Here is a 132,821-nt window from a genome sequence, read left to right on the forward strand (position 1 = left end):
TTCTTTTTCTTTTTTACTCTTGGATCTCTCTGACAATCCTTTTTTAGATGTATGCATTCAGTTGTGAATACCCTCTGAAATAAATCTATCAGGTAATAATTATCCCCTTTGATTCCAGCTAAAAGAAAAACATTCACCTCTATATTATCCTGACATGTTCTTTCATTTTATGATATCCTCAAGGGAAAGCATGACAAAGCTGAGGTGAGAGCTGCCAAATAGAAAAAAGCTGCATATCTGAAGGAAGATCTCAGAACCACATTAAATGGTAAATTACCACCTTTTGTTTGTGTGTGTGTGTGTGTGTGTGTGTGTGTGTGTGTGTGTGTGTGTGTGTGTGTGTGTGTGTGTGTGTGTGTGTGTGTGTGTGTGTGTGTTGCAAAAACGGTAGGGTGACATCCCTGCACTAACTGAACAGTTGTGTTATCTCTGATGCACTGCATTCTGGGTGGGCTGAGCCCCAGGCCGGTGACCCCAAATGTGGTAGGACTTGAGTGCTGCTCGGACCAAGAGGTGCTCGCTCCAGTGAAGGGGAAAGCAAACAGAGAGGCTGTAAAGCAGAGCAAACATTGTTAGCCGGGCCTGGCAAACCAAACGGGGCCCTGGACCCTGATAGACTGGAGGAGTGGAGGTCAGGCAAACACACCCCATTGTGACGTAGTTTACTCTCAGTCTACATCTTGGTTAAAGCATTTCTAATAGCTGCAGACTGAAGTTGTAGGTGACGGGGTGCACGTCATCATCAATCACTGTCGGCCGGCATGGAAACGCAAGTTCACCCTTCTTTCTTATGATCAGAAGCGGCAATCATTTTGAAGCTTAATTCAAAATGATGTATCATGTGTGCATGTTTGCTGCAATTGCTTCATCCTGGATTTTTTGGGATGTGTCCTCCTCACACACAGGAGTCCAAAGTGCAGTAGCTCTGCGAGGCTGCACGCAGTGACACACATAGATATCAAAGACAGACACAAGTTACAGTGTACAGAGGGTGTTTATGATTAACTAGCAATTGCGCTGTTCCAGAGTAATTACAAACACAAAGAGCAGTGTATGGTTAACCACGTCAGTGCCTTACCTCACTGCACTTTTATAAAACAGAGATGTGAAAAAATCTGTTCAGTCGTGTTTAGAAGAAGCGAAAATGAAAATGATACAAACACCCTGAGGATTTTTATTTGTGTCACATCTATCGTACTGTCTTTATCTACATTTTTTTGCAATGCACTGGAATATTGTCTTGAATGTTCCAGGTGAAATGCAGAGGAGCTGTTTGCATTCCTGAAGGCAAAACCTGTGAAATAGAAACCGCAGCCTTGTCTGGTCAGTCTCCTGTAGACTCTCTTGTGTGTTTGCTTTGTCATTCTAACAACACAGCTGCAGAAGCATCCTTATGTGAACACATCCTCCTGAAGTTGTGAAATAACGAAACTAATTTATGGCATTGATTTAACAAAAGATTGTAGATAACGAGTTAGTTGACTTTTTTCTGTCTGTTTGAAAGTTGAGTACCCATTTAGGATTCTTTTTAAAGAGCTGGAGATTGTGGCTCCATTATTGTACAACATTAGACTACAAAGCAAAAATAAATACAGTAAAGAATATCATCATATTATGTAATATTCAAGAAATAGACCATGCAGAATTAGAAAGCAGCATCAAATTAGAATATTCATTAAAAAAACAATATTGTATCTAATTTTTAGTTCATACCACCGGGGGACATGGTTGTAAAATAATCCTCAACTTCTGCGAACACACACACACACACACACACACACACACACACACACACACACACACACACACACACACACACACACACGCACTTCCCCATTTGCTGTTAGAAATGTGAAGTATTTCTACCTTTGATGAGGGACAATTGTACCTATTTGTGAGGTACTCGACTCTGAGTACAGCCAGGGTGCTAATACTGCATTCCAGTCGTGTGTGTGTGTGTGTTTATGTGTGTGCATGTGCGTGGACTTGCACAAAGTTAGCTTAAAATGGTTGCGTTTGACAGGAGATTTGTGCCACCCAGACAGAGCGTTTCACCAAAAACAACAATTTTTTTTGCCCGTGAACTAAACAATCAGGTGGGTCCAATCAGGTTTGTCATATTTGAAAGAAATTCAGTAGCAGAGATCAACAGCATATTCCCAAACTGTAACTCTTTGCTTTCACAGTGGGGATTGAAAACTCAAGATAGAGAAAGACAATATTTGCTTTGTGGGTTGATCGCAATCACATGCAGTGAGGAAGTAATACCCCTAATGCTCCCTGAAAAGGCGTAATATTTTTCTCCATAATGGTTTGCTTGAAGAAAGTATTCAGAGGTAATCAGAAAGCCTCCAAAGCCAACAAGCTGTTGATGTTTCACCTCTGCAGAGCTGCAGTGAGGAGAGTCAGTGGGGGCGAGCCAAGATCTGTGGTTGATGTAGTTGATCTCACCTCCAGAAGTGTTTGTGTATATCTGTGTGTGTGTGTGTGTGTGTGTGTGTGTGTGTGTGTGTGTGTGTGTGTGTGTGTGTGTGTGTGTGTGTGTGTGTGTACACGAATGTGCACAGTATTTACATAAGGATTGCAGCAGCTGAAATCAAGCTGCTTTCCAGCCCTCTGATGATATTTTCATATCTTTGCTCCCCTTCCTTCCCCTTTCCTTCCCTCTAACTACTTTGCCTTGCAGCGTGCTGGGGCTGCAGCCAGTTGCTCGGTGAGCTCCCTGCTGTAGGGTGACTGTGGAGATATCCCCTTACACATCAGGGGCTCTGGGGTCACAGTAACCCTTTTTGGAGCACAGGCTTGCATGGAGGAAACGAGGGAAGGGGAGAGAAAAGTTTGATGATGGTTGGGAGACAACGAACTAGATGCAAGACGAGGCACATTTTATATACAGTATGTAACAACACCACATGTACTCCTCCATATTTATAGTTGCTTTACATATTAAGATTTTACATATAACTTGTGATCAGTTTATAAAATACGATACACTGTTATAGATTAAACTCACCAATAGCATTTATAATTGTTAGAGTGAGATCCACCGTGGATCAACTAAATGCTACATACACATTAATGCATCAGAATAAATAATCCAATAATAGCATTATGAGTACTTTTATTTTGATACTTTAAGTAGAATTTGCTGATGTTACCAACAGACTCAGTAAGGGACTTTTTCAATGCTGGACTTTAACTTGTAGTAAAGGATCCGAATACATCCTCCACCAGAGAAGAGAGATTTACAGAAAATTCATTAGTTTTTTTCTTTGATGTTACATAATCTCAAATAAACCAATAATTGGATGCTGCTTATTGATTCTACTTCATTAAGAATTACTCACTGCCAGAGTGGCATCCAGTTGTTCCTGTGCCATCACTAGGAGGGGCACAGTTTAAAGGAAAAACACACAGTGGAATAACAAAGGAGGGTTTAACCCCTACCTCTCCAAGAAAAGCATCACATCACACACAATCACTTATACTATGGAATCATTCCATGGGAATTCCCATTAAGGTAATGACAGAGAGAGCGAGAGGGGGAAAGAAAGATTGGGAGATACAGAAGGGGAAAAAAAGGGTCCTTTTGAATTGTAAAAATAAATAAACATGTTTGGGCTTATAGCTCGGAGCATTAAACGCCACAGTGAGAATCTTTTCTGGCAGAGTCCCAGCACGAGATGAAAGACAATCCCACTTTAAACACAGGCAAAGGAACGTATCATTTATCTTTCCCCATTATGGGAGGTCAAAGCTGTTATGATCTGATAGCTGCTACCTCAGAGGCTACCTCACTCTTTCTTTCTTGAAAATTCATATTACAATACATTGAGCATGTTTGCATTTGTGGTAATTATAGAACACAATAAGCCTGTGTCATGCTGCCTGTGTGTTCACATCTGGCATATCTTAATGTTCCTTTTACAAACACGAATAAACCCATTTTAAGAGCCCTTAATGGAAATTAAAGCTATAACCTGAATATATTATTGGTGGGAAAATGTGGAATTTCAAGGAGTTACTCGGCCAAGAATCTCCAGCAAGTCACCTTTCATCAGATGGCATTGATTAAGGTCTTGGTTGTGAGGAAGCACATGACTCAGAAAACATCTGTTCAGGATACAGGGAAGATTTCCTTGGTATTTAATTAATCAAACTCTTGGCCTGCTGCGGTTAAAGTTCTCGGTGGGAGGCATTTAATAAGGTTGCTAGGAGTCATTTAGAGGGTGAATCATTAAAAGAAGTTTAGTTAGCATTTAAACCTCCTTTTATGTGTGTACATAATGTACTCAAACACCGTTGGTACGAAAAACAACACTGTAAATTGTGGAAAAGCTATGCTGTGCGTTGCAGGCAGTAATCTAAAACGTCACCGCTGGTCTTCAGTCTTGAGTTATCCCAGTATTGTCGAGAAGTAAAAGGTTACATCCAACACAATTATAATGGAAGGAAAAATTCATCATATGATGTTCTGCTTACTACGACCTCCCGGATAAGGGTTTAAGGCGGAAAGGCAAAAAAAATGGCAGATTTACGGAGTTAGCAACTAGCTGGTGAACATAGTGAAGCATTTATCAGTTCAAGAGCTAGATAAAAGACAAAACCGATCTTCGTAAAGTGGCCATTGTTGCACCATATCTGCTCGATGTATACACACATATACATACAACAAGTTTGACCTCAGCGTAAAAAGTGATATGTCAGTGTTGTGTTTACAGCTTGTTTCTGCTGCCCCCAAGTGGACAAAAAGTGTTACTGTAGATTTAAGTGAAGTTCATCTTCCCGTTTTTTGTTGTATACAGTTTTATCTGAAGTAAATTAGTATATTCGGGGACAATATCAAAGAGCAGCTTTCACTGCCATTATAAAAAAGTATTAGCATCACTTAAAACAAACTTTAACCCAGTTCCACTTCAGCCCCATGCTATTACCCAGACTAAGATAATTGAGGGAAGTCTTTAAGGTACTTTCTGCTTTTCTCCTTTTTTTTTGTTATCATACTCCATATATCCATCTGTCATTAGGCCTGCTTTCATACAGATAAGAGGCCAGTGTAATTGCCGTGCAGCCCGGCAGTCACGGCACGGCTGCTGATGCCCTGCCAGCACACAATCAAGATGCCTGCTCCAGATTATCACGCTGTAAACAAACTGGTGCGGGTCTCTCCCTCAGCGAACTTTCATGTGTTGGGATTAGCATTTCCAACTGTCAGCTGCCAGACTGGGATCACTGCTTCTTGCTTGACATACTGTGTAAATGTGTCTGGAACAAATATACAAATCCTCGCCAATCAGTGCTTTTTTGTAATTATTTATTATATGATTACCTTCTTGATCTGATTGTGTTGTTGAATCCTCATCATTCATTTCTGGTTCTCTGGTGCCTCATTTGACGTGGGGAAATGTTAATTTAACTGCTTCTCGGGAGAAAAACAGCAAACCAATATAATGTCTGTTTTTGGAAAGCTGTAAGTTTTAAATGAGGGAAAACATGAAGGCATGGCTCATTTTTATGTGTGTAGAGTTTAAAGTAATTAAAAGATAATTGCTCCTGTTTCAACACATACAACATGTTAAAGTATTAAGAACTAAGCAGACTACAACAATATTTTGTTGTATAAAGTTAAAGTGGATGAAAATAAAAAAGTTTCCCAACAGCCATGGCAGCTTGTGAAAACTTTCCATTTCTCAATGCCTGTCGTTTGCATGCTTTCAAAATCTGCCTTAAACCTGTGAGATCCACTCTCGGAAATATGTATAAATAATCATACATATATAAAATAATTCATAGCAACACTGACTGAGAATTATAAAACGTTGTAGTCTGGTTAAAGGAAATGAAATTAGGTGAATAAATGATGTCTGTTTTGTTGACAGAGCATGAATGACCTTTGCAACCATAGTCCAGACATATGTATAAGGTTCAGCTTATTGCATAATGCTGACCAAAAGAAAACAAGAAAACACATTTTAAGAAAAATGCAGACAAGTCAAACATGCAGGCTTCAGTAAAACTATTCGTATCACTCGAGCAAAAGTAACTAACGTCGGGGTCAAGCAATGGAGGATACTAACTAAACTGACGCTGGTATGCAGGAAATGAATACTTGAGTTGAGATAGCCTCTATGTGCACAGCTCTTTGGAAATCAGATCTTTCAATATTTACCTAAGCCTTTGATAGTAAAACCCTGCAGTAACCTAAAGGAAAACCAAACTTTATGAAGTGGTGTTGATATGTGAGCAGTGTGTTGATGTCCTCATATTGTTTGTAACTTGAAGGAGGTGTCAGGTGTCAGGTGATGTGATGCACTTTCTGACGAATGAAGAGGACGGCATTGCACCTGTTGACGGTTGCGATTACGTGTCGTAATAAAAAGCAATGTGCCAATGAAAGAGTAGTAGAAGAAGAAGAAGTCTGAAACCCATTGTAAAAAATGCATGTTTCGGTTTGCAGGGGAGAAAATGCTGATTGTAAACAAAAACCAAATTTATTTTTGAAATATTATAGCATTGCAATGAATTTGAAGCGTACCAAGTCTTCATTTTCTCATGTAAATGAGTTATCTGCTTATAGCACTTCATGGAAACATTATGTTTAAGACCTGTTTTATCAGGATGTAGTACAGATGTCTCAGTGCCCTGTGGCTCAGCGTGTGAGGTCTTCCTACCTTGTAAAAAAAAGAAAAGGTTGTTAAACTTGTGAGTTTTTAGATTGAGTTATTCTTATAACTACACAAATTACATTTTAAGGAAGCAGAAAGGGTTTCTTGATAGCTTTTTGCAGAGTTACAGTGGATGTGTTTTCTAAGAGAGAAAGAAGAGAAAAACTATTTTCAGATTTACACCTTGTGACACCGCTCGTTGTTTCCTCTGCCACTAAGCAGTCGCTGAAACAAAAATGCAGCACCAGAATTTAGGGTTAACTCTCACTTCTGACCTTTGACTTCTTGCCATTCTTGTTAGGGATGTAACTGTCTTCAGTAAATCTATCTTGTGTCCTCACAGTCCAAACAAGGAGCTGTGCATTCTTGTGACTGTGGGAGTCAGGGGAATGGGACATCCATGATGATTTAACTGCCTCTCTCCCACAAGCATGGCATTGTCTGCATACGTGTTGGCTCACATGAAACAGGCCAGGGCTTCGCTGTTGTCTGGTCAGCTGAGAAATGTTCTGTGTGGCTGACTTATTCCCCTGACCAACGCCACAGTGTAATCTGCGGTCCGACAAAAGATAAATGGAGAGTCGCATGTGTTTACATAGACTTAGGGGAGAATCCTACAGCTTACGTATTCAGTTCATTCAGATTCCTGTTAAAAAGCTGGAAGTATATAAAAAAAGCACAGATTAATGGACAGTGAGGTAGTAAAACAGCCAGGTAGTGGCACTGTCAGAATCTATTCCACGCCATGTGTTTTGCATTTTACTCAGGCTCACATGAAACTAGGCCATGGATCATCCACGGCTTCCTGCTGCAATACTTCAATTTTGAAAAGCCACACGCACACACAGCCATGCACGCTCGCACGCACCCGTGTCCTTTTATCTTAACCCCTGGAAGACCACATGCTGGGAGGAATTCACGGTGCGTTATGACCTGGGAAAGTTTTGAGTTAGAAGAGAAGAAACAATGAGAGGAAAGAAAGGAAATAGAGAATGACATTGTTGCTACTTTTGGCCGATAGTCTTAACTGCTTCTTTAAATCTTTCTCTTTAGATGACACATTTGCTGAACACACATGAATGTAAAAAAGCTTTTCAGAAATGGTTCCAAGAGGCCTTTTGAATGATGGAACAAATGAGAGAAAAGGGGTTTGCATTGCTGTAAGCATTACCCACTTCTATTCCCATTACTGTAACATATGACTCTGTATACTGCGGCCAAGTCAAAACAGGCTCTTTGTTCAGAACAAACATTTATAGGGATCCTGCAGACACAACAGACAGTGGATGGATTCTCTGTGCTGCTTTGCAAACTGAATATTTTATCAATTTTGATCAACATTCCTGTACACCTCTTTCTCACCTGCCTTTCATCTGATAAGCTGCGATGAAACAAGATAGAAAGACTTAAGTTGGATCAAATTACCTCACAGTACTTCAAACGTTCTTCTGCCTCAGAATGAGGATTTGTTAGACCACCAGTGCAGATGTGTGATCCATGAGTTAAAGCTGTGGTTGGTACCAACACAATTTATATGTGCATCTGTGCAAATGACAATACTCGTGCCTTTTGACAGACTGTAATATGAGGATTTACAAAGGATTATCATTTAGTGTGAGTAATTCATTAAATCAAACATTCATAATGACATTTTGAATTCAATATGTGGCAAATTGTAGAAAATAATGAATTGAATAACTACATTTATAAATTAACTGAGCTGTCGGGGATACAAGAAACTAAAGAACATTTACCCAGTAATGACAATTAAAGCCACCATGTGTAGAATTTGAGCATTTCTAGCTTTGTCGCCCTCAAGTGGAAGGGTCAAAGACGCAACAAAATGTGAGAATGATGACATATCATCAGAATACATGACTACGGTTTTGTGCATTAAAAATACTAACTATTTTTAGATGCCCATAGTTCCATAAAATTCCTGATTAAAAGACTACAATAGTGACTAGTAATGATATATATATATATATATATATATATATATATATATATATATATATATATATATATATATATAAAAAAGTATTATACACTTTGTTTGATATCCTCAAAGTCAAACATTTTGTTTTCAGGGTGTAATAATTCACTTCTCTACATGTTTTTCAAGTCATGTTATTGTAATAAATAAGTAAAACTGCGGATATCTTGACTCTTCATTTGCATGGAACATGATCAAATGTCTGTGCACACCGTCCTAAGGTCAAAATATCGTGCAAGCCCAGAGAAAGAAGAATTAAACACTTGCTCATTAAACCGCCATCAAGGGACTTTTGTAATAGATACAATATTTACTTTCATGTCAAGAAACAGGCTCATTGAAGTATTGTGGCAGTTAAACATGATGTGACACCCAGCCGCAAGGCAAAAAGTATGACAAAAGAGTTTTAGATATCAGTTGCTTTAATGAGTGCCTTGCAAAAAACATCTAACAGTCCACTGAATGACAAGTCTGCAGGCTGTGTGGATGCTAATACTGAGCGATTCATCTTTTGATCAACTGAAATGTAAAGAGATTATGAGCGTTGGGGGCACTCTGCATGACGTGAACCATGTTGTCACTCATTTACAGAGAAGATCAAACCAAGCATTAAAATAAAAAACTTGCGAAGAGACGCTAAAATACAATAAATGGTGCACATTATCTTAACTTGTCACTAAGAAACTCCTTCATTTATGAGTATTTATTACTTTAATTATAAGCCGTGCATGGCCATGTGAGTGCTGTGCAGTATAATTGTATGATAAGACAGCATGTTGTTCTAAATCAGAGCATTCCTGCAGGTGAATGTCAATACACGCTGTCACGCTATGTGGAGAGAAGGTGTTGTGTAATTATTACACTCATTCAACACACTCGCACTCAAATATTGTTTACTCATTCTCTCGACTCGACTGCAACACAAACACGGTGTCCACTGTTTTCTTTTTTATTGCTTTGAGATCATCAACTTACAAGTAGGATTGCAGCAGTGAGCACACAAACGACAAACGATCAAGGTAATTCAAAAGAACTCACCAACATGTGAATAAATAGTTCGATTCATCAAGTTAACATAAAAACTTTACTAATTCTCCTACTTCATTTTGGAATGCACAAACAAAGCTACAGTATATAAAAGGATGCGACACAAATAAAGTATTTGGTGATTCATACTGTGCATTACTCTGTGTTAATATTAGGATTTTATCAGAGCTCTATGGGTGGTATTCAGTGTGTGTGTGTTTGAAGGGAGGCCAACAGGTGAGGCAATAATCGCTCTGCAGTTATTGGTAACATATTGCCAAAAGAAACAGTAATAAAAACACTGTGGAGTAGCTGGAGGAAAACCACCCATGTCTGATATGGCTCCAAGGGAAGCTGCTGAGGGAGAGAGGGGACGTGCTGCTGAGATAAGTGGCACCTTCGGGTGTTACAGAACTGGATAACTGGTCATATTTCAACACGTTTCTAGCCCTCAAGTCTTAAATGTGGCAATAAAAAGATTTATTTAAATCAGGAGGATGGGGCAGAGAAGCATAACTGGAATGTCTGCACAACAATTAGTCTGTGTTGTAATGTGAAACAACAATAAGTAGTTTTTTTTCAAGTGAGAATGTTAATAATGAGCTGAATTCAATAATCAAAAACTTTTGAAAAATCCACAGTGATCTAAATAGGCACTGGCTGTGGTGTGTTGTGGCCTCTGCGCACTCACAGCGCATGTCAGTAATCAAAAGTGATACAACAAAAACCAGCATTTCCCGGATCTTTGTATCACACGGTCTTCATCGGCGACAAGAGTACACTCAGTGGTAATGGTGATGGATCGGTTGACAAGCAATCATTGAGCATTTCAAAACGGATGGAAACTGCAATGGATGAAATCCTAACAGTTACTGAGCTTGCATGGCAACAGTTACATGCCCTTGACAGCCGTGCAAACTCCATCTGCTAATTAAGATTGTGTTATACGGCTGAAAGCTCCAGAGATAGTTGAGATGATTTATTTTTTGTCAAACTACTATTTCCAAGGTCACTCATGTCTTTCATGTTTAATAAGGTATCCAGTCAGGTGGAGGTCTACAAAGCACACATGAGGGATTCATTTGTGTCCGTTAGTTGTATTATAATTAATGTATTTTAACAAATGTTTTCACTCGTTGGTTATTGAAGTACACAGTCAGCAGGTCTGTTTTCACTTCAATGCTCCAACTCAATGCTTCACTCTGTGTGATCATTGTAAGATTCTTATTAGGTTTTAAATTCAATTATTAAGTGTATTTTTAGCTTTTCTCTAGCAAACCTTGGTCAACTTTTGCTGTTTTCAAATGTTTTCTATTACATGAAGTGACGGACTTACTACGGAATCACACTGAAGACACTGAAATATGTTACATATAAAGACTCACAGTGTGTGACAGATGAACAGACATACAAAGCACAGTTTCACATTTATTGTGAGATATTAAAAGTTTGCACTTTGGACAACATATACCCCTATGTGGCTTTATTTTACTGAAAAGTATTGAAGGTAAGAGACAACCCATAGACATGTGACGGTTTAATTAACTGCTTGTTGTGTGTGAACAAAAAAGTTAAGGTGTAAAGCTGATGTATTCTTTGGAAAACACCCAGTGAACCAGACAAATCAAACATGTATTGCTACAGTGAGCCAAAAACATCCCACTTTGGTGCATTTTATTCTTCTACTAGAAAAAAAAGAATAAGAAATGATACAATTACTGTTTTAGTTTAGAACTCTTGAGACACTATGAAACAAAAGAGTTGAGAGAATAACATAAACACCATACACATACAGAGGTCTGTTACATCCAGTGCAAAAGTCTAAGTCAAAGTTCAAAACATGCCACCTCGACATCTACGTTTAGTTCAGTATGTAGCCAAGCAGTCTCGTTTCTCCTCCTTCTGCTCCTGACCCATCGGCCGTGTCCTCACAACGCAGCACGGACGGTCTTTACCGAGGCCTCCCTCACAAGTCTTTCCTGAGTTTGATCACAAAAGAAGACCCCTGCGATAAAGTAAGAGCTTGAATTAGAGAAAAACAGCAGGATGCTAAGGAGAACATTTAAATTAGGTTTAGAGAGAGCTGTGCCTAGATCAGCACAAACCATGCCTGGCCACCAAAAGTCAGTGTGGTTATCGTCCACCACAGATAAAGGCTATTGGACTGAACTAGCCTCAGAGCTGTGAATGAGAATTGACCTCTTTATGTGGAAAGTCAAAACTTACTTAGAGTCTAGTGGCAACTTCATCCTATTTATGTAGAAGTTTAATGTAAAATGACGGAAAAGAGGTTTGTAGTTTCAGTTCATGAGTTCATCAAGGTAACATGGTGTTTAAGGGGAAAACAAACGTGCGACAATTTCACCACTTTGTTTTCAGCCGTGACTACAGCAAAATGAATGAAGTCGTATTCTGGCATGATATTACAGAAATGAAAAAAAAGATTCTTTCTTCTAAGCTATTTTCTTTGCAGGCTCTTTAATTTCTACACAGCCGAGACCCTTGCCAAGAATTTCTCACGTTGAACCAATTTAGCTGGAGCCGACTAATCAGGATTACCCCCTTGGTTTTCCTTTTTGTAAGTAAATTGATATGAGCTCCTTGTTGCTAACTTAAAAGGCAAATCCAAAGTGATGAAAGTGCTGCACATTCCTAAAGGTGTGGCTTTTGTAGAAAGAGTTCAGAACGGAAGGAGAGGTTGCTGTGCAGAGAAGCCGGAGAGAGCCAGAGCGCACTCATGACAATAACACTAAAGACTAAAGCACAACCAAGGAGTCAGTTGCTTTTACTTACACAGAAACCACTGCACTCACTCACTGCAGAGTTTACTTCTTCTTCCCGCCTAATGACATATTTTCAGTTTTTTTCTAATGTGCCTCATTGAACAAAAGACACACCTTTATGTTAGCAAGCGGTTTGATGGGTGTGTGTGTATGTATGTGTGACCCCGCCCATGTGACACACATTGCATAATTGTAGTGTTTGGTAGCTCCAGGTGAAAAGCTTAATTGACATTGTGTGGATTGACTTGGATTTTATTTTCTCTACATGCCTCTTTCTCACAACAGGAAAGCTGTATTAATGTCGTTGTTCTAACTATTTGCACTCTGACTTTCAAGGATAGACTGGCAGTGTAATCCAAACTATTTAATTTGGTATACCCCACAAGCACAGCAACATGTTTGAGACCATTGCAGATATTTTACTTTTGCCTGTGACCACTGCATGTGTATGCAGTCTCAAATCAGTCCTATTCCCAGCCTTGTTTACTGTATCTCCATGTGATGAAATGTTCACTGTATGATGGCTGCCTGAAAAGTTAGTGTTGTTCATAGAAACAATAATATTCTTATGTTAACATTTTGCTAGGATCAAAGAGTAAGAATTTAATTCAAAGAATAATTCCTTATGGATCAAACATATGTCATTTTGGGAAATATGGTTATTTGCTTTCTAGTGGAGATTTAATAAAAATTAAAATAGAAATAAGTCAATTCACAGTTTTACGGGGGTTATTTCTGGGCTGGGAACAGTAACGTCCTTGAGTATCTGCTGGTTGCTTCAAGGGTCTAAGGCAGGGGTCGGGAACCTTTTTGGCTGGGTGAGCCATAAAAGCCAAATATTTTTAAATGTATTTCCTTGAGAGCCATATATTTAATAAAATTGAGTTTTAAGTATATCACGTCTCCGAGTACTAAAAGCGGTATCAGTGTTTCCCCTACCATTGTCTGTGCCCCCCCCCCCCCCCAACGGAACCCCGCGCCCCCCTCTGATATTTATTTATTTAATATTCACAACTCACTTTTCGCATTGAACAGGTGCTCTTTTATTAAATAAACTAAACGCTTATGTTATTTATCTAATTTATGTGCACATTTCTGTGTCTACTGCACTGGTGTCAAACTCAAGGCCACAATTATATCCAGCCCGCAAGAAAATATAATTTTTCTATCATAAGTGGCCCCCTGGTTTTGGTAATTAAATCAATGCATGGCATAACCATATTTGAGGAAGTATCTAAATGTGTGAATGAAATGAAACTGCCCCGGGACAAACTGACGAGACTGACGACAGACGGAGCCTGCGATGTGATGAAAAGAGCGGATTAGTGCAGGATGCGGGAGAAGATGCAGGTGGAGAACTGTGCAGGTGAGCTGACGGTGTATCACTGCATCATACACCAGGAAGTGCTGTGTTGTAAAGCTCTGGAGATGGAACATGTAATAAGCACCGTAACACAGACAGGAAACTTTATAAGAGTCAATGTAAGTCTTTTCCTGAGGAGATACATTCTGAACATGGCGGTGCGATGGCTGAGTCGAGGGAAAGTGCTGAATAGATTTTTCGAGTTGCGTGAGGAAATCTGGCCGTTTTTGGAAGCAAAGGGAAACACACCACATATCTCTGGGACGAAAAGTGCCGATGTGAGCTGTTTGTGCGACATAACGAAGCATCTCGCTGTTAAACCTCCAGCTTCAGGGCCGTGTGAACACGGACATGTATGATGCAGTGAGAGCGTTCCAAGCCGAGTGGCCTGTGGGAGACTCGGATGCATTAAGGAAACTTTGGTCACTACGTGTTTACAAACACTGACAAACCATCCCCACCGTTGTGTTCCCAACTGCGCATGAACTGCTCAGCAATCCGTTTGCAGCTGACGTGTAAACAGCACATGTGAACATCCAAATGGAGCTGATTGACCTCCAGTGTGACGCCACACTCAAGGCAAAGTATGACTCTGTGGGCGCTGCACAGTTTCCAAGCTTCACCCCCGAAACGATGCCTTAATTTTGGCCCTCTCTGTGATTGAGTTTGACACCCCTGGTTTACTGCTTGCTTTGCCAAGTTTCTCCTCAGCCTGTTTTGTGAAGGGCAGGGCTCTATTATCTGATTATATTGAGGATTTAGATTCATTACCACTGATTGAATATCCTGATATTGTGAACTATCTTGTGCTACAAACGTCGTGGGCAACCAACACACAAATGAAGGCAAGCAAGAGCTTAAATGCTTATAATTTCTTTGTTTCTGGTTGGGTTGGTAGTCTTCTTACCAAACCAGTGAAAGATAACAGGGTGCTCGTTCATGCCCGTGTAAATCACTCTCAAAGATCTCAAGATACACCGCTCAAGCCGTGGTATGTGAGTGAGAAGAGCGACGATGTTATCCTCGCTAACGTAAACGTAAACATAGCTTTAGCATGAACTCTTACTAGATATAAAGTGGTCGCCACACACACTGGTGAATTGTGCTTTTTCTTCTGTTAAATCCTTACTATTTAGGTTGCTAAACCACAGCTTACGGCGTTCGGTAGACAGTAATTTATCCCTCTTTTGTGGATCGTTGTTTTTGATGATTGTAGGACATCTAAAGAATCGTTTCTCTGGGTCACGAGTAGCGTTATTACCACAATTATACACTGCGCACAAGGTTGGCATTTTCTTTCAATCTTAGTCTTTAACACGTGAACCGTCTTGGTTGTATATATCAGATCAGAGAGAGAGAGGACGCTGGCACTGCTTGTTCACTGCTTCTCCTCCTGCTAGTTCTAGTTTAAGTCTGTTGTTGTTGTTGTTGTTAGATGTTACCTTTAAACATCTAACTTATATCTTCTGCTGACGGCATTTCTACTGGGATTCTACTGAATTACAAACCGTGTTTGGATAACCGCTGCTACCTGTTGCTGGCACTTTCCACTGCTATCGACATCTCCCGGACAACTAACGCTAGCTGGCTAGCTAGCAGTCTGTCGGTTTCCAACGAGCCAGTCAGCTCCTACGGTCAGCTTCCTGTCCTCCAGTGCGCCACGATGCGTCCACCACTGCTTCACCATCGCTACTGTGAGGTATCCCCTGGACAGCCCTTCAACTGTCCCGGTGCGATTAGCCCTTGTTGGCTAGGACCGCTGCCTCCACACCTAGCCGTCAACTAGCTTGTCGGCTAAACTGCTGCTTGGACATGCTTCATATCCTCCTGCCATGCTATGGATAACCATCTTGCCTTGCCCAAAAGTTCTCCATCTCTGTCCATGGCTAACGGCTAGCCCCAGACTAAAACCTGTGGCTACTGGCATGATGCCCAAGTAATCCATCCCGCAACTGCTGAGTCTCAACAACTACACAACTCCAACGTGCATCTCAGCCATCAAACAACTTGGACTCCTACGCAGACCTCGTTACACTCACAGAGGCTCCCGTAGAAAGTTTTTTTACCACCACCCTGGCCTGCCTGTGTCGACCATTCCTTCCATCTGGACCACTGTTGCACGTCTGCCGCGTCATCAGAGGACTGACGCTCTCGGTGTTAATAGCATGGGAAACACCGCGAGATCGCTACATATTGAGCAGAGCGGAAAACGTAGAGTGGATTTCAGTCCCCCTACAGATATCCACCATTTCATCCGGACCGTGGCGATGGCATCATCCGTGGATCTGTTAGCTCTGTAAGCAAACTGATGAGGGTCGAGGGAGGGTGGGAGGCTGGCTTTGATGTAGTCGGCTATCAGTCTTTTGAAACATTTCATCACCGCCGATGTTAGGGCTATGGGCCTGTAGTCGTTGAGCTCTCTGACTGGTGTCTTTTTGGGGACAGGAATGATGGTAGCCGTCTTCAGACAGGATGGAATGCTAGCTTGTGACAGGGACAGGTTGAATATCCTGGTCAGGGCCCCTGAAAGCTGGTCAGCACAAGCTTTGAGTACTTTGCCGAGTACTCCATTGGGTCCTGCGGCTTTACCAGGATTCACAGACCTCAGCGTCTGCTTCACCTGATGTTCTTTAAAGGTGGGAGGTGGTATGGAGCTGGTGATATGCAGGGACAGGGGCATAGTAGAAAAGTGGGGGGGTCTGCTAGCCTCAAAGCGGGCAAAGAAGTGGTTTAGTTTCTCTGCAAGGTGGGCGTCAGCTCTAGTAGTGACAGATGTTTTGCACTTATAGTTGGTTAGCTGGTGAAGGCCCTTCCAAATGTACTGTATGTTGTTATGAGCGAGATTCTCCTCCACTTTCCCCTTGTAGTCCTCCTTTGCAGCCTTGATGCCTCTCCTCAGGGTCGCCCTTGCCATGCTGTACTGGGCTGCATCCCCCGACTTGAAGGCTGTGTCACGGGAACTCAGGAGAGACCGCACCGCTCTTATCATCCATGGTTTTTGGTTTGGGTAGACCCGAATGCATTTTTCCACAGTTACTGTGTCTGTGCAGAACTTGATCTACGATAAGACAGCCTCTGTGTGTTCCTCCAAGTCTGTCTGTTCAAATATGTCCCACGCTGTGTGTTCGAAGCAGTCTTGCAGTTGTGAGAGAGCCCCCTTGGGCCAGGTTCTGATATATTTAACCACCGGCTTGGTGTTACTTCTTAGGGGGGTGTAAGCTGGGATGAGAAGCAGTGAGAGGTGGTCAGATAGTCCTAAATGGGGGAGTTGTACCGCTCTGTAAGCATGCTTCAGGTTAGAATACACCCAGTCCAGTGTGTTCTTTCCTCTGGTGGTACATTGTACATATTGTACTAATTTAGGAAGCACATTTTTGAGACATACATGGTTGAAGTCTCCAGCTACAATATGAACTCCGTCGGGATGGGACCTCTGTTGTTTATTTATTAAGCTCTGGAGGTGGTCAAGTGCAATGCTAGATTAGCATCAGGTGGGGTATACACAGTGTTGATTATCACCCCTGTCAGCTCTCTAGGCAGGTAAAAGGGTTTGCACATAATAGACATTACTTCCAGGTCGGGAGAGCAATGTGTATGTGTGACCCTGCTGTCCATGCACCAGTCGTTGTGGATGTAAACACACAGACCACCCCCTCGGCTCTTACAGGAAGCGCTGTTCCTGCCGTAGCGGTGGGTAGAGCGGCCTGGGAGCTGCACTGCTGCATCCGGAATCTGCGAGTGTAGCCAGGATTCTGTAATGATCATCACACAGCAGTCGCAGACATTCGTGTTAGCAGCTAATAGTACCTCCAGTTCGTCGATTTTGTGGACCTGGCATTTGCGAGGAAGAGGCTTGGTCGTCGGTGCGGCCGCTTCCTTAGCCTAGCAAGCAGGCCTGCACGGCATCCTCGCTTCTGCTTCATCTCACTCCGGCGCCTGCGGTGCTTCACAGGCCCGAAAACAATCCAGGGAGACCTGAGAGGTCTCGCTATGTCCTCCGGTATGTTGTTATTCCGGTGGAAATCGGCTGTGATGTCAAAGCGACAACTCATCCCGATTTAAAATAAGTCCAAACCACTGTATATGTATTTTGCCTGTACTTGGGCGTTCACGCACACAAACAAGAAACAAACAGTGCACAACCAAAACAGAGAGCCGTGAGCTGCTGTGTCTGAGCGCGCCACCATCTTGCAACTTTACATCTATAATCTGTAATCTATCTGTTTACGATCTGGGTGTGTCACAAGGCCATCACAATGGATCTGCCAGTCCTGCTTCCCTACACCAAACCAAAACGTCAAATCCATTTCAGAAATCTGAAAGACATCAACCCGGACACCATGACCTCGGATCTCCAGCATCTCTCCGCTATAAATCTCACATCAGTCAATGAATCTGTGGACTTTTACAACAAATCTCTGAGCAGTCTCCTGGATCTCCACGCCCCTGTCAAAACCAGAACAGTCATGTTTTCACGCTCAGCCCCCTGGTACACCTGCGAGCTGCGGAAGATGAAGACAGCTGGGCGTGTCCTCGAGCGGCGCCTCAAGGCTTCAGGACTCGCTGTTCACAGACCACCAAAAGGCCTACGCAAAGTCCCTCAGAGACACACGGTCACTTTTCTACTCCAACATCATCAACAATAGCCCTGGCAACTCCAAGCAACTTTTTTCCACAGTAAATCATCTCCTCAAACCTCAAACTCCCTTACACCAAGACACCACAGAGGATCAGTGTGACAACTCCATCGCATTTTTCAGAAAAAAAGTAGACCATCCGCTCTCTCCTCTCCAACTCAGTCCCGACTGTCAACCCCCAGCCCGGACCTACCCAGCCTCTTTGCCGCTTCACTGACATCTCACAGCAAGAGGTTGAGGCCATCATCAAAAAGATGAAACCCTCCACCTGTGCCCTGGACCCCTTTCCCACAGCCCTGGTCAAATCTAACATTTGTGCCATAAGTCCCCTCATCACTACAGTGATAAACCACTCCCTCCAGTCTGATCATGTTCCATCCCCTTTAAAAACTGCTGTCATCAAACCACTCCTCAAAAAACCCACCTTAGACCCAGATGTCCTTGCCAACTACAGACCCATCTCCAACCTGCCATTTCTATCCAAGGTGCTAGAAAAAGTAGTTGCCACTCAGGTTCAGCACCATCTCAACTTCAATAACCTCTTTGAAAAATTCCAGTCTGTTTTTTCCCCTGGCCACAGTACAGAAACTGCCCTGGTTAGGGTCACCAACGATCTGCTGATGACAGCTTACGCCGGATCTCCATCTCTCCTCATCCTCCTTGTTCTAACTGCAGCATTTGATACCGTTGATCATGACATCCTCCTCAACCGTCTTCACTCCACAATCGGACTCTCTCACTTGGCCCTAAACTGGTTCACCTCATATCTCAATGGGAGGACTGAGCATGTCACCTTGGGAGTGTCAAAATCACAAACACACTCTGTCACCTGTCTGTCTATCAAATGTTTTTATTTTATTTTTTTAAATGTATATTTTGCTCATCGTTTTTACTCTGTAGCACTTATTACATTACTATTATTATTATTATTATTATTATTATTATTATTATTATTATTATTATTATTATTATTATTATTATTATACAACCAAGATGGCTGAATTCCGGGTTGGGAAATAAGCGTGACGTCACATGCACACGATCTATAGCCTTATATCTAAGATGATCTAAGATGAGACAGATGAGTGAGTGGATTGATCTTCTCATCTAACGCTCAACAAGAAAGTGAATGATCGCATTTCCCAAAATACATAATTATTCCTTTATATTATATATTTTTTCTTTCAACGTTTTCACATCTCTTACTAACAGAACCTCTGATGTGTCAACTCCCCTCACAACTCACTCTGATCACTATGATACAGACTGTCAGGTGACTGGCAACAGGTGATGCAGTTTGACATGTTTGTGATCTTTTGAAAATAGCTGAACAGAGTATAACATAAAGATGTGTGGATTTGAACAAAGCTTGACTGTGCTGATAGATAGATATAATATAATATAACATAATAGAAGTCCTACCTCTGTCATGGCATCATCAATCTGTTTGAGCTCCTCATAATGGTCACGAGAGTCTCTCAGAGGTTGAACCATGATTTCCTCAATCTGAGGGAAAAGCTGTTGGACACCACAGTAAGATCAGTAATTGTTAATCCGTGTGTGTTTGTAAAGGAACATATCTGTACACACAGTTTTTTGTTTGTCCTACCTTCATGACAGTCTCAAACATTGGGATGAGGACAAACTTGATGAATCCGATCTGAGCAGTGGGTTTGGTGACTTTGTCTCTGTCCATGAAGGGAGCCACAGGGAGACCCTCAGACTTCTCCCTGTCACTCTGGGAAGCACATTGTCCTTTAGCTATTGCTCATGATGTAAAAATGTGGTAACACATAACCATAACTACTTGCTTATTGGAATGCATGTTAGTAGTGTATTGGCTCTTTATCATTATAAAACACTTTATAATGCTTTATTCTGCATGACCACATTCTACAACTACTAGGACATCAACTAAGAGTTTCCCCTCAATAACCTCCTTATTACTGCTTATTGATAGTAAGGACATTGTTGTACATGCATATATATGCTTTGCCTTATAAAATGGTTGTACAACAAGAATAGTCATTGTCCTTTAACAACACTCAACAAATATGGTCTATTCTTACGTAATAAAACGCAAAAGGACAGGTGTTAATAGTGTGCAAAGAGCTTTAAATTAAGTCTTTCTAAAGAATATGTTCCCCATTTCAAAGTGAGATCTATGATGGACAAGATTCCACCCTCAAGTAATTAAACGGAGTCCTTACTGTAGCTGCCTGGGTTTGAATCCGACCTGCAGCCCTTTGCTGCATGTTGTCCCCCCTTTTCTCCCCCTTTCCTGTCCTTTATCTGCTATTCTTATAAAGGCAGAAAAAGCCTTCCAAAAATAAAACTAAATATACATGCTAAAAAGCAACTAGTTAATGGTTAATATGTGCACCTTTATGCAAAGTGTTACCACACATCCCCCTTCATCTTGAGTTGACATGATGGATGTTTGACAGAGTGGATTAATAATGGATTTCCAAGAATTTGGTCACCTGCATGAAGTACTCCTCCAATAAGCAGTCCACCCATGGCTCAGCTACCTCAGTTGGCCTCACTTCGTTGGAAATGTCACAACACTTGATCAAAACCATCTTCAGCTGAAAACACACGCACGCGCACAGACATACATGCAACACAAAACCCTGGATAAAGGAGTCTATTCATCGTCAACAACAACACACATAAAAGATCTTACTACTTTCCCAATTACACTAATACAATCCATTTGGCCAACGCTGATCACAGTACTCTCAACAGATAAAGCCCTGCTTGTGTTGAGGTCACGTCTTGCATGCGCATGAACAGCTGATGTCAGGTGGAGATGCAACGTGATTGAATACATACACATGTCACATGCTCCTCGTTGGTGAAGTCAAAGCTGTCCACTTTCTGCTTAAAGGATTCTAGTATCTCTCCATGTCTGGCCATGTCGGTAGCCAGAATGAGGGTGATAATTGCCTGGAAATATAAAACCGAAAGTCTGTTTGCATGACATTTGGTCACATTTAAAGTCTGAATAGGGTACAGAGTAATATGTTTATATGTGACAAGACTGTGTAGTGTTAAGATAAAACTCAGCATGCTTGTCTTAAATAGACTAGAGAGAAATGTCTATGTGCCTCTCACTTGTCGGAACTGTTTGAAGGCCTCAGAATCCACGTTTGCAAAAATATTGCACTCGGGAAGAGAAAGGATCTGGAAGGCCACAGCACAGTGGTGGTTCTCCAGCGGAGATATGTCATTGTAGCGCACCGCCAGCTCTGTGCGGGCGTTGATTTGGTACCTGGTAGACGGATGACACGGGTGAAAGGAGGGATTGATAGTATGTTCCCATGAAGCTTCCCTGATAAGAGAGGTCTCGCCTGCCCGAACCTCCGACCCAAAAAAAACAGGATAATCTGAATCAGCGTGTTTTCATACCTTAACTCTCTCCATGCTGAACTAGTTTCACAGTTCATTGACAACAGTGTTGTGCAGAGGATGTCAAAACATACTGGGGTCAATAGGCAGACAGAATAGGGAGTCTTACGTGTTGTTGTAGCCAGGGTGGTCCAGGTCATGACAAACTGCAGCTGTCATTAGAATGCCCATATCTGTGAGAGTCATCTTCTCCTGGACAACAGTGTAAAAAAAAAAGGTGTTATTACATATTGTCCAAAAAAAAGGCAAAATGTTCAATCATTGGTTGGTAAAATACGACTTGTAAGAAATTGCGTTTGATAGTTCAGAACCTAATCATGAACACACACACACATGCACCATACCTGGAGGTTGCAGAGGTTAATCATGCCATACATCATCTGACTAACGCAGAAGCAATGTCGAAAGTTGTGGAAAGGGTTGTTACGGTAGTTCTCCTGAATCGCCAACTAGAGGACAAGAGAATTATTCATTCAGTGTGTGACTGCAGACTCTTAAATCAGAAGCATTTTCATCCTGTTTTGTAATCTGTGTCAGAGCACTGAGGCTACACTTAGCAACACCTCTGCATTCTAAGTAAAGCCTGTTTGGAATCTGCACAATGCGCATCGCAGTGTACAGTATATCCAAACTGTGCTTAGTTGTCCTTTACAGTTCAAACGTTTACCAGCCAGCGTTTGAGTGTGATGGGGTTCATGTTGAATTCCTTCACCAGTCCCAAGTCATGGTACATATACTCCAAGCAACTTAACATCTACAGCCACAAAGGAAGAGAAAAGAAATGCACACATCAGTCACTTGGATAACATGGAATGGAAATGGCTGATTGAGTAACGGAGCGACTATTTCAACAAACCTCGTTATGTTCCCAGTGCCAGACATCGAACGTTGGCTTCTTGAGCGCTTCAATAGTCTCCTGAGACAGTGTGTACTGTATATGCCAAATAAACAAGGCCATCAGATTCATGTAGTTAGCTTTGTCCGATAGTAATAACATAATAGACGGACATACCTTTGGGTAATTGGAGACATCTCGTCTAGGAGTGACCTTTTTCCCATCATCGAAGTTGTATTTGCATGTACAGTTTACTCTGAATTTAAAAGGAAAGAAATGGAAAAATGTTAGTTTGACATAATTTGGTTTCGGTTGATATCTAGTAGGATGTATATAATGTCTAACTTCTTATTCATTTCACCTGCAACCTCTTGAAGCCATCTCATCTCGTAGCTTTTTCAGATCATTTTTACACTTCTCAATCTCCACCACCTTCAGGCCCTCCACTGAAACGAGATGACAAGAAGAAATATCACAGTTTGGCTTCATCACAGTTTATGTATTTCATGTTTTATTATACATCTCAGGTTGTATTGCATTAGAAAGGGATTTTCCTGAGTAAACTATCTATAAAAGGTACAACTTACATTCCACTCTCTTCTCCAGCATTGCTAGCCTGTTGGTGACCTCAGTCTTCAACTCGTTGATGCGAAAGGCTCTGAGACAGGAAAGAATAGACAATGATAACTCCCTCATATTTCACATGGTTCATTGGTCATAATGGCAAAAATAAAACTGGAATTGGGCCTAAAGAATTAACAACAAAGGCAACAAAAACTTGTGTGATTTAACTTGACTCTATGGGTTGAAGCTTGTAAAAATAATTGTAAGTCCCTGGTGTCAGGTATGTGTGTGTAGTATGTGTGAGGGTGGGGAAGGGTAGCCACAACATAACATCAACAACTGAGGCGTTACCTGCTGAACTGATCAGCCACCTGGGTCAACACGTTCTGAAACATGTCTTCCTTTTCTGCAGACACAAATGCACCCCTGATAAATCATTGTGAACAGCAATCACATTGTCAAGTTTTGTATTTTCAGGCTCATTATTACTTTTACAGTAGATGTGTTGATGACGCATGACTCTATGTGTTTGTGAGCTTGTTAGAGTGAAAATAAAATAAAGCTGTTGATGACAGTTTACCTCCAACTTGACCAGTAGACAGAGGGACAACTTTGTACAGAGAGCTGTGAGGAGATCAGAGGAGCAGTTATTATTCTTCTATTATACTTCTCAACATGAGTTTAACAATTTCTTTACATTGCTTTCTTAATGTAATTAGTTAGCTGTTATTTATGTGTGAGCAAAAGCTCCGTACCAGCTATTCAATTAATCTTGTGGTCAGATTATTCTGTTGATTACTGTTTCCAAGGTAAAAATATATATATACATCTCAATCTCAATTTATAAAGAGTCTATGAAAAAAAACTAGTGAAATGGGATGGAGATTTAGAAAGAAGTTTACACAAGTTAAATGTAAATATGGGATTTCTATAGAACTACAATGTGTTAATGTTGGTATGTTACTTAGGAGAGTTGGGGGGCATGGTGGGATCCATGGAGACCAAGGCTCCTTCTGGGTCCACCATCATGATGGCAGTGTGCCTGCGACGAGAGGATTTAGCGGAAAAGGGAGAAAAGTAGAAATATACTGAGTTTGATTCACTCCCTTTAATATCTTGCACTATTTCTCAAGCTATAAAGTATTTTGAAAATGACTTTTTCCCCCAGTGGTGAGACATAATACAAACAGAAAATGTTATTTTTATGCACAAAGCTGCATATGTACTTTGTGCCTAGAATATATTATCTCTTTTATATTACAAAAGGGAGTCAGTAAAGACTTTGGCTTGCTGAATTGAGTTTATTCTCCTCAATAAAACAAGACAGAACTAAACGCAGATGATGACTCCATCTTGCTTTTATCATGTATCAGTGTCTGCTTTGATATGCTTGGGTAATACAGTGTGTATGTCTGAATATTACATGCAAGTGCTCGTTGTTTGTGCGTGGCTGCTTGCATGATAATGTTACTGTATTGTATGGAATTTTTGTGCAGCTTCATGTAATAGTTCTAAAGCCATTTTCAAGTATGCACAGGGACACAGATAAGGAGTACGAATAATAATAATGTGAATAAATAAATGTACGCTTAAAAAGTACCCAAGCGTATGTGCGGTTAAAGAGAACAACAACACAACAAACCTGGGAATGTTAGACGAGGTACACAGAAGCTCCTTGATGTCACATGGGCTGCAATGCCGACTGAACACCACCTGTGAGGTAAACGCATTCTTTAATAATTCATACACATATAATGGGAATGATAGAATAGAGTGCCTTTATTGTCATTGCACACAATTGTACGACACATTTTACATTTACACATTAACATTCCACACATGCACGCAAGCTCACATACCATACACACCTGCCATAGCAATAAAAAAAAGAAATATTTAAAAGTAGTAGAAAATGTGCATATCCATAGATAGAAGGTATTATTTATTATCATGTCACACGTTCATGAGAAATCCTCTTCTGTGACCCATAAATCCAACAAAGTGCAATCTGTTTCTGTGTGGATTCAAAAGGCACACCTGCACAAAAACAGCTGCTGTGGTTTTGATATAAGACCTCAGTGTTCTGACAGGGTGGAAAGGTTATCAAATTTCATGTGTTTTTTAGACAACCGAGTCACATGGGAACGTAAAGTAAGGGTCGGCTCGTTTTATGGTTGAATAAGATCCAGTCCAATGAGAGAGACCAATGAGAGAAAGAAAAGGACAGCTGGAGTGTGAGTGTTCACGGAGCTCTTAGCAACATTATCCACGCCTGTCATGCAACCAGACCAGTTTACAAGATTTACTATGGTACATGTAGAGATTACAAAGTGTGTCTATGCTAACAGCAAAGAGTGGGCATGTAGTCCATGTGCGAAGCATGTAATCTTACATCTTGAAGGGGAGCAGGTGTAGCAGACAAACATTCAAACTCAGGCTGTGGGCTCGGGGCTCGGGGCTGTTGAACAGACATGTGTCACCGCCAGCTCTCTACTTGAAGCACTCTACGTCACTAAATGTGGTTGTTGTAAGCTGCTAACAACAGGTGTCTGCTTCTGACAGTAACACCTGTAAGGATAGCTGCTCTGCATCATGTTTAATCTCCTCAGGTGAGGTTAGCCCACTGGGAATACCTGCTATGTGGCTCGAGAAGGGGAATAATAATTAATTACCATAACTAAAGTTGTTTACGGTTGTTTTTTATAATTAAGTCTACTTTTAAATGTGTAATTCTTGAAAAAATAAATAAATAATAATGTTAAATTAGTGGATGAATTTAAAGATATTTGGATTGGATTTCCAATATTCCATACAACAGTAATTCCAGTAGATTTAATCAATATATTTAATTGACTACAATTAGATAACAAATTTACAATTGTCTTTATGTTTATACTGTAGATATACTTTTGCAACAACCTTTATGGTTGACAGTTTTCAGTGCTTGTGCACATGCATCCGGGTATCTGGAGTCCCTACCAACCCTAAAACTGTGAACAAAGACAACCCAGTCATTTTTATGTGGACTGCTAGAAGACACATGATTCAACAAGCCATTTAGATTTGGGCCCGTTTCCTATGTCACATGCTGGCTCATTAAAATATAGCCATGTGAGTATCCCCACCCACGGCTTGAGAACTACCTTTACAAAGGTCAGAGCAGACTGGGCTTTTTTGAGGAAGGCGACTTAAAGAGACAGGCGCTAAAACGGAGCGTTTCAGACAGAGTGTAAAAACAGGTATATTCAGACAGACAGTATGAGAAAGATAATGTGTTCTTTTTAACGTTAAAGCATGTCAACATGTTCTAGTAGAAGTCCAAAATACAAATGAGCAATACAAAAATGAGCACATGTGCCTTTTAACATTTATTCTATGTTTCCATGTATTTCTTATCCTATTTAAAGTATATGACACTATTTGTGAGTTAAAAAAAAGAGCATAACTTTGTAGACAAAAGAGCCCATTACACACAGCAGAAACACATTTGAAAATGTGTTTAAACTGAACAATGTAACAATGTAAACTACAAAAAAAGATCCCAGAAATACTGTATTCCCACTGGCATTAGACCCACCTTTTGCACTTTCCCATCCACATCCAGGTAAACGGTTTTAGGGGCATAGGAGGAGGAGCTGGAGCCCATGTTGACCTCCCTCTCCTCTCTTACACACCCGCAAAGATTGTGGCTCGAAGCCTTGATCGGCAAACCTGATGAGCAAGAGAAACAAATAATTGGAGAACACACGCTTCTTTCTGGTGCGTTTATGCAGATACAGCTGACTGTGCATTAACGCCTGATAAAAACAACAAAACATGGAATAAAGAAGATAAGAAAAGCAACAGCTGAGCATCATGCTCAGTTTTCTGTCGGCAGATTTGAAATGACATAATTCTTAAGATCTTGCTGTTGCCAATCTCCAACTTTGAGACGTAAAAAACATAAAAACAGGAATACAAATACAAAACATGAAAAATATACAAAAAAATAACGTTTACGTGTATTATTTCCCCATAATACACAGCCAGTTTTCAAGATTTAATCAAAAATTACAACTTTTTCTTTCAATTAAACAAAAAACATGATTATACAAATTTAATTAATTTTAAAAAATCACTGTCAAACTAATTGACGAAACGCAACAGCACTCACAGTGTCGGCGAAGCAGCTTCCCCTGTGGAGAGCGGAGGTAATGTCCCAGGTGCTGAGGATGCTGACTCACATGCAGACACACAAACGCACATATGCAAAGGGAGCGCTACAGAGGAGAGGAGAGAGAGGATGTGAGTGATGGAGAAGGTGGGTATGTGTGAGGGAGTACTATGAATATAACCAGCACTCTGAATGGTTGCCAGGGGACAGTTACTATGGAGAAAAAAGAGACAACCCTAATGTCTTGAGTGGTGTAATGATTGTACCTGCGCTGGCCACACACTTCTTATCTACATAGTCTGAATCGCTGTATTTCAAAGGGGGGAAAAACATAAAAGCATTATGCCTTTATCAAATACTGAACATAAATTGTTTACTACGCAGCTATCTGATAGAGATACGGCTAGAAAATTATATTATCCCAGTGTTCTGTTGAAAACAACAATTTTACTGGCCTAAAAGGCACAAACAAAACACTGATTACAGCGCTCAACGACACATGGAAGATTGTATCTTATCAGTGGGACAAGAGAGGCTTGTTTTCTTTGTGTCAGCCACTGAGTTACATAAGTAATGAATTATATGTACATATGTATGAATGTGTTTTATATTCACTTGATATGTATTTGGGTTTGTTTTTTCTATGTACGTGTGTGTGTGAGTGTGTGTGTGTGTGTGTGTGTGTGTGTGTGTGTGTGTGTGTGTGTGTGTGTGTGTTTCCCTCCCCAGACCACTTATTCACTTCATTGTTGAGGACAGGTCTAGCAGATGGTTTTGTCAGACAAGTTCAACAGAACACTTGAGAAGGTTTTGTAACGCATTTTATTTTTAGCAACAATTTAGAATTCTTGGAAGTGGAGGAGACAATGACCTTGTCCTGATGCATTTCATTTCAATTCATAGCAATTTTATTTGTGTAAACCCAAACCTCACAACACTATCTATCTTTAGACCCTACATTTAGAAAAGGAACAATTCTTTGAGAAAAAAAAAAAGGAAGACATCTTACTGAGGGCAACAGAGCAGGATCCTTCAACAGAAGTTAAAAGATTAATACATTCATTTAAAAAGTCCTCTATTCAAAATACTTAACAGAAGCATTATCAGCTAAATGTGCTGAAAGTATGAACAATAAAATGACCCATATAAGTGATATATTATTATATTTAATACTGATAACACTGATGCATCAATGTGTCAGAGGCATTTCTCCTGTTGCAGCTGGTCGAGGTGGAGCTAGTTTCAAACATGTTGTATACAGTTAGAGAGGTATTTTTATCCAGTGGTAGGCTCGGTTCCCCTCCAAAGAGTCACAAGATAAATCTAAGGGTTAGATTAATGGGGTAGAAAAGAAGAATAAACAAAATCCGGCTACACAAATCTTCATTAATTCTTTGGATGATTCTCTGATCTTTGCTTTTTTTTATTGTGAAAGATTGGACAATTTGACCTCTTTGGGCCCAAAACAGTTATTTTTTTTATATGAAACTATCAACAATGTTTAAAGAGGAAATGTCTCTTTGGTGGAACTGAAAACAAGTCAAAGACATCTGAAACATGATAAAGAGGATCCAATTCTGCTTTTTGTAGGGTGCTACAAGTCAAAAAGGATTAGGAACCACTGGTTTCATATTTAGCAATGCATTGCATTTTATATCCTTATGTTTTAAATGTTTTAAAGTATAATCTGAAAAGTAACAAGTAACTATAGCAATAAATGCAGTGGAGTAAAAAGTGCCTCTGTGGAAATACTCAAGTAAAGTACAAGTAACTAAAGCTTGTACTTAAGTACAGTACTTGGTTTTCACCACTGCATGACAAACAGACAGTATGTGTGACAGAAGTAGACAGAAGTAGCAATTGTACAATTGTAATATAGAAAAACAGAATGACAAAATTAAATAGATTGAGTAAAAGTAAATGATATGGTATATTAAGTAAATATGAAGTGTTACAAGTTGTGAGAATGTCAGGCAAAATGTGACAGTGAGGAAAGACTGTGGATCAGAGGAGACACTGGGAGGACTCTCTTTACTTCTCTTTATAACATTACAGGTCATTTAGCAGACACTCTTATCCAGAGCGACTTACAGTGAACTAACTACAGGGACAGTCCTCCTGGAGCCACTCAGGGTTAAGTACCTTGCTAATATTGAACTCTCGGCCTTCTGGTGTTCTGTTTCAAAGGCGTACAATCAGCCCATTACATCATCGCCACCCTCTTTTGTCCATTAACCTTAAAAAAGATAAGTAACTCTCCTGTACTGTGAATTTCACATCAACAGGCTGGTGTGAACAAGGACATTAGTGACAAGACTCGACCAGGCAGTAGGAAGAGGTTATTAATTAGAGATGGAGAGCATCATACATCATCTGTATTCAACTCAAAGGCCATCTACTCCCCACGGTTTACAGCTACATAAGCCACATACACACATGGTCTACGCACACGGATGTGACCCTGCTCTCCAGAGTCTAATTACTGCCTGGAAGCTTCCAGGCTCCTCAGTCCACGCTGCAGGTGAAGCATAAGGGGATATGTAGACTGTGTGATATGTAAAAATGTACCATTAAAAGAAATTTCCAAGCTCAATAAAAATGCATCACCTTCATTGTTTTAGAAGATTTATCTTTCCACTTACTGTAAGCCGAGAATGATTATGCACATGTTTGTGTGCTGACTCATCTGTGCTTGTGTGTGCCCGTGATGCAGTATGTGTATTCATGAATCAGTGTGCCAAGGAATAAATTGTGTTTCAAATAGAACAAAGGCGGCAAAGCACAGATCCAAACAGGCGGATCTGATTTGCTTATTTAGTCACAAGACTCATCGCACCTTCAGTAACGGAAGATACATTTCAGGATAAAAGCGCTAAATAAAATCATGCAGATCTTCAGGACAAAAGACGTCCAGCTGGACCTCTGAAAGGAACACATTATCCTGATAATAGTGGCGGACCAGGCCACTTTGTGTGCGTGTGTTTGTGTGCATTAGTACACTCTTTCACAAGCTACTACCTCACAACACTGTTAGACATTTTATTGTCTGCCTTGCGGCCCGCGCGCAGGGAGCAATCTGTTTTTGTCACAGCTCGGCTCAAATGCTGAGACAAAGTCGGGAAACCAGACACGTTTAAAAGTAATAAATAGGCAGTTTATTTACAAAGCAAGAATAAGCGCTAACCCAAAGTAGCCTTTCGGGGAGAAAGCATGCCTTGCAGATATAGGTCTCAAGTTTTTGGGAATTCAGTTCCAAATGAATACATCCTATTTGAAATGAAGCTATTCTGGTTCAGTTGTTCAATGCAAGTATTACATTGAGCAATTCAAATACTTCAAATTCGGTTTTTAGCCCATACTTAGGAAGTGGAGGAGACAATGACCTGTCTTGATGCATTTAATTTAATTTAATTTATTTTCATGGTCATTTTATTTTTGTAAACCCAAACATCACAGCACTGTCAAACTTTAGACCTTACATTTGGAAAAGGAAAAATTCACGTTACTGAGAGCAACAGAGCAGGATCCTTCAACAGAAGTTGTGTAAGAAGTGTTTTGATCTTAAATTAAAAGATTAATACGTTCATTTAAAAAGTTCTGCATTCAAAATACTTAACAGAAGCATTATCAGCTAAATGTACTTAAAGTATGAAATCAATAATACATTAATACTGATAACACTGATGCATCAATATGTGAGAGGTCTTTTTCCTGTTGCAGTTTATGACTTTGAGAGAGCTATGGGTTCAAGCTCTGCTTAATCCTGATTTTCAAGTAATATCAAGAAATGTAAGAGGAAGAGGCACTTTGCCATAAATCAAGCAGTTCAGGAATGACGTCTTTAGGTAAAGCAAAAGGGCAAAACAGTAGTAAGCCATGCAAAGCATAAATCATAACTGTGCACAATATACTCCAAAATGTTATACGTCAACCGCTACATTTTATGGATTAAAATAGTTAAATTACGAGTAAATCTTTTCCTGACAAGTGCACCTTGAAAAGCAGTATTTAAAGAAATGTGTGGGCGACATCTAATGGACTAGAAAGGAATTACGCTCGTACTCAAGCATGGCAGATCACATTGAGCTCCCTCACAAAGACAAGAGAAGGTATTTTACTCAGTATTCTACTTTGTGGAAACACTGATACAAATATAATACAAATTATACTGTAAATTAATGTTTCTTTTAGCTGACTTGTGGTGGGGAATGTTACAAAATTGATGACAAACTACAAACTATTTAAACATTTTTTATTACCTTAAGTTATACAGTGACCTAATGTTGAATAAGAATACACTTTGTGGTTTAATTGTTAAAAAACAAAAAAACAAAACGTCCAAACCCAAAACTATTAACTTACTTACATACAGGTTCTTATCAAAAGTTCCAAGGAAAATGTATAATTCATCAAGAAGCAAAATATATACCAGAGTTGGAAAATCTTTACTGTCTCAGCATCATACACACTGCTGGTGGACAGAATATCATTTTTCATATGACAGGATATCATCAAAAGACTACAGAAACATTGTGCATAGCCATAGAGAAATACATGATAAATAATGGCATATGAAGACAAAGAGTTAGCTGAAAGTGAACTCATTTCTTATCCTAGTGCATCGAATCCATTACCCTCGTAGCAGGGTGCAACAGGAGACCAACTAACTACACATGTACTTTACATATCACAGAATGAAAACATACATCCAAGCAGTTGTCAATGCGGTGATGGACATTGAGTCATGTGTGTGACACAAGGGTCTTGACACTCTGCCTCTACAGGGAGGTGGCTGGTTGGGATGCCTACTGGTGCACGGACTTTTCTTATCGGGCTGAAACTGCGTGGAGATGAAGATGGGGAGTGAGCAGGGGAGCGGATAGGGCGTAGGGGAGGACCTGGAAGGGGTTGTGGGAGAGGCTGTGCCAGTGGAGAGGGGCTGCGTGGGTATCTGCGTGGAGCAGACCAGACGGGCCGCTCAGATCTATTGGAGGAGGTGGGAAGGACTGGAGCATAGGCAGTAGGGATGATTATTTCTGATTGGGCGACAACATTGCCAGAACATTCTTCCAAACGCTCCAGAGTCTCCTGAAACAAGATGAAGACACACATCAGAATCAGAATTCGGTTTACACACACAAGGAATTTGCTTTGGTGTATAATGGTGCATACATAAACATAGTAAGAGATACAAATTTAATAAGGTGAATATTTTATAATAAACTATTGTAAGAACTATTATAAAGTAAAATAAAAATATATTTACAAGAAGTATGAAAATACAAAAATTGCTGTGAGTGCTGTGAGTGACTTACATCTTCATTGAGGACATAAAGAGGCATTGGACTCCTTCGACCAAGTGTAGTTGGTTTTGGAACAACATCAACTGCAAAACATACGTATAAAACTTTAGTATTGAATGACATAGGGGATTGGTGTTGTACATTTACAAGAATACAGCAATGAACTGCACACTTATTTCTAGTAATACACTGTGATTCTATAATACAGTCAGAAAAATACAGTGCTTTGCATATGAAGCTGCTGCAAGTTAATTAATGCAACTGGAACTTGGCTACCATGCTGCAATAAAAACATTACCACCAACACTGTTGGCAATAATAAAGTATCTAATGTAATTCGGCTGACTAAATAACTTTCCACTGTGCAAATCAAATCATTATTAAGTGTCATTTTAAAGGTTAATTACAATATAAAAACAAATATAAAAGTGTTGCTCACCATCATGGCCATTTTCACTCTGCTCCAAATAGATGGGCGCTCTTTGGGGGATGGGTTGATGCTTCTTTCTACGGCAGGAAAAAACACATTTAAAAAACATCTAAACCTTGGTGCTTAAATGGTAGTTCACACAGGCTACAGGTCACTGTGTTTATTACTTGTTCACAAAATGTTCACAGTATAATGAGACTTTTGAGCTACTTAAGATTCTAGTCACATCCTCAAGTGCAATATCAAAGCCAACGAGAGAGAGAGGAAGAAAGAGAGGGGGGACAGAAAGAGAGAGAGAGAGAGAGAGAGAGAGAGAGAGAGAGAGAGAGAGAGAGAGAGAGAGAGAGAGAGAGGAGGGAAAAGAGGACGGAGAAGAATGAGTAGTTCTCACTTGGATGGTTTCCAACAGGCACACACTGTCACCAGGGTGATTAGGAGGAATATGCCCCCGGTGGACAGGATGATGTATAGCGAGCTCCGTCCTAAACCAGAGTGATACACAGAGGTATACAAGGACACAAAGAAAGAAAGAAAGAAAGAAAGATGGAGAGGTTTGTGTCAATAGCAGCAGGGCAATGTAGTTTCCCTTTCACCAAACTACTAAATTGTACTTTTGTTTCACATATAACTTCAAAGCTTGACCTGCTTTACAAATATATTGTATGCAAAACCTCTATTAATATATTCCTATGTTTCCCTTTTGTCAGTGGAAAAGTCAAGTTTGCAGATGAAAGCGTATCTTCATGGAGACATTTTTTGTTCATTTAGAACATCCTTTTTTCTTTCTTAACATGAAACATGGCCAGGATATGGAACATTTATTTATTTATTTGTTACATGCTTGCCAAGTCTTTTGAGTGTGCTGGCATGAATACTGTGCAGTGAAGTAGCACATTAGGTTAGTCACTTTTAGACTTGCAAGCAGAGGGAATAGAGTGCCGTTTGAGGGCCTGTAGCTGTCTCTTCATGCAACACATCATGGTACAGCAATAATGAAGTCAGGATTACTGAGTTCCACTGAGGCAAAACGTTCTCTCCACCTGCCTCTTTTTCTGCTCCCTCCTCATAAATAACTGCCTATTCATTGGCTTAGACTGCCTCTCCCTCTCTCTCAGCCCGACATGTGGCCCTATGCTGGCGCCCAGTAACAGCCGCTCTGGGCCAACTCTGCTGCACTCTCAGCCCGGATTTGCACTTGTTGTAAACAACATTGTTCGAGAGACAGGCGTGCATGTGAACGGGTTAGCATGAGATGATAATTGGTCCTGCGGTCTACTGAAAATGAGTAGTTGTTGAACAACAAGCTAAACATTTTTTTGTTTCCATAATGATTTCTGTATTTGTTTGTATTTGTTTGTATTTGTTAGGCCTACACACCAATGTTGGAATATAATATTGAATTTTTGTACTGTTTTTAAGTACAAGTTTGAGCTACTTAACTTGATACTACACTACATTTCAGAGGGAATTATTGTTCTTTTTACTCCACTACATTTATCTGACAGCTTTAGCTACTAGTTATTTCGCAGATTAAGCTTTCTCTTTACAAAACCCATTATTATCTCATTAAATACCCTAACCTTCCCAACTTAATGTCTACAATGTAGGACATTAGGTCCACCTCAACCAGCTGCAACATTAAAATGCTGCTTACAGTTTATTGTTTCAGTAACACTAACTCAATATTATGAGATATAACACTGACAAGGTCAATCTGCATGTCATTTGACACTTTAAGTAATTATTTTCTGATAATACTTTTACTTGAGTACAATTTTGAATACGGTTCTTTTACTTGTAGTAAAGTAGTTGCCACTTCTACTTAGTAAAGGATCTGAATTCTTCCCATTCGATGTTACTATACCATCATCTCTTCATCCTTATTGTAAACAACTTGAGATCCTACCGGTGTAACATGCCACCTACTGTAGACAGTGAGCTTGACAGGCATGCTCTTCGTGCTGCTGATGGGGTTCTCCACTGTGCAGGCGTAAATGTCATCATCTGACATCCCAACGCGTGAGATGGTCAGCACCTTTTGGTCATGTGAAAGTATCAGACGTGTGTCATTGGTCAGCACCTTGCCTCCCTTCTGCCAACCGTAGATGGGCTTTGTGCCGTTATCGTGGGAACAGTGGAGGTTAAAGTGCTCGCTGTACTCCAGGACAGACGAGGCCATCATCTGGATGTAAGGTTTGGACACGGGGACTGAGGAGGGACGACAGGACAAAGACACACAGGGGGCTTGAGATTGAATATTCAAAGATATGAGAGGGTGGTTGACCTCGAGTTATATAAGAACATAACAAGTGGAATCCCGGTTAGTGTCTGAAAACAACACCACCAACACTGTGAATCACTCTGTATCGTGTTCTGAAAAACCAAACTCCAGTACACTCTCTGGGGCAAGATCATGTATTTTCAACTTGTATTGATTTTCTTTTAGCTCATAACTCCTCACCAGTGCCCTGCTCTGATTGCACATATATTGAGAGAAGCCAGCTCTTTAAAAGGAAGGTCATACTGCATACCATCCACAGTGAGCGAAATGTAGCGTTCTCCAGTGAAGGTGTCATCTGTGATGGAGATCTCGACTTCGTACGCCCCTTCGTCTGACAGCTGCAGGTTGTGAAGCAGCAGTGACCCATTCTCAAACACCAGGATACGATTGCGATACTCCGGCCTCAGGTTCCCTATGATGTCTGTTCCTATGGACTGCACAACAGTGATAGGTTTCTCTTTGTCCCTCTTTAGCTGCCACTTAATCACAGGCTTGTCCGAGCTGCTGCTGGAGTAGCTGACTGACAAGAGGGCCTCTTTTCCCACCGAGCCCCTCACCACCTGGGTTTGGCTGGTCACATTCACCGCTGACACCTCACCTGGAGAAAAAGGCAAAGAGAAGGTAGTGAGGTCCTAAACTGAGGAGCAGATAGAGAGGAATACACAGATACTAAGGGGGACTGCTGGGGGGACACAGAGTAAGTTTGCAGATATTGATGCTCCACCAGCAAGCAGAGATTAGACAAAACTATTCACACACAGTGAAACAATGGAGGACTTATGCAATAACACACTAATTACTGCTACACTAATTACTACTATTACTACAAGAACAAACAAAACATGAATGAGACATCAGAGCAGCAAATGAGCATGGATACAATGGCCATGTACAATAACAAAGTACATTTACTCAGTGTTAGCACAATATTAACTTATCTCCTTTTTGTTTTAGACTTAATAGTAATAATTCCACCTAACTAATTCGATCACTGTTTATTATATATTAAACATTTGTACTTTTTACTCAATTTATTTGATTTATGTAGTCCCTTGTTCATTGCAGTGTTTTATCTGCAAAACACATTGTACACACTTACAACATTACAATACATCTGACACGTCGATGCAGCTATAATTTTACAAGTCAATCTTATTTTAATTACTGATTTACTTTGCTTGTAATGTTTTGACAAGATCACTAAACCCACGACACAATGCTAAGATGCAAGAGGGTCTAAAACAGCAAGCGTGGAAAAAAATCATCATCTTTCCTGTAAAATCCATTCCACCTTACTGACTTTTAATAGTTCAGATTAGTAAAAGCAAAAAAAATAATGTTTAAAACTATATGGATGAAATTATTTATTTCATAAGAGGAGCAGCTCAAGTACATTTTTTCTTTTTATACCTTGAGGTTGTCACAAAGGGCTCTCACTCTTTAGGACTTTGCCCAAAATGTTTTTTTTCTTGGTTGATGAATAACAGCCATTAGTCAGCTGACTGTATGCTACGCACGCAAACAAACGCAGATGCACGCACGTTGCTCTGTACTAATCACTGATCTGTTTCTCAGAAACTCCCCCCAGGAATTCCTCATGAGCCCTCCTAGTGAACAAGTAATACTCTAATTTTGATTTGTGTTCCCCAATTATCCTCCATCTCCCGTAGGGATACAGGGATAAAGTATTATAGTGTAAGTCACATTTTATCCTTTATAGAAGAGCCCTGTCTTGGAAACCAAACACAGCAAAGCTATTATGTTCACAGTGGAGGTTTCTATAACTCAGCTGAGGCCGGACACATGGAGGTCTAAACATTGGCTGCGGGCCTGTGAGGGGCATCCTACTGTTAGGGCCTCAGTGATGGAAAGATCAACCTAGAAGAGAGGGAGGAGAGAGAGAGTCTGCACTGTTCACTATTCTTTGCTGTGAGGCAGTTAGCAGGGCATCGCCTCATTGCCGTAGTAACCATTTGGTCCGCCTGACAGGGGTTGCCAAGGCAATAAGACAAAGGGCATGATTGTTGGAACTAGTTTCCTCCCTTGAAAAGAGTGAGAGAGTGTTAGAGAGGGAGAGAGAGAGAGAGAGAGAGAGAGAGAGAGAGAGAGAGAGAGAGAGAGAGAGAGAGAGAGAGAGAGAGAGAGAGGAAGAGAGAGAGGGAGAGGAAGAGAGAGGGATAGGAAGAGAGAGGGGATAGGAAGAGAGAGAGTGTTAGAGAAGGAGAGAGAGAGAGGGAGAGGAAGAAAGAGAGAGCGAGAGAGAGAGCGAGAGAGAGAGAGAGAGAGAAAGAGACAGAGAGAGAAAGAGAGTGAGTAAGTCTTTGTCACCGGGGAAGTTGGAGATAGACACTGGATCCAGTGATTCACCCAAAACTGGCCTTGCCGGGTAACTGGGCCCCTGGTACGGTGATAGAAATCACACACTTTTTAACATACTAAACTTATGAGATCGCTTTAACCCTTAAAAAGAACTCTTTAAAAAGAAAGCTTCCCACACTCTGCCCTGTTCACCAGCTCTGCACAAAACTTAATATCATCACACTTAACCTACACGTCCCCTTCGTGCACACCTACTCGTACAGTGGCCACTGATGGGGGGCACTATAGAGAGCACCACCCATGAACGAATCCATTGAGCCGTCGCCCATGAAACACAAGAACAAGAAAAAACATCAGCGACTAATTTAACCCAGATAAACTTTACTTTGAGATTTGATTTGTTTTTTTAAAGTGACACACAAAAACAGATCCATTGAAATGATAATAACTGATAATGGACCCAGTCAGGTTCTTCTTTGCTTGTTAATAATCTGCCAGAACATAACAATTTAAATAAAAGGCCCACTTGTTTTGTTGCCGTCAGAAAGATAGCACAGTCTCAGGGAGATTCTTTATCTACTATTCTCTGGATAGCCTTACAAATGTTTGAGCTTACCTGTAAAGAGGAGGAGGAGGAGGCCAAAGAGCGTCAGTAGCGGAGGAATGTCAGTAAAACTGTCGCCTTTAGAGGAGGTCTTCCTCTCCACCTTCATCTTGTGTCCTGGGCAGAGTCTTTATCCCACTCAGTGAGCATGGTTTATCCACTCTGGGCACGTCTTTGCGGCTCAACAGTCTCTCCACTGCCTGCCTGCCTGCAACACTGGCCTCTGCCTGGTCGCACTGAGCCCCACTCTCCTCACAGCACCCCAGTCACAGCCAACAACAGCCAACTGTGTATGTGGTGTGTGTGTGTGTGTGTGTGTGTGTGTGTGTGTGTGTGTGTGTGTGTGTGTGTGTGTGTGTGTGTGTGAGACAGAGACAGAGACAGGGACATAGTGTAGATGAGCTACTCTCTTTAACTCCACGTTGCCCTTTCAAAAAAACACTCAAAGAAAATAGTGTTTGCTTTTTTAGACCATTATTATCTTAAAGTGCCTGTTATCTTTTGAAGCTTCCTGTAAAAGAAAAAGGGGCGTCTTTTGTTTTACATTCTAAGTAAACCATTAAGGAGTTGAATTCAATATTGAGTTCAGCTACTCTGCAAGTTTATGCAAGGGAAGAACTATTAAACTTCAGCTTTGAGAGGAGCCCACTTAGAGCTCTGAAACAACTCACTTCCCCCCTCTTTGGCCCACTTTTGTCACATTGTGCAAACTTCTCTCTGGACCGGAGCCTCACAATAAACGCACAATTTGTCAATTGGCAAACCGACCCTGTTGTTGACCCACACACAAGCACACGCAGCCTCCAAGCATTTTGCTGCAAGTTGCTACAGTACCTGTCAGGTGCATGATCCATGAATGGTACTATACCTGGAGCTGAGAGCTACATAATAACAAGAGCAACAAATAAAGGAAACTAATTAAAAGAAAGTGTTATACCTACTTTGTCCTCCGGGTGGTGTAGAAGGCAGTCTGCAGGAGAAACTGCCATCAACAGTATTGACCATGTTTTGACATTGAAGGACTTGTTCGCTACAGTTTTGCAATTTTTGTTTGTTTTGTCGTTTACATGTCCAATACGCGTTAAAAAAAAAGAAAAGAAAAAGAGTGCAACACTTGTGTCAAAAGGTAAAACAAAAAAACATCTCTCCTCAAAAAAGGTCTGACAATTAAAAACAATGTCACAAAAGTCACAATTATTTTAGAGGTGTATTGCCTTAGATCTCTCTCCTGCCAATCTACCATCTTATGGTAATGTAGACTGTCACCTTATATTTCATCATACATGATGCCATGTATAAAATCCCCATATGTTACTTTCTATGTTATTTTTCTGTCTCTCTTTTAGTGATTAAGGCTTGTATGCATTGATGAGTCAATTGCATTATAGTCATCTCTCCCACTTAAGAAAAGTAGTCCTTTGTTTAGATTTTTTATAGAGCATTTTGTTTGACAACAAAGGGAGGATTTATGCAGAGGAGGAAACATGGTTGACAGAAATCTGCTGGAATGTGGGAACAGCTGCTGTTCATCACCACTCTCCCAGGGCTCAGACTCCTGTGTAGTGGGCCATCAAAGCTTAACCTCTCCCCTCCACCTCTGCCCTCCATAAAAGCAGCAAGCAGCACCACCCTCCTCTCATCTTCTAACACATTCTAAATCAAGGGGGACTCTTTCTGCTCAATACAGGAAGAGAGCGGGAGCACAGGCCTGTGTGTCTCAGTCAGTTTGCGTGGTTGTGTTATGGCAGAAACCATTATCAAGTTTGGTCCACAAAAACGCTGAGGTCGTCCTGTGTGACTCACACATACAGATGTGACAGAATGCATAATGTGACGCTGATATCACATCTTCTGAATGTGATTCCTTCACTTTACAGTGTAACAGATGGTGATCTATGTGTAGGTGTTGTTTATGCAGCTGTGGCATTAAAATCCTCTCATTACCGCTAAATTGTGTAACCTACTTGGCATTAAAGATTACTGTATCACCTAAGATGGAGAGGCCAGTGGCATAACCACCGGAAAGCAGATAATTGCGTCTCCTGCTGTTTGTTCTTTCTTATTCATCTCTAATTATCACCCGGGAGACCAGAAAGATCTTTTTCTTCCTGACAAGATGTCTGAGAAAAAGCAAAACCAAGCAGATTTTTCACATAATCTCCTCCTAAAATAGTCCACGCTCACCTTAACCGTGGCAGGTTTAAGGCTGGCACGCACTTTACAAACTCACACGTACTCACATGAGGATCAATGAAGTCCCTAACCAACACCATTTTCAGGTGCTGCTTTTTTTTTTTGCCCCTCACTCTCAGAAATCAATCGACAGCACAAAGTGGGTGTTGTGCTGTGTTTGGAGGTGTGCAGAATATTGATTGTTCACCCACAGTCATTAAAGAGACAGGAGAGCTTGGCCATGGCACCACTGGGACTGAGTAGGAGAAAAGAGAGAAGCGGTCCATATAAAACCCATAGAGGATGTTTATGAGAGCGTGGCGGAGGAGGAAGTGCTTTGCAAAACCACTGAGAGCAAGGCTCATGTTGGTTGTCCTATCTGTACAGCTGGTGACACAATCAACAACACCTGCGTATGTGTGCACGAGAGAGAGCATGAGCGACTTGAGTGGGATCAGCATACTAAAGTATGGGTTGTGTTTTTCCTATGCGAGAATACATGTGCAGTTTGAGTTTGTGCAGAGTGCTGTATGGCTCAGATGTGTGTAGGTGGGCTGAGTGGGAGCACTGGGAGACTGAAGATGCTCAAGTCTGTTTCTCATAAAGTGAGCAAGACTGCCTGGGCAAATGAAAGACAAATTGTTTTGTTCTTTTGTGATCTAAACAACCTTATTGCAATAGAGGTGACCACAAAAAAAGTATTGCAAAAAATATCCAACAAGTGCACAATGCACTTCATTATAAGATGTTTTTATAGATTAATGCCTCCAGGCTCTGGAACGGTGTACAGTTTAATTATTTAAATGGACACATTTGATAGCTATTATTATCTGTAAAAACCAAATTAATATGTGTGGTGTAATTGGCAGGCGTTAAATGAGAAATGCAGTTTTATGTTATGAATTATTCATGAGATTCCTTATGCAAGAGCGCCACACGGGAGACTTAACATTACTTCAGCTGCATGGAAACTGCTCTCTCCAATTAGCAGCTTCGCTTATGCTGCATAACAAAAGAACGCTGAGCAGCTTTGGCTGCTGTAATGTACAAAGATCTCAACTTTACCATCGAAAAACAGAGATTGAGGCGACAGATGACATAAATAGGTACGGTTTGAAACCAACAGATACTAATCCTGAATTTATTAAGTTTAAAACAGACATTTCACTGTATATTTAAGGTGGATTTATTAGTGTAAAGACATGATTCTACAGCAAAGTTGAGCAAGGTACTATTCAACTAGTTTTAAAGCATAACGGCTCTGCAAACTTTGACGGTGAATTTCACACACCTGATTTAATTAACACACGTCAAATCTACCAACACAACAACAAAGCAATGTCTCATAAAGTAAAGCTGTACCAAACACATCTGGGAGAATTATGTTTTTTGTGTTATTACTGCATGCTTATTGTTCTGGAAGATCAGATTTATAGAAAATGCTTGCAAAGAAAAACCTACTTTTAAAGTGATGTAAAAGATAATCGAGGTGAAATCTGAAATAAGCATCTTCGAATAAATAGAACAAACATGGCTACTTCCCTTTTGATGTTTTAATCATTTTTGTGAGTAAGTCAAATAGGTAAAGAATAGTCAAGATACAAGCACATCATAAACAATGCAACACAACAAATAATTTAAGCCACTACATACACAAAGTCTAAAGCCGATGCCTACAAGGTTTATACACAGATGGTATGAACTGATCCGTCCAATAGAAGCCCTGTTTAGCATTAAGAGGACATTCATTTTCACATTCACAGATCATCAATCTAAAAACTAGCACACTACCAGAAGTTTCACAAGTACATGCAGTGAGTTGCAAGTTCTGGGTGAAAGACATCCGTACTGATGAGACTGCTGAAGAAGCAGCGAAAGAGCGTAGAAGTTCACAAAATTCACATAACACACCCTCAAAACTGTGGGTTCTACTAAATTGTGTTGAAAAATAAAATGACTCCTGGGGTAAAAAGGTGTGCCTGAAAGCCAGCCACAGCCGGCTTACGCCAGCCATCTCTCGCTACCTTGCTTCCCCCTCTTCGTCTTCATCCAGGTCAGGACAGGGGCGTCACTGCTCTGGCACAGATGTGTCGGCTCCCTCTACTGCCCCCGATCCTCCTGTCTCTAAAAACAGAAACAGGCAAGGCCTAGTTAAAGACCGCAGGGCCTGAAAACATTTTTTCTTTTTTTTATGTATACGCTCTTGTCGTCAAGGTTAAAGTCTCTAATGCATAAACCACAAACTGTGAGGTTAACATGTGGGTGGATATATTATAAAAAAAACCTTTTGAAGAAAACTTCATATCGAGTTGCTACTTGAAGAGGTTTTTCAAACGAGGTGAAACTTTCCATTGTGCAAATATCAGTTTGTAGAATACCTTTTTAAAGTCTTTAAGTATCTTTGCAATGCTGAGAACTTGAGATGACTTAACTGATAAGTTCAAAAACACAGTTTCTTTTGTGAAAAGAGGGTCTCCCCCCCCCCCAATGGGAGGGGAGGACTGATTTCAGTCCGACAGGTGCATTAATTCTGCTTGGCCCTCTGAAGAATATACTGTACCTAACGCACCTGGATCTATAAATACATCTCCTACATAAGGATGCAGCAACTGGGTTAGGGAGAATCATTGACGAAGAATGTTGCTTTGTCTTATAGGAAAAGTTGAAATTGTGAGGGGAACTAAAGCTTTATCTTACTTTTCAAAAGAATCTGGAACCTAACATGTTTCAGAAAGAAATACCAGATTTGAGTAAAACGTTATACGATATTATACTATAATTATGATTGTGCTTTCTTTAAGCATTGTCCTTTCCGGAGACAAACATAATCTCGTCTAAGTGCAGCCTTCGCTTGTGTTGAAACGGTAGACACCCTCAGGAGAAAAACAGCAACAACAACAAAAAACTGGACTGAAAACTGAATTCTGAAAGCATTTTCTTGTCCAGGTATGAAACACAAACTAGGAAAACATGTTTACCATCGTGAGGATGTCACTTTTCAAGGTGAACTGAACTCCTGACAAACATCTTTTTTTCCTCTCTAGCGATTTCACCGCACACCAACATTCATTTATATCCGCTTTAACAAATTAAAGATTTGAGAGATTCAATCATCTGGTGCTGGAGACCCTAGGGGGGTAATTAAATGAGACACTCAGTTATATGTTACATTAATCACACTTGGGATAACCCATGAGGGGCTCTTATAGGTGTCTTCTGCTAGCGTGAATAATGATAAATCAGTTTGTGGTGCTGCGCTACGTGTTCGGCTTCGGCAAAAGGTTATAGTTATAAAACTGTCTAACATTTTAAAATGGGACACCTGAAGAAGTCTAATGCTCAACCAACAACCTGCAGAACATGAAACTATGCCTACGTATATTGCTTGTATATAATCTCTTTATCTCTAAGTCTGTTTAAGGTCAAATAAGCAATTTATTTGCTCTCCATCGCTTACCTTTCGTCACCTACTGATGGGAGCCGCTGTTACCGTCCTTACAGTCACTAGCCATAATGTCCTCTTTAACGACATTATGTGGCCTAGTCTTACCCCATGGTTCTACACCACTGACCTGTGTCCCCCTGGCTGCAGTTGAGCACATCCCCAGTGCTGCTCACCTCCTCCCCTTCCGCTTTGTCCTCCGGCTTCATCTTCTTACGGGTCATGTGCCCACGGAAGCCAGCCTGGATCTTGGCAGCGGCCCTGTTGGCCTCGGGGTCATCCAGGGGGATGTCCATGATGTCCTCCTCCTCCTGGGGCCGGCTGCACTCCTCCTGCAGAGAGGACCAGAAGATTGTTTTTTTTAAGCCTATCACAGAAGGGTAGCATATTACATTATCATATGAGCATGTTTTTTTTCTGGAACATTGGTGGAAGAATCTTACCCTCAACAGATTGCGATACCATATTTTATTAAGTGTATACGAGTGGCTCACCCTTATTACATGACTTCAACGGGGCTCTCAGGAGGTCACTGACCCACTTTGCCTTCTTTCTTCTCTCCCCTTCTCCTCTTGTCATATAACACACTGATGTCTGAGTCAGCCTACTGTATTTGATTTTTTTAAGGTATAAAATTGCGCATAAAGCGGACGTATTGATTCCTAAACTAAGAAACAGTCAATGATTATAAGGTCATTACACAAAATAAAGCCATCTGCTTTTTCTTAGTAAGACACAAGGTTGGTGTAATAGATTGCTCCCTGTTTGATAATTGATTTATAACTAATTGTTTCTTATTTCAAATAGATTGTAGGTGTGGTTAAGGTTTCTGTCAAGGAAAAAATAACTTTGTTCTCTGCAACCTGGGCTGCGAAAAAGGACGACCTAGCTAAAATGTTGCCGTCAACAGCAGCAGCTCATTCAGTGACTGAAAGTACAGCATCCACTGTCCCACAGGAAACATGGGGTGGGCGGGAGAGAAATTCTGGCTTGTCATGAAGTGTCAGTGGAATAGCTCCAAAGCTGTCGACAAGTTATGTAAACACCAATTCGAATTTTTGTGGGGAACACATATATGCTACACCCCTTGCTTTGAGGTATAGAAACAGATTGACATTTCACACAAAAGCAGCACAAAACGAGCCCACTGTCATCCCACTGCTTTGGTGAAGCAATGCATCATGTCTCCAGTGAAACCCCTCCAGTGTAGGAGTGTGACCACCCACCTGTTCAGCCAGCATTCATTAGCCTCTCTGTCTGACTGCTCACTGAGCAGCCGGAATTCTGTTTTTTTTTTTTTTTTTTCAGCTGCAGGATTTTGCTGGCTACACACCTTGTCGGAGGTCTTCTTGTTTTTACTGCCTCAGGTCCTTAGATCGGACAAAAATTAATTTGAAATAGTCCGACGCAAATATCATGTCATGTTATCAAATGATGAAGAAAAAACCTTTAAAGATTTTGTGGTCAGAATGTCCTCTGTGTGTCACACATATTGAAATGGTTAACATATTATACTACTTTTATTACATCAATATACAGTATTTTACTCGAGTAAAAGGAAGAATAAACAAACAGGGCAACCAAACACTAGTAAATACAATTAGTAAGTAACAAACTGTATTACCCAATTAACTGATTATTAAGTAATAGGTAATTAAGTGGTTAAATATGAAAGAATCTATAAAAGAAAAAGTTAATCTGAAGATTCTACTTACATTGTGACACTCCATGTCTCACTCTCAGAGACGACTTCAGTCTTCAGGTGAGCTGACCTAGTATGACTTTTATGCCTCGATTTCTATGTGGACAAAGCGAAGCTCTCTTTGAATGAGTCTCCGGTATAATACAGATGCCTCACTGGCTCTTACTAACAATCACTGTATGTTCAGTAACACCAGCTCACGCTCAGAGTGAGGGAGGAAGAGAGAAAGAGGGAGGGGAAAGAGAGACCTCCTACAAACATGACAGCATGTGTTCCATCTTTTCAGTGCCATTAACGCTTCTGACCTACTGTGCTCACAGTAACATTCAGCGAGCACAGCCTGAATACTTCACAAAGGTAACTGACAGGCTAAATATGTGGACTATTATACACCTTTAAGTGAAAATGATGAGCTATTACAGCCTGGATATAAATGAGGAAAGTGACTACCGCATGCAGTGAAGTGCAATTCACAAGTTGCAGTGTTACAACAATAAACTACACAAATTAAAAAAAAAGATGACCAACATAGAAATACTATGTAAAAAGCCAGATGGTCATGAAACAATAATTGCTGACTTTTAAATTCTACTAATAGCGTGGAAATAAAATCGTATAAGCATCTTGGAATGTTTTACACTAGGAGGTGTTGTAAATTTATTAGAGGCAGAGTGAGCTAACAACCCTCTCCATCCCTCTGATCCCAGCTGGTACGGCCGCCCACACTCCTCTGCCAGCCTCAGAGACAAGACGGAGAGGGAGAGAAACAGAAAAACATCCATTTATCTGAGTTATATCTCTGACATTAACGCTCTCCTGCTGGTTTTGTAACCAGTCGAACAATATGTTAGGTTATCCTCACGCCTAATTTCACAAAGCCGACTTGCTTTATCGATAAATTCACTGTTAATTTGAAGGAACAATCGCCACTGTGTAAAGTTACTATAATCAATCATCATAGTTAGTCTATGCATATTAGTCTAATCATTAATGTAGCACAGTATTAATTATCCTGCTGTGATAAGAGTATAGGAATATCTTTGTGGGAATTTGTAAACAGTGAGTTAAATGCATAGAAATGTAATTTAAAAAGGCATCTGAGATGAGTTCACTGTGTGTATTGTATAATTGTTTGGTAGCTTTGTATCTGCTGAAGTAACTTCTGCCACTGAGCAGGAGTATACAGAGTAACACTGGACTGTATGTAGAAAAACAGAAAGTGCCATGTTACTGTTTAATCAGAAACTGCTATTAAAGGTAGATTACTGATACAGATGGTGCCTAGCAACTATCAGCATCACCATCTCCTATTAATTCCATGACGACACTAAGAGAGAGCAGGATGGTGAGGGGTTACCATGGTAACATCCTTAGTAGCCCTTAACACACTCCCCTCGACGTGTGTTTGGAGCCTCGGTGGTCCGGAAAAATCAGAGTAAAAATGTTAAAGGCCTTAATTCACAAGACACGTTGTCTAGTCGCTCTTTGATAAAGACAGATTACTGAATCAAGTTTTAATCTGTGGAGGCGCCTTAGAGGAGAGATGTGGCACTAACAAAGACACATTACAGTTTCATGAGCAAAGGCCTCAAACAGCATCTCGAACATGCACGCAAATGAACAAAGACACAGATTGTGGCACCTTTAGAGACCAAAACTAACGTTTCTGCTTATTTCGGTTAACATGACTTTGATTGTGACCCTCTAGATGACATTCAACGTTTCTTAGAGCAACCACCATCTCGAAAATGAACTCTTTTGGGGATGTGTTCAATCACCTAACCCTAGAGAGTCCAAAGGGGTGAAAAAAATAAATTAGGGCCACTGTTGATCAGACTCGTCCTTGACGGCTTTGTTTATTTAGGCTACCTGAGACAGGAATGGGAGCAGAGCAGACTAAAGACACTCTGTCTGAAAATGTGCGAACATTTATTCTCAGCCTGCTGAGACAAGTGGAGGAGATGTGATGACCATAAATGGTAAACTATCAGGGTCTGTTTATTTATATTGCAAAACATGTCCAACTGTAATGTTAAGGTATATACAAATGTGATAAAATCCTGATGCATACATTCTGTATGGAGAAGAAACTTTACCTTGTCACCACTCTTGCCTTCAGGCTCTGTGGAGTCCTCTGCTTGGTGGTCTGCAGCTGTCCGATCTGCACTTTGAGTGGGGCTGATGCTGCCCTCTTCACACATTGCATCACTCTTCTCTTGTGTTTCAGAATCAACTTCTTCTTCCACAAGTTCCTCTACATGTGAACTTTTCTCTTTGGATGTGACCTGATTTTCTACCACCGTATCCTCCAGATGTGACTCTACAGGTGTTCTCTGACTCTCCTCGGTCTCCTCTGGTAGATGTTGTGAACTTGCCTCTAAAGTTTCCACCTCAGCCTCTGTTGCAGCAGTTGATATATTTGACTGGGTAACTTGTGATGAATGATTTTCCGCACCACCACCATCAATTTCTTCATCCTCCCCGTCACTATAACTTTCTGTATGCATGTCCTCTTTGTCTCCTCCAACTGTGTATGTCGTCTCATCGTCAGGGTCCTTTGCCTCTTTTTTCGACTCCTCCTTCTGGGGAAATTCACATTCACTTATCTCTCTTGTCTTTTCACTAACTTCATTTTTATGATCAGTTTCATCCTCTGAGCGCTCTTCATCGATGGTGGGCTGATGTGATGAGCTGATGGTTTTAACACCTTTGAGCTTCTCACCATCATGCCTTTCATTTAAATTGGCATAATGTGTGTCCACCTTCTCCTTCATTATACGAGATCCCTCAGGCTGACTTTCCATTTCCTCCCCTTCAGAGTTAACTTCCTTTTCAACTCCCAACATTGCAAGTTCATCGTGGTCTTGTGTGTGAGATATATTTTGGACTGTTGCCTCCGCTGTAACCTCTTTCGACTCTTCCTCCAGTTTCCAGTCTAATTTGTTTGTCTGTAAGACATCTACTGAGTCCTCTTCCTCTGTCTGTTTCTCCTCAACCTCTTCGATCTGCTGACCCTCTGGAACATCTTCAAAGCTAATCTCAACCAAGGAATCCTTCTTTGGTGTAGCATTACTGTCAAAAGCACCCGCTATACGAGCTACACTTTCAAGTATTACCACAGAAGAAGTGTCAGACTCTGTTCCTTCCTCATCCTTTGTGTTTTCTACCTGATCTTCTGCTTCTTGTTGATTGCCCTCAGGGGTTTCAGATTGACACAATGATGATTGTACAACATGTTCCGCAGGTTGGGGTTTTGAGCTGTCCTCATCATCTTCAGCCGTGGCTCCTTCCATTGTTCTCTCTGTTCCTGTAAGCTCCGTAGCACACACGTCAACATCAGCCAGCCCAGGATATGGAAATACCTCCCCGGGTTCTTCTGAGTCTACAATCTCTTCATCTCGAACTGCCGTGTTTTGCTCATTATCTCCATATTCTTCTTCCATTCCTAACTCCTGAGCACACACATCTACATTTGAAATTTCTTTGAATGATAACAAGTCAGTGGGCTCTAACTCAGACTGAGGTATATCTTGGTCTGAAGCAGAGATGCTATCTTTTCCATTAGCTGCACTGTCAACTTGATCAAATGTAGTTATTGTTTTGTCTTGCTCCTCCACTGTCCCGCTCAGATCATCTGGCTGTACATCTGCAGCTGGGAGCATGTTGACTGATTCCTCTACTGAAAGCCCCTTTTCCATCGAAATAACACGTTTCTCTGTATCATCATGTTTTTCCTCATATTCTTCTGTGCTCTCAGTTAAATCAACCTCTTCAGAGTCATTAGTTTGTATGGTGGAAACATTTGAGGCCTCTGCTGATTCATCTTCAGTTTGGGACTCGTATGATTTTTCTCTAAAAAGTACCAATCAAAATGAAAGACTTAAGGTGAGAAATGGGGAACTGAGATAGGTGATTATATTGATGTAAGTGATGCTTCTTCAAAACGATACAAAGTAATATTGCCTCTGTGACTGTCTTCCTGCAACTGGTGACCTCTTGTCTTTCAGTCCTGCCCTTTCTTCTCACTGCAACCTGGAAGCACTTCCAATACTGAGCCGACCTTCTGTACTCATTTTAAAGTCATGTTCATAAACTACTTTTGCTCAAAAAAAATCGAAACACATTATTTTAACAACTGTATGATTATTTCAAGCATTTAAAAACGACAGTTTCCATAAGGTGGGACAATGCAGGTGGAGCTGTTGAGTGATTGTGCTTTGATAACGCATAAGATTATGCAATTGTATTTCTCACTTTTCTAATCTGGAAAGAATAACAGCAACCACATCTACAGAATACCCCACACAACTCCAGATGGAAGTATTAAACATGTAAATGTAATTCTTATTTCTTCTTTGCTTGTCACTTGTTTCTATTCTCTCCCTCATGTCCATCCTCTCCCTCTCCTGCTGATCTTCTTGTCTGTTGTTAGCACATAAGGAGAGACTCACTTGGAAATGGTCAGCTCTGTTGCAGGCTCTTTAGCAGGACTAGGCTGTTGGTGACAAAACAAAACAACAACACAGGTGTAATAGAGAAACATTGATAAGCAGAGGATTGATTAATAGATGTTGTGAGGGTGATGACTTTGATGTATTACCCCAGTAGCCTTGAATGCATGGTTGTTGTAGAACCGATCTTCCAGTTTAGCAGCCCACTCAGGAGGGTCCACACCACTATCTAAAAGCAAAAACAATCAATCAATTATTTTTGATCTAGTTAATTAATTAAATGTTTATTTGATAGGAACAAATACAATATACATAGTTAATTGCTAACAATTATCAAATGCAATGTACACACACACACACACACACACACACACACCACACACACACACACACACACACAACACAACATTTATAGCTATTGCTAATTTGCAATGTCTGTGCCTAGATTGGCCTTTAAAATAATACATATAAAACTATGTGGTACATTTAGTTAATTATAGGAATGTCAGTATGACTTGCCGACATAATTATTTATAAAGTATATACATATACAGAAAGTTGCAGTTACCTTCTCTTTGTTTGAGAAGAGCATCAAAGTACTGTGCAGCATATTTAGGAATGTCTTCAGGCTGGTCTCGCAGGACTTCTCTGGCCAGACCCTCCAGGATGGTACCAAATCCTCGCGGGACCCGCAGGTGAGTGTTGGAGAAAGGTACTGACATTTCTTAGGAGGCACTGGGCACGGTAACTCCTGGGACAGCTTGTGACTGACAGGATAAGTCGAAGTTGTTGTCAGTAATTTACTTTCTTCCTGATATGTAGCGTAGAAGTTGCGAGAAGCTAGCTGACACTGGAAACTTTCCACATAATGCTAACGTTGGTAGTTGGCTAACTATGTTAGCTAGCTGGTCGTCACACACCACTTGTGTTGCAAGATGTCAAAGCATTAGTAAATAGCTTCACCTGTTACCTGACATGACTTGCACTTCGTGTCCATCGTTACTTAAGAATGTTTTGGATATCAACTGTTCGCTGTTTTGTTGACAACTGTTTCTAGGCAACTATTGTAACTACGGACACTGACGAGGCTCAAATGTTCAAAATCTCATAGGACACACACGCACACGTACATTCATACACGCGCGCGCGCACACACAGAGGAAGTGTCCATTGCTCTCTGCTATTTTCTTGATAGTATGAACTTGTACTTCTTTCAAATCTCACTATAACATTTTGGTAATATTATCTTTGTTACACTCATGCCAATAAAGAATTTTGACTTGAATGAAATTGAATTGAATGGCTTTATTGGATATAAATGCAAGTTATAAACAGAACATGTAAAAAAAAAACAATATAATAAGTACATATAAAGTAGGATTACTTAAAAAAACAAAAGATAATGCATATTAGCGTGTACATCAAAAACAAGACGTGTGTTTATTCTTCCATCAGTTGCGACCTCAGGCATATGTGATGACTGCATACTCAGAGTTGGTGCTCATCTTACGGCTGACCTCTCTGGGCTGGGGGACATGCAGTCTGTCAGCTGAACGTGAGGCCTGCAGGTGAGACCTTGATTCATCACCCCTCCACTGGAGGAGCAGCAGAGAAAAACTTATGTAGCATGTTGTTGGGATTAGCAACATTGACTCAAGTTTTTTCTTTTTGGGGGGGCACTCTTGTAGGCTCTAATTATTATATTATATATTATAATATATATATATATTAATATTATATTATTATTATTATTATTATTATTATTATTATTATTATTATTATTATATTATTGATACAGAAAGTTAAAACCGGTTGTATTATGTGGTGTATTTAAAAGTGACAGCAACCCTTTTATTCTAAGAAACCACACAATAATGTGTTATTGCAATCTGCAGATGTGTAAACCAACATTGAAATCAATGGCAATAATACAACTCACTTGGTACAATTTAAACAACATATCCATTCAGTGGCCAGTTCATTAGTTACACCTAGCTAACTAAATCAATACTCTAATTCAACACCTCTGCAATGAATCCTACCTTCATAGAGGGTATAATCAGTTTTTGGAGGGGTGTTGCTTAGTTTATGGTCCTTTTGTAAGCTAGTTCGTGGTGCTGTTGAATTATATTGGGTTATACTGAGAGATGTTGCTAATATTTAGTGTATGCAATATGACATAAATACTAAGTAAACTGGCAACTGACCTATGTTTATTTATACATTTCAGTTTTTAAACAAGTAAGTTACACATACGAAGTGTTAGAATTGTGATAAGAGTAGATAGAGATAGATATATGAGCAGACTCCACATTTCTATGTTTCTTGTTTGGCAGCCTCATAATGACTGATGCCCACTGCACACAGTAGCTCTTTATTTTCCCTTTGCCTTCAGCTGTCTATAAAGCATAGCCAAGAAACTGCTCATTAATTTAAAGTGATATATTCTGTGTATTCATTGTGCCTCCTTGTAAACCAACAGCAATAAACTATAAGAGATCACCGTAACATGGGCATTTACCAGCTTTAGATGTATGTGATCTACATAGAACAGAGGGGAATAAGCTGTCCTATGAATTTAAGATTCAGTAAGATAAAAGTGACAAACATATTGACTCTGACTCTCGTCCCTCACCTCTTTTTGATCTCCAGGAGTCAAGTAGCTGACCTGAGTGAGCTCTGGCGTACTGACACCTCGGACAGTGATCATTATGTCAGCATATGGAACCTCAGTGTCGCTCTCATTATCTGGGCCAAAGAAATGATTCAATACATCAATATGTCAGTCTTTGTATTACAGAAGGTGAATGCTGTGTCACTTAGAAATCACGTGTGGTGCTACTGCTGATCCAGAGATCATCTTACCTGGTGTAGGAATCCTCAAAGTCACTCTTTCACTTTGTGTTGACAGTGACCCTGGTGAGTGTGATAGGTATGAATGGCACGACTGCATTTGAAGACTTCAATTCTTGCATTTTTATTTTTGATATTTTTAAACTGTTTACCTTTTACTGGTGAAGGGACTGCGGGAGGAGGCAGTGGTGAACTGAAACAAGAACATATACATAAATTAACTAATAAAGAACTGAAAAAATATTAGATTTTTTGCACTAATTTACCCAAATAGTCATTTTTAAATTGTACTTACCCTGACCTGGACACAACAGGCTCCCCTGGGATGTGTGACAATATTTTACACAATGATATAGACATAATATTTGTGTATTTTCTTATTTAGAAATTGTTACTTTCTTACAGCAATGTTAATAGCGTAATACTTTGTAATCACCTTTATCAGTCCAGTTCTGTCTGTTCCGGTTCAGACACAAGTAAACTGCCAAGGCTGCAAGCACCGTGGCAACAGCAACGGTAACTGTTGCTAAAACCTTAATTCCAATCAATTCTCCTGTTAACACGGAAACACAAGTATTAATTCAGATTGTATTGGATTAAAGCAGAAACTTTTGTTTTTAAGTTCCTCATACAGATTTACTTAATTATATAAAATACAGTCATACATTATCTACATAATTAAACTACCATCTACAGTGCCATCTCACCTCCATTTGAGTCGTTTGGCTTAGCAGGAAGAGATGCTGAGAAATGAAGAATATAGTTTATATAAATTAAAGAGATATGTAACTAAATAGGATATAGTTATAATTGTAAAATATTTTATACCAGATATTTTAAGAATAAATAATAATAAAATTCAAGCTCCTCACCATTTTCAGTCTTTGGGGTAACTGTAACTGTAACTGAAAAACAAGAAGCAACAAACCCATTGAAATTAAATCTTCTTCCAGCTTTGTGACATTTACTTAGCAAAGACAAGATATATCCGATATTGATTTTCATATAATAACCTTGAAGTTGCAGAGAAACAACGCGTTCTATGTTTTTCCGAACTTGCGGGTCATCTGTGTTTAGTGTGTAGCAAGTGTAGATCTTCTCGACATCTTTTGTAGACACATTTGACATATGAAGGGACATTGTGCACAAACTGCTTTTACTGTAATTCCCAAGACAGCCTGAGTATGATGCTTTACTCCAACAGCCACGGACAAATCCACTGGAGCAATTGTATGTGCAGTTTAATGTGAGATAGTCTCCCAACGCTACAGCCAAGACATCTATCAGGTCTCCGGGTATCGTCATTTTAACACAGCTCACAAAATCTGCAAAAAGAGGACATTTGATTGACTTTACAGAAAAAAAACATTATATTACATCAAATACCGAGCACATTTTGATTCTTCTATTGTATTTAACACACTTAAAAAGTGTAGTCCATTGACAAAGAGTAGGCCTATATATACTTTACCGTGTGTCACTAAAAAAAAGAGCAACGTGAAGTGGACTGAGATCATCATTGTTGTTCTGACTCCTACTGCCTAAAAGCATGCAGTCAAATATCTTGTGCTCATGTAGTTTTGGTGATGCTTGCATCTGCAGAAAAATGCTAAAATACCCACACATATGCTCCAACCCCTGGATAAGACTAGAGGAAGTGGTATACAACAGGTTTCAGAGCTGTGTGAAAGTAATTCATAACTTCCCATTTATTGCACCTGACTTCCTGCAAAGTAAAAAAAACATATTCTCAAACATAATGCTACACTTATGACTCACTAACATGATGAAATCACCACATTTTACTTGTGTATTAATAACGCAAAGCATACAATTTGCACATGGTTTGAAAAAAAACATGATAATGCCATTTGAACATACAGTATATCTCAAAAGTGAGTACACCCTTTAGATTTTTGCAAATATTCTGTTATATCCTTTCAGGGGATAACATTATCCTACTGAAACTTTGATATAACTTAAAGTAGTCAGTGTGCTGCTTGAATAACAGTATAGATTTATTGTCCTTTGAAAATTACTCAGTACACAGCTGTTAATGTCTAAACAGCTGGCAACAAAAGTGAGTACACCCCATAGTGAACATGTCCTAATTGTGCCCAATGATGTTGTTTTCCCGCCCTGGTGTCATGTGACTCGTTAGTGTTACAAGGATTCAGGTGTAAATGATAAGCAGGGCTGTTAAATTTGGTGTTTTGGGCACAATTCTCTCTGAATGCTGGACAACATGGCACCTCATGGCAAGGAACTCTCTGAGCGGCTGAAAAAAAGGATTATTGCGCTTCACAAAGATGGCCTTGGCTATAAGAAGATTGCCAACACCATGAAAATGAGTTGCAGCACAGTGGCTAAGATCATACAGCGGTTTTCCAGGACAGGTTCCACTCGGAACAGGCCTCGCCAGGGTCGACCAAAGAAGTTGAGTCCACGTGCTCAGCGTCATATCCAGAGGTTGGTTTCCAAAAATAGACGTGCGAGTGCTTCCAGCATTGCTGCAGAGGTTGCAGAAGTGGGATGTCAGCCTGTCAGTGCCCAGACCATACGCCGCACACTGCATCAAATCGGTTTGTATGGCGGTCGCCCCAGACAGAAGCCCCTTCTGAAACCGATGCATAAGAAAGCCCGCAAACAGTTTGCTGAAGACAATGAATCCAAGAACATGAGTTACTGGAACCATGTCCTGTGGTCTGATGAGACCAAAATAAACCTGTTTGGGTCAGATGGTGTCCGGCGTGTGTGGCGGCACCCTGGTGAGGAGTACCAAGACAAATGTGTTTTGCCTACAGTCAAGCATGGTGGTGGCAGCATCATGGTCTGGGGCTACATGAGTGCTGCCGGCACTGGGGAGCTGCATTTCATTGAGGGACACATGAATTCCAATATATACTGTGACATCCTGCAGCAGAGCATGATCCCCTCTCTTCGGAAACTGGGCCGTAGGGCAGTTTTCCAACATGATAATGACCCTAAACACACCTCCAAGATGACAACGGCCTTGCTGAAGAAGCTGAAGGTTAAGGTGATGGACTGGCCAAGTATGTCTCCACACCTAAACCCAATTGAGCACATGTGGGGCATCCTCAAGAGGAAGGTGGAGGAGTGCAAGGTGTCCAACATCCGTGCGCTCCGTGATGTCGTCGTGGAGGAGTGGAAGAAGATTCCAGAAGCAACCTGTGCAGCTCTGGTGAATTCCATGCCCAGGAGGGTTAAAGCAGTGCTAGATAACAATGGTGGTCACACAAAATATTGACACTTTGGGCACAATTTAGACATGTTCACTATGGGGTGTACTCACTTTTGTTGCCAGCTGTTTAGACATTAACAGCTGTGTACTGAGTAATTTTCAAAGGACAATAAATCTATACTGTTATTCAAGCAGCACACTGACTACTTTAAGTTATATCAAAGTTTCAGTAGGATAATGTTATCCCCTGAAAGGATATAACAGAATATTTGCAAAAATCTAAAGGGTGTACTCACTTTTGAGATATACTGTACGTATCTGCAAATGCACCATTGCAACTCTCTCTCTGCTCGAATAAAGGATGTGGCTGTCATTCATTTTCCACTGGCATTAAATAATTTATTTTTAAATCCTCACGCTTTGAAGACAAAAGGGGTCTTCTGGGATAAAGCTTTCATCGTTAGCGTGTGGATGCATCTGATTTTTTCATGTCTTTTCCATATGTTCTTTTATTTTTAACCTTTTTAATTAATTACAGAACTAACATAAATAATTGAAATCATCCACTAACAGAAACAATATCTAGGTTAGCGTTAGCACACACTCATGCATTATGAAAGTGGAAGATAGAGTTACGGAACATCATTGCACAACATTATCAGCTAGAGCATCACATGGGACTCACATTTCGTGCTCCTGTTTCACTTTCAGTGACTGTGGGCCTCTCACTTTCATGTCTTTAAACAATCTGTCCTGTAGGCTCAGACTAAACAGTTTTGATGAATGAAAATACACAGAAAATGAACCAGTGTGGACTTGATTAGAGATACAGTAATAATGTGCTCATGGAAAGTAATGCATCTGTTCTGTGTTTTAGCTTCTTGGATTTTTCTGCTGCTGACACAATCTGGACTCGCCTCAGGTAAGAGCAATGACTGTAAAAGTTGTTGTTTTTTTATAGTATATGTAACACATTCAGCTAATTTAACCATCTTGACTAGAGAGTCAAACATATTGACTAATGACAGACTTCTACATACTTATGTTAATCTATGTACTGTATGTAAGAATCATCTGAAGGGAGTGCAGACCTCCCCCTCGGTGAAGAGATAGACGTTGATCAGTGTCCAGAGGGAAAACACTTCTCCCACCAGCTTTGTTTGGAGTGTCCAGCTGGTCATTTGTAAGTCATCAACCATCTTTGAAATGACTGACCTGTTTAATCTTAAAGTGTAGCTACACTATAAAAATAGTTATAAATCTCTATGTAGCACTTACATTGGTTTGTCTTATTTGAAGCTATTGTACTGCACTTGAAATGATTTCACCTATTTGAAGCTAATGTACTTGCACGATTCTTACTGTTTACTCGCTTTGGACAAAAGTATCAGCTAAAAGAAGTGTAATGTAATGTAATAATAAATAATAATCTATGAGACCTTAATATAAAGAGACATTATTTCCTGATCCTTTTTAAGAAATCACATGTAAGAATTTGACATAAGATTTATATATATATATATATATATATTAAATCACTAATTACACATTTACCTGTAATAAAAATAATCTTTTTATTTATTTATTTTTATTTTTACAGTTGTCCCGGCAATGTATCTGCACCTCATAGATGTCCAGCAGGAACATTCAACCTCTACACAGGGAAAAGCAGTATCAGTGACTGCAAAGTAAGAGACAGCTGTGGATAGAAAACCCACCATCATCATCCATGAGTCCATCCGTCATGTCCCCCTTTGAAAACCAATAAAAGCATATCTGTCATACTTGACAGTCTTTCTAGCAATGAATCAGATTCATAGATCTTTTTCACAACAAACACTTTTTGACTTGTCATAGCAGGAAAAGCACAGGTGGAACCAATACAATTAACGAGGAACTGCAATGCAACAATTAATGATTAGTCACACCTGTGTGAAAAAGGCATCTTAAACTTTAGCTTTGCTTCACATTTATTTCCCTTTATCATGTACGTTTATACCTTGACGTCCCAGGTGGTATTGTTGTCATTGTGCTGCCTTTACTCATTTCTGTATGTTTGCAGCCTTGTTTTCCAGGTCTGATCAGTTCAGAGGACAGAGTGGACTGTAGGCTGTGTCCTGCAGGTTTCTCATGTGATCCAGCCAATGGGACCCTCTCTTTATGCCCCCCGGGACAACATTCTCCTGAGGGGGTCCTACAGTGTCTGACGTGCCCTGTAGATTCTGTCTGCACTTCTGGATTTCCTATTAAGGTAAGTATTACAGCAGACTATTTCAATTACAAATCCTTTATTGGTAACATATTGAATTGAGAAGAATGTCTAGTTTTCCATTATAGATGAGTGGTAAAGTGTGCCGAGAAAATGGAAATAATCTAAGTTCTCCTTTCTCCCTTATTCTTCACTTATATGTGCCTTTATAGTGTCGACCTGGCAGGGAGCCCAACGTAGATCACACCGTGTGTAATGACTGTCCACCGGGCTTTTATTCCACTGTATGCACTATCCAGTGCCTGCAGTGTCCAGCAGGTAGTACAGTAACACATTAAGATTATCTAATCGGCTCTCAATGAAGTGTTTCATTTGAAATAAATCTGTTTATTTCTGCCATAGGAAGCTATTGTCCAGATAGCGGGATGTCACAGCCGCTCCCCTGTCCTCCTAGTTGGACTTCCACACCTGGGCAGACTTACTGCCGTAGCTGTAATGACACATCTTTGCTGTGTGGGGGAGCTGTGACCCCCCGCTGGAGCCAGCCAGTCCACAGGTCCAGTCAAACAATCAGCTGTCGACCAGGAACATACAAAGACATGAGGGAAGAGGTAGCATGTGTGGTCTGTCCAATAGGTTAGTGGTTATCACTGCATACTCACATTCATATTTCAGTTTCCTCCCCTCCTGGAAGAATATATATTATAATATATGTGTGTACATGTTTCTCTTCATTTCAGGTCATTACTGTGTGGGAGGTGTAGCTCTACCCTGTCCTGCAGGGACTTACGGCCCCAATGAAGGTCTGCAGAGACTGAGAGACTGCACAATATGTCCTGCAGGTAGAGTATTGACTGATAGTGGCACATTTTCTAAATTGTTATTCTCAAAGTTTCATGTCCAAAGACTATAATATGTGCAGTCATATCAGTATTAGTATGCATACCCATAAACCAATATAAGATATCCTCTGAAAAAAAAAGTATTCATATGAACTTGTCTATAAATAATTTTCTCTAGGGTTTTACTGTCTGGAAGGCAGCTCACGGAGACCCACCTCCCGTTTCCTCTGCACACAGGGCTATTACTGTGAGGAGGGCACTGTCGCCCCTCACGGGTCACCTTGCCCTGCTGGTACAGCGGGAGAACAACTGGGTCAGACAAGTAGGGCAGCCTGCAAGAGATGCAGAGAAGGACGCTTCTGTCCTGCAGGAAAGTCTTAGCACTAATACACCGACTTCAATGGAGCAACAAATACTGAAATATAAAACATAAGTTTCACATTGCCACTCGAAGAAAGAACCTAAAAGGGAGATTGTGTGTGTGTGTGTGTGTGTGTGTATGTATGTGTGTGTGTGTGTGTGTGTGTGTGTGTGTGTGTGTGTGTGTGTGTGTGTGTGTGTGTGTGTGTGTGTGTGTGTGTGTGTATCACAGGCTCATCTGGTCCTGGCTTACCCTGTGCTCGGGGGAGATACTGTCCTGCTGGCACCTTGGAAGAAGTGATTTGTCCTCGAGGCACCTTCACCCCTCATCAAGGAGCAATAAGTACATTTATATGCTGTTTTATACTCACCTCTTATTAAATAACATTTTATAATCACAGTTATTGATTAGTTCCCCTTGGGTATCAGGCTCTGGCCTGCCATTTATTTATAAGTGAAATTATTATTTGGGAACTGCCCTAAAGTCCATCAGCAGCTCAGCTTTAACTAATATGCTGCTATAGCCATCTATCATAGCAAACTCAGTGATTATATAAAGATATAAGTGTTGTTTACTTCCCACGATGAACTGGAATGTATAGATGTGAAATTGCAACAGATGGATGCCAAGGGGCAAAGAGAGAAAGTGTCCAATACGCCAATATAAAAAACAACTGTTGGTGGCCAGCTGGAGCTGTGAGTCCTGAATAGAAAAACTAATGGATGACTGTCAAAGGAAATCTAACTATGTGCTAGATGAGCAGGGCCTTTAACATAGAGGTGGATTGCAAAAACTCCAAATAATACATTTAAATGAATCTAATAGACATCCTAATAAAGTAGGCATACAGTGTTTTCTAAACATACATTCATTCATCTTAGGCATCTTGTAACTATTCCCCTCCAGGTGTGAAGGACTGTCTCAAATGCCCGGCTGGTTTTTACTGTCCTGAGGGGAGAAGCGACCCTGTGCCCTGTCCACCAGGCTCCTTTAACCCCTTAGAGGGTCAGGATGAGTTGGCTGATTGCAGGGAGTGCTATGCAGGGAAGGCCTGCACACAGGTAGCCCTGAGGGCCCCCGATGTGGAATGCATGCAAGGGTGGGTAACCCCTTTTCTGTTGTTTGTCTGGTTTTATTCTTCAGTGATACAGTAAACTTATGGTTTTGATACCGCATGACTTAAATAAGTAAAAATATTTCTCTTACAAAGGAACTTTTGTAATATTGCCTTTTATCTAATTCAGCCTTTAATCGTTACCCCATAATTGTGATGACTTTTGATAGGTATGTGTGTCCCCCTGGTTCCTCTAAACCCAACGCGGCGACCAATGCCTGTCCACCAGGGACGCTGAGCAATCGCACTGACCTCACTGACCGCTCACACTGTCAGCAGTGCCCAGTGCGATATGCCTGTCTACGAGGTGTCATTTATCTTTCACACATTTACATGTTCAGATGTTTTTTGTTTTTTTCAAACACTATTTATGTATATCTATACATAAGAAATGTTGTGACATGAGTCAACATATTGGTATAGCGTTAAGGAAATAATGTACACATTTTCGAGCTTACTCCAACTAATATTTGTATTTAGTCAGTATCATCTAAACCGACTTAATATCAATACAATGTATAGCTTGCAGTTTGTTTGGAAGTTTTTCCTACCTTGATGCCTATATTATTTATGTTTTATCAGGAACTGGTGGTATCCAGAGACCACCACTCTCCTGCTTTGCAGGGCATTATTGTCCCCCTGGAACTATGTTCCCCACCCAGTACAAGTGTCCTGTGGGGACATGGAGTAGTCACAGTGGGTTGGAAAATGAAAGTGAGTGTCGGCCATGCCCACAGGGCTGGTACTGTTTGGCTGGATCTGGAGCTCCGTCAGGTCGATGCAGCTCTGGACACTACTGTCCTGACGGTACACATGAGTGTGAATCTTAATTAAATGAATAAATGTTATTACTGTTGTAGTTTAAAAATCTAACTCACAAAATGATCTTTAAAAGTAAAGCATTTTTTTCTTTCCGTATTAAAATGATTTCATAAAAAAAGATTTGTTTTCTCTTTAAGAGCTGTAATTATGAGTCATTCATGCTGATATAACTCTTTCGATGTTGCATCACCAGGGACTGCATATGGCACCCAGTTTCCTTGCCCTGCGGGAACCTACAGCATCCACATGGGCAACAGATACCGAGAAGATTGCCTAATTTGTCCTAAAGGCTCATTCTGTCAAAAGGGCACCTCCAAACCTTCCCCCTGCCCACTGTAAGCAGTCATTGTGTGTTGAATATCAAAAGGAAGATGTGAGAATGATGATAAAGTGTATGATGATATGGAAATAATTTGCTATATCTGGTAAATCTAAGGATTAAGCTGGTGCAGTAAGTAACATTTAGTATATCTGTCTTTCTTCAGATCCACATTTCGCCATCTGAAAGGAGGTCGGAGGCTGGAGGACTGCTTTGCTTGCCCTGCTGGCTATTTTTGTCCCCACTCAGCCATTGTCAACCCCAGAGTGTGTGGAGCTGGCAGCTACTCTGTAAGGTCCCCTTTTAAAACACAGTCCACAGTGACTGGTCAACTGACAGAACCTGTAGAAACCAGAGCTGCTCTACGAGTCTCGTCCTTCCATCAGCCTGTCTGATTGTCTTATTTTTAGACTAGCATTTTCCGCCCACAGTGATCGTCTTACATTACTCACCATGTATGTACATCTGTAAATGTCAGCAATAGGAGTAGTTAAAGTCAAATGTTATTAAAGTTCATGTTTTGCTTTCAATATTGAAGAGATATCAGCATCTTACAAGTTCGATCCACTTTTCCCTTTTGTTTTCAGTCTGTATTTTGCACTGTCCCTCCCCCATACTGGTGATATCTTTAACTTCAGCTCTTTGAATCTTCCTTCACGTTCTTTTGTGTGTGTAGGATGAGGGCTCTGCGGGGTGTTCTCCATGCCTGCAGGGCCACTACTGCAGTAATGAGACCACTAGTGAGGAAGCCATGTTAAGCATCATGGTGTGCCCCCCAGGCTTTCTCTGCTCTCAGGGTTTGGCCCGAGACCCTCAGCGCTCAGCCACCCTCTGTCCTCGAGGCTTCTACTGCCCCGGAGGAGGCATTGTGAGTCAAACGATGCATACAGCAAAGTAATATATGTTTTTTAATATTGGCATTCTTTTCAAATGTCTGAATCGCTAACCTACCTGCAAATGTGATTTCCCTCATAGGATCCCAACCCCATTCCTTGCCCCAATGGTACCTACAGTGAATCTCCAGGTCTGCGTGATGCCAGCGAGTGTGTCCAGTGTCCGGAGGGGAAGTACTGTTACTCCCAGCAGCCTCAGGAGCAGCCTATTACCAGACCTGTAAGATGCCAAATGAATGAGATGAACGAATATATTAAAGTATCCTATTTCAATTTTTTTCTACCTAATCCATTTTTATCAAAGTGACCGTGCATAATTATATTATACATACTGAGCACAAAAATGCTCATTAATATAGTCATTTTTTGTTTTAGGTGACGATTTCACACAATTACATAAATAAATACATAAATGACACAATTATTATGTATGATGTAATATTTCAGACAGGCATGTGTCCTCACGGGCACTATTGCCCCAGAGGGACTGGCTACCCCAACACCTACCCCTGTCAGTCTGGCCAATATAGGAACAACACTCTTGGTCACAGTGGAGAAACATGTGTTTCATGTCCATCCAGGCATTACTGCGACAGACTAGGAACTCACATGCCCTCAGTCTGCCCTCGGGTAGGAATATCCAGCATTTTGACTTTGCAACTTTAATTGTGCTTGGCACTGTGCATGTGAAACCACCTCTTCCTCTCTGTCTGTCACGCTATTGATAGGGCTGTTACTGTCCGGAGGGCACTTCTACTCCGGAACCTTGTCCTGAAGGAACCTACAGCTCCCGTTCAGCTCTCAGTGACGGGTCTGAGTGCTCCCCTTGTGGCGGAGGACAGTATTGCACCAGTGTGGGACTCTCAGAGCCCTCGGGAAGCTGCAAAGAGCGCTTCTACTGTAGAGAGGGAGCCACGTCTGCAGTACGAAACTTCTATTTTAATAATTTATTCAATGGACGTTGCTAGTCTTTAATGCTTTATTCCTGTCTTTTATAAATGATAGGTCGGTGACACATGTCACATTAATTACTGTCTAATTTTCAGTTTACGTTGTTATGTATTACATTGAATTACTTGGAATGGGCCTTTTTAGGAATGCAATTATGTCTGTACTGTGACTATGTCCAGACTCCTGCGGATGGGCCTACAGGAGGTTTGTGTCCAGCAGGAAGTTACTGTCCTCTAGCTTCGTCCTCTCCCCGACCCTGTCCCCCCGGCACCTTCAGCAACAGCACTGGCCTCAGCAGACCTGAAGAGTGTGCCAGCTGTCCACCCGGGTAATGCTACTCACACTCACTTCCTCCTCATGCTGTGATTATTCAGATGTCACCTTATTTATTTAAGAGGACCATGTTAAAAAGAAACGTCTATTCTTTGTGTGAATATTTTTCTCTCCCTGTCAGTTTCTATTGTTTAGGTTCCAACAACACCTCACCTTCAGGTCCTTGTTTTCCTGGTTTCTACTGCACTGGTGGCTCAGCGTCACCTGTTCAGAATGAAGCAGAGGAGGGTTATTATACCTTGGAGAGGGCAGCGAGGCCACAACCGTGTCCTCTTGGCACTTTTCAGCCAGTAGGAAATAATCCATACAGAATACAAAGTGCTATTCTACTGAAAGTGTGCTGTTAAAATTAGATAATGAGATAAAGCCATGTTAAGGTTATTCCCCTGTCTATAAATCCTCCACAGCGTCAAGGTGCACAGTCATGTGTGGAGTGTCAGGGAGGCAGACTGTGTAACCAGACAGGCTTGTCCCACCCACCACTGTGTCCCAGAGGACACTTCTGTCCTCCGGGGTCTTCTGTTGCTCGACCCTGTCCTCCAGTCAGTATTTGTGTGTTATTGTGTGTGTGTGTGTACTTTTGCACTAAAGCGTCATGAATTGGATTTAACTCTCATTCAAATTCACATATTGTAAAATGATACCATCTCATTATTCAGGGCTATTACTCTGACCAGCCTGGCAGTGACGCTGTGCAGCACTGTCGGCCATGCGAGGCTGGTTGGTTCTGCAGCCGAGCCGGTCTGTCTGACCCTCAGGGTCTCTGTGACCCGGGACACTACTGCACCTCTGGAGCCTCCACTGCCACTCCGGTAGGATGTAATGAATAACAATTTTGATAGCTTGGCTTCCAGCAGCTTATCCAAGAAATAACTGATGTTTTTAGTAAGAACTAAATAATATTATATAATATATATATTTAATATATATATATCTATATATATATATAGATATAGATATAGATATAGATATAGATAGATAGATATCATATGCAATAATAAGAAATATAGATACAGAATAGCATTTTAAGTATTAGTTTTAAACACTTCCAAAATGTGAGTTTTCTTTTTGGACAGTATAATAACAAGTCTCATGGCAGTCTCTTCTAGATATACAGTGACTCTTCCCAGGTATCAGAGGTTGTACACAGAGAATGAGAGAATTAATACAATCATCTTATTCTACAGGTATTGAAAGGAATTTAATAGACTATTTTTTGATGCCATATTATCAAATTGTTGTTCAAATTTCTTCCAAAGATATATTTCATATGCAGGAAGAAACCACGCTGTAAACACCTTTCATGTATTTATCCATGTTGCTCTTTGAATGATAAACGATGATGGTGAAATGTTTGACATTTTGTCTGCTATGTGCTTGTTGTGAGGAAACAATATAGCTTGTTAGCATGTTACAGTATATGAGCCAGAGCGAAGCAGCACAGACGGGGACAAACATGGGGCAATTAAAGAGGTGGAAATGTGTTTATATATTTGAATATCTTTGCTTTCTAAGTTAAACGTGTGTAGTTTATTTGATGGCAGCTATTTATGTCCCACACACTTGGACTCCTTAAGTGTTTCCTGTCATTTTAATATAATTAGGAATTTAGTAACGTGTTTAGTTTAAGTTTGAACTGGCAAATAAATAATGTTTTTCAGATTTGTTTTTTGGATAGGCTGCTGATAGTGCGTGGGAAATGAATGACAGCTACCAACTCAACTTGCCAACTGCTTTAACTTTTAAAGTTTTAACTATAAGTGACCAAAATGATCAAACTTTGTCATAGTTTGATGATTACTCCAATATTCCTGCAGGTGGCCGTGGCCTCTGGAGGTGTATGTTCTGCAGGCTACATCTGTCCACGAGGGACCATGTACCCCCAGCAGCACCCCTGCCCTGTAGGAACCTGGAGCAACACTGTGGGAGGCCAAAACCTGTCCTCCTGCTGGCCTTGCCCTCCAGGACTCTACTGCAACAATACTGGACTCAGCCAGCCCTCAGGAATCTGTGATACAGGTATGGGAATTTATTATCTGACACAATGACGAAAACAGTTTAATAGAACAACATTTAAGATTTTAAGATTTAACTTTTTATATTTGTCCACACTATTATTTTATGGGTCGGTGAAGATGTCTGTCCTTTTTTCTTCTTCATACTTTTAGGTCCATAACTTTTTTTTATATCTACTGATTTATAGGGTATTACTGTTCAGGAGGGGCAGTGTCTTCAATTCCCTCAGACGGACTGACGGGGGACATTTGTCCAATTGGATACTACTGTCCCATGGGCTCAACTTCTCCTGTGCTCTGCCCTGATGGGACGTACTCAAACTTTACAGGTATAGAAAATACATTTCATGAAACTGAATGACATAGTAAGTATCACGATTTAAAACATAAAAGGCAGACATTACTTTACTACTTTTGCTGTTTTGGATGAAGGGGCAGAAGAGTGTGGTGACTGCCTCTCAGGGACCTACTGTCTCTCAGGAGAAGGTGTCCAGGCCTGCCCAGCCGGACACTACTGTTTAGGTGGCGGTGTTGAGGGTATCCTGCCCTGCCCTCCTGGCACATACAGCCCTCAGTTTGGCCTCAGCCAAGTGGAGCAGTGCCTCGTTTGTCCAGCAGGTGAGAGTATTGTCACATGTTTTCTTCATTGCTCTCCAAGACACTGGAAAGTCGTTCATTAAGTGTTTAATGAGCTGAATCCGTTTTTTTTAGGTAATAAAGTCCTCAATTTGATAGATGTGCTGGAACTAATTGATTTAGATCGAATACAACAATAGAATGCTTTATCACATTTAAATAACTAGAGGAGGAATATTATTTTATGATGTGATGAAATTAACAATCAAGACTTGGAGAATGTCCCGGCCTTATTGTTACTGCAGTGGTGTTTTCAATGCTTCATGCTGTGTCTACAGGGTTCTACTGTGAGGACTGGGGTCTCTTTGAACCTACTGGACCCTGTCAGACTGGTTACTACTGCATAGCAGGTACACTACACGTATGATACCATCAGCAGTTGTGACAATGGCAATATTAACATTTATCATTGTAACCTGACCTATAAGCCAGGACAACTAAACTTATCTTAAATGTGCAACTTCTTAAGGCGTGAACTTTCAGAACCCAGATGGTAACTTCAGCACAGGAGTGGGAGGAGCCTGTCCAAAGGGGAAGTACTGTCCTGAAGGCACCAGTCTCCCACTGCCCTGCCCACCAGGAACCTACTCTGACAGGTCGTCTGACCCACATATCTTTTGTTGCGTTCAAATGTTATTAATGTTACAACAGAAGAGATGACATACACATACGATCAGCAATTCAGCAGTGAATAGATGTAATAAATCAAACAATATATGTATAAGGACGTGTCAGTAAGCTGTAACAATACAGCACAGAAAGCACAAATATAAAGTCACTAAGTCAGTGGTGCCCAAACTATTTTAGCAGGCCCCCCCCCCCTTTTATAGATAAGAATATTTTCGAGCCCCCCCTCCCCCCTGGGAGCCCTGTCACAAACTTGTCCATGTTATGCTAGCAGGGCTCAAGCCTTGCCAAACCCCCCCTGCAATAGCTCTGCCCCCCCCCCCCACCCCAGGGGGCCCACCCCCCACTTTGGGAACCACTGCTCTAAGTCCCTATAATGGATGCAGATGACTATATATGCCCAGACATACACACATATGTATGTACACAACATAAACCTACACACCACTATGCTAAAAAACACAAGTTAACATACATGCTTGCATATTACACACACACATTCATAGTAGATACACATATTACACACACACATTCATAGTAGATACACATATTACACACACACATTCATAGTAGATACACATATTACACACACACATTCATAGTAGATACACATATTACATGTACACATTTGTAGGCAGTTATTCCTGTTGTGTTGCTGTGTAACTGTTTATGTGTTTGTGTTGTCATCTGTTGTCATCTGTCACACACATGCATGGTTGCAGTCTTCATCTGACAGACAACCTTGGCTGTAGTCCATGTCCAGCGGGTCACTTATGTGGCACTGCAGGTCTCACTCGTCCATCTGGATTGTGTCAAGCAGGATTTTACTGTCCAGGGGGAGATACATCAGCTACAGGTAGAATGTCAAAATATTGAGTTTGTTTCATTTTATTCATGAGAAGTTAATTTATTTTGTGCTTGTTAGATAATGTCAAAATGATTTATCCCCACACTCCATCTCTACTGCAGGATAAACTTAGTTTGAGCGACTTCAAATATTGACACAATGCTTTCACAGTTAATTAATCAAAAATAATTTTATGAATGTAGTTTATACACGATATGGAATAGTGGAGAGCACAGCTAATTATGTGTGGAGAGTAATGTTATGAATAAGCATCAGCTAGTAGAAAAACAGATGCTGATAAATGCAGAAAATCTGAATGTGTGAGGGTGTTTTGTTGAAAGACTGATTACTGAATTAATCAGTGTTTATTACATGATTCATCACATTAAAGGCTTAGCAGTCATAATCTCTGTAATTTACCACATCTAATTGTTATTTCCTCTCCAGGCTCAGAAGGAGGTCTTTGCCCACCAGGTCATTACTGCCCTGAGGGTAGTGCTAGCTCTGTGCCATGCCCAGCTGGAGCCTACACCATCCTTACGGGCCAGTCAGTATGTTACCGCTGCCCTGCTGGCTACTACTGTCCAGAGAAGACTGCCAACTTCACCGAGTTCCCCTGTCCCCCTGGCTTCTATTGTCCTGATGGTACACTTACTCAAAACATTCAACAGTCACGGCTGTGTTTCCTCATGAATGTATTGATTAGTAGTAACATCTTGCAGCTTCTTGTTGTACTTAACAATTGTTTCTGCTTTGATGAACGATTCCCCTCAGCTTTCGCAATACAAGTAAACATGAATAGTATTTAAAACAGTGAAATGGCATGTTGCACTTGTTTGAAGTCCAATTGTGTTATATGTGTAGGTACAAGGCATGCCACTCAGTTCCCCTGTCCTCGTGGATACTACAACCCAGAGCCCATGACTCAGAGTCTGGACAGCTGCCTGCCTTGTCCTCCAGGACACTACTGTGAGAAGGAGAGGCTGACCAAAGTGTCTGGAAAATGCAAGTCTGGTCAGTGTCTTTTTAAAATTTCTACGAAAGACACATTCACAGCCTGGTTTCTCAGTGTCAGGACTCTGTCCTCTGTGAAGCCTTTTTGTCTCTAGGGGTTGCCAGTCTAAAGCCGTCTGGAAGAATTGCGGCTAGGGAACAAAGAGTGCACATTAAATATACACAACTCATCCCCAGCCACATCAGTCATTATTTTACTTCTTCTCTCTTCACAGTTTAGTGTAGTATTTAAGCAACATCAGCAGCTTTTAGATGATTCCCTGCATTATTTATTTATGTACAAAGGTGCCAAACAACCTGGCTCCATATGCCAACAGCCTAATGCACACAAGTCTCAGGCAGATAATAGAACAGTGCCTACCTGGTTTGTTTCTCATCAATGACTCGTCTCTAACACTTTGCACTGTCTTGCTGTCGTCCCGCTCCCGTGGAGCGTCTTTTTCCCCCCCTGTGCTGAGAAAATCATCATTTGATGTGACGTCTACACTGATTCTACTTTATGTCAGCAGCAGGAGTGTTTGTATATCACAGAGATGGACAGCAGTCAAAACATCAGTGCATCATAATACATTGTCTCCCACTCTGTCTGTTCCTCTCAGGTTGGTTCTGTGTGTCAGCAGCATGGAACTCACAGCCTTTTGACCTGGACAATTACACAAATGCCAACTGTCTTTGTCCAGCTACATCCACAGGGGGGCGCTGCCAGGTGGGCTTTTACTGCCCCTTGGGTAGCTCAGAGCCTGTGCCTTGTCCACCTGGAGCCTTCTGTAACATCTCAGGTATTTGGACACTGATAATCAAAAAGCAACTCTTGCACACTTGTCACCAGTCCGCAGTCAGCATGTCTGGTTCTCCATGTCGGGCCCCAACGAGTAAACTGGTTTTCCTTCCAATCGAACACATTCATCTAGTATCACAAATAAGTTTTCACTCAGAGCTTGTAAACTGTGAAACCAAACAATGTAGAATAATGTAGTGTTTGTTTGTAAAGTACAGTGTATCTGAATGACAGAGGTCCAAAGCCAGACAACAAATCAAAGACATTGCTGTTCATGGTCATCACCTGAACCCCGAGGCAGCCTGCTAAAGCTACATTTACCTGTGTCTGACCTTTACTCATCTATCATTATCAAACATACATGTATAGAGAGTGTGTTGAAAACTATGCTGCAATATGTTTAACATGTTTTTGAATGCACAGAAAGACATGTTGTAGGTTTTGCTACGTAAATATATTACTAATTATATTACAAAATATATGAATTACCCAACAACAATATTTGGTCAATTTGATATTTGGAATATATTATTTTACACATTATTATAAATATATGAAAAATATACAAGTATTTCTGTGGCATGATGATGATGATGGAAGTGTTATGTTAATTTCGCTATATGGGTTTGGATTTAATTTTGGTCAGTACAGCTATTGTTTATGTGTTCTGTATATATATATATATATATACATACACATATATATATATATATATATATATATATATATATATATATATATATATATATATATATATATATATATATATATATATATATATATATATATATATATATATATATATATACACTAAAACAGTTTCTACCCCTGGGCCGTCAGGCTGCTTAACCATCACACCTAATGCAATACCCATAACCATCTTCACACATATACACACTCTGAATGCACTTTTAAAAAGTATAAAGTATATCAATATTTTTTACTATTTATTCCCCCGTATGATTGCTTATGTTGTCTGTCCTACTGCCGTGTTTTTTAATGTTATGTATGTCTTTGTATTTTTTGGGACAGAGTTGCACTCTGAATCTCGTTTTACTTTTTGTATAATGGCAATACAAGGCTTTAACTTAACTTTTATATATGTTATGACTTTTTAAAAAGGTATTTAGATGATTGTACAGTATGAAGAGTGATAAAGAGTAGATAAGACAACTCTGGGGCAATTTGATTCTAGACCTTTTCGGGGCGCACGTATTATTCTGCAGAAGCGGATGTCGGTCTAAAGGTGACTTATACATAACATCTATACGTATATAAAATACACATAACAGTACTTATGTTGCTCAAAAGGTTTGGCTCTACCGATGGGTCCCTGCTTCCCTGGGTATTACTGTGTTGGAGGAGCCACTGAAGCCAGACCAACAGATGGAGAAACAGGCAGCGTCTGTCCACCTGGGGCATACTGTGGTAAGCCCTGCTTTAGTTCTTTGGAACGGTTATATTACTAACAAAGTCTTTAAGCCTATTAATAAAGTAAAGTAAAGTGCTTGTTGAAGTGGAATAGTACATTGGGCCCACAGATGCCTAGCATAATGCCTAATGTTGACATTTATAATTGAGTTTAATAGGAAAACATTATTATGTATTCATCATATCTCCACCATACATGAGCTGTTGGTGTCTGCCACTCAGAATTGATGAGAAAAAGTAATCCATGTCTATGTTTATGAGAATCTGTGTAATTGGACAAGATAGCCTTAAGCAAAAGTACACTGAGGGCGTTTAGAGAAACTGACACCATCAAATAAGTATTTCATATATCCTGTGCAGTGTAAGAATCTGCAAAGTCTTATCATATCTTATTTTATGTTCAAAGGGCAGCTCTATGGAATTGATTGGAATTGTTTTTAATAGGAAGAAGGCCCCCAACCTTTAACATTGAGGTCTTGTATCTCCAATTTCTTTCCACAGTCCAAAGACATGCAAATTAGGTGGACTAGAGACTCTAAAGTAGCTGTAGCTATGACTCAGATAGACCATACAACATAAATTACCCATGGGTATGAGAGTGAGTCATCTTGTGTCTGTCAATAAACTGGTGACCTGTGTAGGGTGTCTTCATGCTTTCTAGCTTTTGTGTCCTACGGCCCCAGAATAGGTATTGGAATGTAAATGCAATAAAATGAATGGCTGAATGAATGACTTTTTCTCTCTACAGTTGAGGGCTCAGGAGAGCCAGAGTCGTGTCCAGCTGGTACGTTCTCCTCAGTGCCAGGTCTAACCAGTGAGGCTGGCTGTCAGCCCTGTACCGCAGGTTTCTACTGCAGAGGAGCAGGTCTGAGGGCTCCGACTGGACCATGCGGCCAAGGTCAGTCAGCCAATACATTGTGTCGTGATTCATTGGTATTATAACACTTAAACAAGTTTCTGGCAGTTGCCTGTTTCATTTAGATATGTGGGTTTGATACGTGCTACGTTCTGCTCCAACCTCCTTTCAATCTTTGCCCACGTTATTGTATTGTGTCTTTTGTCACCCAGGCTATTGGTGCCCACCTGGTCAGACTGGAGCTACAGCTCTGCCGTGTCCTGCAGGCCACTTCTGCTCACAGGGTAGTGGAGCTCCAGAGCCCTGCCCGTCAGGAACCTACCAGGACAGAGAGAAACAGGCAGTCTGCGCTGTCTGTGAGGCGGGTAGGGGACCTCTTTTATATTCTCAGCAGAAGGATATATTTCTTCTCTTTTTTAAACACTGCCGTTTGGCCTTGTGCCATTTCTATTTCGCTGAATAGGGTGCAATAAAAACAGCTCTCAAGCACCCAGCAAGTGTTTATTTATTGAAGTTGATGGCTTACATGCACCTGTTCAATTTATTATTATATAGTAATGACAATAAACTTTATTTATACGGCACCTTTCTAAACAAAGTGTCGTTAGGGTTAGGGGTTGAAACGGGAATAAAACTGCACTTTACACGTTTGTTGAAAGAAGTATTCTACAAATGTGGACATAAGTGTTTGATTTTCAATACTGGCAGTGCTAATTCAAAAATATGCATTTCTCTTCGGTCAAGGTTACTACTGTGATTTGAGACTAGCCAATGCCTCTTTTCTGAGGCCCTGCCCTAAAGGACACTACTGCCCTGCAGCTACAGCCCTGCCCAACCAACACCCCTGTCCCATAGGCTACTTCAACCCGAGACTGCATACAACCAGCCTCACAGGCTGCATGCCATGTGCTGCTGGACAGTACTGTCCTTCTGTGGGACTTTCAGAGCCGGCAGGTGAGAAAGAGAGAGCCCTCTTCTTACTATTATCCTCTCTTCATTCATCTTCCTTTCTTAAATTTAGTTTGTCACTATTATTTTCAGCAGCAGTAGGTACTGCTATGCACAAGATGATGATGATGATAACAAAACTAGCTGATTATGTCTGATGAGGAAATTAGTATTGAATATATATTCCCATATTGTGTCACTATATAAAATATAGTATAGCTTAGTTTGTTACATATACTGTGTATATATATATATATTTATATAAATGGGTGGCTCACCCAAATTGCAAATTCCAATTTCTCTAACTTGGAGTGCAGTTTTGCTTTGGATTCACTGTATTTGCCTTGGTTTTGAGATGTATATCTCAGTGACTGATAGTACAAAACTTATTTGGCTGATCCAGTTGTTAAACCCAGACGTTGTAGTCTTAAGAGTGTACTGTGGAGCTGTAGATATATCTACATTACTGTATGATGATTATATGTTGTGATACTCTTCTACCTATAGGACCATGCAATGCTGGTTATTGGTGCAGAGAGGGAGCATCATCTCCCAGCCCACTGGATGGACTCTCCGGTTCCTTGTGTCCGCCTGGTCAATACTGCCCCTCAGGTTACTGTCTTGTCTTCCCTTAATGAGCAATCAGCCAGCAGCTGCTCCAGTGCTGCTATACTGTTAATGCCTGAAATGTATTAAGTTGCAGGCGGTCCACATTTTCCAAATAATGTTATCTGTAATCCAATGCTGATGCAGCTTGTTTTGTAGGATAATGTAACCAAATGTATACCGCGTGAGGCCATTAACATTCTACCCCATCATATTCAAGGGCTAAAATGTTTTATTCATGCTAATTATCATTTGGTGGCCTACAGGAAGTACTGACAACATTTATCTTGTAACTTGTGATACAGTTTTCTTCAAATTCATTTGTACACTTGTTCTCTCTGACTTGGGGCACTGACCCATGCTTTGAAAATACGGCTGTAGGGCAAACAGAATTGCTGCACGCAGCATGGGTGCTTGAGTGTCTCACTTATTTATCCGCCACACTTGAATTATTCTCACTGTGTGTTAACAATTGTCAGTGTAGTGTTTACTAAACCCCATAACTGCATTGTGCATAGTTTTTTTATATTTGTCTGCATATTCCTATAATGCTTAAGTTAATGTTTGTGTCATCTTTACAGGCACCGCAGCTCCTGTGGCATGCCCTGAAGGAAGCTGGTCCAACAGCTCAGGCCTGCGTATCCAGGAAGACTGCAAACCCTGTCGAGGGGGGTTTTTCTGCGACTCTGCCGGACTCACTAAACCTAGTGGGCCCTGCAGTGGGAGGTACAGCGGACTCCGATGAACTTAAGAAATAAACATCACTTGTGTCCTTGTGAAAAAGAGTATTTCTTCCTGTTATAGAGTTTTCATGTTCTCTTGTTCCTTATACAGATATTACTGTGTAGAGGGAGCCACTACTTCCACTCCTACTGATGGAATTACAGGGGGACCATGTCCTGAGGGTTACTACTGCCCAGAGGGAACTGTTCAACCTATTCCATGTGATCCAGGGACATATGTTGCTGTTACACATGCTACTCAGTGTGAGCCTTGTGTGCCAGGCTGGTACTGTGTGTCTGGCTCTCTTTACTTGTGTCCTACAGGTGTGTAGTTTGATGGTTTAATAAATTACATTTCCAGTTGTATGCTAATTTAAAACAAATAACAAATTATGATGCAAAATATTCACTAAAAACCTGAAACAAACAACAATGATCAGTGTAAATGCGGATGCAATTAGTCAACAATTGAACTACTTTTTTGTATTTTTTTTTTACATGTCCTTTCTCTGTGGGCTGCAGGCTTTTACTGCCCCAAAGGAACCGGATTTGACTTGAGAGGCTGTCCAGAGGGAACTTACGGTCCTGACCCCGGCTACTGGTCCGTTTCTCAGTGCAGGCAGTGTGACGGCGGCCATTACTGCTCTTCCAGAAATGGCACAGCTGTTACTGGACAATGTCAGGAAGGACATTACTGCTCACATGGAAACACCTCTCCACAACCTCTCTCACAGGCTGCAGGTAAATACACATTATTTACAGTATAAAAACATGTACAGTACAGTCTGATAATGAAAATGTTTTTTGTGAGGAAGTGTATTCCTGTTTTGAGATGGTTGACACATGGCAGCTTTGTTCTCTGTGTCTCTCACCAGAAAAGGGAGGACCATGTCCTGCCGGTCATTACTGCCCCCAGGCCACCATCCATCCTCTGCCCTGTCCACGTGGAACATTTTCTAATCACACCAAATTAGTCTCCCAGGTCACTTTGACTCAATATTGCACCCACATGTCACCTTGACAATGATTGAGAGTCTTTCTCTTTAACGTTACAACAGGATGTAGTTTCTTTTAGGTAGTTGTGAAATATTCAGCAACTACATATTCTTTTTTTCCCTTACATAATTCAAGATGATGTATGATTCTTAGGACATGAAATGTATAATCATATGAAAATAAATACAGACACAATGTGGTATATATCATTCAAAGTGGCTATTCCCTGTTTGTCTTGATATACAGACCAAGACTTGATTAAAAGCAAGAACATAAAAATAAATGGTCAATGATCTATTGTGAAATAAAGGCAACATTTGGTTAGAAAAAAACATTTTAAAATAAAAAAAACCTGCTGTCAATGTGAAAAGAAGCAGAATGAAAAATGAGTTATAAAACATATTATTTGAATATTTAAACATTTCATAGTTAAATGTTTCATCTGTATTTATTTATATTATTTATCTGTTAATTATTTCATGACATGTCTTTTTTTTGTTTAATGTTGAGCACTATCGGATATCTGTAACACTCTACTTTCCAAACAAGTTTTTGGTCCTGCTTCAGTACACCAGCCCCTACAGTATATACAGTGAAGCACGTACACGTTTTCTGTCCTTTATTGTGACAGCAAATCAATATCTAATCCCAAATCAATGTTACAAGGAGGCACTCGCTTTCTTTCATTTTCTCACAGCCTCTCTCTGCCTCTACCTTCCTCTCTCTCTGTTTCTTTCATTCCCGCTCTCAGGAGGATTGCCAGCCATGTCTCCCTGGTTACTATTGCGATGCTGCGGGACTCTCAGCACCTACGAGTGAATGCTGGGAAGGTTTCTTCTGTCTGGGGGGTGCAGATCGCCCTGACCCTCCTTTGAGAGACAGCCGGGGAGGACCGTGTGCAAAAGGTGATCAGATCTCTCTGAATCTAGACAGCTTTATCTCTTTTCTAAAAAAGAATGAGAGTGAAAACTGTCAAAAGAAAATGCAAGAAGACATAATGTAGGATAATAATGTAATCAGGTTGCTATTGTTTGACAGGAAAAGCTATACTTATTCATTGTATAGAATACAAAATAATCATGTAGCTCACAATTAAGTTGAACACTTGCATAAGCCCTGAGCCAGCTTAGTGAACAGGTAAACAACACATTTTTATGTTTTTAAGTTAATAGGGATAAACATAAGCAGCTGCTCTGTTGACAATGGAAATTGAACCCTATCCCCTGTGGATCATGCGTGACTCTGTGTGCGTGCTTGAGTTTGCATCACTTTTATGACTCTTGCCTTCACACAACCAGGTTATTACTGTTCTGAGGGCTCTGCAGCTCCAAAGCAGTGCCCCGTGGGAACCATCAGTACAGAGGAAGGCAGAGCCAGCTGCAGCGCCTGTCCCCAGGGGTAAACTCACACAGTCACTCTGCACTGTAAACATATAGACACTCGCATATGAACATGATGGATTATGAAAAACCTGTAACAATCAATACAGTATTTCGATGTTTATGCCCATAAATTATTCCTCTCCCCGCTCTGTATACATATATAATACACGCAGAGACACGAGCACATTCATGCTTCATTGTCACTCTCAGCAGACAAGAACTAAATTATGCCGTTCTTTTTTGTTTTGTCTGGATAGTTTTCATTGTCCTGGCAGTCATAATGGCTCTCTGTCGAGGACTTATGAATGTCCAGTGGGTCATTACTGCCCGTCCGGGACCTGGTCCAAACACCAGTACCCGTGTCCAGCTGGATCCATCAACCCCCTTACTCGGATGGCACAACCCCAGGACTGCTTGCCCTGTCCTCCAGGTCACACACCATTTACCGCTAATGACTATGAGTTTCCTTAAAGTTAAGTTGTTAACTCAGAGTTTAGGATGACCTTGACGGTCCATGGTGTTTAAACATTATATTAACAAAATAAGTCAACTTCAAAAGGCAGCTGTTAAAAAAAAACTGTAATCAAAAGCAGCAAAAATAATCACACAAATACTTGAATTATAACTGGGATCAATACAGTATGCAGTGCCTGTTAATTCAGGGTCATTTGCCATTCCACTCAATTTCACTCTTTTTCCTATCCACCCAGGCTCCTTCTGTTTGTCCCCTGGGAAGGATGTTGCATCAGGCCAGTGTGATGCAGGGTATTACTGCGTATCTGGGGCCTGGTCACCCACACCCGAGGATGGAGGGACGACAGGTGACAGATGTCCTGAAGGTCATTACTGTCCGCAAGGCTCCTCGGCACCACTGGCCTGTCCCAAAGGACATTACAGCAACACAACCAGAAACGGTTATCTCTCAGACTGCCTGCCTTGTCCTCCAGGTTGAAACTAATTTATGTTGCATACATTAGTTTTTAATGATGTGCCTTCTATCTGCCAGAAGATAAAGCCTCCATTACATAACTTGATATATCGAGGGATAATCCCTTCACACGATGTGTGCGGCTGCTTAACAGTGTTCCTTTCGTTTTGTAGGTTTGCTGTGTGTCACCAGAGGGCTCTCTTTCCCTTCTCATATCTGTCCAGCTGGCTCTTACTGTCCAGGCAAAGAAAACAGCAGTCAGCAAGCCTCTATACCCTGTGCACCTGGAAATATGTGCCCAGCTGGATCTGATAGACCGGTACCTTGCTTACTAGGGACCTACCAGGATTTACCCGGGCAGGTGAGGAAGAGGAAAACATGCAATCCCAAAGGCAATGTGCATCCACTATATAATGAAATTAGAATAACCTACAGTAACTACACTACTGTCTTACACAGTATATGGCTTGATATACGGGACTAAAAAATTTGTTTTACTCTAAAACTGGATCTAAAGTAGCGCTGTTGACTAACTGTTTGAAAGATGGGTTTTTAACTTACAGTGAGGCTTTTGTTATTTGCTCTAAGGGAAGTCATGGCCCTCCTGAAAGCATCTCCAGCATCTGCGTGTACTGTATGCATTTCATAGTTTAACTGTTATCATCTTCAACACAAGCAACAAACGTGTTCATGTCTGTTCATATTTGTGAACATCCCTCGTCTTATTTTTGTATTTAGTCTGTGTAGAAACAATGATGAGCATAACGTACTTCTCCACAGGCCGAGTGTGTTGAATGTCCAGCAGGATTGTTCTGTGCTGGCTCAGTGGATGCTGACACTGGGCACGTGTCTGGTCCTCTCACTCCCACGCTGTGTCCTAAAGGACACTATTGCCCACCAGGTAGGATACAATAGGGCAGCTATTCTAACATATTCTTGACAAATGTACTGTATGTGGGATGCAAGTGATGCTTCAGGCTCAGTGAGATTGATTAATGAACTATGTTGTATTGCAAGCAAAATGTTGTTCAATAGTGCTCTTGTTTTGTGTGTACTTGTGATTAAGTGGCTGTAACAGTAAATGGCTCTCTAATTATGCAAATGACCATTACAGAGCATAATCAAGATAAGGGCGGCCTTCACAAACTGCTCTGTGATGTTTAGTCCTGGACCATCTGTAGATATTATACACTATTTATCTACAGGAACACAGTCTGGTGTAGCATTCCCTTGCCCAGCTGGTGCCTTCAGCAGGCAGATGGGGTTGTCCAATAAGTCGGGCTGTGCGCTCTGCCCTCCAGGGAGATATTGCAGTTCCTCTGGTCTGGCTGCTCCCACTGGGGTCTGCTCTCCTGGGTAAAGCAGGCAAACTGAACACATACTTCATCATGTTCACAGATAGATTATAGAATATATCCCGTTTCTGTTTAATTCTGTCCCCCTTGTCTATAATTAAACCTCAATTATGCTCTGTCTTTCTCGCCTCTCACTTCCCACATCCCACATCCCCCTCCCCATCATCTCTGTCTTCACCATCTCGCTGCTCTTAGTTACCTCTGTATCCACGGTTCTGTTTCTGCCCAGCCAGAGGAGGGCCCAACAGGAGGCCGCTGCTCTACAGGGTCCTATTGCCCCCAGGGTACCAGCTATATGATTCCCTGCCCAGCCGGCACATTCAGCTACATAGACGGTGATAACCCTGAATATTTACACACATACACTGTTGCTGACATTTGAACATAATGGGCTGACTTAACTGGAGTTATCTGCACTGTTAGTGAGAATTCTTGTAATTGATGAACACATTTGTCACCTTTCTTCATCAGAAGGCAATTACTGAAAACAAAGTGGAATTATTTCACTCTAATTCATGTCATTTTTAAAAATAATTTATATCAACATTCATGTTGTGTTCTTGTTGTTCCAGGGGCGGTTTCTATAGAAGTATGTCAGTCCTGTTTACCTGGCCATTACTGCTCTGAGGTTGGCCTCTCCTCCCCATCTGGGCCCTGCAACCCAGGCTTCTACTGCAGAGAGGGATCCAGAACGGCCACACCTTGGGGTAATACCACAGGTAATAGGCTATTTGTAGTATAGAAAAACATCTGACACAAGCTTGCACCGTTTTATCTCAATGCGCCGGGTTTTATTTAACATTTTCATGACCTTTGACTCCACAGTGCTGGAGAGGTCTCCAAAGAACATTTACCAGTCTCCACTGCTTTTTCTTAGCAGTATTTATCTCCCAGGGATTGCATAAAACAGCTCTGGCCTTTTGGTGCACTCACTAACCTAATGAGTAATGACATCCAATAAAGGTCTATTGTCTCAGTTACAGGATATACCACATCGCCATCCACACATCCTGTCAATTCAACCCTGGGTCAGTTCCATGGTGGTGTGTGTCCTGCAGGCCACTTCTGTCCTAAAGGGAGTGCAAAGCCAAGCCCCTGTCCTCCAGGTAAAAAACCCAACATATCCAGACTGAGCTCTGAAAGAAGTGGAAATGATTTATTTATCATGAAACATGTGACTAAACAGAAGTGCATAAATCTCCTGTCATTTGCCTCAATTGCGTCTGACCTCTTGCTTTTTATTCCACTGCCTTCAAGGGTAGTGCACAGTTCCATAAAGCCCCCAGAGGTACAATATAATGGCTTAATGTATCCAGAACTTTAAAGATGGTTGTAAAGCCTAATGGGAGCCCAATAAAATAATGTAATAATGCTCAGCAAGCTTAACAAAGTGAAAGGACGGCGCCATTTATGGTGCATACATGACACTATTATGTGTGTGTGTGTGTGTGTGTGTGAGTGTGAGTGAGAGAGAGAGTGAGAGAGAGAGAAAACAAACTGTAAATAGAGTGGGCTTTATTTTTTACTCGCATGATAATTCATCTCCTCCATACAGGCACTTTCTTGGGGAGGTCTGCAGCTGAGTCGGAGGCTCATTGTGAAGCTTGTTACCCGGGTTCTTACTGCCCGTCGTGGGCTCAGACCTCTGCCGACCTCCTCTGTCCCCCGGGGTGGTTCTGTCCACCAGGATCAGCATCTGGACATCAGCCAGGTACATTACACATCATCAGGGGTCAGCTCAGGTTAAACCAGGGTAGTCTTTGCACTTCATCATCTTTTTTTTTTCTTCTTCTTCTTCTTCTTCTTCTTCTTCTTCTTCTTCTTCTTCTTCTTCTTCTTCTTCTTCTTCTTCTTCTTCTTCTTCTTCTTCTTCTTCTTCTTCTTCTTCTTCTTCTTCTTCTTCTTCTTCTTCTTTTAACACAATGTCTGATCACGTAAAGTAAGTCTGGTTTCAAATGATTATTTTTATTATTATCCAAGTTATGCTCACATGATGAGTTTGGTTCAGGAGAACAAACTTTATTTTCTTTACTTCCTGTAAAAGGTCGTACTGTAGTGCAACTTTACTTACGAATGATATAGCACATTCTCACTTAATCCTTTACTGTAGAAAGATGGTTGTACTTTGAAGTACGGTGAATCAATTTACAAACATAATATCAGGCAATTAGCAACATGCTCCATATGGTATTTGTCTCGTCCTGTGAAAACTATGTATCTCCAAAATCTCCAGCTTAGAAAAACAGCCCTCTTTTCTGGTTTGTGACAGTTGGTTGTTGTTTACGAAGCTTAAGAAGTTGGAGAAGGTACAAGTTTATCTTTACAGCTAAAAATGACTAATATTGAAGATACCTGGTTTTAAATAGACAGCGTCTATGTCACATCTCTTTTTGTGAGTTTTGCAGTTATTTGAAATATAACTTACAAGTAAGTTTTCTTTGACATATTTGACCATTTTGCTGTTTAACTAGCGGCATGTCAGCCTTTAGGACCCACCTTTTTGTAGCACTGATTGTAACTGTAATCCATTACTTTAGTCTTTTCCATGAGGTGTTTGGATTGTGTATGTGTATGCTTCCTAATGGTAGTTGTTCTGTACCTAGTGTAGTAACTGGTTCTGTGGATGTGAAGCAGAACACATCTCTTTCCCCTTAATACAACTACAAATTATACTCTGCATATTACATGGAGGTGATTTATATGCCTCAGATGTGCTCCTATTTTTATATTACACTCACATTTTCTTTTAAAGACTTCCTCGACCCCTTTTTCGCCTTTTGATCGAGAAGACGCCTTAGTACTTTGAACAAGAAATGGCCCAGAGCCTATAAAGAGTTTCCAACTCGTTGCTGTCAGTCAGGGCACACGCTGCTGAGTCTGCATTCTCTTCTCTTTACCTCCCACAGGATTTTCTCGCAGGACGAGTTCTGCTCAGAGTCACTCAGTCTTCTTCAGTCCTTTTTTTCCATTCTAAATAGAGCATGGCGAAATACAGCAGCCATGCTTGAAAATTGCCACGTAAATATATTTAAAAGAATATATTACATTGGTACAATATTCTATATTCACATTACTCTCGTTTTCATTGTAAACTAGGCAGGGACCAGATGAAAGTTTGAATTTTTCCTCTGTCTCATTGTGTTGCAGGACGTCAGTGCCCACCTGGCCATGCGTGCCCACATGGTAATGCTGAGTCTGACATATGTAGCCCTGGCTCTTTTCAATCATCACCAGGACAGCCCACTTGTAACAGCTGCCCACCAGGTAATACAAAAATAATTAACACGTGCACTCGCATGTATTAAGTGAATATATGAATATACAATGATATGCTCCACCTCGGCTAGGTTTCTACTGTATGGAGGGTTCGTCTGTGCCATCGCCGTGTCCGATGGGCAGTGTCAGTGCATCAGCTGGCAGGACGTCCCCGACTGACTGCTCCCCCTGCCCCTCTGGCTCTTTCTGTAACAGCAGTGCTCTGACAGAGCCGTCTGGACCCTGCAGCCCAGGTCTGACAGTCCAGCATGACCATAGGAAATTTTTGTCAGATAATTGAGCTATGAAAGTGTCTTTTCCCCTCCTGAATTTCTTCACTGTATTAAGACACAGTTTCCCCTGAATGTTGCAGTGTATAACCGCATTGTCTACCACAGGACATTTTTGTTCCCTGGGGTCCACTGAGCCTTCCCCTGTCTCCCAGCCTTACGGAGATGTTTGTCCCTTGGGACACGTCTGTCCTCAGGGTTGTGGGTTGCCCAAACCCTGTCCTGCTGGATTCTTCCTCCCAGATCCTGGAGCTTCCTCCCCCACTCAGTGCCACCGCTGCCCCCCAGGGAAATACTGCCTAAGTCCTGGAGGCTCACAGCCCACAGGTGGGAGATTTCACTAGGTTTATCATTAGTCAAGGACAGTTAGTTTTATCATTGCTCAAGTATAAAGGGCCAATTGTGTAAAATCCACCTGTCATGTTTCAGACGTTAACCACAACTAAGTACAGGTTCAGGTTCTACACCCCTGAATCGCTGCACGAATCTACACGTTTTTACGGGGATTAAAAACATGAATAATTAAGTGATTAGCTAAGATCCCATAATATGAGATAAATAATCATTCCATGTTTTTTTTCTAATACCTCCTTGTTGTGTTAGGTCTGTGCTTTGCAGGTTTCTTCTGTTCTGCAGGTGCAGACAGCCCCACACCTCGGGCCAACTCCCCTTTGTTTAGCTGTCTATGTGATATACTGGAGGTTTATACCACAAAGACAGACGCCGCCCTCTGGATTCACAATCTGCCCTGCTTCAATAACTCCAGTAATTCTGGTAAAATATGAGTTTCTTCAGTTTGTGATAACACAACAAATGCAGTGCATGCTATTCTACTAGAGCACAAAGCCTTACGCGTTGTGATAAATGTCCCACAAAGCAGCAGCATTTTTCAGCTTAACCTTCCCTTCCTCAAGTATTCTACAATTAATATTTGTCTTACAGTGTTGCATTTAAAAAAGATGTTCCCTTGGCAGTTTAAACTGTTTCATTGGGATTTAGAAGGAGGAGAGGGGCTCCTTCTTGGTTTCCTCTCTGCGAGACAAAGATATTAACTTTGACATCTTTCATGCTTTATCGACCATGTTCTATTATAGGTAGCGGCGCTGGCTGGATTAAAGTGGTAACTCCACCACAGGAAGATCCAGACCATATTGTGAGTCACTCACTGCCATGTCTCAAGAGTCCACATTATACCTGCTCCACCTACAGAGGAGATATATGCCCTAAGGGTGGGTAAATCCTGACAGTGAACTTGTGTGAGCTCGATGTGAAACTTTGTGCGTGGCCTCAGGCACACGCATGTTATATTTCTTACTCATGACGTGGACATCCCATTTACTGAAATTGCTGTGATCTGTACAGTCTGTGTGGCATATCCCAGTTTTAATACCACTTCATCTTGGTTTTATTCAAACACTCAAATTATGAATTATGTGTTAAAGTTGGTTTGAAGGATTAATTTTTTAATTAACTTTATTCAAAAGTCAATTCCACCCCATCATGTAATTATCTTCCTGATTCAGTAACTCGGTGAAGGCAACACAAGATAAGTATTGATGGATATTCAAATAGAATTACCCCCCCCCCCCCGCACAAGAACCTCTCTCTTCAAGGTTCACATTCCCCTATATGAAGACTGGAAGCTTAAATGCTGGAGATGGACTTCCCCCTTGAGAAGCTGCATATGCTTGGGCGATGGTGCGCATAAAACAGCCGCACTGAAATAACAGCTGAGGTCAGACCAACAAGGAATTCTCCCAGCAAAGTAATTACTGCCCCATGGAATATATATTAAAAACATCTAGTGGGTTAGCTGTTGATAGAAGAAGAAGAAAATAAAAGTGTAGGAAGGAAAAGCTCAAGTGTGAGAGAATCCTCTGTCTCTAGAGGGAGTGTTTGCTTAAGATCAGTGATCCTCCTGATTGGATTTTGGATGTTGCTGAAGTTGATTTATTTCAGTGAGACTTTCTGTGCCAATTTTTCAGGTTTCTATTGTCCTTTGGGCTCTGCCTACCCGCAGCCCTGTGAGGCCGGCTCTTACTGTAACCAGACTGGTTTAGATGCCCCGGCAGGACCCTGTGCCGCAGGATATCACTGCCCCAAAGGCTCTTTAAATCCCCATGCCAGCCCTTGCTCCACAGGACACTACTGCCCCCCTGGAACTCCTCTTCCTCTGCCTTGTCCTGTTGGAACCATACAAAGTGAGATCTTGCTCTTTTGTAATATAGCTGTAATTGTTCAGTTCATCTAATAATCTCATACATGTATTTATCAAAAGATTACTGTGTGCTGGATGTATTTTATTTTCCTTGAAAAGACAGACTATTCATGACAAGTCAGTAATCCTCTGCACTTTTTTGGGTCATGAATTAATGATGAATGAGTAATGAGACACAATACTAAACTGAGAAATACAACACCTAATCCTCTTTGTTGCATGCATTGTCAGTTTTCCCCGCTAATGTCCTTACATATCTTTGCAGTGCAGTGTTGCGGAGGAATATGAAAACTTCCATTAAAGCTTTTTTTTTATCTCCTTGGGCGCCTATTAATAATTTCAGTCAAAAGTGGTTTAATCGTGGAATTGTGTTCTTGTCTCGCGGCAGACAACCAGAATCCTATTAAAATGCGCTGTAGCTCCTTTGTATGGTTATGAATTAGAAACTGATGAGGGAATAGATATGTGTTTTGCATCAAATTAACATTGTTTTCTATTTTAATGTTCTCATTATGCCAAGTCAACACACACTGTGTACACATCGATGTATAGATAAAACATAATTCAATTCAAAACTTAAGTATATCAATTTTGGAATTAACTTTCCAATTGCGTGCTTTCCATCAGGCTCCTTGGGTGGGTCTACAGTCGAGGCTTGCCAACAGTGTCCTCCAGGTCACTACTGCCACCAGAGAGGAAAAGCTGAGCCAAGTGGCCTGTGTGCACAAGGCTACTACTGTCCTGAGGGACAGAGCTCTGCGAGACCGCAACAAAATGTCTGCTCAGTGGGACATTATTGTGAGAAGGTCAGCCAGCCAGTATGAGTCTCCCAGCTATTGTCTTGTCATCACTGCTGAATATTGTATTTGATGTGTCTGCATGAGTCTTCCTCGTCAGCTGTGGTTCTTATTCTGCCATGACAAGTGCATTACTGCATACTATAAGTCAATTGATGCGTTCTTCCTGCGTTTCTTCTCCGTCTCAGTCCTCTTCCTGTGTTGTGTCTGTCTCAGTCTCCACTGTTCTGGTTGCACCACGATTATGATGTAAGTTATTTTCCAGATATAAAGTCTAATAAAAGTCAATCTGATGTTTGCTTCAGGGCAGTGTCAGGCAGACTGCTTGCCTTCCAGGTAGCTACCAGCTCAGACAAGGCCAGGGCATCTGCGAGGCATGCCCTGCTGGTTCCTATTGTCGAGAACAAGGTAACGCTGATGGATGGACAAACTGCTGGATTTCAAAGCATTTAGCGGCTGAAAATGTTATTAACATTTCGATTCAACCAGAGTAAATTCCTTTTCATTTTGTACCATATCTGTACATCAGGAATGACCTTTCCACTTCCCTGTGAGAAAGGATTTTATTGCCCCAACGGATCAGCAAATCAACATCCCTGTCCAGAAGGAACCTATGGAAACATGTCAGGACTGGTTGACGAATGGCAGTGCTCACTGTGTGACCCTGGGGTGTACTGCAAAGGAGCAGGTACTTGTTATGTATTTCTCACAAAATATCCATCTTGCAGACAGCTGCAGGATACATTTAGTGATGTATTCCAGAAACATTTAGAGGTAAATGGTTTTATCACCCGCTGTTATTAGGGTGCTAAAACCATTTATTGAATGATATGTATTTAAAGGGAGGACTTTCCCGAGTGGGCCATGCGCTGCAGGGTTTGTTTGTGTCGGTGGAGCATCTGAACCTTCACCACAAGACAATCTGACCGGAGTCCCCTGCCCTCCTGGCTTCTTCTGCTCTGGGAGGACTTCTGTACCAAAACCATGCCCCAAAGGAACATTCAGGTACATATCATGAAATATCTCTATATACTTAATAATCCCCCTTATTTACAAGACATAATAGGATTTGAACTCTACAATTACACCAATACTACAATAGTAAAGCACATGGTGACTCTCTATGTATCTAGTAGTAATGTCTTACATTTTGAAGATGTAATCATATCCACAGACATTGATATTTTTTTTTTTAATATTTTTTTTTTGTTTTCTTTCTTTCTTGTTTACCTTGGTTATATGGTGCCTCACATCTTGAACAATAAATTAAGTTAGAAATGTTTTTAAACATGAGCTCACTTGATTATCATGTTGTTTATAGTTTGGTTTGCAACTTTTGTCAGTAAGCAGAGCGGGCTTGTGGATGAGTCTCAGTGTCGTAGCTGCAGTCCAGGCTTCTACTGTTCAGAGGCTGGCCTCTCTGCAGTCTCTGGACCCTGCCTGCCAGGTCAGCAATACGACCATTAAGTGTATCGAGTGATGCTAGTGTGGTGCATAATCTTACTTGATATAGTAGTGTAGCTATTCAAACTTTTTATTGAAGTGTTTCTCTCCAGGTTTCTACTGTCTAGAGAGATCCCAGACTGCTACTCCAATGTTAAGGGTATCTGGAGGTGTTTGTCCAGTGGGCCACTACTGTGCCGAGGGCAGCAGTGTACCCTCACCCTGCCCAGCTGGCTTTTATCAAAATGAGACTGGAGGGAAAGGCAAAGATTACTGCAAAACATGCCCGCTTGGTAAGCAAGAAGTTGACTTTTATCTATATTGTACACATTCCCTCTCCCTCTCCGAAGATGTCCTCACTGTATTAAATGTATTCTCCAGGCTGGTTCCAGGATGTATCAGGCCAGAAGGAGTGTAATCCTTGTCCTCCTGGGTTTCACTGCCAGCCCCCGAGTCCTAGCCCCACGAGAGGGAGCTCCACTGGAGTCTCCAGCCCTCTGCCCTGCCCAGCTGGCTACATCTGTCCCAGAGAGAGTCAAGACAGTCAGCCTCTTCCCTGCCCTAAAGGCACCTACAGCCCCAGCCACGGTCTCACCACCACAGGTAGAAACCCAGAACATTTGTGAAAGACGAGATCTAATGGAATTATATTGAACTATTGTCTGGCTTTAAAAAAAGAATTGCTCGATTTGGAGATCAATGACTTGTTAATGTAGAAGTGTTGTGGTGTAGCTCTTAAGGGCTTCAGTCATATTGGATTTTCTTTTTAGACTATATTAAAAAAAATTCAGGGGAGGCATTCTGAACAGTCTACAATGAAAGAAATGACCTTCCTCAATTGAGTTCATTTCAACACATTGCCACCTCCAGCAATGGGCAACCATGTTAAAGACATGTTGATGGATCCCACCTGGCAGGTAGCTTGTTTTGCTGTTTGGACTGAAGTCAAAGCTGTCAATCTGTGTTTGCAGGTGAGTGCTTAGTGTGTCCAGCGGGTCAGTTTTGTGGGTCAGAAGGTTTGGTTGAACCTTCAGGATCGGTGTGCTTCTGGGTTCCTTTGTCTGATGGGTGCCACAGTGCCGAACCCGACTGACGACAGAACTGGATCGCTCTGTCCACCGGGGATTTTCTGCCAACAGGGGCTAAAAGCAGGTATATGGAATAGAAGACACCTACAATTAATGTTTAGGTTTCCTAAATTTCTCCTGAATTGATTAATTTTAAAGATAATTTCCTCTTATTTTAATGTCTTGTTTCTCTTTTTGTGCTCTAGGTGATTGCTGGGCAGGGTTTTATTGCGACTGGGGCTCTAGCAGAGCAGATAACGCTCTGTGCCCAGCTGGTTTCTTCTGCCCCGGTGGAACGCCAGTCCCCATGCCTTGTCCTGCAGGAACATTTAGCTCAGAAACGGGCAACACACATCAACACAACTGCACAACTTGTACCCCTGGGTACTACTGTCAAGGTGGGAAATATCGATCGTCTTCGAGTTATCTGCCGCAAGAGCGCGAGCGTTTGTCTACATTGAACGTTCAACAATCAGACAGAGGAGAAGAATCCATACACTGCTTGTTAGAGATTGTAATTCATTTTCCAGCTCTAGTCACAATAGATTAGCATGCAGCACAGCCAGGTGACATGTTTTAATAAGGGACACAGTTATGATCAGAAACATGTTGAAAGGAAAGCAAATAAAAGCAACGCATTTGCAACCAATTATTTGGTGATTGTCCAAAGTCACACTGGGACGCACGTGCCTTTACTAATAGAGGCAGAGCTGATACATCTTGAGGTACAGCTTAAAGAAGTTACACCTCTCTTTATCTCAGCTAATCTAAATGTGCATTTCTTTAACTATGCAGTCGTATCTTCTCAAAGTCAAAGACGTCAGACATTCCAAAGGTGTGAAATCGCTTTTATTTTATTGGTGTCCTCAGATACCATCTGTGTTTAATAATTATTCTTGCTGCAGTTGAAGGTAGTGTGCAGCCTGCACTGTGTCCCGTTGGATACTACTGTCCTCCAGGACTGACTCTAGGACTGGAGTTCCCTTGCCCACCTGGCACTGTGCAGAGCCAGCTCGGAGCCTCCAATCCAGATGCCTGCCTGCCCTGCCCTGCTGGTGTGGAAATGATTAGTGTTTTCTTTTATCATCATCATAACCTAACCCTTAATTCAAAACACAATAATACAAAAATAAATTCACTACATGTGCACAGTCAAGAAGTCACTGTGCTTCAAATCTTTATGATGATAAATACTTTATTCTGTTGGTGTTTCCTGCAGGAATGTTCTGCTCTCAGCCTGGTCTGTCCCGGCCAACAGGACTCTGTGAGGCAGGACTCTTCTGTCCTGTGGGATCAACCAGCCCTAACGCCACTGACTATCAGGTGTTGTTCCTGTTCTCTGTTGCCTCAGTTGGTCTGCAACCTGGAAATGTTGGTCAATAGGTCCTTGTTCCCAGGCAAAGATTCATTATGATATTGGTGACCCCATGACCTTTTTATATAATGAAACCTGAAAAAAGAAATCGAAATCTGATTAGAAAATTGCCTGAGCACATTAATGCCCCATGCTTTACCCATTATCTCTCTTTTAACAGCACCATTAACTGAAATGTCAACTTCAGAAGATATAAAATGTGGCTGCACTTGCATTTAATTAGCTATGGTTATTGACGGTGCCTTTATGATTAATTGCTTTTCTCTATCACTAACATCAAGCCTACATTTCCACTGGGACACAAGAAATATTCAAATCTAACTGCCAGGAATTTCTCACACTTGTTTTGCTTTTTGCAATATATACTTTGCAGTAATATGTATTTTAGTAAACTATGCCATCAAAAATACAAATGTTATTGATTTCAGTTTCTTTTTTTTTGTACAGGGGAATTCTACCAGAAGCCACCTTTGTCCTTCTGGCCACTATTGCCCCTCTGGCACTGGCTATCCACTCCCCTGCCCCACTGGCTCTCTCTCCATCTCCGGAGGACTGAAAGGAGTTGATGGATGCCCACCCTGCCCCCCTGGACTGTTTTGTGACAGGCCTGCAATAGCAGAGCTGTCACATGCTCTCCCATGTCATGCTGGGTAAATGCTTCTGCTCTTCTGCTTTTTCAGTTTCAAATCTTGGGTCAAAGATGTCTTGTGGAAACACACAGTGTATTGTTTGCTGACGAAAAACTATAATGGGCATTATTCATAAAGTTCAGTTGACTTTGTCTGACCTGTTTTGCTTTGATATAGTTTCTCTTCTCTTTTTATAAAAGAGAAAACTATCTTTCCCAGTCTTTCTCTCCTGCTCTCAGCCCCCCCCCCCCCCCCCCCCCAATGTCTACTACAAAGTGGTCTCTCACCTCGTTCCTTGAATGTAGTTTTAGATTTTAGATTTATTTGTAGGATTTAAACATGGATTAAAGGGGCAAATCCGATATGCCAGCAAGATATCCGGGGTTCAAAAAGCAATTGCAACCCTCTATACACAAACTACAACATCAGACAAATAATTGAGGACATCAGATGGCTTTTACATGAGAGTCTGTTGAGCCTCAGCAGGAGAGGGAGCAGGTGTCTTCAGCAGGATAAGATCCACACTTGAAACACTTTGATCTCTGTTCCAATCTTAAAGCACCTTTAGCACCGTGTGTCTGCTGCTGTTTATTTCTTCTCCGTTTATAAGCTGTAAATAAAAAGATCTAAGAAGAATTCGACTTGGTGGAAGCAGAAGACATTATTAATACAAAGACATTATATCTGTTATAGTTATAAAAGCATATTTATTTTATTCTTGAAATATACAATACTTAGCACCTGATTATGCTTATTTCTGAATAGTTAATGCTTAAAAACAATTATATAATGTATTATTAACTGCATTAGCTTCTAATTACTGTATTGTGTATTTCAAACCGTTTTAATTGCCAGCACTTGCATTCTTGGAAGGATTTATACTATAGATTACTTACTCTAAGTGGTTAGACTTTCAATCAATTCAATTTGATGAATTAAGCAATGAATGAAGTGACATTATTGAATGAAGTGAACTCTTCTGGATGAAAATAATTTCAGTGCCAATGTATCAAATCAGATCTAATTTCAGTCACATACAGTCATTGTGAACACATGTTGTGTCACACCCCGAGGGCTGTGGTCTACTCGAGAACATTGCAAAATTAAAAACTTCCCCACATTTTGGAAATTATATTTCCTCACTCACAGATTGTTCAACCTTGTGAACGGCAGCATGTGGCAATATTTGTGATATAAAGTTTGTTTTCCCTTTTCATCTTTGTTTATGCCTACAGGTATGTGTGCCTGGGTGGCAGCTCCAGCCCCACACCATCTGATGGTTCACATGGCTACCTCTGCCCCGCTGGCCATAGCTGTCCTGTTGGCTCAGTAAGCGAGGTGCCCTGTGAGCCTGGCACTTACAATCCTGCCCCCGGAGCAGCCCGCTGTATAATATGCCCCAATGGGACCATGTGTTCCTCCTCAGCCACTCAAGAGGCCTCTATCTGCCCAACCGGTGAGGATGATGAAAATAAACTTTGAATCTAGAGTGTGAATCAGATCACTTATACTTTGGACATACAGCAGCAATACTGTGGTCAAATTTCTAAATCTGAAGAAATGATGAACCAATATTTAATAAGTCCTCTCTTCCTAGGTCATTTTTGTCCTGCGGGGACAGCCCTGCCTCAGCTCTGCCCTTTGGGGACTTTTAGCAACCAGACAGGAGCCCTTTCTCTCTCTGTCTGCACACCCTGTCCCTCTGGAGTGTACTGTGGCTCACATGGAGCCTCAACACCAGAAGGTGACCAGACACAAAGATATTTGGTGACACATTAATAAAATGTACACACCCTTTAGACTAACATTGATTGTGTCCTTATATATATATATTTTTTTTTGTATAGGTGCTTGTTTGCAGGGTTATTTCTGCCAAGGTGGAGCCACGGAGCCAACACCCCAGAGCTCTGACAACTTCCCCATGAATGGCCCTTGCCCGGTGGGCCACTACTGTCCAGCAGGGTGCCTCTCCTCAATTCCATGTCCTCTTGGCAGTATTCGCAACACCATCGGTACTGTTTACACTCATCACAAAATGGCTATTTTCCCTGTTAGTCACACCATTGTGTGATCAGATGAATTATTTTATATCCATATCATCTCTTTAATTAGGAGCTTGTATTTGCATTTCAAAGAGGTCCTAATGGGATCTGTTGTTAGCTGCTTGTCTGATCTGCATCACCGTTGTCATAGGAGGGGTGTCCATGGAGAGCTGCTCTGCCTGTCCTGCTGGTCACTACTGCTCCATTGAGGGTCTGGCTAACCCCAGTGGCCCCTGTGCTGCTGGTTTCTACTGCCCTTTTGACTTCTCTTCAGCCACTCCATATGCCTTCCTCTGTCCCAAGGTAAGGGTTATTCATATACTACATATACTATTAAAATATTATTCTTTTTTCACTGTTTTTTGGTTGTCCGTCTTTATCATTCTCAGGAATGCGGCATCTCAGGAATGCTTTGAGGGAATCTTTTTCAAGTTTGTCACAAACCACCTAGACTCAAGGATGGACTGAGTAGATGTTGGTGGTCAAAGGCCACTGTGACCTCACAAACATGTGTTTTGGCCATAACTCAATACTTGATATGCTAATTAGGAACATTTCACACAAATGTCTAATAGGATAAAATAATGATTTTGGACAGACATGGATGTAAACTGCAACATGAATGGTTAGCGGAGGCATACAAACGCGAGGCGGTAATTCTAGTTCTTTCTCTGTATTGTCTCTTTTCCTTCTTCCCTCTTCCATTGTTGTTATTGTTTTCCTAATAGTATCTCTCCTAGAAAATGGATGTCCTGTTGAATTCCACCCCCTTTTTAATTTCCATCCTCTCCTAGGGCCACTACTGTCCAGAGGGTTCTGCCCTGGCCCTGCCTTGTCCTACAGGAGAGTACCAGCCAAACCCGGGCTCAGAAAGCTGCATCCCATGCCGACCTGGGTTCTACTGTGAGGAGGCCATAGTGGGCGAGCCCTGGCCCTGCCCACCATACTCATTCTGCCCAGCAGGTACTCTAAAACAACAATGTTTGACTAAAGGGGTTGGCGACCCATTCCAAAGAAAACAATGCCAGACAGACTTGTGTTTTTGTGTAAAACAAAACCCAAACTTTTGCAGTAACTATTATGTAATAAATCACTCAGTCAACGCTCTACTGCATCTTTTCTTTTTTCAGGCACAATGGTGCCTCAGCCCTGCCCTAATGGAACATACACTCATTCAAACCAGGGAGGGCTACAAGAAGAGAGAGAGTGTTTACCCTGCCCTTCAGGGAGGTTCTGCAGGTACACTGGATGCAACACAGCCCCAGTAATTGTAGTGCACTTGTTCCACATTCACATACATCCAGATAAACAAGTATTTTACACAGACAGACACACCGTTAGGCACACACACACACATCCTGAACATACGCACTCAGACACATGCTCAAAGGCAAACATTCATCTCTGCTCTGATTATACTTATAATTAGCAGAATGCAGGAGTCACGGTTCACCAAACAGCCAAATGAACATCTTCATATTAATGACTATAATGAGTGTAGATATGGGAGGTGGAAATGTTATAAGCAATGTGATAATCATTCTATTTATCTAATGAAGCATACATGTTAGCGTCTTCTAAATGTTCGTGTGTTTTCTGTGGGGTTTTGTGAATAAACTAACTCTGTGTATATTTTCTTCAGGGCTGGTAGGATCCAGGCTGTGTGTGCTGCAGGCTATCTTTGTGTTTCTGGGAGTGCAGATTTCACTCCTCAAGGACAAATATCTAATTTGACCCAGTGCCAGTGGGGCATGCAGTGTGCTGGACCGTGTCCCCCAGGTACAATACACCAATTCTTTAAAAATAAAAATCTTACAAACGCTACCATGCGTAAAGGATATATATATTTATATATGCAGATTTTCATACAGCACTTAACATAGATTCTCTGACATTTCAGATTAGTTCTTTTAAACTCTACAACATGGAGAGTTAATAATTGTATCCTTTGAATATTTAATATTTAATATTTGAGTACATTTTTATTGCCTGTAAGTATTTTTATTCCAGGTTTCTTCTGTCCTGAGGGCACAGAGGAGGCTGAGTTGTGTCCTTCAAACACTGTCAGAAGTTCCCCAGGAGGTGCCAGCCTACAGGACTGCTTACCCTGTCCACCTCAGCATTGGTGTAAACCTGGTATGAGCTGATAATGCTCTTTATGTTTGAGAAAATAGCATTTTTATTTAAGTTTTTCCGGTCAAATTAGTTTTGAGAAGTTATAGAAAAGGAAAGGCTGAGTTTGAGACTCTGATCCACAAAAGCAGGAAGAACATTGTTTGGTTTGGGATCTCTGACAGTAGAAGAAACCACAAAGTAATTATTTTCATTGATCTAGATGAGCAGTTTTCAATCTCAATGCTATGGATTCAGCTTACTGCTTTGCGTGTTACCCTACCAGGTAGTTAATTGAAGTCATTGTGTGTCTCATGTGCAAACTGAGTATACATAGATACCAGTAGGATCCTGAGGACTGGCACTCAATTAAAACCACAGGCTGAGAATTGGAAAGGAGAGCCCTGCTTTGAGAATTATAACTGAGCCTGGGATTAAAATGCAGCCAGGGGCAAGTGCGCGAGTGATCAATAAAGTAATGAAATATATTCCTCAACTGATAAGCAAGAGTGTAACACATAAAATCATCTCACCAAGAAAATATCTGAAACCTTTTTCTTTCTTCTTAAAAATGTTGCATGTGTTTGTTTGCAGGAGACCCGGTCCTTCATCTGTGTCCTGCTGCTCATTACTGTGATGGTCTGCCTGGCAGTGACTTCAATGGAGGGACAGGGCCCAGGCCATGTCCGCTGTACACATATCGAGCTTCCCCTGGGGCAGGCAGCAAGGGGGACTGCCTGCCCTGCCCTCCTGGTTCACACTGTAACAGCACAGGTCTGACATACTGCATTGAACTGACCACTAATTAAAATATATATATATATATATATATATATATATACAACAGATTCCTTACAAATGCAAATGTCACTGATTCTTTATTAAAAGGGGATTTTCTCCTCCACCACCTTTTCATTCTACTACATCCTGTGCCAAATGTAAAATAAAGTGTAACACATTACCTTTCTAGGTTCTATTAATTTCAGTATGTACGTACATTAATATACCAGTGCCTGAGCCTGTGTCTGAGATAAGAGTGAATAATTTAAAGTCGAAATCATATTGTGACTTTATCTACAGTAGTGGTTGATTCCCAGGTTATGGGATCCCGACCTCTTCTCCCTCTGGTTCCTTTAATGCAAATGTTTTCTTTTTATGTATGAAGTGACTAGGTTTTACAGAAAACGGTTATTTTCCAGGGCTTACAGACTACTCCAACAGTCCCTGCCCACCTGGTTTCTGGTGCAGTGGATCTGGACCCCCCATCCTCTGCCCCGCAGGCACCAAGAGGGCTCTTCCTGGAGCCGCTGCACCCAGTCAGTGTGAACCGTGTGCAGGGGGAACCTTCTGCCCAGATCCTCGGGCTACAGGGAAGCCCAATGTGGATGGGATCCCCTGCAGGGCTGCTTATCAATGTCCCATGGGTAGGGTTATCAACATAGTTTATAATGTTAGCATGGTATAATAGATCTATAATAGAGCCTTTTATTTTAAGAAATGCTTTTCTCCCTAGAGACAGTAATGAGTTTATGCTCATAATCCAGGTGCAGTCTCAGAGATGCCGTGCAGAGCTGGTTCTTACTGTGGACCTCAGACTGCTGAGCCTCAAGTCTGTCCTGAAGGGTATTTTTGTCCTCGGGGATCGCAATCCTACCACACCCCCAAACAACTGTGAGTGCATGAAAAGTCCTATATACTGAAAGCTGGCAATGCAAACACATGATGCACATTGATTTATGTGTTTACATTCTTTATTTCTTATTATGTGTCCTAGCTGTTATGCTGTGATCGCTCCACTGTCATCAGCACACTAAGACACATTCTTAACAACAAAGTTATGTGGCAATGAAATGTTGAATCTTGAGAACGTTTATCGAATCTAGTGGCATCTAGTGGTGAGGTTGAACATTGCAACCAATTTAATACCCCTCCGCTCACCCCTCCCTTTTCTAGCATGTCAGAGAACCAGCGTTCAGTTTAGCAGCTATTTTAAATGTAGTCTTATTATTAATCTTTAGATGAAAAAACATTTCAGTCTAGCCAAAATCAATAACTTTATCATTTTATTAAAAATTATTTTGCATTAGATTTTTATTTGATCATTATCTGAAGAAATTTCAGGTTGAATGATTAAGAATGCAGCTTTGCTACTCCGAGTGCTGTGCTCATTAGTGATACACGCTGCGGGTCAGTCGCATCCACCGGGCTCGTTATGAGAGCCAATCCACACAACCAAACATGCAGAAATATGTGTTAATCAACCACGTGTTAATCGTAAACTGTATGCATTATAGTAGCACAATTGTCATTAAGCTACTGAGGACTGAGACAAGGACATAGAAGGACTGAGCCAGTGTTTGGTTTGTCCTTTCTGGGCTACTGTAGAAACAAGGCATGCAACATGGTGGACTGATGAAGATGAACTGCTCCCAATGTAGATATGAGAGGCTCATTGTAAACTAACGAAAACACAACAATTCTTAGTTTCAGGTGATTATACACTAATGAAAGCATAGTTATATTGTATTAAATGTCTGCCAATAGAACCCCCCCCCTCCCCCCCTGAATCCTACAGACTGGTACTTAAACTGTTGAAATAATGAAAGCTTAATGGATTTGGACTGATTCTACACGCTGCGGGTTAAAGCTTTATAAATAACCTTGTTACCATGCCCCACAGCTGTCCATTTCCCTACTACTGCCCAGCCAACAGCTCTGCCATGAAATCCTGCAAAGGCGGTTTCATGCCTGTCAACACTAGCGGGCCCAGAGAATCCCAGAACAGCTGCTGTAGTGTGTGTGAGGGGGGCACGTACCGTCAGCACCTCTCCCCCATCCCACAATGCCTTCCATGTCCACCAGGATACTTTTGCCCTCCGGGTACTTCACTTATCAAATCACAAATCATACAGAATTCAATTTATGTGTATAACATTTGTTATTTCATGCCTAACTACAAGTAAAGTGTGAATTTATTTTAATCCAACAGGTACAGACTACTACAAGAGTAACCCTTGCCCTCTTGGGTATGTCTGTCCCAAGGGATACACCCAAGCATTACCCTGCCCCGCTGGTTCCTTTGGTAACCTTCATCATGCTGAGAAAATGAGTAACTGTCACCCATGTCCAGCTGGCACTTTCAACCACCTGCCTGCTCAGAAGGCCTGCTTTCCCTGTGGAAGCTCCTCTGCCTCACCAGCAGGTCAAATCCTATTAGATGTTACTCCATAACTCAGATCACATTACATGTTTTTAATCTGAACAAATAATGTGTTTATTTTTTGCAGTTTTTAAGTTAAGTTACCACTTCAAAAGTGCTGTTTCATTCATATCTCTGTTGATCATATTGTTGTGCCCTGTCCCTCTTGTTTCCTCAGGTTCTTCTTCGTGTACCTGTATTGGTAAGAATCGTGCATTCCAGCACTCAGATGGTTCATGTTTGTGCAGAACTGGTTTCATCTTCTACAACGAACTTGATTTCAAAAGCTCCACCTCTGACAGTGAATTGGACTGCCAGCCTGAGGTTAGTGCTATATAGTTTCTATCAATTAGTCAATCAAATTTCCACAGTGTTTCACCTCTTTGGACAGTTTACCCAAATATATGCACTTCCATCCATTTGTTTTTGGATTTGAATAAGTTATTTCTTCCTTTTAAACATTTTTATGGAATGCATTTGAGAGTGTGGATTGATTGAAAGTCTGCCATACAGATGTTTTCTTATGCAATGGCAAAAAACTGAAAAAACATATTTACCTTCAAGGTCAAATTGTGAATGAAGAGGTGTTTTGCAGCCCAGTCTCAAGTATATGATTTTAAAGTTTCCCAGAAGCATATAAACAACTCTTACCTGGATGATTTTACTTAATCATTCGTTTTTACAGAATGTTTTAAAATAAATATAAGACTGGGAGATATATTCCAGCAAGGTCTGTGTTAGTCCTTTTATATGTGCTGTGTGTGTGTGTGTGTGTGTGTGTGTGTGTGTGTGTGTGTGTGTGTGTGTGTGTGTGTGTGTGTGTGTGTGTGTGTGTGTGTGTGTGTGTGTGTGTGTGTGTGTGTGTGTGTGTGTGTTTTTCAGGCAAACACACGGTGTGCCACAGGTCAGATACGTCTGGCAGCATCTAGAGAGTGTGTATCACCTTCCGTCCACTCCTGTAATATCACCTGTGGACAACATGGAGGAACTCTGGATGTGGAGATGGGCATGTGAATCTCACTTATACCTTTCAATACTACTTGATCCTTCAAAATACCTTTAAAAACTAAAAACTACTAAAGCTAGATTTAAAAAAAGGAAATTAATTATTATCTGTAAGTGGTAAATAGCTGTTTGTTTGTCTGCCTCTTGTCTTATCTGCTTGCTCCTGATGCCCCAGCTGCCAGTGTGAGCGATATGTATCTGCTGAAGAGCTTTGCAACACTTCCTGCCTTTCCAAACTACCTCAGCTCTCTGCTCAGTTCTCGCCCGATGGACACCTGCTGCTCAGCCTCAAAGAAAGAGAAAAACTGGTCTGGGCCAGGGTAAGGCAGCGGACACAGGGCCATTGACAAACTGATGATTGGCCATACCTTACAAGATAATGGATTCTTATTTACCCCATGCTTACTTTGTAGGCAATAAGATGGAGGATTTTTGTAAACTGCTAACACCAGATAAAAATAAGCACAAATCTGATATTAGTATTGTACTGATGCAGCCCAAAAACTTTAAAGACTGCAGGGGCTAGCAAGGACGATTAGTTGGCGGAAAGCTTCGCGTAGCATTTATCAGCGTCTCAGCCAGTCTGAGTCTCAGCAAGACAACTAGAAAAATGTTGCAGCTGCACATTTGGTGATATCGTTGCCTTATGGTGAAGGACAAGTGATTAATAATGAACTCTTATCTCCATGCAGCAAAATTCATTTAGCATTTCAACAAAATAGCCACTTGGTCTCATCATTTTAAGCTAGTTTCATCAACTATGAATGTGCATGTTTTGTGTGTGTGTACTGTACTGGTCCTTGGTCCACCTTTGTCTGGGAAATATCATAACACAACAGTCTTTTCTCTAGTGCAGGACATTTATCTACACTTTAAACTGTTGTTGTGTTTAAAATGTAACCATTATTTATCATAATCTACATGTTGAGCCATGGAAAACACAATTTAAATATGTAAAGTATAATTATTTAAAACAGACATCAAAGTACATATTGTACAACAACAAAAGTCTCTTACTCCACCGTGTATACCAGACTTTCTATACCAGGAAATAGAACATTTTACAGTTGTAAACATAAACAATCTAAATGTTTATTTCCTCTTGCAGTGTATGTGAAGGACATCAACTGACAGGAAGTAGTAATGGACCCAATCTGTTGCCGAGCAACACAATTCCGTTTAAAACGGTCTATTCTATATGTAGATACAATTCATGTAGTAACACAATACTCCATAGTTGTCCTTTATATGTCATTGCTTCTCCAGTATGGTAAAAACATTCAGTGATGTGTCCATGTGCAAAAAGGTGCCGTGTCAGTTTAATGAGAGAGAAGGCGTCTTTTATTGATATCATTGTCATTTTATTTCTTGAACTTATGTATACTGTTGTTGTATAGTGCTGCAGTAGCAGTTCATATTGAGCTTGTTTCTGTTTACGTCCAGATGGTAATGAATGTTCTAGGACCAGATATCCATGCCAGGAGTATTGGTAAATCCATTTAATCCATTTTGACCCTGAAGGGGTGTTTGGCTGGATTCCCACACAGAGAGAGTTCATCAATCAGTTTCTATCAGGTGACTACACTTAACTTGCCATATTGATTCATGTAATTGTCTTAATGTCTTTAATCAAACCTTTTGATTTCTGTTTCCAGTATAATTAATTAATTTTAAGGCAAACTAGTTGATCATTTAACTTGAGTGTCTAAACCCTCATCACCGATGTACCTCTTCTCAGAATCAATAGAACTCCTAAATACAAGACCCAGAAAGAGGAGAGACACAGAGGATGGTGATGATGCTGCCAACTTAGCAGTCCTTCCTCGTATCCCCAACCCCATCGCCTGTTTGTCCTCTGGTGACATGCTCATTTTCCATCTCACCATCAACCACACTGGTATCACATATTTGGTTTTCCTTCATTTGATTTATTTTCATTACAGTGTGATTTATTTTGGTTTTAAACACTCTAACTTTTTTTATATCCCTAAGACCGCCATCTCAGCCACTTCCCAGTGTATCAGAAAGACCACCTGTTTAACAGTAACCCCAGCTGGGACTTTGGTGCCTTCAGACGTCTACAGATACTCATGAAGCAGACAAGCTTCAACTCTACAAGGTAGTTTTGAGTCCATACTGCAGGTAAACCCATTTTGTGACAAAAATGGGATTTTGATCCCCGCTATACCGCAAACTTCTCTCTGTTCCTCTGCTTTTCTTTAGGTTTGCCCACGTGTTTTCAGAAACAGGGAAGTATGTGTTTGTTGACAGTGCTGTCCCAGAGTGGAGTATGGTAGTGGTGGTCAGTGAGGAGGGGACAGAGTGTGATCCTCGGGCTTCCGTCTTCCAGCCCATGACCCCGGCACAGCTGGTTAAGTACGGGATTGTCAAGCAGCACAGACTCAACCTTCTACCTGACTGGGGAGTGATAGCAGGTGTGTATCTTTACTGTTCACTATTAATGTCTAGGCAACATTTGATCATACAGGTGCATGGCTCTAATGAGCTAACGCTTGCTAATTTATCATGACACAATGCTAACTGTGTGTAGGGATCCTGAGTCTGCTGCTGGTTGTAGTTGTGGTTTTGACCACCACAGTGTTAGTTCTGAGACCCGGGAAAGTAAAACTGGTCTCCCAGTGGAGGGTTAAGCCAAAGTGGCGCAGCCTTGGGGAGCCCTTCTGTCCAATGGATTGCGTTTGCAGTGCAGACAGGTTTGTTGACTTGTAATCTATACTAATGGTGTGTTTTATCCATGTATCAGGACACTGATGTTGGGTGTAATTATGTATGGACCCTTGATGTAACGTGCTGAAGGTCACCCTCCACTCTGTATCAGTGTCAACCCCTTTATATAAACTATGTCAAATGAAATAAGACATATAAATGTATGCCTTTGTATTTTGTCCCAAGCCAAGGTGGTTTCTTGGGTAGTAGGGGTGTAGGAGAGGGAGCAGAAGCTGAGGAGCCTGCAGTTTCAAAAGGAGGTAAACTCACTGTTATTACCCTGTGCTGCAGAATGTAATGTCAGGAAATCATTGTGTTAAATGATATACAATGTATACAATACCAAAATCAGGTTAACAGTATGTGTCATAAAAATATAACAGAAGTGATCAGTCTAGATTCTAGACTGATCACTTCTGTTTATAATTCAGGAATTTAGGATTAACCATAGATCATCTAGATGATCTATGGTTAATCCTAAACTCCTGAATTCTTCAATTATTTTGTGAATTATATTCAGTTGTGTGCTTGTGTACCACAATTGGATCAGTCTGTCATGTAATAGCAGCTTTGTGAGGCTGTACTGTAGACACAGCTGTGTTTGAGCAACATTCTAACATCAGCATGCTAACATGCTCACAATGAGAATGCTAACGTGTTCATCAGGTACAATGTTTACCATGATCACCATCTTAGTTTAGTGTGTTAGCATGCTAGCATTTGCCAAGTAGCATTAAACACAAAGTACAGCTAAGGCTGATGGGAATGTCATTAGTTTGCAGGTGTTTAGTCACAAAGTTCTGGACAAATTTAAATCTTGATCCAATAATGGCGCTAAATGAAAAGCCAGTCAGATTCATCCTCTGGGAACCTTGAATGTCTCTACCAACTGTCATGACAATCCATCCGATAGATGTTGAGATATTTCAGTCTGGACCAAAGTGGTGGATCTAACAAACGGCCGACAGCCCGACATTGCCATCCATAGAGCCATAGTGCCGCTAGCATGGCTAAAGAGCATACTCTATATAGGACTAACCCTCCCAGTTATATTCTACACTACTTCAATATCCTGGTCCCTAATCAGTTGTTGAAAATATTTGCAGAAAGGTTTCACAAATAAATCACTTTGGCAAGTCTATTCCATCAGACTGGTTGTCAATAGATTTTATATTGTTTTTGTCGTGTTTGCTTATTTAAAATTACTTAAAAGTAGTGTAGGCTTTAAAGTTTCTAACTTAGTGCTTATTGCATTGTTCGTGCAGCTTGATAGGGCTTTTAAACATCCATTGGCCTAGTCATCATGAAACCATCACGCACGACCAGGTAGCAGTTAACAGCCTATTCCACCATTTGATTGATGATAAAGAAAATAATGGCTAATATCATTCTCTAATTACTTCTGCTGTTATCTCTGGCTCTCAAGTACTTATCATCCATTGCATGTTTAATCCAGACTGTCTAAAATCCTAGAGAGACTCTTCTGAATTGTTATGGAGCCCAGTCAAAGCAGCTTATGATTTCATGGTGCAGCCATTCATTAGGACAGTATTTCATTAGAACGTGACGAGACTTTTATCCCGTATTCTTTTAGGAAATGTGTCAGGGTGCTTTGATTTGGAGGAGTTAAATGTGAAGACTCTGTACGACAAACTAGAGGATCAGAACCTGCACATAGCTTCACAACTGGCCCGGCACCGCAAAGACACACAGGAGTTTTATAGAAACATTTGTCAACAGACTGAAACACTCAAGGTGAGTTTTATCACAGTGTAGGCATAAAATAAATATTTTGAGAAAGAATTTCCCATTGAATATGTAATATTCAAGACCTGTGGTGTTCTCAAGTGCCACAACAAACTGCACATTTTCTTTCAGAATATCTTTGACAATATGGATCATAAAAAACTGAGTCTTCTTAAGGAGCTTATAGTCCATAATGCCATGAGGGATAAACCATCTAACAGTCCACGAGGGAGCAATTCACAAGGTAAAACTGAATGATGATGATGATATTGGATGATAGATTTGATGCTAAGCTAAGCTAACTGACAGATGGCAAACAAAAGCGAATAAACATTTTCCAATATATCAGACTATTCCTTTAACAACCTTATCACATTTTGTGTTTGGAACATTGCGGTAACCCTTTATAATATTCATCATTAATAAATAGTAAATGTGTTGATGAATTTACTGTTAACAAACATTGAAATGATAATTATTATATATTAATTATATTAATTCTGTAATTTATGTTATAGTATCATTAGTTTGCATAATATGAAATAATTACTTCATGAATTATATATTATGTCATAGCTCAAAAGAGATTGCACACATTATGACATTTTATATGCTGTACTATAATAAGTATTTGTTTATGATTGCTAAATTATTTGTTATACATCTATAAACATTACATAGATTACAAAGGACCAGACACCAACCATTGAAATATATATATATATAAATATAAATAAATAAATGATAGCATCACTATTTAATTAGTTAACATTATTAATTATACATTTATTGTTTGTTAACAGTAAATTCACTTTTTGTTAACTATCAATTTACCAAGTATTACCGGACTTACTTTATATTTAATGTTCCAAAAGAATCATATCTACCTCTTTTACTCTTGAAACTATGTCACATCCTTTATTAAATGTTTTTCTCTGAACTGTTTCTTGCATGGGACTGAACATCCCCGTCATCTCAGCTGAGGCCTCTATAGCGTTACTGGGAGCTGTTCTCAGGTCAGTGGATGCTCTCTTATGCAGGCTGACAGGAGAAGCTTGGCAGAACCAGGATTTGCCAGGACCACCGTACTGTCATACTGCTTCACATGATGCCAGGGAATGTGAGCCGCAAGCTGGATACACACAGCCCGGTGACACCAACATGTGTTACACACAGGTACTGCGCTGGCATTTGTTGTGTTTGAAGCATATCTTGGAATAATTAAATGGAGCGTAACTTTGTCTTTCAAATTACTGTCCATAGTTTTCATCAATGAATATGACCAAAACAGAGCCAGGTGAGGAACAAATATATGCAAAGGCTTGTTGAATTTTCAAGGGCATCAGGATGTTATGTTATGTTATGTTCTGTCTTACCCAGTGCATCTACAGAGCACAGCTCCTTGTCTAAGTGAGCACGACCTGTCAAAGCTTGTCAGCATATCTCCTCTATTCAAGACCCTGCAGGAGATCCAACAGTCTTTACAGAACCTTAACACAGCTGAGTCGAATCAGCTTCTCCACAATGGTACAGAAACATGATTGAAAAAAGCATCTAAGACAAATAATGAATCAAACAGTAAAATATGGTTCATATAAAATGCTGCATTTTCCGTCTATTTTAGCGGCTACAGATAATTCTGTCCACCACGATGGGAAACTTATCCCGACTGCCCTGGACAACCTCTCACCTCAACACTCGGCCGTGTTCCTGTTTGGTTGCCAGGTGATGCAGTTGCTTGCAAACTGCCCCCTGTTCCCCTCTGTGCTTCTGCTAATGGCCAAGTCGATTCCTGCTTCTTCATCTTCCTATAATGAGGTTCTGCTGGCACATTGCTCAAGGGACTTTTATTTTGATGCAACCAATCAAATCCTTTATCTGTCGGAGGCAAAGCTTCAGCACGTGGGACATTTCATTGCTACTATTCTGCAGTCCATGGCCTACATAGCATCAGGTAATCAGACAGATAGTTATTAAAGAGAGTCCTGAGACCCAGGTCATTGTTTAGCAACAGTCATGCAATACAGAACAATAGCTCTGGCAATCATCTTTAAAAGCACAAAGTATGTAATCCTCTTTGGAAACAATATGATATTATTTTGTTTGTTTTATCATCGAGGATCTAAACCCCACAACTTTATGAAAGCTCTTCATGAAGCCATTTCAGCTGTAAGCCTTCAGCTGTTCAACATGTCTTTCCAATGGAACACAGTAGAGGTGAGTAAGTGCTATTTAGGTCTCACACTTCATCCTCTTACTGCACGGTCAGGGACAGATAACCTTTTATGTTTTCTTTTTACAGTCAAAATCGGATGCTTCAGAGCATCACAGTGCATTTGTTGAGGAATTTCTCAACATTAGAGTTCCCACTGAAGCGCAGTTCACTGACCACCTATTAGCCAGCAGGTTGGTGTGAAAGATAAAACCTGTGTACCAGAGTCTTTTTTTTAAAGCATGTCATTAAATACTTTCTGCTTATCTTCCAATTTAGACTTAAAAAATATAAATATTTCAAGTTAGAGCAGCTCGTCACAAACCTCAAACAGACTTCAACTGAGGACACAGACACGGGTAAGTCAAAGATCATTTAAAGTAAGATAGGTGAGTTTATACAATATGCAAAGCCAATGACAACAAATACTCTGACATATACCATTCACAGGATGGACACAATATTGTAAAACAACACATATTATAATAAGGGAGTGACTTCACTGAACCTTAGCAGTTGTGCAAAAACCTTATATTTGACTCTATACATCAATCACTGCAAAGTGAGTATGTGAATATGGTAATGGGAACAGAGCTTGACATTTATGGTATTCATAGTCAATATACCACGATAAAAGATCTGATGGCACACACTCTTGACCCTTGATTAATGTGAAAGGTCTTACTAGGTCTTGTTTCTTACGTGGAGGTATAATGCTTTCAAACCACACTTTTCTGTCTTGGAGCCATTGATCCAGCGTTGTCGAGCTATCTTGTAAAACCCACCAAGTTCCCATATTTCACAACATTAATGCACCCATACAAACACATAAACACGATTAATTGTGATTTCAGATTAGTCAGACCTTTTTCCATTTCTCCCCAGTCACAATATCTAAAAAACAATAAACTATAAATGGCAGTCCTGGATGGAAAAAGAGGAAAGTCGATTTTCACCTCCTTCATCAACTAAAGAGCTTTCATTCCAGAACAATTGTCCAATATCCTCGTACACACATGGCTTTAATGACAGCATGTCAATGAGCACTGAAGCTAATAGGTGGTTGTGCTTCTGTTAGGTGCACAGCAATCATATATATTTTAGAAGTTTCAATTGTGTCTTTTTGAACAATACTCATTCCATTGAGACATTTACCCCAAATCCTTAATTCTGAAGAATCTAAAGTCTTGTTTGATTTCTGCAGGTTTACCGCCAAAAGGGACACCAATGCAGGTATAACTCAGTTAGAAATCCTAAACTGTCTTAATTTAAGATAATAGTCGCTGTCCTCAAAGCACCACACGTTACTTCCCCATTTCCTCTCTCACAGATGTCCTGCGTAGAGGAAGAAATTGACCGCATGAGTGAGTCTTTCTTGCAGCTGAGCATGCAGCTACAGAAGAGAGCTCAAATGAGCACATGGCTAAAGGAGAGAGAGAAGAGTGCTGGAAATCTTTCCGCGGTAATTAGCTGGAACATTTCACATTTTATATATTAGATAGATAGATACTTTATTCATCAAGAGGGAGATTATTGCATAATCCAAAGAATCAATCTGTGCGGTCATTTGTGTTGGGAAGGTTTTCGGGATGAACCTCTTGGTCTTTTATTGCTTATTAATTTCAACATGCTAAGATATTTTTTTAATTTTCTCACTACTCTATATTATGTAGCTTTTCATTAATATAAATGATGTATTACACTGATACATTTAGATGATTCAATTATTCAAGCATCACGCTGATGCTCGTTTCCTCTAATTCAGCCCTGACTAAAGTGACTGACTAAAAATGTGTGAATCATTATTAATGAATATGCTGTGTGCCCGCATTTGCATATTTGTATCGTTACTTAAGACTGTGTATGGCTTAATTTATATATTTTCACACACATCATCTACAACACTGTGATTTATCCTTATCCAGAGAGCAACACCAATCAGCAGTGCCAAGCCTGAGTCGTAATGGAACAATCCTGCTGGAACTGAAGAGACGCTATGTATCACAGCGCCTCAATGAGCTCCAAATCACATTAGGCCAGATCAGACAGAGCCAGCAGAATGACAGCAAGTCAAAAGACGGGACAGAAAGCAGTACACAAGCAGACAGCAGCACCAATCAGCAGGGGCAGGGCGAGCATTATCCTGGCATGGATGGCTGCAGTCCCGTTGACGGCCAGCGGCAGGACAGCATTCAAGCGAGCAAGAGTCACAGCCAACAGAAAGTAGAGAGCAGAGGTCTTAATAACTATAAACTGGAGAGTCATATTTCTGACCAGCAGACGAGTGACACTGTCCAAAGCAACAACCCTGACACATTACTGGACTGCGAGATGATTGAGAGCCAAGATCCGCTGCATCTTAATGTCCTGGGAAAGCATGAGCTAAACAGTCACATCCCAAAAGACAACACAACTGGACATACAGACATTGACGATATGTGGGGTCCAGAAACATGATCTGAATGTGTTGTTCTTATCTCTCTTGTCTTTTCGTGCATTTTAATGTTCATCCTAAAATGGATTTATCTATGTAAAGTATAATATTCTGTCTTGTTTGTTGAGGGAACGAGTGACTATAACAATTCTGTTCTTTTTAATTATCTGTGATTTGCAACATAAATCATTTCTGGCAACAAGCAGCGGTGTGACACAATCTGTCGTCTTGTCCAAATAGTTTCTCAGTCAGGATTTAATACCGGCCTTTCAGACAGGCTCTGTTCATTACCATATTCTTATTAAGACAATAAACTTCAGCTTAATAAACACACGTTGACACTTGAGCTTCTGTGTTGGTCCCTGCTCACAACAACCTCCGCCTGTTGTAGATGTGACGACCCACGTCTTCATGAATATTTAATATTTAACTAAATCACTTCTGTCCTTGATTCTGTTTCGCACACATGGAGGGCCTTTAACCTTTCTTCTCAAAGCCCTTTTCATTGTGGTGAGCTTTCTCTACAATCAGGTTAACCCAGGGAAACTAAAAGTAGATACTCAAGTTGAATCTTGTTAGAGAAGTCTTTGCTGCACGACCGCTGCCTTCCTCTGGTTTGATTTTTTATCTGACGCACAGGGTTGTGGGTCTTATAATAGAAAGTGAGTATTCCTACAGGGGGCCAGTCAGAAGGTCAGATGGAACAAGTCTTCACTTACTATCAGTGTTAGCTTAGAGCTCTGTGCCAAGTCCCAAGGGTTGAATCTGGCATTGCCCTGTAGCTGTGTATGTGTGTGCAAAGAAAAGGGGTGTGGTTCAGTGGCTGCCTGAGATGATATGCCTTATCAATTAGATTAGAAGCTATGTGCCACTGATTTGGCCTGTGTGTGTCTGCCTCACGGCAGCACATGGCATCATATGACTGCACGCTCAGCTGCTCTGGAGCCGTGTGTGTGTGTATATCTGTGTGTGGTGATATGCAGTGGTACAACATTATGCTTGCTCTAGTTGCTTGGATCAACACAAGGGCTATTTTTAGGAAGACTGTCTTTGTGTGATATGTATACGCATATATTTAGTTTTATTTATATATATATACAATATATGAATTACATACAAATAATCTCACCAGAAATCTGCCACTGTTCAGAAATATTGATTAAATACCAAAATGCTTGAGTTAGGGGGAAATATGAAAGTAGGCTATATGCTTGCATGCATCTGTTTGTTGCTATTTTGATCAAGATAGGAAAACAAGATACATGCCTCAAAACAACATTCAAACACAAAATCCTATATACAAACATACATTTTAAGGTTTAAGGATTTTTTTTTTATTTAACCTTTATTTAACCTTAAATATTATTAAACTGTGGCCGCCTTCTTGTGATATATTTTGTTATTGCAAAACCCAGTGTTGGATGTACAGCTACAGATGGATCTAGTATTAATATAGTATTAGATATAGATGATGGATGTTTAGAGAGATTAGTACACACATTCCAGCATTAAGAGGTTTTTCTAGCAAGCTGCAAAAGATTTACATCTCACTTTCCAACATGCTTCATCCATGACTGTCTGCTATAATCATGTTATAATCTTCAAATCCATCCAAATCCCTAGAAATCTTCTCTCTGTAGTGCAAATGAGGGGCCATACAGACACACACACACACACACACACACACACACACACACACACACACACACGTATACAGTATACATAGAGTAGGGATACATGAGCATTCACATGTTCTGTCGCCCACTTATTTATACACAGTCAATTAACCACAGTATGTAAACTGCTCTCCTCAAATACTCAAAAGGTGCTGGATTCGTTACCTACCGTGAAAGTCCTTAGAACTGAACACACAGCAACACTCGAAGAGTAAAAACACATTAAATATTCACATTTGTCAAACACACTGGATACCTGTGAAAAGGCTTTGAGGCTTCCTGTTTTCCTCCTCAGTCTGAGGTCTGTCACTAAACAGGGCTCCTGTAGTCACCATGGTACTGCATTGCTGTTGCTATGGTTTCCTTATCTGCAGGCCTGCCATATTAGTCTTTTTCTTGCAAGTGCCTGCCTACTGATGATGCTGACAGCAACACTAGAGTGCACTCAGCTGCGTCTTTATTGCTCTCTTTACATTCAAATCTGCTTCAACTACGAAGCATCGCTGCAAAAACCTGTTGAGTCACCCTGTCAACAGTTCTCAGCATTTAACAGCTCTAACACAGCGTGTCGTCATATTCATTTTAATGTTTAAAGATAGATACAAAGGAATTTAACAAAACAGAAATGTACACGGTTTTTCCCCCACATGTGGCATTTTAAAAAGAAGTTAATGCTGGAATTCTCAAACCCTGTATTCCTATTCTCCTCGAGAGTAATCCTTTCATTACTTTAGATACGATGGCTCCCAGATTAAATAATGTGATCACATGTGATGTGAGATTATTGTGGCTCTATCAGGCCTGAGCATGACGTATCATAGGGTTTATGTCAACCTACTTTTTTTTTTTTTTGACAAACAACATGAAACATCACAGTAATCCTGTTGTCTTGGTGGGTGTCTCAGAAACATTAGAGATGAGAATACAGTTGAGATAAAAAGCAACAAAAGCATTGAAACAGCATATTTCATTTTTAAACGTGTGTCTGTACTATGATATGATAATAATGACTTACTTTTTTAAATACTGGAGATTATGACTTCATATTCCATCAAATTTAGAAGCCGAATTATCAAAAGGTAGATTTTCTTTCCTGTAAACAAATCAAAGAGATTACACTGGAATATGTTAGCATGTAATCAGTAATATGTAAGAGGTTGTTTTAGTAAAGAAGGGGTCTTTTCACAAGTATTTTGACACAGAAGGGAATCCATATTTATTAAAGCAGGCACTATAGATTTTCCAGAATAAACTGTGGGAAATCAATATTGATATACATATTAGATGTGCTACAGGTTTATAGAACAGAGACAGGTAAAAGAGCAGGATGTATCTCGTGGTTTCAATCTGTTGGCCTTTGTCTTGCTTCCTCATCCCATCTTTATGGCTCAAATAATTGCAGTTTTCAGCAACAGACAAAAAAACTGGATATAATTACACTGTTCAGCAGCCACTTCACTCCTCTTCTGAGGCAGCTTGAGTTGACGTGATGGGCAGGAATAAAGTTTTTATCTTTTCCTCCTGAGCCAGTGACTCATTGTAACAGAACTATGTTAAAATAAATCTAATAAAACTTTACACTTCGTATTCAGCTTGGGTTATCCTTTAAATCATTAAAGAAAAAGGAAAGGCAATCGTTGCTGGAGCACAGACGTGTAGCATGGAAGAGTTTGTACTCAATAGATATAGTCAATTATATAGACCGGATATCACAGAAAAGGTCAGGCCCTTTTAAATCTAAACTCCAGATGATAGAAGATAATTTGATAAGTGGGTTGTGTTCGGCACAGTATTTTATCAGCTGCAGTGAGCCAAAGATATAGATCTGTCACGGTTGGTCACGCAGGACAACAGGGATTGGACCCAAATGCTGACAGCTGAGGCAACAGGAGGATTTAATCGATTTATTGAAGATAAAGCGAACATGCTTCAAGAGTCCGTAGATTCAGCAAGCAGGCAACAAGAACTACATTGCAATGATGGTAAACTGGGCTGGATCTAATCAGAGGGAATGGGAAACATGTAAGTAAGTAAGTAGAGTTTATTTAGTATCGCATCTTTCATAGAACAAGATCACAAAGTACTCTAAAAAGAATTGAATAGAAAACAATAATAAAAACACACAATGACAGATAAACAACACACTCTTTTAAAACATGCATAATTACAAATAATACATGCATACTATTAATGCACGTGGCTAATGATGTATAACTAATGAAATAAAAGACCTCTGCTAAACAATATTATATAACACACAGGAAAAGCCACTTTTGGCTTTTTTTTCTGTTCTTATGGTTTAATAACACTAATTTGAATTATGTTTCCATGTTATATAACGACACAGTGTTTTCTTTGTATAGCACCTGCAGTCAAAAGTAAAGCAAATGCAAACAGGCTTCCAATGATGTACAGGCCGACGCAAATGACAACGATAGGGTCATCGTGCACATTGTGGGAGGGAGTGACTCACGCATGCGTATCAAAGCCTCTGCTCAGCCAGCGCTAAGTGACTGCTGAAAAACAAAGGCAGCGAGCCGCGGCTGGGAAATGTCATCAGTCATCTTTAATAGAGGAAATAGACTTCAAACAATTAATGGTGTTGTTCTTTGACGGGTGAAATAAGATAACTGTTACCTTTGCTGTTGCTTTTTCTTTTGGAGACTCTCGCAACAGTAAGTGACTAAATTCGCCTTTTTGAGGATCCACAGGTTCCTCCTCTTCCCTTTGTTTTTCTTCTGTGTTTCTGGATGGATCTGGACTGAAAAGATAGCAGCAGACGGGCTCCTGTAATCGCTAGTGGCCGTCTCGCATCACGGACTTGTTATTGCACCCAGTGGAGTGAACAATGAAGTTAGTATTTTCTAGAGAGATGACTCATTGCGAGTCAGGGGGTTATTGGAAGACTCAAATTCAAATGAGCACGTAGAGATTTCAGAACCTTGTTTCTACAACTTGTGTCGTTTGAAATCTTGCCTTTTAGCAGACAATTTGGTGTTTTGGATTTTCACTCGTAAAGAGGGAAGTTACCTGCGCGCTTGTCTGCCGAGGAGAGGCGCTGTCCGTGGTTCTGAAGTCATTTCAACTACTCCTGTCATCTTACTCCTGGCCTCGTTTGAAGACAACTTTACAGTTAGAGGGGACACTGTCCTCCAGCAGCTCCGGAAAGAGCTTAATATGCTAACTCAAACCAGAGTTCATCTGCAAACGTTGGTATTTCTGATTTCTGTTGGTAAGTATTTCAACGTGTTCAATAACATTGAATGCATGTTTTATTGCATCCGACTTTCGCTTACATGGATGAGTAATCCCTGACATTGTTAATGGTTTGTGAACCTTTCAACTGGCCGTGAACTCAAAACCCACTTTCACAGCAGTCCCACTGACGTCTGCACAGTGCAACACGCTCAATTTAAGTGAAATCATTTGATTTATTCAACAGAGGACACAAGGGTTAAGGTTGTTCCTTTTTGTCTTTTCTCTAGTTTCCTTTTCCATCTATGTTGCTGTTTCTCTGCCCTCTTTCTGTGTGTTTGTATGAGCCCTCATTAAAGTAAAAAAAAACAAAAACATGAGATGGAATCGATGTTGTCACTGTCTGCCCAGGGGGGCTTTAGGTTATATAAGAGCACGGGACTCAACAGTGCAACAGTCACACACAGACATTCATGTGGAGAGCTCAATCAGAGAACTGCCTCACTTCACGTCATAACAAATGTTTGTGTTTTTTAGTCGCCTCAATTCTTTCCCTTCATGTTATCAGCCACTTCCTGCCTTCCTAATTATTCCATTTCCTGCCATCACCAATCAATTGTTTGTTCTTTCTGCTTGCCCACAATACTTTGCAGTCCTCCTCCTACACTGCCCAGAGTTCTTGCATCCAACACTCCCTCCCTCCATGTACTCCTTCTGCCAGCTAATACTAATAGGCAGAGGCCATCATTAGTGTTTACTGGCCTGGATGAGCTTGAATTTTCCATCAGTATCGTGTCTAAAGTCTCTCCAGTGCTCACAGAGATGTATAATTGAATGTGTGTCTTTTTAAATCTTACTGAGTGTTGCCTCTGGCTCAAGGTTGGATTTGATGTAAGCACAGAGGGAAAGAGCAGATAATCTCCAGAAAGAAAGACTGGGCCATGAGTTTATTGCTACAGTTAAAAACTGTGCCTGTCACAGTCATTAAATAAAGCCAATGTCACTGACCGTGGCAATTTATTATACACCAAAAACATATGTAATCCTACTGTAGAATTTGTATGAGGATTTACAGCTGCGTCATTAAACACCTTTACTTTGAAAGGCTCTGGTATTTAACCTGTTTGGTTCAATGAGTATTGAAAACTTCTCTAAAACTCAAAAGGACAATATTGTTTATAATGTTCAATCTAAACTAAACCTAATTGTTAAAGCTTTCCTTCCAAACATGTTGTGAGGCATGTAAAACAATTATAAGTGTCTCATAGGGTTTATCCACCAAAAAGTTTGATAAACTTAAACATTCTATGTAATGGCATATGTATTGCTTTCCCCTCATTTAGAAATCCAAAAGCTCTGACTATGCAAATATTGTTTTTATTTCAAATGTTTCCTACTTCAATGAGAAGCGTTCTCAGTGTACGTCCTTCTGCACAGTAAAGCTCAAACATGACGTATCAATAAGTAAAACAACGCAGGGGGACTGAGCTTTCATCAAGCTTGCGGCTGAGCTAAATGTGTGTAACATTTCTCTTCTCCTTGCAGTCCACCTGAGCCGGCCAGTATGTGTCGATGTGCCGTCGGCGACTGGCGCAGTCCTCGGGAAATCCATGAAGTTGACCTGCATCTCCTGTATGAAGAGGGATGAGATCAAAGCAAAGACACTGGTGGATTGGTACTACATGCCAACAAAAGAAAAAGACATCCCACCTGAGAAAATTCATGTAGGTCACTGCTACATTATTGTGTACGATAAGACACGTTGCATGTTGTATGTTTTAGTACTCTATATTTTATGCATGCCTGCTTCCTCTCTCCTAGATATACAAGTATGATGTTGACTCTCCAGTTGAATCGGACGGTCCATATAAGGGCCGTCTGACCTGGAATGGGAGCCGGGACTTGCAAGATCTCTCAATTGAAATCAAGAACGTCACCTATAACGACAGTGGTGTCTATGAGTGCCACGTATATCGCGAGTTTGAATTTGACTTCTTCACTCCCTCGATCTCCATCACCAAGGACATCAAGTTGAGGGTGAAAGCAAAAGGTGCCGCTAATAGTTTCCCCATTTGTTTTCCCCATGTTATTCCGCCCTGTTCTGTGCTCAGGTGTAGCCAAATGCTTGCTTACACTTTAAGTGTTGAGACATATCAGTTTCGCAGGGTGATTCCAGAGCTACACATGAGGTTATTCAGACCTCAGACTTGTGTTTGCCGTCATGTGTTTCTCAGTCAGTGGGGTTACTAAAAATCCACATTGGTCCCAAGAGATTTACAACTCAAATCTGGCACTTAAGTTGTGTTTTTGAAAGCCTTTTCCCCCGAATCTAATCTGTTGCATCACAAATTAGTCCTATTTCAACATTTTATTATTAAAAATGCAAAAAAACACATTTACAGCCCTCAAGTAAATGTATAATTCATATTTAGCCTTAAAATAAACATAAGCCAGTACTGTTCCCGCAGTGTCTCAACACGTGTGGTTGTACTGGAAAATATCTCAAATACCTAACTTTGTATAATTAATGTTTCCTGCATGCTTTACAACATTACCAGAACTGATTTGTGTTAACCTATAGTCTCAGAACTGAGATACATTTAATAGAGTTTGCATTGCAGATGCAGGACAGTATAGCTGATTATTTACTGCAGTATTGCACATTCTAACACCGAATGGCCCAGCTATTATGTTAAATGTGATGATGATGATAATGATGATGATGATGATGATGATGATGATGATGATGCACACAGTATATGCGGGAGAGGTTCAGCTCAGGCGTGTTAATTCACAATCCTTCCTGGTAGAAACAGAAGTGTACTGAGTGTTCCCTTTTGTGCTGTTCATGCCCCTCCTTCAATGTTACATAGTGTTTGTCTGACCGCATTAAGTGGGTTTCACATTTTATTATATATTTCCCACTCGTTGTTTTCACTTAGTGATGCATCAATGTGAGGGCACTTTGCCACTAACAACACCACTTTCCTTCTCTCTCCCTTTGTTGCCACTGTACTAAAGAGGAATACTTGTTTTGTCTGCCTTCATTGTTCATCAAAGCTTTCTTCTGTTGTCAGTGAAGTGGTTAATTCAAACCAACCACTTTGCTATCTATAATAAGGGGTAATGTATTCTGCTTCCCGAATGCTTGGCTTGCTGAATGTGTCATTTCCCACCTTGATCGAATATACAACACAACGTGTATATTTGGAACTACTTTTAAAAAGAAGAATCTTTAACTTAAAATGAGTTTGAGTCTGCTTGCACGTGTTGTATAGGTCACTATCAGAGGCATTTAAAGATAGGCCGGGCTAGTTATCCCAGTGATTGGTTTGTACCTGGAAAAAGAATGGCGCACATTGGATGTGATTATCCAATTTGTGCCAATTTGTCCCAAAATATACTACAGTTTGATCTTTCATACGTATTTAAAAGCCTCTACTTCACATCGCATACAACTGTGGGACCAGATTTCACAAAGCCGTCAGCCAGTGTTCTCTACACTAAAGCTAAGGGAATCGTGTTACGATAATGATGTCCATAGTAGTAGAATGGATTAGTTTATGACAAACGTATCAGTGCTTTCCCATCTACATTACACTGTAAGGGATTATACTACACTAATAGCCTCTATTTGCAAAGACTGCACAATCAAATCAGTGAAAGCTTTAAACTGTCTGGTCAGCAGGCTTTCTGGAATTTGGTACGCACTCACTGGCACAGTGGTTCACAGTGGCTCTCAATGATCCCGAAATGAAAGATATTGAAAGATAGGTTCACATTGTTTTTTCAAGTCACATGCACATGCACATGCACATGCACATGCATTGAAACAGTTTTGAAACAATTCCTCCTGTTCACACCAGGCATTAGCATATCCCTCTATAATGGGTTCCCGATGTCAGTGATGGAGAAAATCCACAGTCCTCTGTTTGCAAAAATACATTTGAAAGTTTATCTAAAGCTAATACAAATCTTCAGCCTTCTTCCAAACTTAATCTTTTTACTAAAAAAAGAGTGTAACTCGGCAGATACCCGCCTGATCTCATGAAGCCTCATATTAACTTCAGATAAACAAGGACTGTGGATTTTGTCCCCCATCACTTACACTTAAAGCACTGTTTCAATCTTCATAAGGACATATGAGCATTGACACAATTGAAGCAATGTGAACCTATAAATACAATGTACTCGTATAACTTATTGAAGTTTAATGTAATAAGTCCTTTGTATACATACAACCAACATATGAGATCTGTAATGCCCTGAGAACCACTCTGACTTTACATATCCATCTAATTTCATATCTAAAGGTACCCTGTGGAGTTTTGACAACTGGCAGCACTATGGTGCAATGTTTTTATGAGTGGGTCTGTTGGAACTGGTGTTGGTTTCGTGCCATTCTACTGTCCGACAGTTGATGGCACCAACAAATGCAGCAACAACAGCAGCAAAGAAGGACGCTTGGAAGCAAACATGGATGTAAACAACGCACGGTTTAAAACATTTATTTTAAATTGGCACTGCAAATGTTTATTTTTTAAGGAGGGATATCGACACAACACATCTGGTAGACCTTAAGGATACACAGAATGCAGTCTGGTAAGAAAAGCTGAATGGAAACATAACTTTAATTTGTTTACAAGAAAACTCCACAGGGCAGCTCTAACTCCCTAAAGGCTCTATTATCATTGTCCTATAGGTCTGGTCATGATGTTCTGTATGCAACATAGCTTTTCTTCGAACAGGATTCACACCAGAAAACATGACCTTGCTTTGCTGAAAGTTCAGATGCAAAGTAAGGTCTAGTGCACATATTGAGTTGGACTTGGAATATAATAAAACTGTTACCATAAACATATTGATTGTGGCTCAGCAGCGTTGAACATACATGAACAAGCTTAGCACTGTCTTAAACCAGTGAATAAATAAGTGTCCCGTGCTATTTTCAACACAAGGACATTCACAGGAAGGATGCAGACTGAATAATACATCTTCCTTGCTGTTGTTTGTGCTCCACAGCCACTGGAGACCCCGCAGCACTCTACTCTCAGATCATGATGTATGTGCTGCTGGTATTCTTGACCGGCTGGCTGCTGGTAGAGATGGTCTACTGTTACAGGAAGATCTCCAAGTCTGATGAGCAGGCACAGGACACAGCGTGAGTCTCACACAGACACAACTGTGAACGTATGCAAACACAGATAAGTGTTAGTCGAGGTACGACTGAAAGCAGCTAATTGAAACACTGTGTGTTGTCAAATGTCAAAATATCCGGATACATATCTATAGTAAGTTATTATTTTCTATGACTCACACAGCAAGGCAGTGTATTCATATTATGAGTCACCAAGACACTGTGTGCCAAATAAGTGTCACCTGCGTATGCCTGGGTGTCTGGTTATTACGTAATAGTGATTTGGAAACATATCGAAAAGAGAGATTTGGGAAGCAATCACGAGGCAGAGAGGCAGGGAAAGAGTCAGACAGACAGACAGAAAGACAGAGAGTTAATTGAGTCTACACGGCATCCGTTTATAACCCTCCTGCAACAGTAATCTGTCTTTTTACTTCGACTACCTGACAAGCCTGAATAATTCTGAGCATTGCTGACTGCTGTTTCTTTTCCTAACAACCTTTTTGCATCAGTGGTAGATTTGCAGCTCTATGAGAAACTCTATGAGCTCCCACCGGATTGCCACAGTGTTGACGAGTTCAGTCAATCCAGTTTGACAACTTTTAAAGAGGCAATTTATGTCCCGAACAGAACAATCAAGAGCACATGTGCTGATGCAGTTATTATGGCTTTGCAGACAATTAATCCTGACTCCTGCAGTGACGCATAGAACCCCGACAACATAATAACAAAAACATAATAGAAAAACTATGTGCATTACCGTTATATAATCATTTCCGACAAAGTTTTCTGGGAACTATAACTATGTACTTAGGTATTATATCTGGGAAGAACAGGAATTTCCTTAAAATAAAAGCTCTATTTTTACATAATTTGCTGAAATTATTAGTTTATTCATCAATTAGTTGATCAACAAAAATTGTCTTTAGCATTTTTCTGTATTTTCTGACATTTTATAGGCAATAGACAAGGTTGATCAAGAGAAAATTCAGTAAATTAATCAATAATAATAATAATAATAATAATAATAATAATAATAATAATAATAATAATAATAATAATAATAATAATAATAATGATTAGTTGCAGCCCAAATTAACACCCGAATCAATTAAAGCTGAACAATGAACTGAACCAGCTATTCTTGTAGACTGTATTTTACTGTATTTTTGTAGGATTCAGCAACATCAAATACATATTTGTGAATTTGTACAAACTGAAGTAAAGCCTAGTAATATCAATTAGGTCATTTAAAAAAAAAAAAAAAGTAGATTAAAGCTTTGATGAGGTAATGCACATTTAAGCCATGAGGTTGCTGTCGGCTAATGTTTTTTTAAAGTACAAAATCGTCCCTCAGCGTTTATTGATCCATGCACAGATCAGGGGTGAACATTAATTTAAGCATCACATGATGCGTCACTCTGTAAAAGTCCTCAGTTCCTGCAGCTGAAAGGGTTAACGGGATGTGGCCTCCTCACAGCCATTATTGACCTGTATGACAACTGTCTCAACACAAAGAGGCTTTTTTTGTGGTCGGCTTCTTGGCTACCGGTGCTTAATGGATGTGTACCATAGCCAGAACGTTTTTAGGTTGCATTCTGTGATGCATTAGTGGCTCAGATCATATTAGTCATGTTACCTAGGGAAAAGATGGAACGCTGCAGCAAAAGTGATAATATGTCAAAGAGATACAAAATGAGGCTATTTGAAATGTGCTGACAGCCACAAAATGTTATCCATTATCATAAATGTTGCTTCCTCTACAACGTTTCTGTGCAGCTCTATTGAATTGGGTGAATATTTGGTGAAGGTATTGTAGTTTTTAACAATATAAAAAAGTTTGCTGTTAAATACTATATGAGGGTGTCATGTCATCCTGTGTAACAGCTCCCACTGCTCATATTACAGTGATGGTTTTTATCTTTTAAAATGCATTGCCTCTGGTGGTGTACATTGTTTTGACATGAATAAGGGATAAATATGAATGCACAAAAGCCTCAAAGTCCCAAAATGAAGAGCATTCAGTCATTGTTCCACTGTAGTGGATGCTGTTCAAACCCAAAGCAGCACTATTCTGTGGCATATGGTGGTAGAAAGGGCCCTGGCAGCAGATCTTAGACACTCCTCTGTTTTTCTACTAATCTGCCTGCAGGACAAACTACCTAGCCATTCCCTCTGAGCAGAAAGACAACCAGTCCGCTCCTGTTACCGAGTAAAAGCGGTTGTCAGTGACACGGTATTTTACATGTGACTCTCTCAACGCTATCCCGATCAGTGAAATCCTCCCCCCTCTCTTTGAACTCATTGTTTGTACCTTTTATTACTCATAACTGTGCAGCTCTGTAGTGGAGTCATGTTGCTTCGACACCCCCTCTTGCTCATTCCCGTCAAAAGGGCTTTCATTCCTGCCATTTTTGCAAATGTCGCCTGATCACAAGTCCTCCATTCGTACTTAATCTCCATTCAGTGTGTTCAGTGTTTCATCCAACAGTTCTATATGAGCATGACAATTTCAAATACATTGAAACACAGTCTCCTCCGGCACTGACTTGCATAGTGAACAAGTCAATTATAGCAATCTAAAACATGTGGCATTTGCATGTATATGAAGTGGGGCTCCTGAATTATAATAAACCTAAAGGACAAAGTTGTTTATGTCAATTTGATTTTGTATATTGTTTATTATTGCACATATGACACTGGTTATTTAGCATATAAATCATTTTATGTTGAATATGATTGAACATGTTCTCTGCTCTTTTCAGGTATTAACCAGCCATGATGGGACTTAGATATATATATTACAACCTCATCTTTGCCACTATGAAGGTATCATTACTCCCAGACTGTCATGGGAATCCTCCCAACCGACCGCCCCTGTGTAATGACTATGTTATTTTAAGAGCCGGACAAAAATGTCCATGTGCTCAATTTTCACCTCCTTTTCCTCTCATTTTTTGTACCTTTGTGCCAGGCATCTGAGATGAAGTGCATTCATAACTACTGCAGGTTAAAGAACAACAATGTAAGTGCCCTGCACTTGTAATCAGTTATATATCAGCCAGCCAAAAAGCTGCTTCATTTGGACCTGACCGTCGAAGTGTCAATGAATATTTCCTTGGTAGTTTAGTGGTGTGATTTAATAAAAGCTAAAAACGGAAAAGATCAAATGAAAGCAACTGTCCTACTGCTGTCAAAGCTGTTATATACATACATATGTTACATAAGTGACAAGCCGACTCTTTAGTTGTTGATTAGTTCATTTTGTTTTATTACAATTTTTATAGACCACGCTTAGATTTTAGGTCACAGTGTTTGTATTGGCCAATATCTTTTTGATGTCTTTTTATGAAAATGGATTGCATAGCTTTTATACTGTATGGATGTAAATTGTTCCCTGTTCTGCTGTGTGCATCAGTGAAAACACAATGTAATGAAAATATAGAAAAACAAATGAAGTCACCATATCTGAATTGATCTAGAGATTTGTCCTATATTTGCCTTCCTCTATATTTTAATCTTTAATCCACGTTCAGCACTGACGTCAAAGTACACTCAGTAAGTTAAGTCTTACTGCATACAGATACTCTTAAGCTTTCACTGTTGCTGATGTTCTACAATGGCATTGCTATTGAGAGAGAAATATGTAGAAATATATACATATATATATTTTTGTGATTCAATCATACCAAGCTCTTCTTTGTCCATTACAGATATGTGCGAGTGAGCTGCTTTTAAACTATTAAATCCAATGCATTCCACAGTCTGTGTTGAAGCTCCTCTTTTTATTGAAAAGATCTTACTTTCGTTTAAGTGCAGATGCCATTGAAATAGAACAATGAGATAAGTCCACTTTGATGGTGAAAGGAAAATGCAGTAATGACTCTCAGCAGCTTCTGTCTTATGTTGTCCTTATTATTATCTGTGACTGTGGTGCTGTTGAAAGGAAAAACGTGGGTTCTAAATCCACCACAATAAGGATCTCTGGTGTTTCCAGCTCTCATTAACAGTGCAGAAAAGCGGCTAACAAAAAAAGCGGCTTCGATTAGTTTCTACTTGAAGTAAATGTCAGTCTTGCAGAGCTGAGATAGAATCCTGTAAAGCAGAGAGTTTTATTCAGTGGTCCCGATGAGGACGGCCAGAAAGGTTGTGGATGACAAAGAAAGATGACAAAAGGTGGGTCAAGGCAAGAAGAGAGAAAGGGGGGGAAAGAATGGCAGTTGTGGGGAGATGTGGTGTACGTTGCTATTTTAGCTAGCCGTGACCCGCAGCAGTGACAGATATAGCAGCTGCTGTTGTTATAGCAACCCAGGCATGCCTGGAGCAAGGGAGGTTGCCTGGCAAAAATATTGCCATGCGATAGTTGAGATATATTCATTTATGCACAGCCATACAAAAATGGAGAGTGGTTTATTACTTACTATGGACCAAATATATAAAGATGCCACCAGTCGCCCAGCATGCTTTACACCACAAGAGGCTTGGTAGATTTAGAAATACCTCTACAGACCTAATAAGGTCATGTATATCGTCTGACTGCCAAATAAGTAATGTAACAAGTGTAACCTTTATCCATCTATCAACTTCACCTAGATTGGTTATTGATTGTGTGACACGTCCCATAAACTGCATTTCTATAACCCTCCCCCGCCTCTCTCTCTCTCTCTCTCTCTCTCTCTCTCTCTCTCTCTCTCTCTCTCTATTGTTACAATGTGTGTCCCGGAGGACACAACCCAGTAAAATGGCCCACATTCTACTAATATACATTTCAATTAAACAACCAGCTCCCAACTGCATCTGTACGCTTGTAAGCATCTTAAATCACATCACACCAAGAGCACGGATTAGCCGTGACGGTTTTTAATTTGGATCTTATTTTCTTTGTTAATAATAGCTAACTACATAAAGTGTCACCAATTACAAAAATTGATTTAGTAGTTCAATATCCCACTGACAAATCAGTCTCCACATACAGTACAACACTGCTTTTTGTTGGCCTGTAGTCAATGTATTTCAATTGTAGCCACCACTTTCTCACTTTTTGCCAAAGAATGACTGCAAGAGTTGCAACTATTTTTCATTCTGCCATGATAAAATATGACCTTAAATCATTACTCATGTCATCTACAGTGCACAACGCTTGTCCATCTATAAAGGGTCTTTGTCTCCCCCTAGTGTAAAGCAGATTAGGTCATCACACTTTGACATAAAATCAAAAGACAACCTCTAAATGTCAAGCTCTAGATACAGATCCTATCTGTGGGTGGGTCAGTGACGCTTGGTTGTGGCCCGAGCGATGATAATGCATTATGTGGTTTGCTGCCAGACATTGCAGTCACCCAGAAACACAGGTCATTGATTTGTGTTGATGAATAGTCACTTTACAAGGGCTGAGCTCTATCTGTGTGAACATTAGAGAGTTGTGATTAATAGGAACATATTAATAAAATACAACGTTGTGTTTTTTACTAGGATAGCATGTAACCTGCATGAAACCTTTGCCCCCCCCCCCCCCTCTCCTCTCCCCTCCCCTCCTCCTGAGAAGGTCCACTGTGGCACCACTCGCTAAAAGAATATTCAAAGCCTTGTACCAGACCACGCTGTAATCAAGAAGATGTTTCCACAGTAAATCTCTTGCCTGCAAATTTCCATTTCTTTTAGCGGCTGAAGACGAATGCACACATTTCAAATGGAGGCACAGAAATTGAATTATTTCTTCCACGGAAGCTTTTCTGAGATAACCATGCACACAGCCCACTCACAATCCTCTGATAAGTCTGGACACATTTTGTGCTGTATACTTCTAGACAGGGTTGTTGACTTTGCTGCACAAAAAAAAAAGCCCACAGTTTATCAGTTCATTTCTGGAATGTCCAAACTCCAGTTAGATTATAGACTCGCAGCCAAGGAGAGACTAGAGATGTTTTTGGATTGCAACAAATTCTAGATCAGGCCGGGTTGATAATAAATCAGTAATAACTAGACTCACCTTTTGAAAACCAATGATGCGCTAGAGAAAACAATTTGGCTTACTTGAAAGGTAAGTCAATTTAGAAACGTAACAGATCATTGCACAGTGTTGTCATGTTGGCTAAGGATAAACATCTCTACAGATACACCACATTAAACATCTAAAATTGATTTGGCAGTCATTTACAGTCTAAATATGATCTTCTCTTTCAAAAAACAAACATAAAAAAACAATGTTTAACATCACATTTAAAGGATACATTTCACATTTCAGGAAAATAGGCCTTCCTGCTTTCTTGCCTACAGTGAGATGAGAACAGATAACACTATCGTGTGCTGTCTGTCTGGTGAATATAACGCTAGAGCCAGCAGCCAGTTAGCTTATTTTAGCATAAAGACAGGAAACTGGCAGAAACAGCTAACCTGGTTCTGTCCAAAAATAATCCACCTGCCAAAAAACGAGATATTTTAAAAGATGAACTGGAAGTGCTGGTAGATAGATTGTGTTACCTTGTGACAGAGCCAGGAGAGATGTTTCCCCCTGATTACAGTCTTTATGTTAAGCTAAGCTAAGCTAATTGTCTGCTGTCTGTTGCTTTAACAAGCATAAGAGTGGAGTCGATCTTCTCATCTAACTCTTGTCAAGAAAGCGTAGTTACCAAAATATCAAACTATTCCTTCAGTTCATAAATACAATGTTGAACAACTGCTATAAGATCATGAAGGGACAAGACTCTAGCTCAAGAAAGCTTGCTAAGAATAAAAGCTGAAATAATTTCACAATCTTTGCTTTTGAACAAGATACACCGTCAGCACAGTTCTACTAATGCCAGGCTGGGATGTTCTAATTGGCAACAGCACACTATGATTTGGTCTATATTCGATTAGAGATTTACCTTTCCCCTCTGACTCATATATTCTTCAAAGTCGATGCTTAATATGGAAACAGAAACCTGCTGGCACAACACATCACTCAAGTGTTTGTCGTGTCTTTGTTGGCTGTGAAATTGCAACTGAACAACTTTGAAGAACCTCTGGAGAACCTTTCCACTTAAATTTAGCATAATCTGACATGGCACAACGTACAGTCCCTGTGAATTATTCCTGAGTGTCTTTATAATCATATCAACCTTGCTGTTACAGAGTTGTTATCATCCCCCTGATGTGTCATTGGCACAAAGGAGAGCAAAGAAGTAGGTGTGTTTGACAAATAGAGACCATCTCCTGACTACTAAATGAGAATATATTCTCAGGAATATTCATTTACTGTCATGTAATCCATCAAAGCTCCTTTTTAACTATTCCACACATATGGATGATATCTGTAGAGCAATTTCCTCAAACCTGCCATGCTTTTCTAATCTGGTATTTATTTTTTTCTTCCTAATAGACACAAAGCTTGTTTGGTTTATACATTTTTTTCTTTAAATCCAATGCAAACTCAGATGCAGCAACAGATGCAGCAAACCTGTAAATGGATGTAGAATCAACAATAAACTATAAACCTCATAACACATAGATCATATTTCTGCTCTCCTACTGTGCATTAGAGAAAGCTAGTACGTGTTTATTTTTCCCCCCATTGGTTCGAGTCAAATGTTGCAGCCAATATTGGATGTGTCCTTTATCTGCAGAGTATGTTCTGAAATAAATCCCTAAACTCAAGCCTTTTTGCATTGTCTTTGTTGTTGTCACTGAGGGCTGACACTGCAAAAGACAAAAAAGAGAGAAAACACATGCATAACCCCAGCTGTTTAAACGCCTAATCAAAATTAAATCCATGAATTAAACAGGACCCCTTTCACCGTATACCTTCACCTTTCCTCTCTCCCATCCATCTCTCCCATCCATCATCCCATCCTCAATTTCATTCACCCGCATTTCAAACAAAGGAGGCATCTTTGATTAGCAAAACAAAGAGGGGGCCTTAAATAAAAAGACCATTTACAAGTCAGACTCGGAAGCGAGGCAGTAACTGGGCCCTGCTTTCTAATTTGTGATGAGAGGATGGAGCTGGCCTGTTGCACAATGACGTCGCAGCTCTATTGTTAGTGAAATGAACACCTGGCTGCCAGAGAAGTGCTAAATCATGGCTGTGTGTTCAGCCACACCTGAGGCACTCCACACAAAATTACACAAAGCAGAACATTACAACGCAGGCTGGCCGAATTCAAAGGTTTTTATCTTATCAATTATGGGCGATCGATGAGATAAAAATGTACTACGTCTTGCTATATTAACTTATCAGTTATTATAGCAACATGTAGTAAAGAAGAAACACTAACAACGAAACATCGCTAAACCTCATTAAACAAATTTAGGGATGGGGAAACTGGTCCTGCGGATTTCCAAAAATGTCTAATTGTGCTGTGAGGTCGAAAGTTGATAATAGGAAAAGGGAAGCTTTTAAAACATCGCCAGACCTCTGAGCTTGATGTTTTATTACTGCAGCAGCCAAGGCAGCAGTTGGCTGATATGCTTCTTGACACAAGTAGTTAGAGAGTGCCCCGCTATGTCTAAAATAAATAAATAATAATAAATAAAATAAATGTTATGTTTCCTCCAGAAACATGACTATAGATACACTGCTCTTCACCCAAATATGCTCACAGGCATGCCCTCAATCTAGGGCAATCATTAGGAATGATAAGTTGTGTCTCACAACCAGAGACTCATATCACTATTGCTGCAGATCAAAACCCAATTATTTAAACTCTTCAATCTCACACCGGCAGGTTCAATTAGTGGAGGAAAAAGTTATTTATGGACAAATAACATTTGCTCGTCTCAGCTGCTATCTCATTCAAGGTGGGAGACCCTTATTTCAAGATAAATCTCAAGTCTGTGAAGATACTCAGCTCCTTTCCACAAATCCTCTGGGATCAATTAACACAGGGTGAACAGGACATTATAAATTGTATCCACAGCTATAACATCTTCTAAATGGCAGATTATTTCCTGTATGTGTTAGTATAATTTACTTAATTCACAGTATGGCTTCTGGTCTTTGATTAAGCATTCAAGCTTATCTGGCTGAGTTGAATGTGAGCATCCTTTGTGACTTAGTTTATAATTTAGAGCAGCAACTAATGAACACATAGGATTAATAGCAAAACCACACAGCATACCCCATTACTGGAGACTTCCTTTCACATCCTTGCAGTTGACTACCATTGGGAACATCTAACATTATCTGCATCGACGCCGTCAAAGGCTTGGAAACCGAAGAAACTGTTAGTGAAACGCAGGAAGTTACATCATTAGGTAGAGGAGCATTTGCAACTGAAGATCCATCACCATCTTGTTGTGTGGAGACAACATCTAAAAGAAAAGGAATAATTAGGCATCAAATGGGGCTGCAAAGTAGGCTACATACACCAAACAATGTTTTGCTATTAGATGGCCATGGAAAGGAGTTATCTACATACCCTGGCTATTCATTTTTAAATAAGTAAGCTTATTGTTTACAGTGCTGTAGCTTTCCTTCAGGAACATGATCCAAACCCATTAAAAAACCTACACTTGGAGAGTGCAGACCTCCGCCAAGGCCAGTGGTGCATTCAAATGCTCACGTCGGGATAGCATTTCTCCAATTATTCCAATATCACATGAAAGCAGCACAAATGCACTATCTTGCAATGTTAACTGAAGTGAATCATAATTCATGTAAATGCTCCAAGATTCGGATCCGCTTGGGCCATGCTACATCCTTCCACCAAGTTCCATGAAAATCTGGCCATTTCAGGTTATACACTGAAATGACAACAATTTGATCACTTTTTATCACCTCAAAACATAACATGATACATGCTGACACGCTCACAATTACAAGGCTAACATGCTAGCATTTATCAGGTAAAACCATCAAAGTCATCATAATTTTCTAATTAGCACTAAATACAAAGTAAAACTGACCCTGGTTCGAATGTCATTAGTTTTGCAAGTATGCGGTCATTATATTATTATATACTGGACACAATTTAATTTTAAACTTATAATGCTACTATATAAAAAGTCAGCAGTTACCAAAGCTATAACAATTTGTCCCAAGGGTAACATTAATATCTGTACCAAATGTCATGGCAATCCATCAGTTGTCAAGACCCTTCAATCAAAACAAAAGTCAATGTCAAGTTGGCGCCAGAGGAAAAGTCAGGGAATCACTGGAGTCTTTAGGATTCATCATCTGTGTACCATGCATGCTGGTACAAAGTTTTGGGACAAAGCATCAAAGAGATGTGGAGATATTTCACTGGATGCAGTAAGTGAAAATGTTGACCAGATGAAAAGTCAGGCATCACCAAAGTCTGTAGGATTTAACCTCTGAGGATCATGAATCTAACACTAACAATAACACTACTGCAATACTAACTGCGGGACATGTATGAGACATACAAGCCAGATTCAACATACAGTACAAAGACAGTAATGAGAAAGACAACAGACAGCATCATTACCATAGTCTCTCTTCCTAACACACATTTTCCATAACAGGTCAGTAGTGTAGATCTATTTTACTTCCCCTAGTGAATTTGACCTACTCTGCACCATACAAATCACTTAACCAACTAAATTTGATCTAGGTTGGAGTTGGATTGAGTTACCTGTTGTGTAACTGTGGAAACAAGCAAAGAAAAGGTGTGATTGCATACTAGAATAGACCTTGACTGAGCCGAGGCTTTTCCGATAATAGCAGACAAATTGCTTCTCGGCAGCTGCCCAGAACCAATTAACCTGTAGACACTCAGGCACACATTTTAGACTAAAACTGACAATTTGAATTGATTACATGAAAGTCTGCCTATGTTACAATTGCCATCTAGTGATAAGTGAGAAGAAATACAAACAGAATTACATCTTTTGGGAAATGTAAATATTAAGGCTGTCGAATTAACGCGTTAATTTCGATTAATTAATCACAGAAAAAAATAACGCAACAAAAAAATGAACGCAGATTAATCGTGCTCTTAGATTCCCCTTGACTCTTCACGTCATCGACGTGGCGCGGCCACAGCAGCCTCGTCAACATGATGAAAAGGATGAGAAAACACTACTTGGCCCAGTGAATGGACAGTTTACATTAAAAAAACGCCCGGATGTAACTGTAGATAGGAGCACCGTTCTGTGCAATTCCTGCAGAAAATAATTTTCGTATCATCTCAGTACTTCTAGCCTGACATATCATCTCAGAGAAAAGCACTTAGCAGCTAGCTCAGAGCTAGCTAGCACCAAGGTGAGCGACTAGCCTCGTCAAAACACTCTCGATCAGGCATTCAGAAGCATAATTAGTAATTATACCTCTGACAGATTAACCAACTCAATCGCGAGATGGATTGTAATGGACTGCAGGCCAGAGGAGGTAGAGGACAGGGCGTTAATGGAGGTTTTACGGATAGCGTAACATAGTGCAAAAGAAGAGAGCAGCCTTGACATCTGAGAATGTAAACAAGCTAGTTTGTCTCAGCAACTGGCTGAGAGAGAAGTGAGAGGTATTGTGAGGCCGATGGGTCCGTTAAATTACACTACATGTTGATAAATGAAACTGTTATGGCCTATGTTGCCATAGGAGACTTTTGCTTGGTTTTGTTAATTTTGTTGTACAAGAGATTGTTTATTGCACAATGAAAGATGTTAGGCTACCTTGTGGCAAACAAGATATTAAATATTGGTATTGAAATAAAAGACATGTTGACCAGTTTGTAATGCCTACTCATTGATTCACTCATCTTCCAACCCCCCCTCCGACAGCAAATTTTGATATCGCGATGAATTAATCACAAAGCTTGTAATTAATTAGATTACCTTTTTTAATCGCTTGACAGCTCTAGTAAATATTAACCATATATGGTGAATTCCTTGGATCAGGAACTTAAAATTAGTACTACTGGGACATATGGCAACAGCAGGTTTGGGCCATCTTTGCTTCTTTTAACTTAAAGGTTAGGATTCAGCTAGGTGATGAGGAATATTAAAGGAATTGAGCTGATTATCCCCTTAACCTTGACTAGTGGCAAAATCAGTACAGAAACCGCATGTGTCTTAGGTTTTGTTTGTATTCCAAAAGAGCAAGTCATTTCCTAAAGGTCTCCTAATGGTGCAGATAAGTCTGTCTGTGATTAATCTATACAGAGAGAGAGAGAGAGAAAGACAGACAGACATACGGACAGAGACACAGACAGAAAGACAGTTTGGGCTAATTGCTAATCAGCAGTAAAAGTTTTCTTGACTGCGCAGATCTATGCCGAATGTGGCGTATGGGAAACTTTCATTGAATGAGTACATTTTGCTTTCAAAAAGCAATACTCAGAATCTGCGAGAGGATTGAAAGATATGTTTCAACCAGCCAGAGTCAAACAGTCTAAATGCTTTGCCTTCTTTGTATTCGTTCAAAGTTTGTTTATGAAACTCGACATTGTTCCCTGGGTGGTCAGACATTAAAAATAATGTTATATCGCTGAGGTATATCGGCGGCCAAGAAGTCATGCTGTTGTTTTCATTGACCCAGCCATCCTGCAATGTCAAGGGATCAGGCACTGAAACGCCACTCGGCATAACCAAAAGCTTAGTCTTTTCTTTTTCTGTGATTGAAATTCTATCGTTAGCTGTTGGTTGCTCCTCAATGCCCATCTCTGATGCAGCAAACACCCTGCGAATAAACTCGAGTTTTGTTCCTGAAAACTTTAAATTCCGCTTGCGGCAAAATACTTTCAAAGCTTCGACTTTCCACATCTGAACCTCATCATAAGAAAGGAGTTCAGAACTCATTGTAGAGTAGTTTGTTTGCAACACACTTGAAGAATAAGCTAAATACAATGTAAACACGTAGAGAAGAAATCCAATATGGCGGCCCTTGTAGAGTTGGTGCTCACTTTTATAGGCTTGCCACCCCAGCATGCATTGCGATTCCACCGAAAGCCCGAAACTCCCAATTCCGTCTATAGGAGTTGTATTTTTAGTTTCTGGTAAATTTCTTGTAAAAGGCTGCCTTAATTAATAGTTATGGAAACATGCAAGCATACAACACACACACACAAACACATATTTGTCCTGCAGTAAATTAATTTCCTGTGAAAAAACTGAGTTATGCAGGAGCTTTTCTTGTTTCAATCTTCTCGTAACAGGCAGACTGAATATATTATGTCTCCCCCAGTCACATAATGAATTATACGGTGTAGTTTTCTCTCTTCACTGAAGCAAGAGGATAAAAAAAAGCAAAGCAAAAATGAAGAAGCAGATATGTGTGTCACTGGACTGAATGCAATACCTTTCAGAAAACAAACTCTCTGGCAACAACACAAAGGTGTGCCAGCGATTCCTTGCAGTAAAGGTAAAGACAACACAGAGACACTTTCCTCTAATACTGTGTCTGTTTCTGTGTGCAGCTATACTACCATCTCTGATTTCAAAACGATTTACCAATTGGTTTCTTGACATTTTTCCTATTCATATTTATATACAGGGGAAAACAACTCTAAGTGAACAAGTGTGGCTGCTCTATTAAAACCACACATAAAGTGTCCACCCTTTCATGGCCTCTCGCTGTGAGCGTTGACATCTATTTTTCAATTACACACTTGAAACATTTTCACATTTGCTGAACTATTTATTTTCTAAATTTAAAATATCATCAACATGGAAAATGAACTGCTTCCAGGGATATTTATCTCCTAATAGTTTGTGCAGATGCTAATGACCAGTTGAAAAATTAGGTTCACTGAGGAAATTGTGGGAAGTTTGAGATGCCAGAAACATTATAAGAAATAAAGTAGGTAAAGCTTGATGAGAAATCATTAGACTGGTCGACCGCAATCTTAATAGATCTGTCTGATTTCTAACGGCTTTGCAGAACGGTGGGGGTTGGTGGTAGCCTTAATGTTGGAAAATGAAACTGAGCAGCAGAAGAGCTGTGCATGGGTTCAAAATCACTGATGCTTGAGAGGAAGCGGTCGGGAGGGGGGGAGGTGATGCGCATCATTCTGCTGTCGCCAAGCAACCAGTGTGCCCATGAGCAAAGCATCTGACATCTAACTTGAAATGCAGTTGTGCAGTGCAGCAAAAATGTTCCTAACCCCCCCCCACCATAAAAAACACTAAAATATTAAAAGCATATGCATGTCACCTTCGATTATTTTCCTGTCTGTTCTTTGTTTGTTTTATTTGCCGAGGATAAATGTTACCTGCACAACACAGTACTACACACCTGTAACTGGGGGTTTGTACAGGAGGTCATTCCACTTGCCAGATAGATAGATAGATAGATAGATAGATAGATAGATAGATAGATAGATAGATAGATAGATAGATAGATAGATAGATAGATAGATAGATAGATAGATAGATAGATAGATAGATAGATAGATATAACTTTATTCATCCCGAAGGAAATTGTTGTGAAACAGTTGCAATACACAGTAGGAAACATTTTAAGATTTACAAAACAAAATTTTACAAATAGTGCAAAAGTGTCCAGTTGTGTAGGTTTACTGCAGGGGTGGGGAACTTCCGGCCTCCATTTGATCCGGCCCTCGAGGTAATTCGTAAAATGCACACACAAAAAAAATCCACTAGAAAAGAAAACTAGATGGCAATATTTTAAACGGGTGACTGTTTTTCCTGGCCAAGGTCGGGGTCCTTGAACACAACACGAGCGGAACGTGTCATCACGTGTTCACGTCATGTCAAAAAACTTCAATATTAAATGAGACTGTCATTGTAGACCAGGGGTGTCAAACATGTGGCCCGGGGGCCAAAACCGGCCCGCCAGAGGGTCCGATCCGGCCCGCGGGATGACTTTGCAAAGTAAAAATTTGTTGTTTTGATCATAAAGTAAAATACTGTTCCAGATACCTGTGACAAAATGTTTTGTGCCTTTGTAGATACACTGTGATCTGTCAGTTGTAACGCACATGTGTAAATGATAAAATGAGGCATAATATTGTTGAAATTGCACCTTTTGTTTCTTAAGAAATTTCAGGTGGTTCATAATGTTTTGTAAAAAGATTAAGTTTGAACATTTTCAGAATGTCTTTGTACTTTTTGCACTAAAACGAAGGGAAACATTTGGAGTTGTCGTTATTTATAGATTATTTACTGGTCCGGCCCACTTGAGATCAAA

The 132,821-nt window shown here is 40.5% G+C and overlaps 7 protein-coding genes and 1 long non-coding RNA gene across 12 annotated transcripts; 4 read left to right on the forward strand and 4 right to left on the reverse strand.

The window, feature by feature from the left end:
• Positions 1-9,603: 9,603 nt before the first annotated feature.
• pde9ac (phosphodiesterase 9ac) lies at positions 9,604-27,532 on the reverse strand. Of its 2 annotated transcripts, none has more exons than XM_029447150.1 (19): positions 27,434-27,532; positions 26,858-26,991; positions 24,923-24,993; positions 24,245-24,322; positions 23,861-23,904; positions 23,632-23,686; positions 23,304-23,374; positions 23,078-23,162; positions 22,894-22,972; positions 22,738-22,812; positions 22,549-22,635; positions 22,226-22,330; positions 21,991-22,073; positions 21,588-21,744; positions 21,306-21,419; positions 20,954-21,058; positions 20,080-20,208; positions 19,893-19,988; positions 9,604-11,666 (listed from the first exon to the last, which is right to left on the reverse strand). In XM_029447150.1, the coding sequence occupies exons 2-19, from the start codon at positions 26,924-26,926 to the stop codon at positions 11,616-11,618; spliced, it is 1,554 nt and encodes a 517-aa protein (XP_029303010.1). In that variant the 5' UTR covers positions 26,927-26,991; positions 27,434-27,532; the 3' UTR covers positions 9,604-11,615. The 2 variants fall into 2 exon arrangements, with proteins under 2 accessions (XP_029303010.1, XP_029303011.1); XM_029447151.1 differs by having other exon boundaries at positions 9,604-11,692.
• Positions 27,533-31,668: 4,136 nt separating this feature from the next.
• Positions 31,669-38,644, reverse strand: hepacama (hepatic and glial cell adhesion molecule a). Its single transcript, XM_029445642.1, has 7 exons — positions 38,383-38,644; positions 35,698-36,045; positions 35,093-35,374; positions 33,558-33,648; positions 33,176-33,243; positions 32,749-32,819; positions 31,669-32,521 (listed from the first exon to the last, which is right to left on the reverse strand). The coding sequence occupies exons 1-7, from the start codon at positions 38,477-38,479 to the stop codon at positions 32,153-32,155; spliced, it is 1,326 nt and encodes a 441-aa protein (XP_029301502.1). The 5' UTR covers positions 38,480-38,644; the 3' UTR covers positions 31,669-32,152.
• A 3,436-nt stretch (positions 38,645-42,080) lies between these two features.
• nrgnb (neurogranin (protein kinase C substrate, RC3) b) lies at positions 42,081-51,202 on the reverse strand. 2 transcript variants are annotated; one of them, XM_029446562.1, is made up of 6 exons: positions 50,706-51,202; positions 50,287-50,366; positions 50,138-50,181; positions 47,783-49,538; positions 44,161-44,316; positions 42,081-42,666 (listed from the first exon to the last, which is right to left on the reverse strand). In XM_029446562.1, exons 1-6 carry the CDS (start codon positions 50,857-50,859, stop codon positions 42,643-42,645), a joined length of 2,214 nt encoding a protein of 737 aa, XP_029302422.1. In that variant the 5' UTR covers positions 50,860-51,202; the 3' UTR covers positions 42,081-42,642. The 2 variants fall into 2 exon arrangements, with proteins under 2 accessions (XP_029302422.1, XP_029302421.1); XM_029446561.1 differs by having other exon boundaries at positions 44,115-44,316.
• A 220-nt stretch (positions 51,203-51,422) lies between these two features.
• LOC115017937 (uncharacterized) lies at positions 51,423-58,040 on the reverse strand. 2 transcript variants are annotated; one of them, XM_029446682.1, is made up of 10 exons: positions 57,911-58,040; positions 54,004-54,315; positions 53,863-53,895; positions 53,698-53,733; positions 53,427-53,543; positions 53,286-53,310; positions 53,143-53,183; positions 53,003-53,053; positions 52,773-52,885; positions 51,423-51,732 (listed from the first exon to the last, which is right to left on the reverse strand). In XM_029446682.1, exons 1-10 carry the CDS (start codon positions 57,936-57,938, stop codon positions 51,601-51,603), a joined length of 888 nt encoding a protein of 295 aa, XP_029302542.1. In that variant the 5' UTR covers positions 57,939-58,040; the 3' UTR covers positions 51,423-51,600. The 2 variants fall into 2 exon arrangements, with proteins under 2 accessions (XP_029302542.1, XP_029302541.1); XM_029446681.1 differs by lacking the exon at positions 57,911-58,040 and adding an exon at positions 54,462-54,615.
• On the forward strand, positions 56,972-57,830 carry LOC115017938 (uncharacterized). The gene is made up of 3 exons (XR_003833297.1): positions 56,972-57,114; positions 57,261-57,375; positions 57,793-57,830. It is a non-coding gene; the product is annotated as an uncharacterized LOC115017938 (long non-coding RNA).
• LOC115017935 (zonadhesin) lies at positions 57,847-88,593 on the forward strand. Its single transcript, XM_029446679.1, has 64 exons — positions 57,847-57,880; positions 58,255-58,443; positions 58,614-58,719; positions 58,804-59,037; positions 59,142-59,243; positions 59,422-59,613; positions 59,836-59,946; positions 60,511-60,703; positions 60,889-61,025; positions 61,301-61,525; positions 61,734-61,875; positions 62,026-62,149; positions 62,536-62,727; positions 62,835-62,972; positions 63,200-63,382; positions 63,481-63,675; positions 63,883-64,031; positions 64,158-64,326; positions 64,444-64,578; positions 64,696-64,848; positions 65,854-66,055; positions 66,240-66,380; positions 66,484-66,669; positions 66,966-67,037; positions 67,157-67,283; positions 68,037-68,170; positions 68,609-68,806; positions 69,026-69,175; positions 69,775-69,954; positions 71,265-71,381; positions 72,133-72,282; positions 72,453-72,605; positions 72,985-73,194; positions 73,696-73,800; positions 74,376-74,520; positions 74,629-74,840; positions 75,039-75,257; positions 75,392-75,498; positions 76,264-76,417; positions 76,811-76,910; positions 77,152-77,324; positions 77,605-77,841; positions 77,996-78,183; positions 78,603-78,723; positions 79,028-79,178; positions 79,373-79,512; positions 79,750-79,896; positions 80,155-80,283; positions 80,733-80,888; positions 82,325-82,360; positions 82,525-82,686; positions 82,831-83,049; positions 83,326-83,496; positions 83,817-83,951; positions 84,708-84,923; positions 85,568-85,746; positions 86,043-86,145; positions 86,267-86,425; positions 86,580-86,742; positions 87,081-87,184; positions 87,294-87,473; positions 87,562-87,783; positions 88,152-88,332; positions 88,454-88,593. Exons 4-63 carry the CDS (start codon positions 58,827-58,829, stop codon positions 88,271-88,273), a joined length of 9,426 nt encoding a protein of 3,141 aa, XP_029302539.1. The 5' UTR covers positions 57,847-57,880; positions 58,255-58,443; positions 58,614-58,719; positions 58,804-58,826; the 3' UTR covers positions 88,274-88,332; positions 88,454-88,593.
• Positions 88,594-99,312: 10,719 nt separating this feature from the next.
• LOC115017936 (uncharacterized) lies at positions 99,313-107,930 on the forward strand. The gene is made up of 18 exons (XM_029446680.1): positions 99,313-100,184; positions 100,348-100,506; positions 100,602-100,728; positions 100,833-101,044; positions 101,161-101,323; positions 101,523-101,596; positions 102,931-103,091; positions 103,215-103,326; positions 104,062-104,258; positions 104,346-104,379; positions 104,463-104,609; positions 104,707-105,036; positions 105,202-105,299; positions 105,385-105,488; positions 105,574-105,653; positions 106,499-106,527; positions 106,625-106,756; positions 107,220-107,930. Exons 2-18 carry the CDS (start codon positions 100,473-100,475, stop codon positions 107,256-107,258), a joined length of 2,073 nt encoding a protein of 690 aa, XP_029302540.1. The 5' UTR covers positions 99,313-100,184; positions 100,348-100,472; the 3' UTR covers positions 107,259-107,930.
• A 3,938-nt stretch (positions 107,931-111,868) lies between these two features.
• Positions 111,869-121,499, forward strand: scn3b (sodium channel, voltage-gated, type III, beta). Of its 2 annotated transcripts, XM_029446693.1 has the most exons (6): positions 111,869-112,636; positions 114,145-114,323; positions 114,421-114,649; positions 117,622-117,760; positions 119,889-119,972; positions 120,502-121,499. In XM_029446693.1, the coding sequence occupies exons 1-5, from the start codon at positions 112,582-112,584 to the stop codon at positions 119,950-119,952; spliced, it is 666 nt and encodes a 221-aa protein (XP_029302553.1). In that variant the 5' UTR covers positions 111,869-112,581; the 3' UTR covers positions 119,953-119,972; positions 120,502-121,499. The 2 variants fall into 2 exon arrangements, with proteins under 2 accessions (XP_029302553.1, XP_029302554.1); XM_029446694.1 differs by lacking the exon at positions 119,889-119,972.
• Positions 121,500-132,821: the final 11,322 nt, after the last annotated feature.

The sequence above is a fragment of the Cottoperca gobio genome, chromosome 13, assembly GCF_900634415.1.
Source record: "Cottoperca gobio chromosome 13, fCotGob3.1, whole genome shotgun sequence".
In the NCBI taxonomy this organism is placed as follows: Eukaryota; Metazoa; Chordata; class Actinopteri; order Perciformes; family Bovichtidae; genus Cottoperca; species Cottoperca gobio.

Bases quoted from the DNA above. Each gene is read 5' to 3' on its own strand.
- pde9ac (XM_029447150.1), bottom strand. From the start codon at position 26,926: ATGGGCTCCAGCTCCTCCTCCTATGCCCCTAAAACCGTTTACCTGGAT. The intron at 24,323-24,922 runs GTTTGTTGTGTT...CTCTCGTCGCAG, and splicing joins ACCTCGTCTAACATTCCCAG to GCACACTGCCATCATGATGG. The intron at 22,331-22,548 runs GTAAACGTTTGA...CTTGTCCTCTAG, and splicing joins TCACACTCAAACGCTGGCTG to TTGGCGATTCAGGAGAACTA.
- hepacama (XM_029445642.1), bottom strand. From the start codon at position 38,479: ATGAAGGTGGAGAGGAAGACCTCCTCTAAAGGCGACAGTTTTACTGAC. The intron at 33,649-35,092 runs GTAGGTGGCATG...ACTCTGGTTTAG, and splicing joins TGTCAAGCTCACTGTCTACA to GACGGAGCTCGCTATACATC. The intron at 32,522-32,748 runs GTAAGTCACTCA...ATCTTGTTTCAG, and splicing joins TTTATGTCCTCAATGAAGAT to GAGACTCTGGAGCGTTTGGA.
- nrgnb (XM_029446561.1), bottom strand. From the start codon at position 50,859: ATGTCAGTACCTTTCTCCAACACTCACCTGCGGGTCCCGCGAGGATTT. The intron at 50,367-50,705 runs GTAACTGCAACT...TTTTGCTTTTAG, and splicing joins TCTTCTCAAACAAAGAGAAG to ATAGTGGTGTGGACCCTCCT. The intron at 44,317-47,782 runs GTAAAGTTTCTT...TCCTCTCTGCAG, and splicing joins AAGGCAAGAGTGGTGACAAG to GAGGAGTGCAGCCGGCCCCA.
- LOC115017937 (XM_029446681.1), bottom strand. From the start codon at position 54,510: ATGATGATCTCAGTCCACTTCACGTTGCTCTTTTTTTTAGTGACACAC. The intron at 53,896-54,003 runs GTTATTATATGA...CTTGTTTTTCAG, and splicing joins TGTTTCTCTGCAACTTCAAG to TTACAGTTACAGTTACCCCA. The intron at 53,184-53,285 runs GTAAGTACAATT...TTCTTGTTTCAG, and splicing joins CCTGTTGTGTCCAGGTCAGG to TTCACCACTGCCTCCTCCCG.
- LOC115017935 (XM_029446679.1), top strand. From the start codon at position 58,827: ATGTCACAGCCGCTCCCCTGTCCTCCTAGTTGGACTTCCACACCTGGG. The intron at 60,704-60,888 runs GTGGGTAACCCC...GACTTTTGATAG, and splicing joins GATGTGGAATGCATGCAAGG to GTATGTGTGTCCCCCTGGTT. The intron at 67,284-68,036 runs GTCGTCTGACCC...GCATGGTTGCAG, and splicing joins CCAGGAACCTACTCTGACAG to TCTTCATCTGACAGACAACC.
- LOC115017936 (XM_029446680.1), top strand. From the start codon at position 100,473: ATGCTCATTTTCCATCTCACCATCAACCACACTG. The intron at 100,507-100,601 runs GTATCACATATT...TATATCCCTAAG, and splicing joins TCTCACCATCAACCACACTG to ACCGCCATCTCAGCCACTTC. The intron at 105,037-105,201 runs GTAATCAGACAG...TTTATCATCGAG, and splicing joins CATGGCCTACATAGCATCAG to GATCTAAACCCCACAACTTT.
- scn3b (XM_029446693.1), top strand. From the start codon at position 112,582: ATGCTAACTCAAACCAGAGTTCATCTGCAAACGTTGGTATTTCTGATT. The intron at 112,637-114,144 runs GTAAGTATTTCA...TTCTCCTTGCAG, and splicing joins GGTATTTCTGATTTCTGTTG to TCCACCTGAGCCGGCCAGTA. The intron at 114,324-114,420 runs GTAGGTCACTGC...CCTCTCTCCTAG, and splicing joins TCCCACCTGAGAAAATTCAT to ATATACAAGTATGATGTTGA.